This window comes from Triturus cristatus, chromosome 3_2 (genome assembly GCF_964204655.1).
Source record: "Triturus cristatus chromosome 3_2, aTriCri1.1, whole genome shotgun sequence".
Taxonomy (NCBI): Eukaryota; Metazoa; Chordata; class Amphibia; order Caudata; family Salamandridae; genus Triturus; species Triturus cristatus.
In genome coordinates this window covers 778,260,185-778,404,363 of record NC_140584.1, presented here as the reverse complement: position 1 = coordinate 778,404,363, position 144,179 = coordinate 778,260,185, and the positions used below count along the sequence as shown (strand labels likewise).

At 46.3% G+C, this 144,179-nt stretch overlaps 1 protein-coding gene across 1 annotated transcript; it reads right to left on the bottom strand.

The window, feature by feature from the left end:
* Window positions 1-29,730: 29,730 nt before the first annotated feature.
* On the bottom strand, window positions 29,731-98,831 carry LOC146858096 (gamma-crystallin 1-like). Its single transcript, XM_085646875.1, has 3 exons — window positions 98,772-98,831; window positions 92,314-92,556; window positions 29,731-30,053 (listed from the first exon to the last, which is right to left on the bottom strand). Exons 1-3 carry the CDS (start codon window positions 98,778-98,780, stop codon window positions 29,778-29,780), a joined length of 528 nt encoding a protein of 175 aa, XP_085503001.1. The 5' UTR covers window positions 98,781-98,831; the 3' UTR covers window positions 29,731-29,777.
* Between the last annotated feature and the right edge of the window lie 45,348 nt (window positions 98,832-144,179).

The following is a 144,179-nucleotide window of genomic DNA, read 5'->3' as shown; positions in this document are numbered from 1 at the left end:
GGGTATAGGCCATTATATATGGTATCCCCTAAGGGAACTGGACGTACAATCTTGTGGAATTATGTAAAAAATGTGAAAAGATACTGTAGTCTGCTGTAAAATAAAAGACAACTTCAAGTGGCCAATGGCTAAAGGGTAACCCCTGTAACGTAGGGGATACGAGCTATTACAGCAATGCATAAGCCATAATATTTTGTATCCCCATAGTAAACGAAATTGGGAAGCAAAAGGAAGACCGCTATTTGGCATACAAGTGCTGTGCTCATCCATCTAACATAAGACTATGTCAGATTGAATCCCGGTAAGTTCTAACCCAAGAAACACAGGGGATACCAAATATCATGGCCGGTATAGGCCATTTTATATGGTATCCCCTAAGGGAACCGGACGTACAATCTTGTGGAATGATGAAAACATGTGAAAGTTTACTGTAGTCTGCTATCAAGTAAAAGGCAACTTCAAGTGGTCAATAGCTAAAGGGTAACCCTTGAAACGTAGGGGATACAAGATATCACAGCAATGTGTGAGCCATAATATTTAGTATCCCCTAAGGGAACTAAATGTAAAATCTTGTGGAATGATGTAAAAAATCTGAAAAGATACTGTATTCTGCTATCAAATAAAAGACAACTTCAAGTGGTCAATGGCTAGAGCGCAACTCATGAAACGTAGGGGATAAGAGATATAACAGCAATGCGCGAGCTATAATATTTGGTATCTCCTTTGTAAGCGATGTTGGAAAGCAAAAGGAAGGGTGCTATTTGCCATGGGAATACTGTGCTCATCCATCCAACATAAAACTATGTGAAATTGAATACTAGTAAATTCTAACCCCAGAAACACAGGGGATACCATATATTATAGCCGGAATAGGCCATTATATATGGTATCCCTTAAGGGTACCGGATGTAAAATCTTGTGGCATTGATGTAAAAAATCTGAAAAGATACTGTAATCTCCTATGTAATAAAAGGTAACTTCAACTGGTGAATGGCTAAAGGGTAACCCATGTAACATAGGGGATACAAGATATTACAGCAATTCGTGAGCCATAATAGTTGGTATCCCCGTAGTAAATGAAATTGGAAAGCAAAAGGAAGACCGCTATTTGGCATACAAGTACTGTGCTCACCCATCCAACATAAGACTATGTCAAATTGAATCCTGTTAAGTTCTAACCCAAGAAGCACAGGGGATACCAAATATTATAGCCGGTATAGGCCATTATATATGGTAGCCCCTAACGGAACTGGACATACATTCTTGTGGAATGATGTAAAAAACTGTGACAAAATGCTGTAGTCTGCTGTCAAATAAAAGACAACTTCAAGTGGCCAATGGCTAAAGGGTAACCCATGTAACGTATGGGATACAAGATATTACAGCAATTCGTGAGCCATAATATTTGGTATCCCCATAGTAAACGATTATGGAAAGCAAAAGGAAGGCTGCTATTTGTCATAGAAACACTGTGCTCACCCATACAACATAAGACCATGTCAAATTGAATCTCGATAAGTTCTAACCCAAGAAGCACAGGGGATGCCAGATAGTATAGCCGGTATAGTCCATTATATATGGTATCCCCAATGGGAACTAGATGTAAAATTTTGTGGGATTGATGTAAAAAATTTGAAAAGATACTGTAATCTGCTATAAAATAAAAGACAACTTCAAGTGGCCAATAGCTAAAGGGTAACCCATGTAACATAGGGGATATGAGATATTACAGCAAAGCGTGAGCCATAATAGTTGGTATCCCCATAGTAAGCAAAATTGGAAAGCAAAAGGAAGACCGCTATTTGGCATACAAGTACTGTGCTCACCCATCCAACATAAGACTATGTCAAATTGAATCCTGCTAAGTTCTAACCCAAGAAACACAGTGGATACCAAATATCATAGCCGGTATAGGCCATTATATATGGTATCCCCTAAGGGAACTAGACGTTCAATCTTGTGGAATGATGAAAAATGTGAAAGTTTACTGAAGTCTGCTATCAAGCAAAAGGCAACTTCAAGTGGTCAATTGCTAATGAGTAATCCATGAAACGTAGGGGATACAATATATCACAGCAATGCATGAGTCATAATATTTGGTATCCCCATAGTAAATGATGTTGGAAAGCAAAAGGAAGACTGCTATTTGGCATAGAAATACTGTGCTCACCCATCAAACATAAAACTGTGTCATTTTGAATACTGGTAAGTTCTAAGCCCAGAAACATGGGTGATACCAGATATTATAGCCGGAATAGGCCATTATATATCTTATCCCCAATGGGAACCAGATGCAAAATCTTGAGGAATTATGTAAAAAATTTGAAAAGTTACTGTAGTCTGCTATCAAGTAAAAGGCAATTTCAAGTGGTCAATGGCTAAAGGGTAACTCATGAAACGTGGAGGATACGAGATATTACAGCAATGCGTGTGTCATAATATTTGGTATCCCCATAGTAAACGATGTTCGAAAGCAAAAGGAAGGTTGCTTTTTTGCATGGAAATACTGTGCTCACCCATCCAACATAAGACCATGTCAAATTGATTCCTGGTAAGTTCCAACTGCAGAAACACGGGGGATACCAGATATTATAGCCGGTATAGTCCATTATATATGGTATTCCCCATGGGTACCAGATGCAAAATCTTGAGGAATAATGTAAAAAATGTTAAAAGTTACTGTATTCTGCTATCAAGTAAAACACAACTTCAAGTGGTCAATGGCTAAAGGGTAAACCATGAAACGTAGGGGATACATGATATTACAGCAATGTGTGAGCCATAATATTTGGTATCCCCGTTGTAAGCGATGTTGGAAAGCAAAAGGAAGGGTGCTATTTTCCATGGGAATACTGTGCTAATCCATTCAACATAAGACTATGTGAAATTGAATACTGGTAAGTTCTAACCCTAGAAACACAGGGGATACCAGATATTATAGCCGGTATAGGCCATTATATAGGCTAACCCCTAAGGGAACCGGACGTACAATCTTGTGGAATCATGTAAAAAATTTGAAAAGTTACTGTAGTCTGCTATCAAGTAAAAGGCGACTTCAAGTGGTCAATGGCTAAAAGGTAAACCATGAAATGTAGGGGATACACGATATTACAGCAAAGCAAGAGCCATAATATTTGGTATCCCCATAGTAAATGATGTTGGAAAGCAAAAGGGAGGGTGATATTTGGCATAGAAATAAGGTGCTCACCCATCCAACATAAGCCCATGTTGAATTGAATACTGGTATGTTCTAACTCCAAAAACACATGGGATACCAAATATAATAGCTGGTATAGCCCATTATATATGGTATCACCTACGGGAACCGTACGCACAATCTTGTGGAATGATGTACAAAATGTGAAAAGATACTGTATTCTGCTATCAGATAAAAGACAACTTCAAGTTGTCGATGGCTAAAGTGTAACCCATGAAACTTAGGGGATAAGAGATATTACAGCAATGCATGAGTCATAATATTTGGTATCCCCATACTAAACGATATTGGAAAGCAAAACGAAGGGTGCTTTTTGGCATAGAAATACTGTGCTCACCCATCCAACATAAGACCATGTCAAATTGATTCCTGGTAAGTTCCAACTGCAGAAACACGGGGGATACCATATATTATAGCCGGTATAGTCCATTATATATGGTATTCCCCATGGGTGCCAGATGCAAAATCTTGAGGAATAATGTAAAAAATGTTAAAAGTTACTGTATTCTGCTATCAAGTAAAACACAACTTCAAGTGGTCAATGGCTAAAGGGTAAACCATGAAACGTAGGGAATACATGATATTACAGCAATGTGTGAGCCATAATATTTGGTATCCCCATTGTAAGCGATGTTGGAAAGCAAGAGGAAGGGTGCTATTTTCCATGGGAATACTGTGCTAATCCATTCAACATAAGACTATGTGAAATTGAATACTGGTAAGTTCTAACCCTAGAAACACAGGGGATACCAGATATTATAGCCGGTATAGGCCATTATATAAGCTAACCCCTAAGGGAACCGGACGTACAATCTTGTTGAATGATGTAAAAAATTTGAAAAGTTACTGTAGTCTGCTATCAAGTAAAAGGCGACTTCAAGTGGTCAATGGCTAAAAGGTAACCCATGAAATATAGGGGATACAAGATATTACAGCAAAGCAAGAGCCATAATATTTGGTATCCCCATAGTAAATGATGTTGGAAAGCAAAAGGAAGGGTGATATTTGGCATAGAAATAAGGTGCTCACCCATCCAACATAAGCCCATGTTGAATTGAATACTGGTATGTTCTAACTCCAAAAACACATGGGATACCAAATATAATAGCTGGTATAGCCCATTATATATGGTATCACCTACGGGAACCGTACGCACAATCTTGTGGAATGATCTACAAAATGTGAAAAGATACTGTATTCTGCTATCAGATAAAAGACAACTTCAAATGGTCGATGGCTAAAGTGTAACCCATGAAACTTAGGGGATAAGAGATATTACAGCAATGCATGAGTCATAATATTTGGTATCCCCATACTAAACGATATTGGAAAGCAAAAGGAAGGGTGCTTTTGGCATAGAAATACTGTGCTCACCCATCCAACATATGACCATATCTAATTGAATCCTAGGAAGTTTTAAACCAAGAAACACCGGGGATACCAGATATTATAGCCGTTATAGGCCATTATATTTGGTATCCCTTAAACAAACTGGTTGTAAAATCTCGTGGAATGATGTAAAAAATGCAAAAAGTTACTGTAGTCTGCTATCAAGTAAAACACAACTTCAAGTGGTCAATGGCTAATGGGTAACCTATGAAACTAGGGGGATACGAGATATTACAGCAATGCGTGAGCCATAATATTTGGTATCCCCGTTGAAAACGATATTGGAAAGCAAAAGGAAGCCTGCTATTTGCCATGGGAATACTGTGCTAAAGTGAAATTGAATACTGGTAAGTTCTAACCACAGAAACACTGAGGATACCAGATATTATAGCCGGTATAGGCCATTATATGGGGTATCTCTTAAAGGTACCGGCTGTAAAACCTTGTGGGATTTATGTACAAAATCTGAAAATATACTGTAATCTGCTATATAATAAAAAGTAACTTCAAATGGTGAATGGCTAAAGGGTAACCTATGAAATATAGGTGATATGAGATATTACAGCAATGTGTGAGACGTACTATTTGGTATCCCCATAGTAAATGATGTTGGAAAGCAAAATGAAAGGTTATAATCAGCATAGAAATTCTGTGCTCAGCCATCCAACATAAGACCATGTCTAATTGAATCCTGGTAAATTCTAAAACACCAGGGATACCAGATATTATAGCCGGTTTAGGCCATTATATTTGGTATCCCTTAAGGGAACCAGATGTAAAATCTTGTTGAATGATGTAAAAAATGTGAAAAGTTTTTGTAGTCTGCTCTCAAATAAAAGGCAACTTCAAGTGGTCAATGGATAAAGGGTAACACATGAAACGTAGGGGATACAAGATATTACATCAATGTGTGAGCCATATTATTTGGTATCCCCATAGTAAACTAAATTGGAAAGCAAAAGGAAGGGTTATATTCGGCACAGAAACACTGTGCTCACCCATCCAACATAAGACCATGTCAAATAGAATCCCGGTAAGTTCTAACCCAAGAAACACAGTGGATACCAATTATCATGACTGGTGTAGGCCATTATATATGGTATCCCCTAAGGGAACCGGACTTACAATCTTGTGGAATGATGAAAAAATGTGAAAGGTTACTGTAGTCTGCTATCAAGTAAAAGGCAACTTCAAGTGGTTAATAGCTAAAGGGTAACCCATGAAATGTAGGGGATACAAGATATCACAGCAATGTGTGAGCCATAATATTTAGTATCCCCTAAGGGAACTGGATGTAAAATCTTGTGGAATGATGCAAAATATCTGAAAAGATACTGTAGTCTGCTATCAAATAAAAGACTACTTCAATTGGTCAATGGCTAAAGCGCAACTCGTGAAACGTAGGGGATAAGAGATATGACAGCAATGCGCGAGCCATAATATTTGGTATCTCCTTTGTAAGCGATGTTGGAAAGCAAAAGGAAGGGTGCTATTTGCCATGGGAATACTGTGCTCATCCATCCAACATAAAACTATGTGAAATTGAATAGTGGTAAGTTCTAACCCCAGAAACACAGGGGATACCATATGTTATAGCCGGAATAGGCCATTATATATGGTATCCCTTAAGGGTACCGTATGTAAAATCTTGTGGCATTGATGTAAAAAATCTGAAAAGATACTGTAATCTCCTGTATAATAAAAGGTAACTTCAACTGGTGAATGGCTAAAGGGTAACCCATGTAAAGTAGGGGATACGAGATATTACAGCATTCCGTGAGCCATAATATTTGGTATCCCCGTAGTAAATGAAATTGGAAATCAAAAGGAAGACCGCTATTTGGCATACAAGTACTGTGCTCACCCATCCAACATAAGACTATGTGAAATTGAATCCTGGTAAGTTCTAACCCAAGAAGCACAGGGGATACCAAATATTATAGCCGGTATAGGCCATTATATGTGGTATCCCCTAACGGAACTGGACATACATTCTTGTGGGAATGATGTAAAGAATGTGAAAAGATACTGTAATCTGCTATAAAATAAAAGACAACTTCAAGTGGCCAATAGCTAAAGGGTAACCCATGTAACATAGGGGATATGAGATATTACAGCAAAGCGTGAGCCATAATAGTTGGTATCCCCATAATAAGCGAAATTGGAAAGCAAAAGGAAGACCGCTATTTGGCATACAAGTACTGTGCTCACCCATCCAACATAAGACTATGTCAAATTGAATCCTGTTAAGTTCTAACCCAAGAAACACAGTGGATACCAAATATAGGCCATTATATATGGTATCCCCTAAGGGAACCAGACGTTCAATCTTGTGGAATGATGATAAAATTTGAAAGGTTACTGTAGTCTGCTATCAAGTAAAAGGCAACTTCAAGTGGTCAATTTCTAAAGAGTAATCCATGAAACGTAGGGGATACAAGATATCACAGCAATGCATGAGTCATAATATTTGGTATCCCCATAGTAAATGATGTTGGAAAGCAAAAGGAAGGCTGCTATTTGGCATAGAAATACTGTGCTCACCCATCAAACATAAGACTGTGTCAATTTGAATACTGTAAGTCCTAAGCCCAGAAACATGGGTGATACCAGATATTATAGCCGGAATAGGCCATTATATATCATATCCCCAATGGGAACCAGATGCAAAATCTTGAGGAATTATGTAAAAAATGTGAAAAGTTACTGTAGTCTGCTATCAAGTAAAAGGCAATTTCAAGTGGGCAATGGCTAAAGGGTAACTCATGAAACGTGGAGGATACGAGATATTACAGCAATGCGTGAGTCATAATATTTGGTATCCCCATAGTAAACGATGTTCGAAAGCAAAAGGAAGGTTGCTTTTTCGCATGGAAATACTGTGCTCACCCATCCAACATAAGACCATGTCAAATTGATTGCTGGTAAAATTCGAACCGCAGAAACACGGGGGATACCAGATATTATAGCCGGTATAGTCCATTATATATGGTATTCCCCATGGGTACCAGATGCAAAATCTTGAGGAATAATGTAAAGATTTTTACAAGTTACTGTAGTCTGCTATCAAGTAAAACACAACTTCAAGTGGTCAATGGCTAAAGGGTAAACCATGAAACGTAGGGGATACATGATATTACAGCAATGTGTGAGCCATAATATTTGGTATCCCCATTGTAAGCGATGTTGGGAAGCAAAAGGAAGCGTGCTATTTTCCATGGGAATACTATGCTAATCCATTCAACATAAGACAATGTGAAATTGAATACTGGTAAGTTCTAAACCTAGAAACACAGGGGATACCAGATATTATAGCCGGTATAGGCCATTATATAAGCTAACCCCTAAGGGAACCGGGTGTACAATCTTGTGGAATGAAGTAAAAGATTTGAAAAGTTACTGTAGTCTGCTATCAAGTAAAAGGCGACTTCAAGTGGTTAATGGCTAAAAGGTAACCCATGAAACGTGGAGGATACGAGATATTACAGCAATGCGTGAGTCATAATATTTGGTATCCCCATAGTAAACGATGTTCGAAAGCAAAAGGAAGGTTGCTTTTTCGCATGGAAATACTGTGCTCACCCATCCAACATAAGACCATGTCAAATTGATTGCTGGTAAAATTCGAACCGCAGAAACACGGGGGATACCAGATATTATAGCCGGTATAGTCCATTATATATGGTATTCCCCATGGGTACCAGATGCAAAATCTTGAGGAATAATGTAAAGATTTTTACAAGTTACTGTAGTCTGCTATCAAGTAAAACACAACTTCAAGTGGTCAATGGCTAAAGGGTAAACCATGAAACGTAGGGGATACATGATATTACAGCAATGTGTGAGCCATAATATTTGGTATCCCCATTGTAAGCGATGTTGGGAAGCAAAAGGAAGCGTGCTATTTTCCATGGGAATACTGTGCTAATCCATTCAACATAAGACAATGTGAAATTGAATACTGGTAAGTTCTAAACCTAGAAACACAGGGGATACCAGATATTATAGCCGGTATAGGCCATTATATAAGCTAACCCCTAAGGGAACCGGGTGTACAATCTTGTGGAATGAAGTAAAAAATTTGAAAAGTTACTGTAGTCTGCTATCAAGTAAAAGGCGACTTCAAGTGGTCAATGGCTAAAAGGTAACCCATGAAATGTAGGGGATACAAGATATTACAGCAAAGCAAGAGCCTTAATAGTTGGTATCCCCATAGTAAATGATGTTGGCAAGCAAAAGGGAGGGTGATATTTGGCATAGAAATACTGTGCTCACCCACGAACATAAGACCATGTCGAATTGAATACTGGTATGTTCTAACTCAAAAAACACAGGGGATACCAAATATAATAGCTGGTATAGGCCATTATATATGGTATCACCCACGGGAACCGTACGCACAATCTTGTGGAATGATGTACAACATGTGAAAAGATACTGTATTCTGCTATCAAATAAAAGACAACTTCAAGTGGACGATGGCTAAAGTGTAGCCCATGAAACTTAGGGGATAAGAGATATTACAGCAATGCATGAGTCATAATATTTGGTATCCCCATACTAAACGATGTTGGAAAGCAAAAGGAAGGGTGCTTTTTGGCATAGAAATACTGTGCTCACCCATCCAACAGATGACCATATCTAATTGAATCCTAGGAAGTTCTAAACCAAGAAACACCGGGGATACCAGATATTATAGCCGTTATAGGCCATTATATTTGGTATCCCTTAAACAACTGGTTGTAAAATCTCGTGGAATGATGTAAAAAATGCGAAAAGTTACTGCAGTCTGCTATCAAGTAAAACACAACTTCAAGTGGTCAATGGCTAAAGGGTAAACAATGAAACTAGGGGGATACGAGATATTACAGCATTGCGTGAGCCATAATATTTGGTATCCCCGTTGAAAACGATGTTGGAAAGCAAAAGGAAGGATGCTATTTGCCATGGGAATACTGTGCTAAAGTGAAATTGAATACTGGTAAGTTCTAACCCCAGAAACACTGGGGATACCAGATATTATAGCCGGTATAGGCTATTATATGGGGTATCTCTTAAGGGTACCGGCTGTAAAACCTTGTGGGATTGATGTACAAAATCTGAAACTATACTGTAATCTGCTATATAATAAAAAGTAACTTCTACTGGTGAATGTCTAAAGGGTAACCTATGAAATATAGGGGATATGAGATATTACAGCAATGTGTGAGACGTACTATTTGGTATCCCCATAGTAAATGATATTGGAAAGCAAAATGAAGGGTTATAATCAGCATAGAAATTCTGTGCTCAGCCATCCAACATAAGACCATGTCTAATTGAATCCTGGTAAATTCTAAAACACCAGGGATACCAGATATTATAGCCGGTTTAGGCCATTATATTTGGTATCCCTTAAGGGAACCAGATGTAAAATCTTGTTGAATGATGTAAAAAATGTGAAAAGTTTTTGTAGTCAACTTCAAGTGGTCAATGGATAAAGAGTAACACATGAAACATAGGGGATACAAGATATTACAGCAATGCGTGAGCCATATTATTTGGTATCCCTTTGTAAACGATGTTGGAAAGCAAAAGGAAGGGTACTATTTGCCATAGAAATACTGTGCTCATCCATCCAACATAAGACCATATCAAATTGAATACTGGTAAGTTCTAACCCCAGAAACACAGGGATACCAGAGAGTATTGCCGGTCTAGTCCATTATATATGGTATCCCCAATGGGAACTAGATGTAAAATCTTGTGGAATTGGTGTAAGAAATCTGAAAAGATCCTGTAATCTGCTATAAAATAAAAGGTAGTACAAACAAAGCACTGCCAATGAGGCATGGGTGTATAGCGCTGCGTGGCCTGAGAGGTATCGACAGCCCCACTCACTCTATGCCTGCAGGGGAGCACACAACATGCAGTAACACAAAAACATAATTTTGCCCAGCAGTTGCTGGGTGTGAGAAAGTGCCATCTTTCTTGCATGGTATGCCCCCACTTTTTGCTAAATTGCTGAATGTACTTCGATTGAGTGTACCCTGGGTTCCTGCCAATCAGGTGCCCAGGACCTATGTTCCTTCCTTAAACCACACAAACTCCAAATTGGCAAACCCTAGCCACATGTCAGCCCCTAGTAAATGGTACCCTAGGTACCCAGGGCCTTGTGGCCAGGGAAGGCCTCTAAGGGCTGCAGCACTCATTGTGCCACCCTCAGAGGCCCTGTACCCTTACACACACACTGCCCTTGCAGGCTGAGTGTCTGGGTGCAGGACAAAACAAAGAGTCGACATGGCACACATCACTGTGTACCATGCCCATCACCTACACTGCCAAGGCATATGTCAGCCACCCCTCTAGCTGGCTGCATTACGCCAATGGTGTGGGCACAGGAGCAGGAGCCCTGGGCCCCTACAGTACCCGGGTCCATTCCTGGGCACTGTAAGTGCAGTGCTGTCATTTAAGAGTACATGGTGCTGAGAGCTTGTCAAACACGAGCTCCACAGCACCATATTGGCAACACTGAAGCCTGGGAAGTTTGGTATCAAACTTCTCAGCACATTGAACCCACACTGATGCCAGTGTAGGATTTAATGTACTAAGCACCCCAGAGGGCATCTTAGAGATGCCCCCTTACAGCTAACTTACAATCCACGTCTGCTCTGAGGCTGCCCAGGCTGCCACACAGCAGACACGTTGCTGGACCCCTGGGTGGGAGAGCCCCTGCTCTCCCGGGCCTGCAACAATGCACATCCTGGGTGAGGTGAGAAATCTCCTCCCCCAGGATGAGCAAAGGGAAGCTTCAAAGGCAGGCCGCCATTTGGAGTTTCCCCAGGCCACTGCAACCCCCCACTCTGGTGGGAAGCTTGGCCGGAAACCACATACAAGGACAGGGGATGTGCCAGCCTGCCCACCCCACCCCTCAGGTGGGGGAGGCGAGGTGAAGCACATCTCCGGGCTCTCGCCATCTTGAAGATGGGAGGCCCTACCCTATCAGGATTAGGCTACTGCCCCCCTCCCACAGGAGAGAGGCAGGATAGGGGGTGTACCCACCCCAGGACAAGGACCCATTGGTCCCTGGCCTTGACCTACCTGTAACGCCCCTAAATCTAGTATTTAGGGGCACCCTGAACCTTCCTTCCTTAGATTCCAGATAGAAAATTACAAGAAGAGCAAGAAGAACAAAGACCTGCCCTGCAGCTGCTAAAAAGAGAAGAAGACACCAACTGCTTAGGCCCCAGCCCTACCGGCCTGTCGACTCTCGAACCTGCACCAGCGCGGCATCTCTCGTGGCCAGCAACCTCACCAACCCCGGAGGACCTGGCTACCTTTTGGCTCTAGGCCCCTGGGACTCCCATGAGTAGAGAGTCTACTCAAGAAACCTATTTTTAACCCCTGGCAGCAGCCCGGAACCGCGGACCCAACACACTCTGCACCAGCCAAGCCTGGCCAGTGCCGGAGTGGACAAAGACCCTGAGGACGACCCCACGGCGACTGTGACCCCGAGTCCGGCACCCAAGGACCCCCCTCGACATCCCGGAAGAAGCCTGCAACCTCAGAACCAAGTGCCATCCCAACCGCGATCAACCAGAGGGTAAGATTCCGGACGTCAAAAGGCACCCCTGCACCCGGCGCCCTGCGGCCCCCTGTGCCCAATCCCGGGGTACCCACCCAACTACCCAACTTACCTCTCGAAGTGGTGGTGGCACCTGAAACATCCTCGTCCCCGAGCCTGCAGCCTTTTTCCAAACCGGAACATTCCCATTGATTTCCATTGAGCACCCGAAGGCTCAAAAGCACCCTGCACCCAGCCGCCCGAGTGGCCCTGGCAGTGCCCTCTCTACACTAACCTACTTCCCCACTTGCCCTGAGTAAGTGACCAGGAGCCCAGCTCCCACAGCCGCGTGGCTTGCCAGACAGCAGCCACCAACCAAGGCCCCCCTATCCCTCATAGGATAACATTGGGCCTAACTCTCTCTGCACCCGGCCGTCCTGAAACCGCTGAGGGTGAACCAACTGTACCTACCTGACACTGGGGGACCCCTGAGTCCATGCCCGGAATTTCAACTCTGCCAGTCGAGTACTTACCTTTAAACCGCTAACTTCATTTTCCTCATAGGGTAACATTGACTGGCTTTTTCTTCAAAAATCTTCTAAGTGTGAACTTTTCAAAACTGCAAAAATTCACCAAAAATCAGCCAAGTGACAAAAACGAATTTACTCACCTGCTCCTAGGTGAGCTCCCAGTGCTGGATCTTGGTGCCCAGCCCTGACCCTGAAAAGTGTTCACAACTATACTTACCTCTAACTCATTTTTCTCCCATAGGAAACCATTGTCTGCTTTTCTGTGAAATTTCTTCTAAGTGTCTATTTTTGCAAATTTGAAATATTCTTTTAAAATCGTACCATTTCTGCAAACGAAATTACTTACCTGTTTTTGATAAGGACCCCAGTCCTGGGTCTAGGTACCCAGTCCTGGATTACTAAAGTAACGATAAAGTACTCTACCTGCAATTTGAATTTCTTGCCATAGAGATCCATTGAATGTTTTCTTTGAAATATTTTCTAAGTGCTAACTTTTGAAATAGCTAAATATTATTTAAAAATCATTACAGTTATTAAGTCGACTTTCATCACTTGATTCTGAATACTGACCCAAGGCTGGTTCTAGGAGCCAGACCTGGAATTCCAAAAGTAATCTGAAAAGTAATTTATTACAAATAACCTGAATTTACCATTGAGCTCAATGCATTGTTATGTTTAGGAAATAGGATTGTTTATTGCAACCAACTGTGACTGTTTACACAAATTTATTGCTTAAGACAAAAGTATTTATATTCAACCTCTCATTCTGAGAAAGTATATTTTTACCCCCTTTGTGGTTCTAAAAATAAAACAAGCATATATTTTATATATATAAACCATTGGCCTAGAGTTCAGTTATTGAGTGTGTGAAACCATTTGCTGACTGAGTGTGTACAATAAATGCTTTACACTGTCCTCTGGTACTGCCTTACTGCTCGACCAAGCTACCACTTTTGAGAGTAAGGTCATACCTAACTTTAACCTCTATCAGCCTCTGGGGGACTGTGGACTCTGTACACCCTGTACCTATTAGGGAACAGTATATACAGAGCCACTTTCTCACACTGGGTCACTGGCCAATCATCATCCAATCACTGACTAAGTGGAATTGAGTTAACTGTCAGTGACGGTGCAGTGCAGGTGGTATCAGTTTTTGAAATACAACAGGGAAGTCGCCGCCCCCTGGATTCATCATCACTCTCAGTCTGAGCAAGCAGGGTAGGAGGGAAGGCAGGGGATACGAGGGTAGTCTCAGGGTGATAACTACTCTCCAGAGTGGATTTAATTGTAAGAGTCTGTTTGACAGACTTAGCCATGGCATGTCACATGGCTGGGTTCCTGAGGCTCAGCTTTATGTTGTACTGCAGCCAGAGCCTGAGGCTGCCCTATGCTGTGTGATGACAATTTGTGTTCATTATTGGTAGTGAAGAAACTCAACCTTGAAGGTGGCACTGTATAATGCAGGCTCACTGGCAGCACAGTTTCCACCCCACTGCCAGCAGGCAGCCCGCTGCTCGCGCTTTTGCAATGGTCTGTTCCTATTTGCAGTTTCTTATGCCTAGTAGTGCCGCTGTGATAGGAGGCCCTACAAATGCATGACTAAGCATTTTATTGTGGTGATGAGGACTTCCGTGCTAAACTGCATTTGTCTAACCATTGATGCATGATACTTGGCAGTGCTGTACCTCCAGCCTGAAAAAAACAAAAAAGTGCTTTAATTCCCACACCCTCTATTGTCCATGTTGCCCCCAAAACCCATTCCTTCCCTCCCTCCTTGTATCCCCGGCCTTCCCTCCTACCCCGCCAGCAATTTAAAAAAAGGGTTACGACCATATCATATCTCTTTTTTAGGTCAAGCCTAGAGTCAGAGTGCATGCGCTGCTCTGCGAGGCAGTATGTATCTACAATAAGGGCTTTAACCAAGCCCATCAATTCCCATTCGTTCATTTTTGTGCCTTTCAGAAATGCTGCCTTTTTATTGGTGCATTGCTTGTAATTGTCCCTCCTTTGGGTGCTTGGTTCACGCGGTTCAGGCAATTTCACTAATTGTTCCTTCGGATTGGTTACCACAGGTTCATGGTTCCTCCTGGTTGGCCATCGCAACACGCGCTTCCGCTGCTCTTTTCAACTTGATCAGCACAGCATGCAGTGCTTTATCCATTCATCTGTGTGGCACATCGAGCATCAACTTTAAGCATGGACTCATTAGCAATTTAAACTGCATGATTCAAACAGACGGAAATCATGACCGCTGCGTGTTTCTCTGTGTATGTATGTTTCTGCTCAAGTGAGCGTTATTGCAGTGAGGGGGATCTGCCAATGTGTTCTTATGTTTACACCTGAAAGACCGGTCACCGGAAGCACAAAAAACTCGAGAGACTTAGATTGAGTGCGCTCTGTGCCTCGCTTGCTTGTGAGTATATACTGCTTCTAGAGAAGTGATCCCGTACGTCGTTTCAGAGCTGTAACTATTAATGCACATGATCCCTTGTTTCTCCAAGCTATAGTGCGGAGTTTTGGTAAAATTTGTGAAATCCCGCCATATTAGATGCATTGTGTAGTTCACCTTAAAGTGCTGTGCATGCCTCTCTCCCATTCAAAAATTCTCCAAGGGAAACAGTGGGTACCAGCGAAAGCTAACTAGGGCTGTTGCATGGATTTTTGCCACACTTGGCAAAGTGACATTTTGCGCCTCTTCACTCCCTGTAGTCTTTGCTAATTTTATGATAATGCTGATGGTCTTCTGCTCCTCTAGACTTAAGGCAGCGGCCTGCTCTTCCCTTGTGTTTTAAACTGACTCTGGAAGATCAGACCTTTTCAACACTGAGCCCCCATTCCATAGCGTGCCCTCCACTACGACTGTCTGCAGTAGTGGTGATGTGGCTCTTGACTCCGTCTGTTGTCAGGCAGGCGTCCCCTCATCACACCTCTTCCAAAATGTGCTTTCTGTTGCCATTGTGACTCACAATCTGTTTTCTGTTGCCCGATAGCCATATGAGCAAAAAAATCCACGCATTTCTTCTCTGTTTGGTTTTGCGAATAGAAGAGGACAGGTGGTATCTAAAGCAGATTACCTGCTAGGTGTATTCATTGGCCTTACCATCAAATAAGAACCTGGTTATTTTTACAGTGCTTGCAAGTGTTTACCGTTTATAGTGCTGTAAATAACAAGTGGTCATCATTGCCCAACTCACTTAGCTGATTTTAGAACTATGAAACAGACAGTTGACCCTGCCACTATCAAACCAGTGACTAGGAGGTTTATAACAATAATGATGATGATAAATAGTTTTTTATAGTATTTAATGCCAGAGGTTTGCAGTTGTAGGTGCTTTAATAACACATGTTAGCCAATTTAATGCTACTCATTTTATCTATGTTGGATGGATGCAATGCTGAACTGGCCCTGCTGGAATTCAACCTGGCTGGTTGCACAGTAATAACAGCAGGGAGCACATAACCTACCGAGCAGACCAGTTGGCATGGGATCATTGTACAGGAAAACTAGAATCCTGCTTAAATAAGACTACTTCTTAGGAAGTACAATAATAATAAAATTGCCATCCTTCTGAGCCTTTGCGAAGAAAGTGGGATTCATTGTTTTTGGAAGTTTATCTAAGTCACCAGTGGCAAACGACCATCCCAAACACACCAGCTAAAAACACATGAAGCAATCACATTGGTGTTGAGGCAGGCCAGGCATGGGTCAGCATAATTATAAAAGAAACAAGACTGCCCCAAGCGAGATCCAACCACCATCTCACGTCTCATAAGGTAAGCAAGGCAACAATAGCTCGAAAATGTAGCGAGGAAAAGGTCAGGCATACCAGTATCCCAACTCTGCACTGTCAGAAGCAATGATGCGGGCGTCTTCCCTCTTTTATCTGCCGTAAATGTTTATGCTTATTTTTTTACCTCACTCAATAGCTTTTGGCATTTGATAAGTTTACAGTTTTAAAAGTAACCTGCTCGTTGCCTACTGAGCAGTGAATTCAAAATCCTATGGGTGCATGGTTTGGAGCACCAGAATCAGAACTCCCCTGACAAATGTGCCAAGCTAAGTTTAGATGAATATGGTGCATGCCCCCCCCCACAGATGTGCATAGACCTAGCACCATTTGCAACCAAAACAGCGCCCCACATTGTTCAAGCCCCCCCCCTAAAATTAGGATATTTGGACAAGTCTTTGCACATTACAAGGTTTTGTAAATTTGTGCGCCATGAAACGCCGCCTTTCTTCGTAATTATGTGTCATCATTTTAAAACTTGGGAACACAATCCACACAAATACACTCCACACCATGCAACATAATCCCAATCAGCATAATTTCACTCAATGCTGCACACCTCCAAGCCACACAATTCAACTCTACCATTTTCCTTCTACACCACACAATTCGGCAACAAACCACATATTTCAACTCAACAACACAAGTACAGAACACACCAAATACATCTAAACCACACCATATAATTCCATATCACACCACAAAATTCAACAGCGCATCACATAATTAAAATCTCTATCACACACAAGTACACTCCACATAATTCCAGTACACTTAACTCAATATCACATAATTACTATCCACATATTTAAACTGCACACCATTCCACATAATTCTACTTAACAAATCCACTCCACACCACACATTTCCCCAACTGTAATTCCAATCCAACCCACATAATTCCACTCCACAGCACATATATCCACTTCACATCAATTCAAAGCACATGGGTAAAAGACGTTGCCATTTACAGCGCCAATACCTCTAACTCTCATAAATTTGAGACCAATTTGCATTGTAAATGCTTGTTTTACTTTCATTCATGCAGCACTCCAGCCATGCTGATACACAACATTACTTAAAAACATAGACAAATAACTCTCTAAAAGGCAAAACATATTGCCAATGATTGTTTTAATTGGCACAGAAATATAATGCAGGCTGGCAGCCTTATAATTGTATGTATATAATGATGCAATCACTGTTGTTGTACTTACAGTGTCAGTTATATGTTTTGAAAACAGTTTTGTAAATTGTTCATTGTATATAACAGACTAAATCTTTGCTCAGTAACACTGAAACTAGTGACAATAGGATACAGCAGACAGAGTCAGTATCACTACTCCAAGGCAATGGCCCCCATACTTTAACCCGCAGCATTAGATTCAGTGCTAAGAAGTGCATGTTAGCCTAAAATCGTTTTTTGAACATACCCAAAGCAGGTAACAATAACCCCATAGTAGCAAACCAGCTAAAATCTAGCCCATTGTCCATCCCTCACACACCTCAGGTGAATTGAAAGAAACTGGCTCTATATACACTGCACCAAAGTGAAGTACAGTGTGTATAGAGTCCAAGGGTCTCCAGAGGTTTGGCAGAGTTGAAAGTTAGATAGAACCTTACTCTCTAAAGTGGTAGCTTGGTCGCGCAGTAAGGCAGTATCAGAGAACAGTGTAAAGCATTTGATGTTCACACTCAGTCAGCAAATGGTCTCACACACTCAAGAATTGAACTCTAGGCCAATTGTTTTGTATATAAAAAAATATACCGTTGTTTTATTTCTAGAACCAAGCAAGCCTGGTACAGGTCAGCATATAAATACTTTGCAGTAGTAATTTACTTGTTTGAACACAGTTCAGAATTGCAGTATAACTTGTACTGGTTTTGGTTACAGGTTTAAGAAAGCAGTTTGCAACACATTGCATGTATAGTACATTCAATTGAATTGGCTTTTTAAGTAAAATGCAGTTAATTACTTTTCAGATTACTTTTGTAACCACAGGACTGGATCCCAGATTCAGCCCTGGGACATTTCCTGAAAACAGATGATTAAATGCGTTCTTGTTAAAGGTACGATTTTTAAGGAATATTATTGCATTGACACTTAGAAACTTTTTCACATAGAATCACCAATGTTATCCTATGGGAGGAAATTTACTTAGCAGGTAAGTTAGGTTATTGTTACTTTTTCTTACTCAGTGCTGGATCTTGGATTCAGCACTGGGAGATTTCCTGAAAACAGTTGAGAAAATGCATTTTGGTTAATCGGCTGATTTTTAAGGAATATTTGCAGTTTTCAAAAGTCGAAACTTTTTGGGAGAAAAAGTGTCAATGTTATCCTATGAGGAAAAATGAGCTATCGGTTTCGAGGTAAGTAATCAGTCTTTTGAATTAGGGTTCTGGGGTTAACTCAGGGGCCTCCCAGGGTCAGTGATGCACTGTTGTTGCACCCCCAGTGGCACTAGGGCGGCCGGGTGCAGAGTGTTGAGGCCCAATGTTATCCTATGGAGGATAGGGGGGCTCCGGTTGGTGGCTGCTGGCAAGCAGGCCACAGGGTTGTGTGAGCAAAGCTCCTAGGGTTAAGCTCAGGGCAAGTTGGGGACCAACTTAGAACCAAAGGGGCACCCTCAGCGGCGCAAGGGCAGCCGGGTTGCACAATAAGTTCTGCAGTCCTTAGGGGCCTTCTCTGGTCACAGTGCCCTGGGTACCTATGGTACCATTTACCAGGGGCTGACATGTGGCCAGAGATGCCAATTGGGTTTAGGCTTCAATGCAGTTTTAGTGAAGGAACACAGGCCCTGGGTACCTGATTGACAGGAGCCCAGGGCACACTCAGTCAAAGTACATCAGCTATTCAGCAAAAAGTGGGGGCATACCATGCAAGAAAGTGGGTACTTTCTCACATGAATACATCTAATATTCTGCAAAGTGAGGGCTTCTCGGATGCAGCTTCGGCGGTCAGAACTTCAGTAGGTTAGATCACTATACTAGTTCCGATCTATCCTTACAGTGGAAGGAAAGATTATCTGAAGATACCATAAATGGCCACATTCAGGCGGAACTAAATACATCTAGCGTTCAGATCTCCATGACTACAGACAAGCTATAATTTCCACTTCTCTCCTCTCCCCCACGAACTGAGCTAGAATCGCTCAATGCCCAGACGGATGGGATAACAATAGACATGCAAAACGCCATCAGAAGCATGAAGACTATTTTACTTATCTCAGAAAGCTATCTCTCTAAACTCATCCAGATTCAAAAATCAGTACACTCACTACACAACAAACTTGACAGGATTAACACAACCCCATTGCCTCTGTCAAACAGGATTCTTCATCCTAGCAAAATCCTTAGTTATCTAACAGACTCCAAAACACAATCCTTAATGCAATCATACGAGTTGTCACCCAGTCCCACCCCTTAGAGAAATGATCAACAAATTTGAGCAGTTCCAATCAATGTAAACAGAATAACATAGGTGAATCCTAGAAAGCTAAATGTTAACAACCTGAAAGAAATAACATTAATACCTTTAAGGCAAGATTAGATTCTAAATACCCCTCTGAAACAGCTTAGGTGCTTACTAATGAATTGCTGATCAGTTATGAAACATGCAGCGGACATTGCCGGCCTAATCCTGACCCGGGGTATTGACACAGCTATCCTAACAGAAACGTGGCTCGTTAATGCATCGTCCCCATGGCTAGACCTATTGGTTCCACCAAACTACAATATTGTGAGACAAGACAGGCTAAACAAAACAGGTGGAGGAGTGGCCTGTATATACAGATCAATCATCTCAATCTCTAAAGCCCACTCCGACCCGCTTGAGTCCTGTGAATACCTGGGGCTCTCTCTACATCTCTCATATAACCAACACTTTACACTACACGCTTTCTACCACCCCCAGGTAAAAACGCAATGTTCATAGACCAACTTATGGAAATTATCAGAGCAAATTCTGATCCACACTCCAACAATATCTTTGTAGGGGACTTCAATCTACATTGGAATGACCTCATAGATAATCAGGTCAATATTTAAAAAAACTTCCTAGCAGACAATTCTCTAGTGTAGGCATGTGGTCTTCCAACTCACTCAAAAGGCGCTACATTAGACTGGATCATCTCCAAAGAAAATTAGGTGGATTCAATCGATATTGTACCCTGCGACTGGTCACATCAACACATCATCACCTTTCAAATAACATCCTTTAAGAAGAAAAGAGCCACACAAGCAGTCAAGCCTAAGCAATGGGTCGGAGCTACTAAAGGCCTAAACATGGAGTTGCTAACAGCAAGTTGCGAGAACGAACTTCAACCTCCTCCTGGAGTGGTGGACTTCAGCGAGCTTACGGATCATTACAACAGTACGATGTCTAAAATATTCAATAACATAGCCCCTTTAAAACTCAAAAGAATTCAAGTCGAAGATAAAAACCCTTGGTTCAACGGTTCTCTGAATGAAGAAAGACGGATACTCAGAATCACAAAAAGGAAATGGAGACAGCTCCCATCCTCCCCTCATCTAAATCAGCTAAGAAAGACTAGGAAAGCCTACAATAAGAAGCATACTTCAGTCACAAAAAGACTTTTTGGGGAATTAAACTTGATAATGCTAAGAACAGACTGTGAAAACTCTTCAATCTACTGAAGAATCAGTCGAACAAATTGGCCAAATCCTCTCAACTAACAGCTCAATCGGCTCTGAGCTGTGAATACTTTTTAGCATTTTTTCTAACAAAGCTAGTTCTATGAAGAATGAACTCAAGGTTACCGCTGATAATCTCGTGACTCAAAAGAGCACTCAAGTGAAGCAGCCAACCCAGCCTGCACAAACACAGTGCCAAAAAATAAGGCCCATTGGTCAACCTTCAAACTTTATGATCAGGAAGACATTGCTAGAACCTTATTGGCCTTAAAACCGAACAACCATTACAATGATCCTCTTTCCGCAAAATGTTGGCCTACGGTCAACCACATGGTCATCCCTAGCTGGACTAAAATAATTAATGCCTCGCTCTCCCAAGGTTCCTTTCCTGACTTTCTAAAGACAGGCCAGGTCATCCCTCTACTGAAAAAACCTACCGAGAATCCATTGGACCCAAACAACTTTAGGCCTGTAACAAACATCCCCTTACTGGCTAAGGTGTTGGAAAAATTTGCTCAACAACAACTGAACCTTCACATCTCTAAATTTAAGCTACTATACGACTGCCAATCAGGGTTTAGACCAGACCACAGCACGGAAACAGCAATTATGCACATAGCTGATGATGGTGTGCTTGCTCTAGACCGTAACAAAACCTGTCTACTAGTCCTCCTTGACCTATCTTCAGAATTTGACACCGTAAATCATGGCAAATTATTAGACCGATTGGAGAATAGGATGGGTTTCTCGGAGATTGTCCTAAAATGGTTTCATTCCTTCTTAGAGAAAAAATCGAAAAGATTCTTGGTGAACCATAAACTATCCCTTCCATCCCGAGTCAGATTGGAGTCCCTCAAGGCTCAACGCTATCCCCATCCCTATTCAATTTTTACATTGAGCAAACCACGGAAATACTACAGCAGGCTAACATCTCCTTCCACATGTACGCAGACGACACTCAGCTGTATATGAAGATCACATTGCTTGAAGAGATCACAATAATGAACCTCGTACTACAAAAGACCGTACATTGGCTTTCTATCAATCATCTTAAACTCAACTCACAGAAAACAGAATTCCTTCTGATCTCCCCCCGTAAGTCCTCCACGATGATCAAGGAATGGACCAAATTGATCACAGCGCTAAATGGTACTCCGGTTCTAATTGATTCTACCAAGTCTCTTGGAATCACGCTGGATAAGGATTTAAACATGAGAGCTCACATCAACACTATGGGAAAAAACGCCCGATTCCATTTGAGCTATCTCAGAAAAATGAAACCATTCATTGACGCTGCTGACCCGAAAACGGCTGTCCAAGCTTTGGTTATCTCAAGGATTGAGTATGGTTGCACAACTCTAGCTGGGATTCCTAAGATTTCAACAGCCCCACTAAAAGCCTGCCTCAATGCTGCAGCGACACTCGTAACGGGTACAAGAAAATGTGACCACATCACTCCACATCTGAAAGCGCTCACATGGCTACCGTACGAGGCAAGAATTCAGCTAAAGATGGCGTGTATTACACACAAAGCTTTACACTACAGAACACCACTTTACCTTGCCCAGAAAATTATAATTTCTGGAGGCCTTAGATTATCGAGGGGGGCTGCAGGTTTCCTTCGGAAATCAGCAATTTTCCGTAAGAAGAGAACGTACGATAGAGCATTCTCGGGAGCGGCACCAAGAATTTGGAATGCACTTCCACTAAATATTAGAGGAATCCCCTCTGTCTCACAATTCAAATAAGAGGCTAAGTTCTTTCTCATGAATACATTTCTCCTGTAACTAATTACGGCCCTCTTGCGACTCCTTTGAGACCTTTAATCATCCTCGAATCTACTATTTTCAGATGTGTTAATAGGTGGAGAATAGATAACAGGATGACTATACTACGAATATCAGAGTAATGGCTCAGGGATAGCACAAGTCATTGTGTTTTCGTCGAGTCACACCTATGGACCTCAGTCAGACCGGCATGGATACCCAAGTCCATATGCAAGATTCAAGAACGATACCTAATGAAGATACCTCTATCAAGCCACATGGTTATTGATCTGTACCTGTAACTGTGCATCCAGTTCTGAAACCAGGTTTTCTTTAGAAAGGATATTACATTTTTTATTACTTTTTAAATGCAAGTATGTTGTGACATTTACTACTATAATCCTAGTGGTTGCCTAGTAAGACTGAAGATGTTTATTAGTTGTAAATTTGTAAACTGTGATCGAAACTGTTTGTGGCGGAACTGTAAAGCATTCTGACACCCAGGATTGCGCTATAGAAAACACTAAAAATAAAATAAATAAATAAAATAAAATTTAATCTGATATATTTTATTTCTCCATTTTCCTATCCTGCTTTTTCCCATTGCCTTTTGTCTACCCCTCACACTTTAATATTTCTCCCATATTGATGGGTTTTAACCTTTTAGGTTTTTTAATCTCTGCCATTGTTTCCCTCAGCTTTGCCAAGTACCACGCATCAGGCGTTAGACTAACGCATTTCAGTGTGGTGGTCCGCATCACCGCACTGAAATGGATAGTCATGCATTTGTAGCACCTTAGTATCAATCCAGAGTGCTATTAGTGCACTGTTAGAAACTATAATCCAGGTTGCAGCGCACGTTCTGCGCTGCTTGCGCAGGCTTGGGGTGGCTGGCTCAGCTCGTGACTGGGGTGTCTTAAGCAGGCTGAGAGCAGAGGCTACAATGTAAGCAGGTTTATTCACTTCCCCTTGACACCGGCAATCCATTCAGGTTAACTGTGTGACTCGTCACCTCACAGTCAGTGTTAAAATTATGGCCCACAGCTTCTATCAAGAGACTATATATTGGCGAGCCGGCACGGTGCGAGGGGAAAACGCGACAGGCATGGAATAATGTGACAGTCTTTTGACACGCGGCCAGTCCTGTCCTAGTACAGACAGCCGCAGGATTGGTGGTGTCTGACAGGCAGCACTGAGCTCATCTCAGATTGCATGTTGTGGCACAGCCTACAAATAGTTGTCAACTTGACTCCTGGAGGAGCAGGGCTGCAGCCGACTCCGAAGACAGCAGCACCCAGGAGGGAGAGAGTGTGCCTACACCGGCAGCAGGTAAGGGAACCTGCGCTCCCACCTTGAAACTTAATCTCGCTCCACAAGAGCCAGTACTAGCTTCCCCAGTTGGTTTGGTCTTGAATTCCCACAGAGCAGGCCAGAAAAAAAGTTAGGGATTATACTCACGCACTCAGTAGGTAATGGGCGCCACAGGGATGAAGGTGTCTGCACTTAGCACCTAACCCCGCAAAAGGGCATGCTGCACCGCCGGCGCTTCACTGCAGATAAACAGCAGTTATCTGTACCGGCACAAGAAGTAAGGGACCCTGCGTTAGACACCTGCCTACACCTGTAATCTTTCCCACACACCCTCCAAAAACACCAGAGAAACCCATACACTCACCCACTCTCCACCCAGCATCCCAGCATCCCCGCTTCCATACTTCCCTTTCACACAGGACTGCACGGGCACACCCCTGCCCACGGGACTGCCGCAGGTGAGTGCGGTCTACACATAAACAAGCTAAACTGGAAGCTGAGCCCTAGGGAGCAATCACCAGGATGGATGCAGCCTCCCTAGAGCCTGAGTCTGTTGGCGCTTGCCTTGCGGAGTGAGTCCGGCCCCGGAAGCTCATACTTCCACCTGAAGATCAAGGCCCTCTACGACAACTTCAGCGAACCGACGACGGAAAACAGCCACCCCCCCCAACGCCACTGCCAAGCCAACCCTCATGGCCTGGGAACCCACCACCACCGAACACATCACTGCCACTATGAAGAAAACCCACTCAGGAGCCTCAATGGACCCCTGCCCACCACACATATTCCACAGGGCCGCCACCACCATCGCTCCCGAAATAGGACTCGCCATCTACGCCTCCTTTAGGTCCGGCATCTTCCCAGACGACTGGAAGCGGGCAGAGGTCCTCAAGAAACCCACTGCCGACCCAACTGACCTGAAAAACTACCGACCTGTCTCTCTCCTCCCCTTCGCGGCCAAAGTCACTGAGAGACTCGTGAATGCCCAGCTGACCACCTTCATCGAAGAGAACTCCATCCTAGATGCCTCCCAGTCTGGATTCCACAGCAACCACAGCACCGAGACCGCCCAAACTCGCCACCACGGACGACATCCACAGGCTACTAGACCAGGGACACACTGCAGCCCCCATCCTTCTAGACCTCTCCGCAGCCTTTGACACCGTTTCATATCGCACTCTTGCAGCCAGACTTCACAACGCGGGCCTACAAGGAGCCGCCCTCAACTGGATCCAATCCTTTCTCTCACTCAGAACCCAGAGGATCAGACTCCCTCCCTTGCTCTCCGCACCCACCAACATCAACTGCGGAGTACTCCAGGAATCATCGCTCAGCCCCACGCTCTTCAACATCTACATGGCCCCCCTCGCCTCCATCGTTAGACAGCATGGACTCAGCATTGTATCCTACGCCGACGACACCGAGCTCACTCACGAAGAACCCAGAAGACACCAGACTCTATTTCCAGGAAGGAATGAAGAATCTGGCAGCTAGATGAAGGACAGCTGCTTGAAGCTCAACTCCGAGAAGACCGAGGTCCTCATCCTCGGACTCCACACCTCCGCCTGGGACGACACCTGGTGGCCCCCCGCCCTCGGAAACCCACCCACTCCGACAGACCACGCACGAAACCTCGGCATTATCCTCGACTCCTCCCTCTTCATGAACCGCCAGATCAACGCCGTCGCCTCCACCAGTTTCAACTGCCTGCTCATCCTCCACAAGACCTTCAAGTGGATCCCCCCCGACTGCAGAAAGACCGTCACCCACGCACTCATAACCAGCAGACTGGACTACGGCAACGCCCTATATGCCGAATGAACAGAACTCTCTAACACAGACTCCAAATCATCCAGAACGCCGCAGCCAGACTCATCCTCGGTACACCTCGCCACGAACACATGACCCAACACCTACGAGACCTCCACTGGCTACCCATCGAGAAAAGGGTCACTTTCAAACTCCTCACCCAAGCCTACAGATCCCTCTACAACATCAGACCCAAATAACGAGAGTTTCCTTCCACGTACCCAAGAGGAATCTGCGCTCCGCTGACCTTGCCCTGGCTGAGGTCCCCCACATCCGCAGAAACAGAACAGGCGAGAGATCCTTCTCGCACATCGCAGGCAAGACCTGGAACGAGCTACCCATGAACATCAGACGCTCCCCGACCCTGCACAGGTTCAGGAAAGACCTCAAGAGTTGGCTCTTCGACTGATCCGGAGCTGCCTCCCCTCCCCACTAGCATCTTGAGACCCTCGCGGGCGAGTAGTGCGCTTTATAAACCCCTGAATGATTGATTGATTGATAGCATCGACAACTTGATACCTGGTTATGGTAATGAGGTGAAGCGGTAATGGTGCCGGTCCAACTTTCAGCATGGCCAGCAGCTGTGTCACTTACGAGCCTGGTGTTTTCGGAAGCTCTGGTACAGCTGCAGCCTGCTGGTGTGATCTGGTGCTGCGGGGTGGGGCAGATAGTGGCATGCCAACCGGGCTGACACTGCTCAGCTGCACTCCTTAGTTATCATTTTTATGCGGATTGATTAAACCGTACTATCTTTGAAACAAACAGCATCCTGGCTGGCTGTAAGGTGTGCGCATCACTCTCCTTAGCCTTGCCAATGCCCGTGATGCTGTCTGGGGTGGCTCGCGAGTACTAGGTTAGTGTCCTTCCATATCTGGTGCTTTGCAGTAATTTTAAGAATTCTTAGAGTTTCTCTTTGGTGAAATGGGTGTCATTTCTGATATTTAAATGCTTGCCTCATCTTTATCACTTAACTTTGCTTGCGAGAAAGTCACTCACAGTTGTTGAAATGTCACTCATAATTACACTGAAATTATGAGAATGTCACACACAGTATTGAAAACCTTGGCAGCCGTGTTCCCTCTTCTGTCATTCTTTCTCCTCATGTTTTAATTTACAATGTGATTCCAACACTTCAAAAATAAAAATTCCATTCTTTCACTCAGACTCCATGCATATGTTTAATATTTATTTATTTTACGTTTCCTTCTATGTACTACTTGCGATTTCTTAAACAATAAAATTCCATTCTTCCACTCTAACTCCACGAATATGTTTAATTTTTATTTATTTTACGTTTCCTTCTTTGTACTACTTGCGATTTGCTTAAAAATTAAAAATTCCATTCCTTCACTCCGACCCGTGCGTGCATTTATTTAATTTTCATTCATTTCACCTTTCTTTGTACTAGTTTCGATTTGCTTGGAAAATAAATTCCATTCTTTCACTCCGACTCTGTGTAAGCATATCATTTTCATTTATTTAACCTTTGGTCTTTAAACTACTTGCGACTGCGACTTGCTTCCTGTCTTTTGTGCAGCAGTGGCTCCAGCATTAAAGAAACGTGAGATAATTTATAGCGTGAGCCTGGCTGGTATCCCAAGAAATCGTGTATCCCTGCACTTGCAGCAGTGGCTTCTGTATTAAAGAAACGTCTGGTATCCCATGAAATCGTGTATCCCTGAACTCAGCCCGAGCAGAGATCGACTGCTTCTGTCTGATCCTGTTCGGGCTGAGTTAATTCTCCGAAGACGGCCGAAGAACAGGGGATACCAGATCCCAAGGGGATACCAGATATTACACAACACCGGCTTCATGTGATATTTGCTTTCCACACTTATCTCTTTGATCAGAGTTTTCAACCACGGCGCGCGTAAGCCTTTTTGTCATCAAGTGCATGTTCATTTTAACATGGAAAGTTTCTCTCTACACGTGAACTGTGCATCATTATTAACTAGTCACTAAGTGCATGGTCAGTTCTAAGCGAAGAGCTTTTCTTGACATGTGAACATTGGATTAAGAGTTAATTCTGCATCACTACTAACTAGTTTGAGCAGTGTTTAGCATGAGCCTCCGTCCTGGTATCTGCATTTCATCCGATATTCGCATTTCACACTTGTTGCTTTGAAAATACGTGTATTAACCATACACTTAGTTTACCATGTTTGTCCAGCCATGTTTGGTTTGGTTAATTGCCCATTTCTAGCCGTGTCCCGTTTGTCTTGCATGTTATCTCAAATAGGAGTTTGCGATTTACCTGCACTGAAACCTTCACTGGTAACCGGGGATAAGTGGCAAACCCATTTCCTGGTACTGTCGTTTCCTTTCTGCCTTTTTGATTTTTTTAGGAGCATACCCCCTAACGAAGGGCATTCACCATGCCCGAAATGCATTTGGGACGATTTGCACCTTATTTTATGATGCTTCATTAATACACACCACCACATGAATGACTGGATTAATTCGAAATGATGATTATGATGACCTAAATAAAAAGCTCAATGCATCAACATTTTGAACTTTGATTGAAGTTGATTCCAATTTGGACACAGGCAGTGAGGGACTTTTCCCAGTGGACATAACTTAATTTGTAACATGAAACATCCACATATTATGTGGGTTTTTCTACCTGATAATGTCAGGAAAGTTCAAAATTTATCAGAAACAGTGAGGTGAGAATTATTCATCCACATTTTATTTAGTAGGGTTATCCCTCCCATTTAAAAAGTGCATGTTTTTGGTTCACATTGCAGAATTAGTGTAAGAAAATACCCTTTTGCGTGAATATCCCCCTCTCATTTTGCTGGATTTTATTACTGGTGTACAGACTCCGAACACTGGGGCGCTGCCATTAAGGGACCAGTGGACCTCTAGAAACACATAGAATTGGCTAATCCCTGATTGGCATAGTTAACTTACCTGTACGTCCCTAGTTTATGGTACTCTGTGTACCCAGGGCTTGTGATTTGAATGCCACTAGTAAACGGTAGTACCTAATGTGCCACCACTAAAGTGACAAGACAGAGCATGTCTTCTGGCTTGCCCCTGCAGCCTGAGTGTGCAGTATTAAAACTGAAAATTCACCCCGGCCGAAACCTTCTTTTTTTAAACTAATAAGTCACCCCTAAGGGAGGCTCTAAAGTCCATAGGGCTCAGTGCATGGTATTTAAAATGTAGGACATTGGTGCTTACGTTTTACATGTCCTGGAAGCGAAAAATCCCCAAAGTCATTTTTCACTGTGCAAGGCTGACTCTTACATAGAAAAACACTGTGTTACATTATCATACATTATAATGCATACATTTAGGTTGGCAATATCTAGAACCATAAAACAAGGACTAAAATTAAAAGTAATCTAGTAGCCAAAGCAATGGGCAGCTGTATTTGCCTTGGACCCTGCTAGTGGCTTCTGGGAGACTGAGTCCCATCCCTCAAGTGATTTCCAAACAGTCTTGGGCCCTTGTCTGGTGTTAAAGAGCACTCATTCGCTCTCTAAAAAACAATGCAAGAGTGGACAAAATTCTTCCCAGGAATATTGGGAAGCATAGTTTTACTGCTGCTTTATAGTAAACTGAGTAAAAGAGAAACATAATACTAAGCCTTCTGTCTTCAATAAAATAAGTACTTCCCTGAGACTACCGAATAGAAAATTCCATATACCCTTTATGTATGATCAAATACAATTTGCTCCAGCACAAAGTAGAAAAATGCACATAAGGACCACAATTTATTTTTTATTCAGTTCAGCTTTCTTGAACAGCATTGAAAGTATTTTAGAAATGATCTCTCATTCGTTTGAAAGACCCAACCCGTGGGCTTGGGGACCCCCATTCACTGTATCTCCTGTACTCTGCTGGTCTTAGGTAGTACTGGTGTCCTCTGTAGTTTGGCTCGTCATAAAAGACCCAATGACCATCCTGCACATTACAGGAGTAGATGTCATGGAAATGGAAGTGCTGATGAACATGTGGGCAATCTTCTTTAAACTCCATCATCTGGCCCCCAAATTTCTCTTTTTCATAAACCTTTATTCTGTATGGGCCGTGGTACTGTGAGGAGATACAAAGAAGGAAAGGAAGAACGCTGACATTTAGATTCTGAATTAAATATCTGATCTGCATTTTATTTAATTGACATTATTTCTGATTTACATAACTCTAGCTTTCTGCAGTGTATGGCTCTCGTCAATCTCCTAAAATGACCATACAAGCTGTTCATGTCCTATACAAGAGATATGCATGCATTAAAAATCGGATTTGCTGACAAAATGTTAATTGTGCAAATGACACATAAAACAGACATCCAGAACCTGCCAGTTATGGATATGCATACAATTTCTAAAAGAATAAATGCAATTATGCAAGAAGTGCAAGAACCATCATTTCAGGAGGTTCAGGTGATGGACTACATAGAAATGTGCTAAGTTAGGAAGTATTTATTTTTCAAACAAATTTTATTGGCTTTGCCATATGAGAAGTTCATGACATTTGCAATAATCTTTATGTAACAATAAGAACATGATTTAACAATATGATTCTGGAGTTATCCCAAGTCCTCACCGACTCTTTAATGATATAGTGCACACGGCCAGTCTACCCTCCTCAATGCAAGAAGCGGAAATAGCTGTTATTCACAAACCGGGGAAATACAGACGTCACTGCGCTAATTACCTCCCTATTTCGCTCTTGAATACGGATGCCAAGCTCCTCACGACCATAATGGTGGCCCGTTTGAATCTCTTTATACAGGGACTGATCGGCCCCGATCAAGCCAGGTTTATACCACAAAGACAGTGCACGGACAATACTAAACGGCTGCTCCACATCATTGATAATGCGCGCCATAAGGAGGGGGCCAGTATGTTACTTTCGATCGACGCCGAGAAAGCGTTCGATTGGGTCCATTTGCCATTTCTGGATGAAAACACTGGAGCACTTTGGGATGGGAGAACAATTCCTGGCTTGGTTTCTCAGCGGCTACAGATCCCCAACAGCAAGGGTGAGGGTGAACAGGCATGGTTCAGACACATTTCCCATACAACGCGGCACGAGGCAGGGATGCCCCCTCCCTCCTCTCCTATTTGTTTTATATATGGAACCCTTTGTGCAAGGGGTGAGAGATCATCCAGAAATTAAAGGGATTCCCTTGGGAGGGGAAGAGCATGGGATCAGTCTATACACAGATGATATAATGGTCATGCTCGAAGACCCGCAGGAGAGCCTACCCCACTTCCTAAGAGAGATGGAGGATTTTGGCGCGGCCTCTTGATTCTGTGTGAATGTACATAAGTCTCAGGCCCTCAATATTACAGTTCCTTAAGCCGTAGTAGAAAGTCTGCAATGTACGTATGCGGTGGAGTGGGCACGAACGCTCTCAGCTACTGAGAACTGACAAAGAGGGTGTGCACAGAACTGGAGCAATCGAAGCACTATCCACTTTCACGATGGGCCACATTGCAGCCCTTAAAATGACCACCTTACCTAGAATAGTTTTCTTTTTTCAGACTCTGCAATTTACCCCCCTTCGGGGACAATACCGACCCTGCAGGCTGCTTTCCACCATTTCGTGTGGGCGGGTAAGAGACCGAGGAAGAGCAAGGAGCGCAGTTAGCTTCCAGCGGCGGAAGGGGGACTTAGGATACCTTGCCTTCTTAGATATTCTCAGGCATCTCAGGCAGCCGAGCTACGATAATTGGTTGAGTGGTCCAGACCAGAGTCAGAGAAACACTGGCTATTTATGGATAGGGCAATGGCTGGGACTTCTTTGGAGAAGGTCCTATTATTACAGCGCCGCCATCGCGCATCTAGCTTATATATTTCTCCTGTCACAAACTCTCTTATGAAGGTGTGGGATACCTGTGTGCGCAGAGGGCAATTAACCACCTTCCCGTCTCCCCTGACATCGGTCGTTGATAATCCGGCCTTTGCTCTAGGGACTGGACCTGACTTTCGGGTTTGGAGGGAGGCTGCATGCAGGGCGGCCGGTCACTTTTTTGACAAAAACAGCCTAATACCCTTCGATGTCCTTAAGAAAGACTACACCCTTCGTGAGCGTGAACGCTTTAGATATCTCTAGGTAACGCACTGGCTGTTACACCCCACCATGAGAGATGGAGTCGACCGAATACTGACCTACTTTGAGAGCTGGCTGGTGAGCAAACGCTCTGACAAACGCCTCCTATCTGAATAGTCTGTTCTTCTGCAACCCACGCAGAAGCCAAATAAAAGACCAGCCCAACGCTGATAGGAAGCGGAACTGGGGCGTCAGTTTTCTCAGAAAGACTGGAGAGCCATATACTACGGAGCGCATCACACAACTTATAAAACAGCTGGCATAAACGGCTCTGAAAATCACTTCATATTGGTACCTCACACCAGTACGGTTGCATAGGGGCAACTCAACCCATAGTGATAAATGCTGGTGGAAATGCGGGGTGAAAGGTACGCTTACACATATCCTTTGGGAGTGCCCAAAATTAGCATTGTTTTGGGAGTCAGTCCTAAGCAACATAGATTCTCACTTCTCAACACAACTCCCAAGGATCCCATCTTACATACTGCTGGGCCTCCCCAATCCCCTTACTTACTCCCTAGCATCCCGCAGAGGATGCCAAAATAGGAATAGCGTTGGGGGCCGCACACCAAACTATTCTCTCACTCTGGGGATCCACAACTATACCGTCACATCTGGGCTGGCTGCACCGCTTGTGGGGGGTCCTAGGGATGGAGAGACTTACCCATACACTCACTATTGGAGGAGATGCATTTAGCACCACCTGGCGCACGATTTCATCACTACTCTCCTGAGAATTCCAAGAACTGACATGTCACCGGTACTTATGAATACTGAGACTCACAGACTCTTCCCACACTGGAAACGACGACGCCACACATTGAAGGGCCCTCACATAGACATAGGCACAGAGTCATTGCTAGATGCATAGCAATTGGTACTGGGGCGGTAGGAGGTTAGTTTGCGTGGTTGTTGGGAAGGGAGTTCTTTGTTTTCTTTTATGTCATTGGAAAATGTCATGTCTCAGCCGATGCCCTTATACCAGTTTCAAACTAAGATATGTAACTTGGTATATTGTGAAACGAGATAATAACAACAATAAAACAAATTTACACCATAACAATATGATTCTCCCTAGTATATTCTTTGCAGAAAATAGTTAGCAGTTCATTTCAAGGTCAGTGGGCCTATACCAGGCCATCAGAGTCATGGAGGCAGTCCCTTAACTGGCTGTGCAGCCTGTGTCAGTCAGTTTTGTTTTACAAACATGCTGCTGACAAAGCACCAGAACACCTTCACTTCAAATGCAATGGGAGGGCCATCATGTCATTCACCATGCCATGTATGGCAGGCATGAACCATAGAACACTGCATTGGAAGGGCTGTTCCAATAAGGATGAGCCTTCAGATGCTGTTGAGTTGAGGATCTGCAGTGGCTGCCATACTGGATGTTTCCAAAACTGGAGGCAGCTGAGGCTCTGCTAGTAGAAAATCAGCAACTCTCCTGATAGCAGAGGAACAAAGAGGTTGGCAGACTAGTATCTGATGGCCTTTGGTCTATATTCCGTAAACAGAGGTTCTGGCAATTTTGGGACCGGCATAATGGGAATATATATTTTTGGACAACAACATGTGTGTTAGACCTGTCAACCTTAGGGTGGTCTTCCCCAAACTGTTTGCCTTTCTCCTGCATTTTTGCTGATTTTGTTTATGCTGGCCTTAGGACGCTGCACAATTTACCACTGCTGACCAGTGCTAAAATGCAAGTGCTTCCTCCTTAAAACATGGTAACATTGGCTTATCCCCAAACGGCATATTTAATTTGCTCATAAGTCCCTAGTAAACTGGTACTGCATATACCCAGGGCCTGTAAACTAAATGCTACTAGTGAGCCTGCAGCACTGATTGTGCCACCCACTTAAGTAGCCCCTTTAAACATGGCTCAGGCCTGCCATTGCAGCCTAGTTGTGCAGTTTTTAAACTGCCAGTTTGACCTGGAAAAATCAACCTTTTGCAAGCCCAAACCTTCCTTTTTAATATATATACGTCACCCCTAGAATAGACCCTGGACAGCCCAGGGGGCAGGGTGCGGTCTATTTAAAAAGTAGGACATGTATGTTTAAGCTTCACATGTCCTGGTAGTGAAAAACGCTTAAATTCATTTTTCAGTTTTTCAAGGGCTACTTCTTCCATAGGATAACATTGGAGTTACCTTATTACATTTATTTAGCTGTCATTTTCAAATGGAAAAAGGTAACCAGTTCTTGTTTTGTCTTTGGCATTGTAATGAAAAATCCTCTCCTTTTTAAAATTACTATTTTCAAAATGCCACCTTCAGAAAGTTGGCATTTTCCTGCCTTAGCCATTTTGTTTGGCTGTAGCCTGTCTTTTTTTCACATGGCTGGGTGTAGCTGACAGTTGGGCTTTCTCTATTCCTCCTAGACAGCCATACACAATAGAAATCTTAGGTGTGCCTGGCTGGCCATCACTGGCAGGAAGGGAGGGCGGAGCTGGGCCCATCTCTAGTTACACTTGAATAGGCTGCGTCTTGTCCCCCTGTAGTTAGTCTGGAAGCAGGGCAGGGAAGGTAGGATGTCTGGGTACTTCAAAGGGAATTTCTAGAAGCTTCTCCCATCTTCCAGAGGAAGGGCACCAAGTAAAACTATTGGACCTCAGGCACAAACTCTTCAGTTCACTCCCCGACCTGTGGATACTCTGCCAGGAAGAAGGACTGGTGTGCTTCTGAAAGAACTGTAACTCTGCTGGACTGCTGCCCTGAAAAACTGCTGTCCTGCTGTACTGACCTGCTGCCCTCTTGCCTGGCTGAGAAGGTCTCGACCTGCATTTGTTGAACCCAGTACCCCAAAGTTACTCCAAGAGCTAGTTGCTTGACTTCCTGGCTTGAGCCTCAGGGATAGAAGGCTCCAGCAACCTTGAACCCAGCACCTGGACTCTGCCATCTACCAAGGGGTGCCACCCTAGTCTGGGACCCTTAGAAGTGGTGAGGTTCCGTGTGGGACGGAACGACACTTTCGAATGGTGACGAATATGGATGAGTTGGGTATCTACGAACCGCAAATGACGAGTATAGTGGGTGTACGCAGTTTCGCTACGCAACCACGTATGGTTCGTCTTATTTTTGGGTTTGTTCATCTGAACCCTCGGGTTCCATTTTAGATACGGCATCCATTTTGTTTCTTGCCCTCAAGTAGCCAGCGAACGGACTTTGTCCGCTTCGTGACCCTGGGACTCCCAAGCTTACACGAGGGACACGTGTTCCTTTGAGTATGACTTTTATGACGAGGGAAATGACACGACGAAGGCAGATGGCCCCGCTCAAGGCTCATCTTGCCGTGCCGGTCTATTGTTTCAGTCATGCATACATTAGACACGGGGTCTCTGATCCCGTTATCAAGTTTCCTTTACTACTCCTAACACTCTTCTCTAATCTGTTGTGCATCCTTGTCCTTTCTTTGCATCTGTTTTTGTCCCTTCTCCTAATGTGTTTACGGTCAGGATGGAATGTGTTTTATTGCAGAGAAGGTATGTTTTTACAGTTGGGAACTGGCAATACTGTTGTAATTATGTTCCGGCCTCCTGAAACATGAACGCGACTCTTTTGAAGTTTATTGTGGGAACTGAGTTGTAATCTTTGTTCACCATACTGTTCTATGGGAAAAACGTGTATAAAAGGAGCGGTCCACTTTTGCAATTCGACGCAGTCTCCGAGAACCTACACGTTGTGTACTTCTTGTGACCTCTGTATCCCTGCAGTAAATAAACGCTGATCTCTGACGTCGCTGGAAGTGTCCCGTGTCTCTGTGTTTGGTACGCCAGAACAGGTAACCCACGAAGGTTTCAGGTGTTGTTCCCTGGCACCGCTGGGTCTTAGAATAACCCAGTCCTTCAGTTGGCGCCCAACGTGGGGCGACATCAACGGTACCGGTCCAAAGCCCGACGATCGTGAGGAACTTCGTGTGAAATCTCAGAGGGAAGGTGCACACCGCTTCATCGATCCAGTTGTCGAAATAAGTGGCCCGACGTCTTTTCCCGCGAAGATCCCCGCCTCCTGACGGCTGCGACGGACTGATGCCCTGACTGTCGACCTGTTTTGGCGCCTGGCGTAGTCCTTTGTACGGCGAGACGATAGACGGGCCTTCCTGGTGACGCCATTGTTCTCTCAGTTAAGTATTTGTGGGTCGCTCCCAGTGTTCCTTTGTTGTTTGCATGGTACCATAGCATTCGTGGTTCTTAGTTGTTGGGTTTTATTTGACGATTGCAATTGCCAAAAACCGAGGGTCTCGCAATTTTTTGCGAGGATATCATAAATTCGATAGCCCTTGAAGTTTGTAAACTCGGTTAGTGTGCGCGATGCCTAGCCGTAGTACTTTGTTTGGGTTTCTCAAATGTTGCAGAATGGATTCCCGGCTGGAGGATTCATGTCCGATACCTCCGGTTGGAACTCCAATTTACGAGCTCTATAGTCGCCATGGTGTGGGTCCTATCGTGTACAATGAATATTGGGTCCGCTACACTAAAAATGATGGTGTTCTTAGTTGGCCATCTCATGGTAGTTTCGAAACTGCCGTTTTAGATAATTTGGAAGCTAAACTGTTTAAAAAGAAGGCTAGGCCGGCCATGTTTGATTCCTTCCGGTTATGGCGGAAAGAGGCCAAGCAGAAAGAAATCAAACAGAGTAAGAAAAATAAAAGAGAAGGCGTTATTACGGTGATGCGAAATGCTGAACAGTATCAACGAGACAAAGATGAGAAAGAGCAGGAAGTTAGTGCTCGACTTCATCATATGGCGGTGGATAAATGTTATCCGGTGCTACCGTCTAATGTCGATAAGTCGGGAGAAGAAGCGATAGAGGATTCGCTATTGTCTTATCTGTTGAAATCACCACCTCCCTATGCTCCCGATACTCTGGGCCCTGTGATTCTACCTCTTCCTCCACCTGCTGTTTTGGCGTCTGCTGGTCAGCCCGCCGTTCCTCCCGCTCTCCCGAATCCCCTTGTGCCGCAGATCGTTCATCCTCTTTTACCGGCTTCTCTTCCTACTGCGCCTTTTCAAGTCCCTCCTCAGTCTGTCGTTCCCGCTACTCCTGGTGCCGCGTCTACTTCTACTGCCTCCACCCCTACTGTTGCTGCGCCTGCATCTTCTTCCTCTTCTCCTTCTGTTCGTAGCCGTCTCCTGACTGCTGTTGCTATTCTTTATTCTCCGCTTTTTGGGCCAATACTCGGCTCGACTCTTTCAGATGTCGCTCAGAGGCGCAGCCAGCTTCCTGATGGTAGGGAACGTGAATCGCTGGTAAAAATGGCACATAAATGGATTCGTAATCCTGTTAAATACACTTCGCGTGTAGTGTTTGAAACATTTTCTCAGTTTAATGCGCCCACTCAACGATTCGTGTTTGAGGAATTGTGTAAATCGTTGAAGGAGGAGTGGGATCATGATGTGGTAGATAATGTACCGTCTGAGGTTTCTGAGCTCCAACATCAGTTCACAACTGGTGTGATCGTAGGTGACAAGGTTCGAGAAGCTCTAGAACGTTTGTTATCATTTCGGTGTACAGTGCAACCTCGAGCATTGTTTAAGGAAGAGACTGCAGAGTGGATGGCAAAACCTGGTCAATATCCGATGCGTGAAGTTCCCCCAGTATGGATGCCAGGTGATCCTAATGCTAACCCTGCTGTCCCAGGCCATTTTCAGAGAGTGTGGATACACCTCCCTTGGAAACGATCGGAAGTCTTACAGGTGAAGCAAACTTTGCCTGATCCCCGTAAAAATCCAGCAGGTTATTATAAGGAGCTGTCCCAATTGGTGGATGCTACTGTTATGAACCTTGCTGATATTGACATGTTGTTTGGCAATGTAGTGCCTCAGCCGATTTGGGCGAAAATTCGTCACGAGAATCACGCGGCCGAGTTAGGCGGTGACTGGGCTGCCTTTACGGCGGCAGACGCTCAGCAAGTCGGTGGGGCTAAGCCTGAGCAGCTTATTGTGGATTTGCCCCAGAGGATAATTACCCTTATGAAAACGCTTATGCCGGCGATGCGCGTCAATTGGGACAAGTTGTCCGCGTGCAAGCAAAAGAGGGATGAAAGCGTTTCCGATTTCTTTACAAGATTCGAGGAAGCATTCGTTGATCATAGTGGCCAGGACATGGGTTCAGAGGGTGGTCAGCGGCTGTTTGTTGATAAGTTTGTATCGAACTTGTTGCCCGAACTTAGCAATAAGTTGAAAAATTCGGAGAGTTCGTGGGCTGTTTCTACCACTGCTCAAATATTGGCTACGGCCCAATATTACGAAAATAGGGAAAAGGAGGAAAGTGAACGTGCAGATAAGAAAACAAAGGATCTTAAAACTAAGGTCTTATTGCAGCAAGCGTATCCTCCGCGCTCGAATTTCAGTGATTCGCAACAGCCAAATCGATCGCAATCACAGTTCTCTAGATCGCAGACGCGAAATGACTCTCCCGCACCTCGTTTTGTGTTGGGATATAATCAATGTGCGTATTGTCGAGGGGAGGGCCATTTGAAGTTTAATTGTCCGGTTCTCCGTGATAGGAATAATGGTGTGTCAGCTCGAGGAGGTCGTGGTGGTCCTCAACAAGCTTCACGTGGTAGAGGTCGTGGAGTTACTCAGAATCAGGCCGAGCGTTTTGCCACTTCCTCAGACTCGCAGAATTGTTTCGATCGACGCGAACCATCGTCCGGTAGATCTGCACAGTATCATGTGGATGACTGTTACGTCGAGCGTGATGTTGATACGGATGGTATCTACTAGGACAGCCATAGACGAAGGAAGGGAGAAGTATCAGTTCCGGTTGATCAGAGAGGGCCTTATGTTGCAGTAGCCACATTGGGCGTCGTTGAGCTTTTTCTGTTGGACACTGGTGCAGCAAAAAGTTCCATTATGCATTCGAAACTCCCTGGCGCGCCTTTGTCTGGCTTAACGAATGTTCCCGTTGGATTCTCTGGCGCCCCCGTTAGCAATCCAGTTTCTAGCCCCTTGCCCCTTACGATTGGGTCTCATGAGTTAGAAGCTCCTTTGATTTTGACTACTGGTTGTGGTGAGAATCTTTTGGGCTTGGATTTGTTGAAGAGGTTACATGCGACTTTGTACTGCTCTCCTACGGGCGTGGAGCTTACATTGGGTGAGAATGTGATTTCCCCTATGTATCTATCGATCGATAAGCTCCCACCGGAATTGAGTTCTCTTCCGGTTTCTTTGTGGGCGACAGGTCCCAATGATGTGGGCCTGCTGGATATCCCACCTTATGTTGTTCAATTGAAAGTTGATGCGCGCTTACCACGCATACCCCAGTATCGTATTTCCCTTGATGGTGAACGGGCACTATTAGCGATCATTTATGATCTGATCGGTAAAGATGTTATCGAGGAGACACGAGGTAACGTGTGTAATAGTCCCGTGTTGCCTATTCTGAAACGAACTGATCCGTCCAAGCCTCCCGTGTACCGTCTAGTTATTGACTTACGGGAAGTAAATAAAATTGTTGTCCCGCAGTTTCCTGTGGTTCCAGACATTACAGCTTTACTGACTCTGATTCCAGCCTCTGCATCATGGTTCTCGGTAATCGATCTGAAGAATGCGTTCTTTAGCATTCCGATTGCTGAGGAAAGTCGTGATTTGTTCGGATTTTCGTTAGGAGGTCGCAGTTTCCGGTTCAAACGCGCACCTCAAGGCTATTGTGAGAGCCCATCGATATACAGCCAAGCTCTTAAGAGTCAACTAGATGCATTTGTGCTGCCGACTGGTGCGGCTTTGATTCAGTACGTCGACGATCTGTTGGTAGCTGCAGATACTGAACAAGTTTGCAAGACTGCTACTGTGTCACTGTTACAGCATCTCTGTGACTTACACCACAAAGTGTCACCTTCTAAATTGCAATATTGTTGTCAAGAAGTTACCTACTTAGGTCACTTATTGTCAAAGGCGGGAAGAAGGTTGACCCCTGAAAGAATCGCAGCAATTGCTCGAATGACTGTGCCAACAACCCAGAGAGATGTGCGTGCCTTTTTAGGTATCACGTCATACTGCAGACAGTGGATTCCGAATTTTTCACTGTTAGCGAAGCCATTAATAGCTCTCACGTGCAAGGACGTTTCGACTCCTTTGCCATGGACGGAGGAATGTCAGAAAAGTTTTTCTGAACTACGTGATGCACTGTGTTCGGCTCCCGTGTTAGGTACTCCTGATTACAGCAAGCCATTCACATTATACGTTCACGAGAGGGAAGGTTGTGCGTTGAGTGTTTTAACGCAACAATTTGGTGGCAAGCAGCGCCCGTGTGCATATTTTTCCTCGACCTTAGACCCGGTAGCTAGAGCGTTGCCAAGTTGCTTGAGGGCGACAGCGGCAGCAGCGGCGTCTATTCGGCAGTCCGCAGGTCTTGTTATGGATAATATGCTCATGGTGATGGTTCCGCATGCAGTTGATACTCTTTTGAATCGGACAAAGACTCAACATCTGACGAGTGCAAGGTTGTCTGGGTACGAGCTGACCCTTTTGGCAAGTCATATACAGATCAAACGTTGTAATGTACTGAATCCGGCGACATTGTTGCCGATTAATATGGAATCAGATGATGTGCCACCACATGATTGTTATTTACGAACTGAGGAGGAAACAAAAGGTCGTGTGGACCTGAAAAACACTCCCTTGACAGATCCCGATGGTACTTTGTATGTGGATGGCTCGTGCTTTAAATTGCCGAATGGCGATGTGACGACTGCGTATGCTGTAGTGACGTTGAGCACGGTTGTGGAAACTGCGAGATTGAATCAGAATTCAGCACAAGCTGCAGAGTTGATTGCATTGACAAGAGCGTGTGTTTTGTCTAAAGGAAAGCGAGTGAATGTGTTTACCGACAGTCAGTACGCATTCGGTGTTGCGCATAACTTTGGAAGACTGTGGAGAGAAAGAGGATTTATGACATCGCATGGTACGAAGATTCAGCATGGGCAGCTCGTGAATGACCTTTTGGATGCACTTACACTGCCTAAACAAGTGGCGATTGTTAAATGTAGTGCACATCGGAAAGTGACGGATGATGTTGGTCGTGGTAATGCGTTTGCGGATGAGATTGCTAAGGAAACGGCTAAGGATCTTGCGACCCGAATGTATGTCACGAGTTCAGTGAGGTGGCCGACGGAGACTGGTATGTGTGAAAATACTATTGAGAGTGTGAAAGCAATTCAGAACGAAGCTACTAAAGCTGAAAAGACTAAGTGGAAAGAAAGTACGGGAAAGTTGGACATGCATGGATGTTGGGTTGACCTGACGGAATGTCAGAGGTGGATGTTACCAGATGCGTACGTATTAGCTGTTGTGACGATGGCTCATGGGTTGTCACATATCAGTGCGAAAGGAATATGTAGGTTCTTGTCCCCTGTATGGAGGAATGAGGGTATTGCTAAATGTGCCGAGAGAGTGGTTAAGAATTGTATGGTGTGTTTGATGCACAATCCTGGCAAGGGCACCCCCACTCCACCTGGTCATTTTGCTCCTCCTGTTTGTCCCTTTGAGGTTATCCAGCTGGACTTTATCCATATGGAGAGATGCAATAACCTGAAGTATGTTTTGGTTGTGGTTTGTGCGTTCTCCAGATGGATTGAGGCCTATCCTCTTAAGGATAACACTGCCCTGTCCACAGCAAAAATCCTGCTGAAGGAATACTTTCCTCGGTACGGAATGCCACGGATCGTGTGGTCGGATAATGGAAGCGAGTTTGTGGGAAGTGTAATGCAGAGTGTGTGTAAGGGTCTTGGAATTCGTCAAAAATTCCATAGTGCTAATCATCCTCAGGCAGCGGGTTTGGTTGAAGGGTACAATGGTACCCTAAAACTAAAACTCGCCAAGATTCAAGCTACGACTGGTCTATCATGGCCTGATGCCTTGCCTCTGGCTCTCCTATCGACCAGAGCGACCGTACACTCTCGAGTAGGGCTTAGCCCATATGAGATTGTGTTCGGCCGCCCTGCGAATATTTGGGGGGTCCCGAGGCCAGGGGCTTTTGATAGTCTTGAGTATCCAATGTTAATTGATTACCTGCATGATTTGACCACTAAACTACGGTTAATCCATCAACAGGTCTTTGAAGCTCTACCGGCGCAGACAGAGGGTCCTGGACACCAGCTCCGGCCAGGCGACTGGGTCGTTACCCGAAATTTCGGTCGGAAACGTAACTTGGAGCCAAGATTTGTAGGACCCTTTCAAGTCTTGTTGACAACGAGGACTGCGGTTCGACTGGAGGGCCGGAAGAACTGGGTACACGCCAGCCACACGAAAAAGGTACCGATCCCCTTACCAACGGATGGTTGGGTGAGGACTGGGATTTCGGCAACAGAAACTGAGACTCCTTTGCACTTTGTGCCGTTTAGCGACGCTCAACCTGTGGGGAATGATTTGTCACTGCCAAACCCACATGTGGAGTCATCGGTAGCAGAGAGCCCAAGGTCTGACTCGTTGTCCACTTCATCGAATACTGTTGCGCCAGCTGAACAATTGTTTGTAGAGCAAACACGACCTGGAAGAAGTCGATACTTTCTTCGTTCAAGGACTAATAAAAATTAGTTGTATATTTGCTTTTTGATGCTATGAACATTATGGACAATTATCCTTTCTTTTTGAGTTTTTATGTGCTGTCCCACGGCTAAGAGATTTGTAATAACACTGAACTTTTCGAGGAAACCTCTCCATCCGGGTCACCGTAGGGCCGTGCGGGTACTCCTTTCTGTTTAGCAGGTTTCTGACGCTAGGTCGGTTACTTTTGTCGATTCCTGGGAACTCCTGGGGATTGATAATCGCTACTCAGAACGAAGTGCGTCAAGTACGTCACGGACGGTTTGTAGAGGATGGCATTCTCTAAGCTGTTGGAAGTAGAAAGGATGTCGGCGCAGAGATCAGAATTAAGAAGAGTTGTACGTACAAAATGTTTTTTGTTTCAGGTGTTCCTACTGTTCCTGACCGTATCTATGTTATTGGTGGGTGGAGTGTATTTTGGAGTACAGTTGTTATTACCTTCTGTTTCACCTACCTTTTCTCCTAAACTAAGCTCCCTCACCACTGTTTCCCCACATTCTTTTCATCCTCTGCCTCAACATGAACAGGTTAGACGTGCGGAATTTATGAATAACTCCTTCGTTCAACTTCTACATCAGCATCAGTTGGTGATGAATACTACCAATTGTTGGGTGTGTGGGTTAATGCCACATACCATGGAAAGGGGTATTCCATATTTGGTCCTTCCTTACAGCTCCCAGGGTTCGGCTCGAGCATTCCAAACTATGTTCCGTAGTGCACTAGATTCCTACCCCAGTCGAGAGCCACGTTCTGCCAATTTTGGTCCTGGGCCGTATCACAAACCTTTGGCGATAGCGATAGCGGATTTAGATAGAGATGTTTTTGATGCATCGCTTATCCCAAATGAAGAGGTACAGGCTTATAAGGATCTGAGCTAGGCTGAGTATAGTACGTCAGTGGGTGATAGACAGCTTAAGAGCTCGTCCCCAATATGGATTGTACCACACCTCGGTAATTTCTGCTTGAAAGGTTTGGGTCGAAATCCGAGAGCACAACTTGGGAACAGTGCTTGCACTGACACGTATGTTCTGCCGATGCTCTCTTCCCCTGTTTTTCTGACCGCTAAGGGCACCTATTTTGTATGTTATGAACGCGCATATACATGGTTACCCCGTGATTTTTCGGGTACCTGTTATATTGCGAATCTTTTACCACCGACTTTCACAGTCGCCTCAGATTATCACAAAACTAGAGTTGTGAGAGGCGTTATTAGCAAAGAGGATACTGCCGGTCAAGAAGCAGGAGACTTCTTTAAGGGTTTCTTGCCGTTTTGGGGACCTATGGTTAATAGTAGGAACCTAAGACAGTTGACACGTGTAGTTGAGTCGACTGCTAATATTACTGCAAGTGCCCTTGGTAATTTAACAGCTGAACTTCAGGCGGATAGACTCATGACGTTGCAGAACCGTATGGTTCTAGATGTTGTTCTCGCAGATAGAGGTGGTGTGTGTAAAGTTATCCATTCGAGTTGTTGCATTTTTATTCCTGACAATGCTCCAACTGTCTACCAAGCCATCTCGAAGTTGCACAAGATTTCCGAGTCCATACACGTGGACGAAGGTGATTGGACGCTTCTAGGATGGTTTTGGGGCCTGATGTCAACTTGGGGTTGGAAGATTCTGATGATCGTAGGGGTTGTTGTAACGTTTCTGTTCACGTGTTGTCTTTGTGTACAGTGTGGTCCTGCCTTATGTGGCCTATGTGCTACAACGTGTATAAGACGGCCATCTGTTACCAAGGAGACGTTGATGAATAGAATGATGTTCCAGCAGCAACTGAACGATCTGATGAATATTGAAATAGATTCCGATCTTGACTAATGCTTGCCTACATGAGGGCAAAAGGAGCGTCTGAGGTTCCGTGTGGGACGGAACGACACTTTCGAATGGTGACGAATATGGATGAGTTGGGTATCTACGAACCGCAAATGACGAGTATAGTGGGTGTACGCAGTTTCGCTACGCAACCACGTATGGTTCGTCTTATTTTTGGGTTTGTTCATCTGAACCCTCGGGTTCCATTTAAGATACGGCATCCATTTTGTTTCTTGCCCTCAAGTAGCCAGCGAACGGACTTTGTCCGCTTCGTGACCCTGGGACTCCCAAGCTTACACGAGGGACACGTGTTCCTTTGAATATGACTTTTATGACGAGGGAAATGACACGACGAAGGCAGATGGCCCCGCTCAAGGCTCATCTTGCCGTGCCGGTCTATTGTTTCAGTCATGCATACATTAGACACGGGGTCTCTGATCCCGTTATCAAGTTTCCTTTACTACTCCTAACACTCTTCTCTAATCTGTTGTGCATCCTTGTCCTTTCTTTGCATCTGTTTTTGTCCCTTCTCCTAATGTGTTTACGGTCAGGATGGAATGTGTTTTATTGCAGAGAAGGTATGTTTTTACAGTTGGGAACTGGCAATACTGTTGTAATTATGTTCCGGCCTCCTGAAACATGAACGCGACTCTTTTGAAGTTTATTGTGGGAACTGAGTTGTAATCTTTGTTCACCATACTGTTCTATGGGAAAAACGTGTATAAAAGGACCGGTCCACTTTTGCAATTCGAAGCAGTCTCCGAGAACCTACACGTTGTGTACTTCTTGTGACCTCTGTATCCCTGCAGTAAATAAACGCTGATCTCTGACGTCGCTGGAAGTGTCCCGTGTCTCTGTGTTTGGTACGCCAGAACAGGTAACCCACGAAGGTTTCAGGTGTTGTTCCCTGGCACCGCTGGGTCTTAGAATAACCCAGTCCTTCAGTGGGCCTAAGGTGCTTTGCCAGCCTCTGGGGATCCAGTGGAACCAACGCATCTACTCTGCTGCGCAGTGCAACCCTAAGCAGAACCGACGCATTGCGGCTACTGCATGGATCAGTACTGCCAAAAAGACCCGCATTGCATCCCAGCAGTCATCCCATCGGAACCGCCGCTGCGTGATGCATCCTCAATGCAGGCCCTTGCACCTCTCATTGACAGCAGGCTCGACAATGATGCTGGACTCCACATCACGGCCTTGCAGCTCCTCGTAACCAACGTATTACCCCTACTTTGCAACACATCCTTGATGCCGCACTTCGCATCACAGTCCCTCATCGACAGGAGCCTTGATGATGACACAGGACCTTGTTCCACAGCCTAGCTGCATCTTGGAACCGGCACATCACTTTGACTGTATGATGCATCTTCAGCACGGATTCTCGCAATGCTCCGCAAACAAGGATGTAAAGTACTCTTTTCAATAGACCCAACTGGGTCCCTGTAGTCAAACCGTGCTCCATCTCTGTCAGCCTGAACTTGTGACTGTGTCCCTGTACGGGGTCAGCAGACATAATCAGTGGGCGCTTTGTGCTTTTTGCCACTATTTTAGTAGAATCTTTAAACCTGCATATCTTCAGTTCTACTGATTGGATTTCTGTTGTTTTTGACTTGTTATATATATTTTTGTAAATACTCTATATTTCGAAACTGGTGTGGGATCCTCTTGCGGTGTGTTTTCACTGCGTTATTATTTCCAGTCAGCCCAGTAACTCTAATTCCCCAAACTGGGTTTGTTCGCTTAGAGGGTAAATGAAACTCCTATGTGGTGAAAATTATCTTGAAATGCTGAAGCAAATCTTTGTTATGGTGCAGGTAAACCAGCGAACATTACAATGTTCCTGAAGGGGAGACAATATCAGGAACTTTATAAATATTTGCTCTCAATAAAAAAACGTTGCTTATCCTTAATTTCAACTAGATCAATAACTTCTACAAAAGCTCCTCCCACTAAAATTAGACCGTATTCATTCAAAATCTTCTGGTAGGTGTTAAACCAACCCTATTATCCAGTTCTTCCTAATTTTTTGAGTGCATGGTAGCTCCAGCTCCACTGCATCATTAAATGCGTGCACATTAATGAAGTCAAGGTATAGACCACTGTAAACTCCAGGGTGTCATTTTTGTTGTCCCACATTTGATGAATCAACCTTGTAAATCTTTGGACATATATTCACAATGCTTTAAGACATTGCAGAGCATTACATTTATCTAATTATTACTATGATATATTTAGTATACTTTATTTGTTGAAGTACAGAAATCCTATCCCGACTATGAATATGTGCACACATTTGCACTCACTAACACAAATAGAAAGTGTTACTGCTCAAGTGTTGTTCATGATGGTATAAATATACCACAGCAAGGAAACAGGTAGTGACCATCCTTCGAGCTCTTTTGTCCTCACTCCTCCTCCCCATCGTGGGTATCCTCGAGACCCGTGTCATGACCAATCCCACAATTGCTCCCTATCCAGTACTATTTCCATTCAATTGGTTCTATTTCCAAATTTGACTAACCCAACCAAGGGTAGTCCTCACCAACATGTGCTTCCCCCAGGCCCGCACTTGCTCCCAACCTCAACTTTCTCCACCCTGTCTTTCCCTCCTTGCTAAGACCCCTCTTCCATCTCTATGACCACCCTACCGCTATCTTTTTTTCATCTGCTTTTTCATGTCTTCATTTCCTACGTCACCACCTCCTTGATTTATTTCTTCGGCCTCACTCACTCTCCCTATCTGCTCTAAAAATATTGTCTCATACTCTCACTCAGAAGACCAAACGTTAATGACTATTTTGTAAGCCTTGGTACTGGGCGAACAAGTCTGGTAATGAGTTTCAGTCTGCTAATAATGGAGCATGCAAACAAAACAACAATGTTATGAGCTTACCCATCTAGCCTGCTCTAACCTACACCACTGCACCCACTTCCAGAAGGCTGGTTTTATTCAGTGTCTCTGCAACAAGCTCCATTCTGAAATCTGTGCAGCCAACTCTATCCCTCTACTATACCCTACAGTTGGTGCAGTCCTTTCTTTCCGCCTTATAGGCCCTGCTGTAGACCGCTCCAGTTCACAGTTCCAACGACAATTTGCAAAAAAGCGTCTTAATGCCACACTCACTCTCTGCAGTAACCACTATCACTAATTCCACCATCCACCTGTGTCCACTGGCTGTAGTCAGCACTTCACAGTCCAGACATGGGATGTTCCATAATTCCTTCTGCAACTTCCATACCAGTCCCCTGCAATTAACACTATCCACAGTGCCTGCAATAACTTATACCACACTGTCCATGGGGCAATTCCAAATGGACAGTCTGCACCAACCCTCAGTCCTCTAACCATTTGTTCCTTGGAGTCTCATCCATCAGCTTATCACACTGCCCTTGTTGCTTCCTCTAACCCATAGTTCCAGATCCTTTAAAAAGCCCCATCCCAGAGTCCCTGCAGCAAGTAATATCCCACAGTCTCACTCCTATGTAACTGCCTTTAAGCCATCCCCAGTAGTCAGTTTCATCTGTGAGTCCCTTCAAGAGTTCCATCACACAGTTTCCATTGCCAGTTCCTTGCCAAAGTCCTTGCTGTCAGCTCCATTCTACAGTTCCAACAATGATAGAGTTGGCTTGGTTCCATTTTTCATTTTATTAAGCATTCAGTGAGTTACAACATTGTATGTGACGTTTTAAAACACTCATTGATACACTACAAGTGCAAAATGGACCAGAAAAGACTTACAAGTGTGATGAAAAGCCCAATGATGTCGGATGTAAAGGTTTGGGAAAGTAGGAACTATGTAGGTTTAAAAATGAGCACACCCTCAACCTAAGTACGCTGAGAGATTGGGGGCGTGGCCAAGCCGCGGGCTGAGATGGCTGCCCGGTGTTGAAGCTCCGCCACCAGCCCAGCAAAATCGCTGATGTCCCTGGCCCGGTGACGGTGGCAACAGGCGGCGGGCGCTGCCTCTTCACCCCATGTCCCCACGGTGACGACCTGATGCCGGTTGGGCCGCGGAAACATCGGCGGCGGTCCCAGTGATGACCCGATCTTGACGGCTGCGGAGGCAAGATGGCGGCTTGAGTCGGCGTTTGGGAGAGGCCCTCGTTGCTGTGGCTGCCGGCACGGACGCAGGTACCTGGAGGGGGCTGCGGGGGGGTTTGGAAACCTGGGCGCGGGCTGGCCGGGGCTTGCCTGGCCCCCCCCCACTGCGGCTGGTGCGGGGCCGGTCAGGTGTTCGGCGGCAGTCCGGTGCCGCTTGGGCGGCTCTGCTCGCTTTGCTCCCCAAGGTCTCTCGCTGCTCGAAGCTGGCGAGACCGGAGCAGGCAGGCGGCAGCCTGCTTGCGGTGGCGGGGAGCGGGCGGGCTTGCCAGTTTGGCCCGGGTGCTTGGGTCGCTACCTGCCCCCCTTTCCGCGGCCCTGCTCTCTGGATGGCGTGTGCTCCGGGTGCCGGGCGGCCTTACCTGCGTGATCTGGCGTCTGGGTCTTCCATTCTGCAGCCTAATCCTGTGTTTCTGCACTGCTGACGCCACCTTGAGTCTCTGAGCCTTCGTCCTGAGGAAGCCTTGCTGAGCTGCGCGGTCGCGCCCTGGTCTGGTCCAGAGCGGTAGTTTCTGGGCCGCCTGGCCTTCGCGCTGCAGTGACACCCATCCTGGGCCCGGGGAGGTGAGACCGTCCAGGGTGCTGCGTGGGAGGTTGAGATGCCTGGAGACCCGCGCTGAGTATTGGGGGCCTGTGCCGCCTTGCTGAACTTGTGCCATTCCGACGCAATAGCCAACACTGGATCCTGAGAGGGCTGGCTAGAGTCCAGTCGTGCGTGCAGGGGCATGGGTCGCAAGGACCCGAAACAAAAAACGCTGCCCTTTGAAAAGCTGTCTGAGCAATCGTCGACGAGGCCCCCCGACATGGCGGTGCAGGATGGAGTCGTGGCTGGTGGATCGGAGGCCCGTGCCCCGTCGCCGGACTGGCTACGAGAGATGAGAGCTGGGTTTAGATCCATAGACAGTCGCTTCGATTCCTTGGATAAAACGCTGGAGGCAATGGGTCCCAAGATACAGGCCCATGATCGTCGACTGGAAGGAGCGGAGGCCAGGATTTCAGCCATTGAGGACGGCACGGCCCGGCCCGAGACACCAAGCGATTAGACAGAATGGAGCGCATCTTAAAGGAAGTGGCTATTAAAAACGAGGACTTAGAATCGCGCAGTCGTCGCAATAATGTACGTATTATTGGGGTCCTGGAGTCCACAGACGGGCCGGCTAGATGTGTTTGTAGAAAAACTGTTGGCTGACATCTTTGGGAGGGACTCCGTCACGACGGGCTTTGTGGTTGAGAGGGCCCATCGCTCCCTGGGACCGCGTCCTAATCCGGGACTCCCACCTCGCCCACTGATAGCCCGCATCATGAACTTCCGAGACTGGGACACTGCTATAAGACTGGCTAGAGAGAAGGGAGAGATAACTTGGCAAGGCTCAAAACTTGCATTCTACCCGGACTTTACAGCGGTGGTTCAGGAGGCCCGGTGGAAATATGCCGGGGCGAAGGCTGCGCTCCGCAATCTCGGCCTCAAGTATGGCATGCTCTACCCGGCGCGGATGCCGGTGGAGGTTGATGGCTGTATGCGGCTCTTTGACAATCCCGCTGAGGTGCAGGACTTTTGTCGCTCATAGAAGCCAAATAAGAGCCCTCCACGGGACGGCGGGGGTGATCGATCTCCCTCACACAGTGGATCGGTGGACAGCCAAAACTTGTTTGCAGGTTCTGGGGTGGGGTGAGGTGGCGCCTAGGTATGACCCTCGTCTCTCTCATTGTTTACAGGCTGGGGACTCTGGACAATTTTTGTAAGGTTGCTGTGTATTGCTGGGTTGATGGCGAGACGTTGCCACCCCCCATTGGTGGAAACCGCTGGGATTTATTTTGGAAATGATGCTCCGTTTCTTAATGATTGCTTGCACATGGCTCTTCTGTTTGGAGCTTTTTTTCTCGTTTACAGGTTTGGGATTGCCTCACGTTTTTGTGGTATGGCTGGGTGGGGGGAGGAGGGTTGGGGTAGGCTGTTTTGATCTCAGAAGCATTAACAGGTGTGTGACAAATTTGCTGATACATGGTCGTACTGATGACACCGGTGTCCGACTGCTTTGTCAGATGTATAGATGGCTCGTATAGGTCTGAATGAAAACCCAATACCCTTGTCATTGATGTCTTGGAACGTTCGGGGCCTTAACAATCAACGTAAATGCAGACAGGTTGTGCATTATCTGAATCGGCATCAGGTGGATATTGCCTTTATACAAGAGACACACTTGCACCACACAAACAACGCTCGTTTTGCTGCATCCTGGGGAACGCACAGGTACTTTGCCAACTTTAGCAACTATGCCAGGGGTGCTGCAGCGCTGATTCATAAAAGAGTCCTGTTTCATTGCCATCAGGTCATTGGGGATAGAGAGGGGCATTATTGCATAGTGAGAGGGGTGATGATGGGGCACGGGATCATCTTGGTGTGTGTGTGTATGCCCCTAACACTGACTCCCCGGAATTTTTCCACGAGCTGACCGCCCAACTTACCACCCTGGAGCCTGTTATGCTCATGCTTGGCGGTGATTTCAACCTATTGCAGGATGTGGGCTTGGACAGTACCTCGGAGACCGCTGACACTAAGCCCAAGGCACGGCGCGCACTTAGAGAGCTCTGTCGCCAATTCTCCCTTGTTGACCCATGGCGCAAGCGCAACCCAGACACCTCTAGTTATACACATTTTTCTGGCCAGCATAACACCTGGACTAGGATTGACTACTGGCTGCTCTCCCCAGGTCTGTCCCCCTGGTTTCGGACGATAAAGACTCTCCCCAGAACGTATTCCGACCATTCGCCGGTTCTGCTGTGCCTGGATGTGCCGCGCCCGGAAGGTTTTGAGCGACAATGGCGATTCCCTGGGAAAGCGCTATTGGATGACCTATTCTGTCATGAGGTCACTGAGGCAATTGAGGACTACTTCGTGATTAACACCGGTTCGGTGGACTCTTGGGCCGTGCTCTGGGAGGGGTTTAAGGCCTACATTCGGGGCGTTTGTATAGCTAAGCATGCCGGGGTCCTGAAGGCGTTGCGCACGACTCTTGCGCAGTTGGAGGCTCAGTTAGACTTGATAGACGTGAAGGCGAGACACGCGGCGTCAGATGACACATTTGCGAGGAGGTTGTGCCTCCTCTCTGAAAACAGGGAGACAGCGGATAGAGAGATCCTATATCTGGGCAAATACCAAACCGCCTGTCGATATGGCGAGGGCGACCGGCCGGGTCGCACGCTGGCGCATGCTCTGCGGCCACCGTACAGCAAGTCGTTCATAACTGAAGTCCGGGGGGAGGACGGAACGCTCCACACGACACCATCGGAGATTAGGGATGAATTTCTGTCCTACTTTCCTGCTTTATACACAACTAGACAGCGCGATCACGCTACTTCACGAGAAGACTACTTATCCGAAATCGCGCTTGTGTTTTTAGAAAAGGGCATGCAGGAGCCCATAACTGGAACTGAGGTTCGTGGGGCGATTAAAGTTCTACCAAGCTCCTCAGCCCCGGGCCTTGATGGCTTGACTGGCGATTTCTATAAGGCATTTTCGGACCTGTTGGCGCCTAAGCTTATCGAGGTCTATGCCGAGGCCTTGGAGCGAGAGACTCTGCCACCCACTCTAAGCGAAGCAGTCATTGTTCTACTTCCAAAGCCGAACAAAGACCCGGCGTTATGTGGGTCATATAGGCCCCTTTCGGTATTGAATATTGACTATAAGATTCTAGCCAAAATTGTGGCTAACAGACTTTCACAATTGATGGAGTTTATTATTGCGCCGGCTCAATCTGGCTTCATACCCCGCCGCTCGACATCACTGAATCTGCGGACTTTATTCACTGTCCTGCATAGAATAAACCCTGACACTCCTGCGGCGGCGATTCTACTTGACACCGAAAAAGCCTTCGATTCTCTAGAATGGCCCTTTTTTTATCCATAATGCAGCGCATGGGCATGCCGGCTGGCTTTGTTGCCACCACGCGGCTCTTGTATAGTCGACCCACGGCGAGGCTTCGCATTAATGGTACGTTATCGCGCCCGTTTGCTCTTACTCGCGGCACCCGTCAGGGCTGCCCGCTTTCCCCGCTGCTGTTCATTCCCGCCATGGACCCACTGATTCGACATTTTCAGGAACGGCACCTTCATAGAGGGCTCCAGTTCCGGACAGGTCCCCTATTGGTTTCACTCTATGCCGACGACACCATACTGTATGTTAGAGAGCCGCGGATAAACCTGGCCCTTCTGATACGTGAAATACTTCGCTTTGGTCGGCACTCCAGGCTGGGTATCAACTGGCATAAGTCCATTATTTTCCCACTAACCAGCGGCACTTCCACTTGGCAATGTGAATATCCGCTGGAATGGTGCTCAGACTCTGTACGATATTTAGGCATACACATACACCTGAACACGGACGAGATTATTAGTCTTAACTATGGCTGCGCCATTACTAAGCTTGAAGCACAGGTGGACAGATGGCTACGGCTTCCGCTGTCCATGGCGGCTAGAATCGCCATTATAAAGATGATAGTGCTCCCTACATTTTTATATCTTTTTAATAACATCCCCATACCCCTCACCCAGCATTTTTTTGCCTCGCTGCGTGCCCACTTGATTAGATTGGTCTGGGGTGGGAGGCAGCCCCAGATCCACTGGAAGATCCTCACGCTCCCGCACGATAGAGGCGGCCATGGAGTGCCGGATTTATATTTATATTATCTGATTGCTCAGTGTGCCCATGCCTATGCTTGGTACCACCCTGATGCTAGGATTCCATTCCTTCGCCCTGAGGCTGATTTTGTGCTCCTGGGTCGCCTTGCCGCGGTATTGCCTAGGGGCGTGCCTAGAAGTCCGGTTGACATTCAAACGGTGTCTACCACAAGCTGGGCTTGGAATAGGTTACTGCGCTATATGGACCAGCCCATTTTATACTCTGCTTCTCTCCCGTTACCTAATGAGGGATGGCTCCCGGTCACTGGCGAGAAACTTGTGCAACGCACTTTGACGAAGTTTGACCTCACCAAGGTAGGGAATTTATACCCGGGCGGGCACATATTCTCTATATCGGAGGAGGCACGATTCAGCGATGCCACCTTCATGGACAAATTCATCCTCAACCGGCTTTATTTTACAGTTAGGGGGCGGAGATTAGGGGATTCCCCCTCGAGCCTGCTTCCTTCGAGCCACTTACTCTCCTCATCGACAAAGATACAGGGGCACATCTTATTTCTAAATTGTACAAGCTATTCATGGCGCAGGTTCCCTGCTCAGATGACAAACTACGTATGGCATGGGAGGCTGACTTGGGTGGGCCCATTACGGATGAACAGTGGTCCGTTTGCTGTAAGGTCACTAACAAGATATCGCTCAATAGTCGCCATAAACTTCTACACTATAAGTTTTTTCGCAGAAGCTACATGACACCGGATAAACTCCACTCCATTGATCCCAAGAGGCCCCACACATGCTGGAAATGTGCCTCCCCTCATGCTGATTTTGCCCACATGACCTGGACCTGTCCGAGACTGCAATCATACTGGGCTCAGATACACAAAATCATGGGGGAGATGCTGGGGCTCACCCTGGTTCCTACCCGGGAGGTGGCGCTGCTGGGATACACGGTTAATTTCCCCAAGTCGTTGAGGAGGCTGGCATCTCTGGGCTTTCTGTTGGCAAAGCGAGGAATTGCTAAGCACTGGGGCGGTGGGGCGGTGCCTACAACTAAAACATGGCTTACGGATATGGCTTATTGCAGCTTAAACAGCGAGATTTATTCCAGTCTCCTTCCCGGTGTGGCCCGTCCTACAGACATCTGGGGCCCCTACAGAACATATATCGCGAATATGCCGGGCTCCTCCCCATCACACTCAAGTTCAGGTATTGTGCCCACGGAGGTTGGTTAGGTTTGATGGTGGTGACTGTGTGATCGGGTGGGCATTGGGGTGGTCGAAGGGCGGCGGATTCCCTCGCTTTGGGTATAGTTTAGGGGCAGTGCAAGGGGGTGGCACTGGGGGACTTGATTGGCAGAGCTCTTATGCAAATGATGGGAATGTCAAGGGTCAGTACTGCATTGTTTAACCACATGGATTCTGACGGATTAGACCGTTGTAATAGAAGATATGATAGTGCTGCTTGGAGCCAGGCTTCCAATTTGTTAACAGACACGGGTGTATTGCCATTGAAATGTCATTTTCACACACAAGACAACTGTACCATTAATGAGATCTCTTTCTTGATTTGTTTGCAAAAAATAAATAAAGTTTTTTTTAAAAAGTACGCTGAGAGATTAGTAAAATGTAGTTCGTCTGCTGCATTGCCGTATGTATACATCTTTGTTGTTTTTCTTAAACAAGACCCTGTCTTTTCTCTCTGCATGGTGGCTAAGGTCAGATTATGAGAATACAAAGAGGGAGCAATGAAAGAGAAGGAATAAGGAAAGAGGAGAGAAAAAAACACATGCAGATTATTCACATTGAGATACATTTTGTTTTTTTCAACCGTTATGGTCAATAATATAAGCACTGAACTTGGAGTAGCTGACTATTTGACAACAGATCCCCGGAGATCTGTTACTCCAGTCCTCCTCTGAGTACATTAGGCACACCATAAGAGATTTTTCTCTTTACCAGGCGTCTGATCAAGCCCACCCTTAAGGGCAACGTTGTAAAGCCAGCTCTTATGTCTGATTCCAGTATCAACATGAAGGGTGGCGGGGATATAGTCAGAGTGTGTCTTTGTTCCATAGTGTGACTTATTTGAAAAGTTTGTTTTCTTTTCTTTTTCTCAACACCATTTGTATTATTTTCGGCATAAGCATATGGTTCAATACAAATATGATCGATGAATTCGGACATGCTTGCATCAAAAAAGGTGCTGACATATTATACCGTTACCGCAAAGTGGAACATACAATGATCAGACCATAATGATGCGTTCGAAACATTAACTTTAGAACAGAACCAAACCATAAGGGGAGGGGCTTATGTGAGAAGCTCCTAGCACGATTATAAATCGGCCCAGTACAGATGACAAATCCAAGTAACAAAGCCTAGCATCACAGTGTTACATGTCTATCTCTTTGAGGGGACATCACAAGGAGAGTGGGGACAAACGTGTTCATGAATGAAGAAGAGGGGACAACGGGCACACCGATCTACATCAGGCTATCGAAGAGCAACTATTCAAGGTGGGAGGTCACCTTTAGACAGCTGTGTGGTATGGGCAAGAACAAGAGCATCCAAGAGGTCAGTGATCGGACTGCGACGGAGACCACATTTCGCCTCCCTATGCAAGGAGGTGCCTTCAGCCTGCTCCCAGTGTAGAAGGTCCTTGTGCGAAGACAGCAAAGATGGAGGTGCCGAAGACATCTAGCACCTGGTGATAGCTCAACATGCAAGGAGAAGAGCGAGCGAGATCTACAAACCTGCAACTATAGTACAGAAAGTGCGGGGGGAAGGGCGTGGGGGTGGGGCAACAGCAGGTGTACCCGCTTTGAGCCCCCCCCCGGGCACTTTGGTATTATTCAAGGGGCTGCAGACCCTTGTGTAGCCCATTTTCTAATACCAATACCACTGGTGCATATGTAGCACCAGCACTAACTAAAGAGGGTTTTCCCTCATGGGCATGCAGGAGAGCAGAAAAAGCCAACTGATGGGAATAAAGGCTGTAATAAGGAAGGAGGGGGAACCAGCAATAGGCCAGCCTGTTCCATTCAGGCATAAAATTAAGCGAGGTAAGAAGGAAGGGCAGGTAAGTTCACAGTAGACATCTTGCAACCGGGCAGGCCTGTCAGTCAAGGCCAATAAGTAAAGTGATCAGGCAAGTACATGTATAATACAAAATATCACAGAGTGGAGCCCCGGAACTAAAAGGTGCATTGGATACAGCGTCAAGAGCTGCCAGTCTAGACTAGGCCATCCACTATCTGCGGGGTGTGTTGGGGGACGATGGTCAAGTCTGCAGTAGAAGTCTGACCTTCAGAGTCCTCCTCAGATGTTGGATAGGTATCAAGTCATTGGGTCGACATCTCCTGAGGCTTGAGCCGGGAGATCGAGGCTGACTGCGTGTGCGTGGAGCGCCACAGAGATTTCATTCTGCTCTTTTAAAAAAAACTGTAGTTTTTATCTTTTGTTGGGGTTTTATACGGGGCTTTCAAAATAAGTAACCTTTTATTGTGTTTTTAATCTAAACATCCATCTAATTGTGGCACATTTCAAACATATCCTTCTGAAAAAATGGCGAAGTACCTGATTCTTGTCCGCCTGCCATCTTGGGAGTAGCGTGGGGAGCAGTCTAGCGTCTGCTTCCCACACGCTATAAACCTGGCAATGGTGCAACCGCGCAGCGTCGACATCTCCTGAGGCTTGAGCCGGGAGATAGAGGCTGACTGCATGAGCGTGGAGCGCCACAGAGATTTCATTCAGCTCTTTTTTTTAAAACTGTAGTTTTTATCTTTTGTTGTGGTTTTATACGGGGCTTTTAAAATGAGTAACCTTTTATTGTGTTTTTAATCTAAACATTCATCTAATTGTGGCACATTTCAAACATATCATTCTGAAAAAACGGCAAAGTACCTGATTCTTGTTTGCCCGCCATCTTGGGAGTAGCGTGGGGAGCAGTCTAGCGTCTGCTTCCCACACGATATAAACCGGGCAATGGTGCAAGCGTGCAGTGGGCGCGCCGGTGGCGCGCCGAAGGCGCGTCAAAGGCAAGCCCGTCTGCGCCTGTCCGCGGCCGACCGTGGCTAGGGGCCATGACCCCTGCTCCGTCTTTAACCATTATAAGGAGGTACAGCTCCACGGTGCTACATTAACTTAGAATAACGGCCTCTCCCCTATGCCTCCCCCTGTGCAATCCAGTAGATCGCGGCTCAGCCTGCCCACACTGTGGCTTCCAACCTCTCTGCAATCTCACGGAAAAAAGTACCCAACTTAGCATGTATCTACTGAACTGTAGATCACTTCCCAAACATGGCACAGAGATCTCTTTGTTGTTAGAGGAAATAAAACCAGATGCTTTTTTTTTAACAGAAACCTGGCTTCACTCTGAATCAGAACCTGATATCATCCAGGCACTGCCAAAAGAATATCAGATCTTATAGGCAGACCGCCCCACTGGGAGAGGGGGTGGACTAGCAATAATTTATAAGGACTGCTATAGCTGCCGCAGCTTGTCTAACTCTCCACCCAATTGCGAAAGCTTAGCTTTCTCTCTCGACTTCTCTGCCACCTGTACCTTTTCAGGGACACTTATATACCGCCCACCGGGGCCTATGGGGCAATTCCTCAATGCCCTATCTTCTTCATTAGCCAGTTTTGTATGTAGCTCAGCTAATTACACACTTTTAGGAGATTTTAACATTCACTTTGAGGACATCACTGACCGCAATGCCTTAGACCTGTCCGCGAACCTTGCTGCCTTACAACTTCAGCAATTAGTAATGAAACCCACCCATTGTAAGGGTCACCTCTTGGATCCCATCTTTAGCAACTGCATAGAGCTCCTGGTGGAAACCCCTCCCCGCTGCCCTGGACAGATCACTTTTTGATCCCCTTTCGCCTGACTACCGCACACAGCCCTTCTCTTTCCTCTATAGTTATTTGGAAAGAACGAAACTGGTCGAAACTCCCACGGGCTGACTGGGCTTTGGCCCTCGTTTCATCCGGACCTCCTTCTAATTCTGACCCCACCCTAGCCAATCGAAACTATAATAAATGGATTTTAAACTCTCTAGATTCTGTACTCCCCATAGATTACACAAAACCCAAGTGCGGAAGCAAAACTGCCCCTTGGTACGCCCAAAACTTGCGAGAAAGCAAGCGTCAATGCAAAAAACTGGAGAGGAAATGGCGTTTGGATTATTCACGCCCCAGGAAAATTGCATACAGAGCTGCGATAAAATCTAATAAGAACGAAATTACAATCACGCAAGCTGCTTTTTTTTAAACTAAGATCAACGCAGCAGCCTCTAAGCCTAGGGAAATTTACCACATTGCTAAAACCCTTCTTAAACTCCCCCCAAAAAAACCCCAATCCTCTTAATGCCCAACTTCGTTGCAATGATTTGGCAGAGTTTTTTCATAACAAAATTCAAGCCATTTACACCTCTTTTCCTCTCATCCAGACTTCCTCAATGGCCGTCGAAGCTATTGAGACAGAGCATTCCCCCCTGGCAACACTCAAAATACTCCCCCCTCTCGACCGTCCCATGTTACAGTCCATTATGCTTCAGATCAAGTCTGGTTCCCCCAACGATCCAGCGCCCCCGCGATCTCTGATGCTAGTCAGTTCACATATTCTACCCACCATCCTGGACCTGCTTAATGCTTCCTTAGCTACCGGCATAGTCCCGCTACCCTGGAAACGGGCCATGGTTAAAGCTCTTTTAAAAAAAACAAATCTAGATAGCAATAACCCTGTGAACTATCGTCCAATTTCTCTATTACCCTGGCTCAGTAAGATTTTAGAGAAACACGTCAACAAGATACTGACGGAGTTTCTCGAGACCAACCACCTGCTGAACCCCTCCCAGACAGGGTTCCGGCCCTTGCATGGGATTGAGACCGCTCTTGTTACATCGACAGAAGAGGCCAGGAGGATTATTGATCGAGGAGGCACTGTAGCCATCTTCCTCCTGGACCAGAGTGCCACGTTTGACACTGTAAACCATAGCATCTTACTCCAGAGGCTCACCAATTTAGGAATTTCAACTCATGTCCTTAGATGGTTTAAATCCTTCTTGTCTGATCGCTCCTTTCAGGTCTTTGAGAGCAATGCCTCCTCTCCCAGCAAACCTCTGGGATGTGGGGTGCCGCAGGGCTCCTCGTTGAGTCCCACGCACTTTAGCATTTATATGACCCCGCCGGCTGCTATCGTCCGCCCTTTTGGGATAAAAATTGTGACTTATGCGGACGATACCCAGCAAGTGGTAGCCTTAAATCAAACTCACTTACAGACAAATAATAACATGAGGGATTGTTTAGAAGCAGTTGCTTCTTGGATGACCTCATCTTATCTCAAATTAAATGGGGACAAGACAGAGCTGATGCTCTTGGGAAACTCTCCCAATACCATCAATAACTCCTTCTGGCCAGCATGCCTTGGACCGACTCCCACTCCCAAGGACTCAATTAAGAGCCTGGGTATCTGGCTGGATAAGTCTCTTAACTTTACCCACCAGGCAGCCAAACTCTCAGCTACCTGTGTCAGCTTACTTAGGCTCATCCGAAAAATCCTTCCCCTACTTCCCTTTAAAGCCAGACAAATCATGACCCAAGGCCTTATACTATTTCGTATAGATTTTGGGAATGCCCTCTATCTGGGGACTCCCCAGGCTACTCTTAATAAGCTTCAGGTCAGAACTGCGCAGCACGAATTCTTTTGCAGTACCTCGCCATCTGTCAGTAAAATCCGAACTAAGGAAACTTCACTGGCTTCCAATCAGGGAAAGAATATCCTTTAAGAGCCTATGCATTGCCCATCGCGCCTTCTGGAAAACGGGCGCCACCATCAACCACTCCCTGATCTCTCCCCACTTTCCCACTAGACAACTTAGATCAGCTTCCATATTTCTGACCACGGTGCCAAAAATTAAGAGAGCCAGATCCGGCGGCCGGTTGTTTTCTTACAACTCGTCCACACTCTGGAACTCTCTTTCTTTCCACCTACGCTCAGAATCTAACCATCTATCTTTTCGAAAGGGGCTAAAAACGCTGCTGTTTAATATCTCAGATTAGGTCTCCTTTTTGTTTTATGCACACGCAGCTCTATATAGCGCTGGGACGCCTTAGGGTAGCCATCGCGCTTTATAAATGCTCTTTTCATTCATTTCATTCATTCATTGTGTGGGGCATAGTGCAACATCAATCCATATGGCGGCCCGATAGAGGCCTGCTCTCCGTGTGGCAGCGGCATTAGGATCTAGACCACCAGCACCGCCAACATTGCCGTCAGTCAGTTCCCCAAATTTCCTGGCTAGAAAAGAGGCAAGAGGTGACATATTACATGCTGCCTCCAGCCAACCCAGAGAATCCCTGTCCATGGCATGCTACAAGCGGCGTATGTTTAGAAGGTGTTACGCCGCAAGACTAGCAAGTCTGTTTTTTGTGTCGTAATTTTTTTTTATTGAAACAGAATTACACAGCCATTGCACAGTGTGGTACAGAGGCATAAAAGCACCAAACAACGCAATGCAATTCAACAGGGTAATGGTGTAGGCGGTGTGGAGGGAAGGCGCGTTACACATGGAACTAAGAAGGCCAACTGCACTGATGCTAGGCATCCTCCTAGGTGTCAAGGGTTGAGGAGTCATAGGTCTAGGGCCTACGCGGTGGGGGGGGGGGGGGGCGGCTGCAGAGATCGGGGCAACCAGTGTGTGTGGAGGATAGAAGAAGAGGGGTTTGCTCTCTGTGGCTGGATAGTATAGGCGGGGGAAGTCGGCGAGGACTGGTTGCAAGCACTAGCAGGGGAGGGGCCCGGTGTATCAGGTCAGAAAGTTCCCCACCCACCGGTGAGAGAGGTGGGAGGAGTACTCCGTATGTCGACATAGAGGGTGAAGAGGGATACGCTGGTGGTACCCCCGAGAGGGGTTCTGCATGCCTGCGTGTCCGCGGTGAGAGGGCGGGATGGATGTGTGGGGGAAGTGGGAGTAGTGGGGAAAAGGGGGTAGGGGCAGGGGTGTAAGGAGGTGGAGGCAGGGTATCGAGAAGGTGAGGGAGAGGTGGGGAGGACAGAGAAGGTGGCTGGAGAGGGGCAGGGGAGAAAAGGAGAGAGTGAGTGAGGGGAGAGCTAAGGAGGGGGCACATTGATTGTAAGGGGGGAAGGCCACAATGGGGGAGGGAAGGACGGGGGAGGTGGCAGGGCTGGGGAGATTGACAAAGTGCGGGGGATTGAAGCAAGGAGGGAGCGGTGGGCCTCCCTTGAGGACAGCAAGGGTCGGCTACAAGGAACACGAGGACACTGATCTCAGAACACGGGGTGGGATGCATAGGGGAGAGGTGGAGGGCAGGGATGGAAATAGTGTCCTTCACTTCAGTGGTCATCTCTCAGGAAAGGCGGTAATGTCTCCATGAACACCTCAGCCCGGTCCTGTAAGTTGTAGATAACATGCTCGTGTGACGCTGTCTGTATCATCGCCACTTTCCAGTCCTCCAGAGAGGGGGGCATGGATGACCTCCATTGGCGAAGTATACATATCTTGGCCATGGCCAGGGCCGTTTGGAGGAGGTGACACGGGGGGCGGGATAGGTCCGGGGAATCCCCAGTGTCATGGAGAAGAATGATGGTAAGAATGATGGTATGGTAAAGGGGAAGTGGCAGTAGCATGGACGTTCCTCAGGTGTTCCCAACATGAGACCAGAAAGATTGGATCAGGGGACACTCGCTAAGGATATGAGTGAGATTGCAGCGTGTAGCCACACATCTCTAGCAGTTTGCGTATGTTCAATTTAGTCGGTGTCCAGTGCCAGTCATGGAGCAGAATTTTAAGTGGGCTTCCCGGGTGCACCTATCCAGGTTGTCTAGGACATCAGTCTAGTCCAATTCTTAGAAGGTGATCTACAGGCCAGTTTGCCATTTGGTAAAGAGGCGGCGGTTGGAAAAAGAGATGGCCCGAGAGTATGCCGTACAGCCCCGACATCACTCCCTTGTGGCGGCCCCACATAGTGAGGTAATCTACTACTACCAATGATTGTAAGGTCCAGGGATGTGGGTCCAAGCAACACCACAGACAGTGCTGCAGTTGCAGATAGCTCCAGGTCTGCTGCAGGTGGAGACTGAATTCCTCCCTCAAACGGCCAAAGGACTTCAGGTCTACATCCTGCAGGAGTTGGTCCAGGGTGTATATGCCCGCCTCCATCCAAGGGATCCAGCATAGGGTCCGTTCATCAAAATGAAGACCATCATTGCCCCACAGCGGCGCCCCAGGATGCACATGTGGGTCCACCACGAACAGGCGATAGGAGCATAGTCAAACCTTTTTCATGGCCTGCAGCACAGGGTGTGAGTTACGTGGCTGGGGACCCCATAGAGAAGGCTGAGTCCCTTGCTGCCAGAAAGGAGCATTTGTTCTGTGAGGCTCTACGGCAGTAGATCCAGAGTACCAGGGAGCAAGTATGCCATTTACAAGAGGTGAACAGCCAGGGCATAGTGCTCTACCGAAGGCAGGCTCAAGCCTCCACAAGAGCGGATGCCATGAGCTTGAACACGGATAACTGGGGCCGCAAGGAGCCCCATGCGAAGGACGAATCTGTGCGTCAATGAGGCAGAGGGTGGTTAAAAGCTCTAACACGGGGAGCATGCCCAGTGTAGCGTTGAAGCATGGCAGAGTGACCATTCTCACTGCTTCACTGCTTGCACCCTGCCCCACATGGAGAACTCCAAGAGGGACTACTTCTTGAAGTCCATTTTCATCTGGGCTAACAGTGGGTCCATGTTGTCCGACACCGTCCCGTCCAGCCCTCTATTAACCAGGATCTCCAGGTATTTGAGATGTGAAGATTTCCAACAGAAAGGTAACCATGTGTTGCCACTTTTGTGGTGCTGGATGAGAGTGGTAGGGCCTCACTCTTGTCCCAGTTTACTTTGTAACTGATAGGGCTGCAAAGTCATTGATAACTTCCAACAGAGCCAGCAGCGAGTGGTCTGTGAGGGTGAGCTGGACATCGTCGGCGTAGAGATAGGTCTTGGACAGTCCACCCATGAGAGGAACACCCGCTATGTGAGGCGAGTGACAGATAGCAGAGGAGAGGGGAGGCCAGGAGAAATTGGAGGAGGAAGTGAGCAGCACTGGCGGGTGCCCTTCCAGATTAAGAAGGGGTCTTAGAGGAACCCCGTGCAATTGACCTGGGCTGTTGGGCAATCATACAGCAGTCGTACTTTGGCAATTAATTGGTCTCCCAGTTCAAATGTTTTCATGGTGGCAAAAAGGTAGCTCCACTTGATGCAGTCAAACGCCTTCTCGGAGTCCAGGGAGAGGGCCACCGCATCGGCCAGGAGATCCTTGGCTGCCCAGAGGGCGTGGGCCAGGGTGTGAAGATGGCTTCTGGAAAAGCGGCCCGGTACGAAGCCAATCCGTGTGTGGTGGATCAGGGAGGGAATGACCTTGCCAAGGGGTGACGCCAGGATGCTGGCAAGGATTTTGATTTAGCTGTTCAGCAGTGAGATGGGTTTGTAGCTGCAACATAATAGTGGGTCTCTCCCAGGTTTGGGCACAACTGCAATCACTGCCCCGTTGGAGAGGGGTCCCAGGGATGTCACCCGCTCTGCTTCTGGAAGGTGGCATGCAAGGAATCGACTACCTCCTCACCAGCCCACCTATAAAACTCCACAGGGAAGTCCCCCTCACCTGTGGCTTTGTGATAGGGCAATTTGGAGATGGCCTGCGCAATCTCTTCTTTACTGATCTCCCCCAGCAGTAGTTCCCTACCCTTGTCGGAAAGGCAGGGGAGGTCCATGCCCTCCAACAAGGTGGCGACACATTCCGCGGTTGCTGGCATGTCTGGGGTGTACAGTGTCTTGTGCAATGAAGCAAATTTGTAAACAATGTCCTACGGTCGGGTGAAAATCTCCCCACTCATCGAGTGAATGGCAGGGATGGCCATGGCAGCTTCCATTGTCTCAGTTGGGCAACCTTCTCCCGCTGTTCATAGTGATGCTCCTTCAGGCGCTATAGTGTGTATTCAGCTTTGGAGGTGAAGAGGCAATTTAGGGCCATGCGGGCCTGTTCCAGGTGTGAACCTAGACCTCTGGTCCAGGCCAGCACTCTCCCCAGCAGTTCAGTCGCATCACCGTTCCTGGGACTCACAGCCTTCCCTCCTCAGAGTTCGCACCTGCCACCAGCACCTTAGTCAGCACCTTCGCCGGTGCCTCCACTGGCCGCCGCACTGCCGTTCCTCTTCTTCTGCATCCCACCCCCCCCCGACTTTACCCGCTCTGCCCTGGAAACCTTGTCTTGTGACATTTGTTCTTTGTGTCTTTTTTGTGATTACTGTGTATTTCTTTTCCACTTCTGTGCCCTTTGGTTGTTTCTGCTGTTGTTTTCCCGCTGCTAAAGCCCCGCGGCCCCTTCCCTCATCGCAGCCCCGCTCCTGTCTCCTCTCCTCTGCGTGCCAAAGGCAAGTCCATCTGCACTCGTTCGTGCCTGGACCCCATGCCCAGCGCCAGACCCCCGGGCCCTGGCGACCAGCGCAAGATGCAATTACCCTCTATGCTCTCAACGCCGGACGGACTTCCACCTGCTTCCAGGCCACCCCGAAGCTCACCCACGGACCCTTCACCTGTTGAAAACTGCAGCTACACAGCCAGCGCACACCAGCACGTCCTGTCCATCCCAATGTGGCAGACAACAACCACCTCAGCTGTATGCTACTCAACACCCGCTCAGTCCATAAGCACGCTGTCGAACTCTCAGACCTGCTCGACTCCTCCGCCCCGGACGTCGCCTTCCTGACAGAGACCTGGATGAACACCTCCTTGGCACCCGACATCGACATAGCCATCCCGGACGGCTACAAGATCACCCACAGGGACAGAAAAAACAACAAACCAGGAGGAGGACTAACCATCATCCACAGGAACGCCATCAGGATCTCAACCAACACCGAAGACTCCCTCAGCATGGCCGAACACCTTCACTTCCAGATCCACGTCAATTACAACACCACACTCAGAGTAACACTCGTCTACAGACCTCAGGGCCCCCGACCGCATTTCAGCGAATCCATCGCTGACCTCATCAGCACGCACGCTCTCGCCTCCACAGACTACATCCTCCTCGGAGACCTGAACTTCCACTTCGAGAACGTCAACGATAGCAACTCCACAACATTGATCGACAACCTCGCCAACCTCAGACTCAAACAACTCATTTCGACACCCACCCACTCAGCCAGTCACACGCTCCACCCCATCTTCTCCGCCAGCGACCACATCACCTTCAGCCACATCACCAAACTCCACTGGACCGACCACTACTGCAGCCACTTCTCCTTTGAAAAACACACTGCACAAAACCAACCGCAACGTTTCCCACACCGTAGCTGGAAAAAAGTCACGAAGACCAGCTCACCACCACACTCGTCCAGGACCCTCAACCCGAGCCCTTCGATACCGATGAAGCAGCCAACATCTTAAGGCAATGGATCGACGATTGCGCCAACACCCTCCAACAGGCACACCGACACAAGAGCCATCTGGTTCAATGCCGACCTCCAAGACTCCAAGCACACCTGCAGAAGACTAGAGAAACATTGGCACAATAATCAGACACCAGACAACCACGCAGCCCTCATGAATGCCAGACGAAAACACCACCAACTCATCCGATCCACCAAAACCACCTCCTTCAAAGAACGTATCAACAACAATGCACACAACAGCAAAGAGCTCTTAAACATCGTGAAAGAACTCGTGAGCCCTAGCTCCTGCTCCAATGACATACCGCCATCACAAGAACTCTGAGACTCACTGGCTACCTTCTTCCACCGCAAGATCGCAGACATCCACAACAGCTTCAACACCCAGACACCGACGACAGACCCCATCACCCCTGAATGCACACCCACCAGGCACACTGACCCTCTACTCTCCTGGCACAATGTCAACGATGAAGACACCATCAAAATCATGAACACCATACACTCTGGATCAACCTCCGACCCCTGCCCCCACCACATTTTCCACAAGGCAAGCTCCATCATCGCACCCCAACTCAGAAAGATCATCAACAGCTCCTTCGAGACCGCCACCTTCTCAGAAAAGCTGGAAACATGCCGAGATCAACGCCCTTCTCAAGAAACCCAAGGCGGATCCAAAAGACCTCAAGAACTTCCGACCCATCTCCCTGCTCCCGTTCCCGGCAAAAGTAATTGAGAAGACCGCCAACAGACAACTGATCCACTTCTTGGAGGAGAACAACGTCCTGGACTCCTCCCAATACGGCTTCCGCAGCAGTCACAGCACCACAACCGCCCTCATCTCCGCCACTGATGACATCAGGACCATACTGGACAACGGCGAAATTGCGGCCCTCATCCTCCTGGACCTCTTGGCCGCCTTCGACACCGTCTGCCACAACACCCTGCGCACATGCCTCCATGACACAGGGATCCAAGGCAAAGCCCTGGACTGGATCACCTCCTTCCTCACCAGCAGAACGCAGAGAGTCTGCCTCCCCCCCTTCAGGTCAGAACCCACCACAATCACCTGTGGCATACCCCAAGGATCATCCCTCAGCTCAGCCCGACCCTCTTTAACATCTACATGGCATCGCTCACCAACATCGTCTGAGCACACCACTCCAACATCATCTCTCATACGCCGACGACACCCAGCTGATCCTATCCCTCACCAAGGACCTGGCCACTGCCAAATCCAACCTCCAGGAGGGAATGAAAGCCGTCGCAGAGTGGATGAAGACTGCCGGCTGGAGCTGAACTCAGACAAGACGGAGGTCCTCATCTTCGGCTCCACCCCCTACGCATGGAACGAATCCTGGTGGCCAGCCATACTGGGAGCTGCCCCAACACCCACCAACCACGCACACAACCTGGGAGTCATCCTGGACTCAACAACACTCTCCATGGCCCAGCGAGTCAACTTGGTTGCCTCCTCCTGCTTCAACACCCTCCGCATGCTCCGCAAGATTTACAGATGGCTGCCCACCAATACCAAAAGAACGGTCACCCAAGCACTCGTCAGTAGCAGGCTGGACTACGGTAATGCCCTCTACTCAGGAACTATGGCCACACTCCAGGAGAGACTCCAAAGCATACAAAACGCCTCTGCTGCCTCATCCTCGGCACAGACACATCACCATCCACCTGAGAGCCCTGCACTGGCTCCCGGTCAACAAGAGGATCATCTTCAAGCTCCTTACCCACGCTCACAAAGCCCTCCACAATGCTGGACCAGCATACCTCAACGAACGACTGTCCTTCTACACCCCAAACCAACAGCTTTGCCCTGCCGACCTCGCACTTGCCACCGTCCTACGCATCTGCCGAACGACCACCGACAGTAGATCTTTCTCCCACCTCACCGCCAAGACATGGAACACCCTCCCCATCTGATGCGTCAGACCCAGGACCTGCTGACCTTCAGGAGATGTCTCAAGACCTGGCTGTTCGACCAGTAGCTGCTCCCCCCCCCCTCCCCTCAGCACCTTGAGACCCTCACAGGTGAGTAGCGCGCTTTACAAATGTCTGATTGATTGATTGAGTGTTTGGGCAGGGTGGGGTGAGAGCAATAGGTGCGGGTAAGGGAGGCTATCTGCCTCTCCAGTTTAGTCCAGTGGAGAGTCGCTTGTTTGTTGGACAGGGCACAATCCTTCATGAGTTGGCTCATTTTGTTGCCTTCACGGCTGCCCACAGGATTCTGTGGGTTCCACCGAGTCCCTGTTGTACGACAAGTATGTTGCGACATGAGCTTTCAATTCAGACTTGCCCTAAGGGGTGCAATATTGCAGTACATTTAGATGGCATGGTTTGTGCCCCGTGGAGGCTAAGCACACATTGAGGGATAAGAGACCCGGGTAGCGGTCAGATAGTGCAGCTTTCAATAATCAGGACTCTGACAAGAGCTACCATTTTCTGAGAGATGAGGAAGTAGTCCAACCTAGGTTGTGTGCCATGGACCGGTGAGAGGAAGGTGTATTCCTTATCACAGGTGACTGAGACGCCATTGGTCCACCACACTGTGGTCCAAGGTCACGTCTCCCAATAGGTCCCTGTTGACATCATTGCATTCTTTTAGGGGTCCTGTCCTGTTCAGGAATGCCCGAGTGGGCACGTATACCAATCCTACACAGATGGACCTGTCCCCAAATTGCAATTTGGCAAATATGTACCTGCCAGCCTGGTTAGACCATGTTTTCATGATTCTGACAGGCAAAGATCTCTAGATGAGGATATCTTCCCCACACTTCTGGGGCGTCACCCCTCTCAGAGGATGGCACAGCTGCAATGCTGCTATGTATCGACTTGCCCACCCAATCTCGGAGCAGCTTATTGGATTCTAGGTTGTCCAGGTGGGACTCCTGCAAGAGAGCCACATCTGCCCGCCCCATCTGGAGGTAAGAGATCACCTTTTTCCATTTGATTTAGTGTGTGAGGCCATTAACATTCCAGGATAGGTCGGGAAAAGGGTGTGAGGAGTGTGTAGCGGGAGCAGACATGGGCACACAGAGGACCCGCAGTGATGTGGGGCTATGGTGGGATGTAGGGGGGATTCAGGTGCAGGTAGAGCGACGGCAGTGGTGCAGGGGTTATGAGTGTGGAATGATTATGCAGTCGGTGAGGGGGCTGGGGTGAGGAGAGGGGTGCGAGGGGGGAGCAGGCCTAGGTGGGGTGGTGGGGGAGTCTGAAGGGGTAAAGTAAGAGATGGTAGAGGGTGAAGGAGGGGAGGGTGAGGGTGAAGGGAGAGGAGGGTCCTGTGGGAGACGGGGGAAGAGGAGGCTGGAAGGGAGGGAGGACGGGCAGGTAGTATTCCGGACATGCAGGAAAAGGGCTCCCCACAGGATGCTGACCAATGCGGTGCGCAAGCATGTGGCACCTTGGGTATGAACTATTGGAGGGGGGAAGAGGATGCCAGGGGAAAGGGATAGGATAAGTTGCTGCAACGAAGTGCAGCATGGGAGACACTGAACTGTACCGTAGGTCTAAACCTGTGGAGGCGGCACACCAATGGGGCCCCTTCGGGCAGGCATGGTGGTCTGGGTGTCAGCCGGGCATAGGCGTGAGTGGGTGGGGGCCTAGGATATCCACCAAGGTCCGTCGGGGTTAGAGCAAGGATAGGTATTCCTAAGGCTCCCCAAGTGTGGGGACTAGTGTAAACGGGCCCGAGGCGCTGTGTGTGCAGCAAGGTGTGGGGTTGCACTGCCCTTGTCAGGGGGTGCATGTCCCCTGGTGAGGTGCTGCAGTCAGGGGGCGGGTCAGGATGGAGTGGGCAAGGTGAGAGACCGACTCCTGGCAGCAGGATGGCATCAGGTTACCATAGTCAGGGTGGTGGCAACCCCGTCAATGGTGGGGGGTGGCACACTAGAATGAACATACAGGGGATAATCCCGAGGGGAGGGGGAGTGGGGGGCTATCTACATACAGGTTCCAAGCAGCCACAGGAGTCCAGAAACAAGGGGTTGGGGGACAGCATAGCTCCCAGTGGAAAACAGAACCACAGCGCAGCCCAGAACATTTCCAGCAGGGAGCAGGCCAAGTGTGCGGGGAGGCTGAGGGAGGGAAAGAGGTGTCAGTGTAACCCCAGGTCACTGGCCTGCTATCGCAGTGGGCGTGGAAGTCTAGCATTGCTCTTGCAGGGGGAACTAAAACAAAGAAGCATACTACGCACATTGCGTATATGCAGCATTAACAATTAACACGTTCAGAAATTCAAGCATTCATGCAGTTTTGGCGATACTCAGCCGTCCGATGGGCATCACAGGTGAGTAGCGCGCTTTACAAATGTCTGATTGATTGATTGAGTGTTTGGGCAGGGTGGGGTGAGAGCAATAGGTGCGGGTAAGGGAGGCTATCTGCCTCTCCAGTTTAGTCCAGTGGAGAGTCGCTTGTTTGTTGGACAGGGCACAATCCTTCATGAGTTGGCTCATTTTGTTGCCTTCACGGCTGCCCACAGGATTCTGTGGGTTCCACCGAGTCCCTGTTGTACGACAAGTATGTTGCGACATGAGCTTTCAATTCAGACTTGCCCTAAGGGGTGCAATATTGCAGTACATTTAGATGGCATGGTTTGTGCCCCGTGGAGGCTAAGCACACATTGAGGGATAAGAGACCCGGGTAGCGGTCAGATAGTGCAGCTTTCAATAATCAGGACTCTGACAAGAGCTACCATTTTCTGAGAGATGAGGAAGTAGTCCAACCTAGGTTGTGTGCCATGGACCGGTGAGAGGAAGGTGTATTCCTTATCACAGGTGACTGAGACGCCATTGGTCCACCACACTGTGGTCCAAGGTCACGTCTCCCAATAGGTCCCTGTTGACATCATTGCATTCTTTTAGGGGTCCTGTCCTGTTCAGGAATGCCCGAGTGGGCACGTATACCAATCCTACACAGATGGACCTGTCCCCAAATTGCAATTTGGCAAATATGTACCTGCCAGCCTGGTTAGACCATGTTTTCATGATTGTGACAGGCAAAGATCTCTAGATGAGGATATCTTCCCCACACTTCTGGGGCGTCACCCCTCTCAGAGGATGGCACAGCTGCAATGCTGCTATGTATCGACTTGCCCACCCAATCTCGGAGCAGCTTATTGGATTCTAGGTTGTCCAGGTGGGACTCCTGCAAGAGAGCCACATCTGCCCGCCCCATCTGGAGGTAAGAGATCACCTTTTTCCATTTGATTTAGTGTGTGAGGCCATTAACATTCCAGGATAGGTCGGGAAAAGGGTGTGAGGAGTGTGTAGCGGGAGCAGACATGGGCACACAGAGGACCCGCAGTGATGTGGGGCTATGGTGGGATGTAGGGGGGATTCAGGTGCAGGTAGAGCGACGGCAGTGGTGCAGGGGTTATGAGTGTGGAATGATTATGCAGTCGGTGAGGGGGCTGGGGTGAGGAGAGGGGTGCGAGGGGGGAGCAGGCCTAGGTGGGGTGGTGGGGGAGTCTGAAGGGGTAAAGTAAGAGATGGTAGAGGGTGAAGGAGGGGAGGGTGAGGGTGAAGGGAGAGGAGGGTCCTGTGGGAGACGGGGGAAGAGGAGGCTGGAAGGGAGGGAGGACGGGCAGGTAGTATTCCGGACATGCAGGAAAAGGGCTCCCCACAGGATGCTGACCAATGCGGTGCGCAAGCATGTGGCACCTTGGGTATGAACTATTGGAGGGGGGAAGAGGATGCCAGGGGAAAGGGATAGGATAAGTTGCTGCAACGAAGTGCAGCATGGGAGACACTGAACTGTACCGTAGGTCTAAACCTGTGGAGGCGGCACACCAATGGGGCCCCTTCGGGCAGGCATGGTGGTCTGGGTGTCAGCCGGGCATAGGCGTGAGTGGGTGGGGGCCTAGGATATCCACCAAGGTCCGTCGGGGTTAGAGCAAGGATAGGTATTCCTAAGGCTCCCCAAGTGTGGGGACTAGTGTAAACGGGCCCGAGGCGCTGTGTGTGCAGCAAGGTGTGGGGTTGCACTGCCCTTGTCAGGGGGTGCATGTCCCCTGGTGAGGTGCTGCAGTCAGGGGGCGGGTCAGGATGGAGTGGGCAAGGTGAGAGACCGACTCCTGGCAGCAGGATGGCATCAGGTTACCATAGTCAGGGTGGTGGCAACCCCGTCAATGGTGGGGGGTGGCACACTAGAATGAACATACAGGGGATAATCCCGAGGGGAGGGGGAGTGGGGGGCTATCTACATACAGGTTCCAAGCAGCCACAGGAGTCCAGAAACAAGGGGTTGGGGGACAGCATAGCTCCCAGTGGAAAACAGAACCACAGCGCAGCCCAGAACATTTCCAGCAGGGAGCAGGCCAAGTGTGCGGGGAGGCTGAGGGAGGGAAAGAGGTGTCAGTGTAACCCCAGGTCACTGGCCTGCTATCGCAGTGGGCGTGGAAGTCTAGCATTGCTCTTGCAGGGGGAACTAAAACAAAGAAGCATACTACGCACATTGCGTATATGCAGCATTAACAATTAACACGTTCAGAAATTCAAGCATTCATGCAGTTTTGGCGATACTCAGCCGTCCGATGGGCATCGATCCCAACGTTCCTGCAGTGGCGCCCCCTGACTTGCCGGGTCGACACAGCCCATAGGCCCCAGGGCGGTCACTCAATGGTGGAAGCGGGTTTCAGTGGGTAGCGAGATTTGTCTCTGTTCTGGTTCTGGGTGAGGACTGGCATGGCCTGGAGGGCCTGTCCTCTATCGCCTTGGGAGCGCACGTCCTGTCAGGGTCTCTGACCCGGTGTCGGGATCCATCATCACTCCACCATCGGCCACCAGAGGAGGTGGATAGAAATGTAAGTGCTAAGTGGAGGGCTTCCATGGTCATGGGTGAGGCAGTGTTCATCTCCTGCGTGGAGAGTCCATCCAGAAAGAGGTGCAGGTCCTCCCATTCATAGATGTCCTTTGAGGCGCCATCCTTGGAGATCCGCATTCGGGCTGGTTCAAAGAGGCCATACTTAATGTCTTAATGGAGAGAAAGGAAGGCTTTGTAGCAGACGCTAGTCTCCCTATCAGAAGTTCGCTGTAATGCAGATTTCATTGCCCTCATGGGTGTAAGGACCATGTGAGTGAGAAGCAGAGAGTACGTGTCGGGCCTGCTCATGCCACAGGACGTAGGCGATGAGGGGTCAGGGCTCGTTGAAGAGTCCCGGCATGGCGGGCTGATGCGATGGGCCCACTGCATCTCCAATGGGGGGTCGAAGACATGACCGGTAAGCTTCAGGAGGATGTCTCAGAGGAAGGACTTGACATCAGGCCCCACTGCGTTCCCTGGGAAGCCAAAAAAACACACATTGTCTTGTCGGCTCCTATCCCCCTAGGTCAATGAGCTTGTTACGCAAGAATAGGAGTTCATGGTCCTGCCTCAGTAGGGTATTTAGACTGTCCTCTACTGCAGCAACACACTGAACTAGCCCATCAACGCATGCCTAAAAACCCACAATTTTCAGTCAGATTGACTTGGTCTCTGCCTTTAATGCAGAAATGTTCCTGTCCATACCCTCCAGTCCCCGAGCCATAATTTCTTGAAGGATGCGCTCCATGATGGCATCCTGTGTGCTGCTTGTGGGAGGCTGGGGCTGAATGGTTGCTGGGGACGCCGCCCCCTTGGGTTAGCCATGGTGCGAGTATGGTGGAGGTCTTTAGTGAAGAGGAGTTGCCATGCTGGTTTGCCCCTGAACTTGCCAGGAGACATCCATCCGTGGCTGTGCGGGCTGTCCGGTTCGCCTGTGTGTCAGGTCCGGGCAGGGCAAGGGGCCAGTAGCCAATGCGGCACCAGCCCCTGCACAGCACTTCCTGCCGAGCCCCAGAGGCGGGATAGGCGCTGATCAGCAATGTCTGTCCGGCAGTAGGTCAGGTAGTGCCGGAGGGTCCCTCCACAGGCAGAAGGACCCGGTGGCTGAGGAGATCCAGCAGCTCATGGACCACAGACTGACCTGACACTGCAATGGCCCATGGGGTAATTCAGCTGTTTCACAGATGGCAGTGTGGTCAAGTGAGAAGTAGCTGGTGGGTGCGGCTCGGTGCAGACGATGCTGAGGAGGGCTTCCATCACTCTGACATGGGCAAGCGGACCCATCCGCAGGCCATGGGGTCAGACTGGTGCTACCTGTTGTACGTGCAATAGGCAAGGCTCAAACACTGGGGGTGCTGGCCCAGGCAGGGTCTTTTTTGGGGTGATACCAGTACAAACGCGCCAAGAGGGCTCTGCCCTAACTCTCTCCTCCAGGTCACGACTCCATAGGGATCCTGCACCGGTGTGCTCCAACACCCCCTGCAGCCGGTTCAACAGGGGCCGACGGCATCCATGGACAACAGATTGCAGGTAGTGAATGGTGCCCCCTGAGTAGAGGACACGACTAGTAGTGTAAACGCGGGGTCGCGCTGCATGATCACGCCAGCAGTGCCGGTCGCCGAGTCCAGTCCCCTCGAGGCGGGACTGGGTGGTGGCCAGTGATGTGGCTCCCAGCAAGAGCCCTTCAGGCCAGGATCGCTGCAGTGCCGCGGGCCGGGGCTTTCCCCTTGCCTCCAGGCCCAGAGGTCATTCGCCAGTACAGCTGCGGTCGCCGATCGTAGGGTTACGCCTACTTCGGTGGGGCCCCAGGAGGTGGACCAGACGGGGAGCGCTGCAGTGCTGTGAGTCAAGGCCTTCTGTCCACCTCCAGGCCCAGCGGCCTAACGCCAATGCGAGCCGGGTCAGGAGATGCCAGTACAGCCATGAGGCCGTCAGCGGTGGTCGGAGGGCGGGAAATTAGTGTTGCTCACTGCTGGCGGGGCAGAGAGGCTAGTCACCAGGCCCCCTCCATTCTTCAAGGTCAGGGTCCATAAACTGTGGATGGCCCTCCTCGGTGAAGTGCGACTCTGAGGCAGGGCCAAGCATTAGCAAGAGCAGCGACCCCCGTTGGAGAAGGTGCAAGCTTGCGCACTGCATGCTGTGAGCAGAGGCTTCCTTTGTGCCTCTAGGGTCACTGTTGCTCTCTTTGTTTGGACCAGGCCATGAGGAACCGGCACCGCCGTAGTGCTACTGGTGAAAGTTGGGGAATGGCAATCAGTGGGCCCTCCCATCGGGTGAGTCAGGGTAATGGTTCAGACAGCCCCCGCCAAGCTGAATGTGCCACTGCTGCCATCCAGGGCCTGTCTCAGCACTGAGCTCCCGGATAAAGAGGCAATCTTCCCTCGTGGCCAGCCCACGCCGCACGGCAAATCTGTTTTGATATGGAAGGATGAGGTATGGAAGATGAGGAAGGAGGCATTAAGGCAGGATTTTGGTTAGGAGTTTGCAATCCGTATTAATAATGTAAAAGGGACGGCCAGAGGCTACATTCTCAGGATCGTGGTTTGTTTCAGGTATGGATGTAAAGATTGCCTCACTAATGGAAGGAGGAAGGCTACACAGCTGAAAATATTCAGAGAATAAGGTCGCCAGACGAGGGGCAAGAAGGGTCTCATAAGTTGGATAATATTCCACAGGCAGGCCTTCCAAGCCAAGGGTTTTCCTACATGCTAGGGCCTGAATTGCCTGTCGGATTTCCTCTACCGAGGTAGGGTCTAAAGTGCCAAAAGGTCGACAGAGGGGTGTGGCTGATGTGAATAGCACCTCCAAAATGTACTGAAGGACTGTCGACTGAAACGAGGGGGGCCAATAGGTACAATTCCCTATCATGATGTGTGAATGCAGTGTTGATATAATTTTGTGTGTTTACCAATGATCTGGTGAGTCCCTAATAGAGTATATTGAGGCATGTGGATAGAGGGCTAAGTCAGAACTACCAGCAGCCTGCCCAGTCTATCGGCCTTTGCATATGTTCTGGCCACATAAGCGGCTGCGTCAAGAAAAATCAACTTTTCCATGAGGTTGGCATGTTTGTTTTTAGTCTCGGATAGCTGGTCAGAAAGGTCAGGTGTACTCATCGTGGTGCGTACGATGACTCCCTGTCTAAAGGCCTTATATGCCTCTTACTCAAGTTTCATATAGAGTTTCCTTGAACACCCCATCCTTCAACCAGAATGGTTGTAAATGCCAGGTAGCTATTGGAGCAGGCACTCTTCCCCAAACAATGCTCAAAAGCAGCAGGTTATGGTCTTATAGCGTTCTACCCACATATTCAACGTGGAGGACTTGCATTTGCAAGGAAGCTGGGCAAACCAGGTGATCATGACAAACATGTAGAATGTGAGCAAAACTACTCATGTGCTCAAAAGGTATCGAGTCCTTCAAGCATTGACCAGGCTCCAGTGATAGAGCCAGTCAGCTAGAGCTGTAGAGTTACATACTGCAAAGGGTACCCCTAAAGGGAGGGTCTGAGCAATCCAATGTAATATCTAGAACTGCATTAAAGTCTCCACCGAGGATCCAATCGAGGTTCGCCCAAGGCACAAGCTGCATAGAGAGAGAGACTAAATATCGTAGATGATCCATGTTGAGGGCATAGACTGAGCCCAACACCACTGGCAGGCCATCTAGGTACCCCCTTGCTAGTATGACTATACCTTCAGGGTCAGTCTGAACATCTTATGCATAGAGATGGGTCCTGTGCAAATCTAAAAAGTCGCACCCTGTGCAAAAAAGGTGTATGTAGTACTGGAAATCTGTCCCCGTCACATACATTGCAGGGTGAAAAACCTCTCTATCATTTAAGAGTGCTTCCTAGGAAAGACTATGTTGGTCCCCAGTCAAACCATTTATGCTCTGAGTTTGCTGGACTTGGCCTTTTCTGCAGGATCATCCCCAGATGTTTTGACTATGCTCTTATGTTTTCTGAACCTATTTTTGTGGGCCTTTAGGACTATGAACACTTAACAACTGCTAACCAGTTGTAAAGTGATTGTGCTCTCTCTCTCTAAAACATGGTGAAATTGGCTTATGCCAAATTGACACATTTAGCTTAATTGCAAGTCCCTATTTAAGTGGTACTACATGTACCTAGGGCCTGTAAATTAAATGCTACTACTATGCCTGCAGCAGTAATTGTGCCACACACTTAAGTAGCCTTTTTAAACATGACTCAGGCCTGCAATTGCAGCCTGCATACAGTTTTAAGCTGTCATTTCGACCTGGCAAAATAAACCTTTTGCCTGACCTAAACCTTCATTTTAAATACATATACGTCACCCCTAGGGTAAGCCCAAAATATCCCATATGGCAGGGTGCAGTGTAATTAAAGAGTTGGAAATGTACTTTTAACTTTTACATGTCCTGGTAGTGAAAAGCTCTTAAATTAGTTTTTCAGTACTGCACTGCCCACCTTTCCCATAGGATATCATTGGGTTACCTTATTACATTAAATAAGTGCTAACTTTCAATTGGGAGAAATAAGGAATGTCCAGTTTGGTGTCTAAGGAATTGTAATTTAAAACCCTCTTTACTGGTAAAGTCAGGTTTCAAGTCACAATTCTTAAAATGCCATCATTAGAAAGTTGACATTTTCATGTCCTAACCATTTGGTGCCTGCAACCTGCATCCTGGGTCATATGAGAAGGTATGGCTGACAATTGGTCTTTGTGTATTGGTCCCAGACAGTAGCAATAGTTGTTGGCAGGATGGACCATTTCTGACTTGATGACGGGGAGGAACTGTCCCCTACCACACTTGCACATCACAAAGGCTTTGCCTGAGCACACTCACAAATGGTTTGACACTAGTCACTTGTGGCCCTAGACAAGCTGGGGTCAGGGCAAGGTGACAGGAAATTCCAGACCCCTCTGGGAGTGGACACCTCCAGAACTTTCTCCATACCACAAAGGTATAAATATTGGGCCCTCTGACCCAACTTTTCAGTACACCTCTGGAAGACTCAGAAGGACTGCAATGCTGCTCTGCAAGAAGGACTGCTACTCTTTTGCCCTGCTGCCCTTCTGCTTCTGCCCTGCTCCCTGAGTGAAAGACTGGACCTGCATCTTAAACCCAGGACCAGCAGAGGGACTCCAAGGGTTATTTGGCTGGAGACCTAATCAGTCTCTCACGGACAGAAAAGGCTCTAACAGCCTTGAACCCCACACCTGGACTCTGTCTGCTGTGATTCCTACGCCCCCTCAAGTGGGTCCATCCTAGTCCTGTACCCTTGGAATTAGGCCTGAAGGTGCACTGCCAGCCCAGCTGTGGTCCTGTGATGCAAAACCAATGGAGTGTAATGCACCTCTTGCAGCTCTGCTTTAGAACTGCCGTAGTTTGACAGATTCCCCAAGCTGGACCTCACATCACAACCAGCAGTCTCCTCAGAACCACTGCTGTGCTATGCATCCTTGACCCAGGCCTTCGCATTGTAAGCCCCTTATCTTCAGCATCCTTGATGACAACATAGGACTCCACATCACAATCCAACAGCTTCCTCGGAAACGCCTGTGCGTGATGCATCTCTGATGCAGGACTCCGCATCACAGTCTTGCAGCTCATCAGAACTGCAGCTGCACACTGCATTCTCAAAGAGGGATCTCGCTACGCTCTGCAAATCAGGATTTAAGGTACCTTATTCAGTGGGTCTAACTTTGTCCCTGTATCTAGCCCATGCTCCATCGCGGTTTGGCTGTACTTGTGACTTAGTCCCAGTCTGGCGCAACCATATAACCACAGTTTGCACTTTCTGGTTCTAAGCACTATTTTTAATTGAAACTCAGCATATCACCAGTTCTACTGATTGAATTTTTATCATTTTTATCTCAAATAATGTATTAAATAATATTCTATTTTTCTAAATTGGTGTAGGATGTATTCCCTTTATTAATGTTGAGTGCTGCATAAATACTTTACACATTGCCTTTAAATTAAGCCTGACTTATTTTGTGCCAAGCTACCAGAGGATTAGGCACAGGTCAATTTGGTGACTTTTGTGTTTCACCCTGACAAGGATTGTGGCTGTTGCTTGAGAAGGGCTCACACCCCCTCAACCAACAACCCAATTTCACAGATGGAAGGTTCATGCATTGTGATGTAGTTCTCTTTAAAGAGGTGAGTGTTCAACTCTTTTGTAAATTGACTGAGAGTTAGGGCGGTGCTGATGGACACAGGGATGTAGTTGCAGATGCTGAGTACATCGATATAAAATCCCTGCTTTCTTGTTTTTTATATTTTTTTGCACTTCTTAATAGGCTGACTGATGGTATACACACAGATGTTGCCCTTGTCGAAAGATAAGCAGTGGTGAAGTTTATAATGACTTTGTAAATGATGCAGTGAGTTTTGAAGATGGTGCGAGCTGGAAGGGGAGCCAATGTAGTAAACTCATGGTAGTGGTGATGTGATCATATTTCTTCAGGCTCTGGATGAGACATACTGTGGCATGTAGGATGCACTTAAGGAGTGCCAGTGTGGCATCTGCAAGGCCATAGATTTGTGTATTACCATCAGCCAGATGCTAGAGTAAAAGTGCTTGAACAGCAGTTTTGAAGTTGCTTTGAGGACAAAATGTTGGACTTTGTCTAGAAAAGAGAGCTGGTACAAGGCAGTGTTTTTTTTTATTTTTTTATTTCAATCCACAGTATCGAAAATATGAAAACATGAACACAGGTAAATCAAAACATAATAGTTCATATCATTCAACTGTATCAAAATTATATTTCAACAATTCATATGATCATCATCGCCCCCATACATAATTACCAAGTTTGCGTTTTCTTGACCCTTTGACTGAGTACAAACTAAACTCCAGATTATATATATCATAAAACCGAGCACGCCACATTTCATAAAATGGTGCTTCCGACTGTAGCCAAAAAGACGGTAGACATAACCGTGCTACAGCTGTAGCAATAAAAAGCAAATACCTAAATTTATACATTGGCCTCCCTTGCTCCAGATCTTCCCCGGTCCCAAGTAGTATCCTAGAAGCCGAAATTTTAATGACGACACCAGTGACCTCCGTCAAAAACTTCTCAATGTGATCTATAAATGGGGCCAGTTTATTACATACATAGAAAATGTGGAGACTATCAGCATTATCTATACCGCACTGAAAGCATTTACCATCATCCCCAACCCCCCATTTCAACATTTTAGCTGGGGTATGGTAGAGATTAAATATCGTTTTATACAGCTGAACTTTGAGGTTCGCTGATAAAAAGATTTCCCCAGCAATAGCAATCGTCTTCTCTAACGATACAGTTGATTCTCCCAATTTAAGTGCCCATTTAAGATTGTGCTTATCCAAATCATCCGCCCTAGAGGCTAAAACAATTTTATAGAGGACCCCTATCTTTTCCTGGCGCCTAATAGCTTCTACAACTTTATCAGGTATCGTCGAGGTACGTTGTTTACCCAAAAAATCACAAATCTGTAAAAAATTAAAGATCTGATTCTTAGGTAAGAGATATTTGTCTGCTAAATCTGCAAAAGACAAATAAAGCCCCCCGTGTCTAAAAATCCCCAATTTGTGTAATACCCCTACGTTTCCAACTAGCAACTACGTAGTCGCAAAAAATCGATGGCAAAATACCCGCAGCATTGGTAGGTGTATAATAGGTTAAGCCCTGAATCTGTAAGTTTTTTCGAACTGTGCTCCAGGCCTTTAAGACTGCCCCCAAAATCTTAAAACACGTTTATTTATAATAGCTCCCATCCAGTTTCTTAAACAGACAATTCTTGACCTCAGTTCCTAATGCCATCTGGTAAATTGAGGGAGTCTCAGCAGGGTTGCTCCCATCTTCTCCTGTCAATAGTATTTTTTAACATTAGATAAAAGGCACGCATAATAATAGAGTGTGAAGTCGGGGACCGACCACCCACCCCTCTCTCTTGGAAGAGTCATAAATCGCGAGGCCCTCCGAGGTTTCCCTGGAGTCCACAAACATCTAGCACAAATTGCTTGTAGATGTTGAAGTTGACCATGGGATATTTCCAGAGGAACCGATCTAAAAAAATATAAAACCTTGGGGAGTATATTCATTTTAATGACGTTGGCTCTACCAACCAAAGACAGGTGTAGACAGTCCAATCTCACTAATGATTGCTTCACGTTGTCAATGATATCCCCCCAATTGACCTCAACCAGCCCTTTTAGACATTCCCTGATCTTAATTCCCACATACGTAACCTCCTTGACTACTCTGGACTCGTTAGCCATAATATGATTCGTACACAAGACCTGAGTTTTGGATGTATTCAGCTTATAACCGGAGAAAGCTCCAAACTCACAAGCCAACCGTTCAACTTCAGATATAGCCATTGCAGGATCCGATGTTACAATTGCTACTTCGTCGGCATAAGCATGGACGCAGAAAAGATCCTCCTGAGCGCTAAAAGGTTTAATCTGGGTACTTCTCTCCAGCATATTTAAAAAGGGGTTAATGTATAGGGCAAACAGCAGGGGGGAGCAAGGACACCCCTGCCATGTGCCTCTGGAAATCCTTATAGGGTCCGATGCAAGACCCGAAGAGCAGATCCTGGCCATGAGGGATCCATATAATACCCGTATAGCCTGGATAAACCCCTGACCAAACCCCATCAACTGCATGACCCCCCCAGAGGAAGTCCCAGGCAACATAATCGAACGCCTTCTCGGCGTCAAGTAAAATCAGCCCTAAATCCCTTGACTGAGCCTGCGCAATATCAAACAGGGTCACAATTCTTCTTATATGATTCACTGTCCCCCCGCCTGGATGAACCCATGTTGTTTTGGGGAAACCAAAGAAGAAATAACTTTAGCCAATCGATTCGCCAAGATTTTGGAATAGCTTTTCCCATCGCAGTTGACAAGAGATATAGGGCAATACGACCCTGGCAAATCTGGTGGTTTTTCTTTCTTCCTAAAAATACTATGTTAGCCTCATCCCACGATTGTGGTGTGCCCCCAGTTTGACCTACTTGAAAAACAGCTAACATATCTGTCTTTAGGTCTTGAACATAGGCCCCATAAACCTCCGAGGGTATCTTATCTGGACCTGCTGCCTTGCCTGTCAACATGCTCTTAATAGACAACTCTAACTCCTTCATGGTGATAGGTCTATCCATTATCTCTGCCTCCTCCTGATCTACAAGCTCCACTAAATGTTGAAGCCCAAGGTTTCTAACATGCTGCCCCGGTTCCTTTTCCATATACAGATCTTCATAGACGTTAAAGAAGATCTGAGGATCAGATACCGTATCGCCCAAAGCATTCTTCATGCCAGTTATTCTATGAGCTGCCTCCTTAGACCGTAGCCTTTGAGCTAAGCACCACCCTATAGCCTCCCAATACTCATAACATTCCTTTTTGTATAACAAATATTTAGCTGCAATATCCTTGCTCCATAATAAATTAATATTTGCCTTGCATCTGGCCACATTAGTTTGCAAATCAGCAATGTTATTCCTGAGCAGAATCCCTGTGCAAGACCCTCTTCAGCAGTTTTAAGTTTGGTATACAATTCCTGTACTGCAAGTTTGGCTTTCTTTTGTTGATACAATCCATAGCTCAAAACCTCCCCTGTTAAGCAAGCTTTAAAGGTATCCCACAAGATTCCTACCGAGGTAGAATGTCGATTATTTTGAAAGAACTCCTTGATCCAAATCTTCAAATGATCTATAAAGGTGTTATCCAAAATGAGTTTCCTATCAAAAGTGAAATCTCTTGGAGTTATGCAAGAGCCCAATGCAGGGATATCTAAAACTACTGGTGCATGATCAGAGCTAATTCTTGGGAATACACATATTTTAGCCTCAGTGAATAGTAGAGGAGAAGCAAAAAAATAGTCAAGGCTTACTAACTTCTGATGGGGATGGGAATAAAACGTAAATCCAGGATCATGTACACATAAATAATCCCAAGCATCGACCAAACCATGATCCACCATTGAGTGGTAAAGAGCCTTATTTTCCACTTCCCCCAAGGTAAATGGGTTTCTTGTATGCAAACCACATCAGGCTGAATCACCCGGAGTTCAGCAGTGACCCTTTGTGTCTTATTGTAATTATTCATCCCACATAAATAATCCCAAGCGTCAACCAAACCGTGATCCACCATTAAGTGATAAAGAGTCTTAAAGACCCTAGGTTTCCTTCCTTTATAATCTGTATGCCAGATTGCAGTTACTTATTAATCAAATTGATATTGAAATCCCCACATAGCACCAGAAGGGTAGGCCAGAGTGCAAGCTCCATATTTAATTGTTCCAAAACCATGGCTTCATCGAAATTTGAACCATACACAGTACAAAGCGTAAAATTTACTTTCCCTATCAAGCATTCCAAAATTACTCAACGTCCCTTCTTATACGCTAACACTCGTCCCGTAGTTTGTACAGCAGGCTTAGCTAAAACCCCCACACCCTAGTCATTGAAGATTGTTGTGATGCCGCTAATACCACATAACCCATTTCTCATAGTATTTTCCGCTTCCCCCAAGGTATATGGGTTTCCTCTATACAAACCACATCAGGCTGAATCACCCGGAGTTCAGCGGCGAGCCTTTGTCTCTTATTGTAATTATTCCAGCCACATACATTTAGAGAGCAGATTCGAAGTCCGGATCTAGCCATTAGAAAAATAGGGGAGCAAGCTGTTGCTCCATTCTCCATATAAAAACATTAAAGCGATCAAATTCAACAACTTAACGATACTGTGGATTATTTTATTTGTATTTTACCCCAGTTAACCCTCCCCCTCCCTTCCTGAAACCCCTACCTCCCAAAGGCCCGCCCCTCCACCCCCCACCCAACACCCCCTACCCATACCCTTCCAAGAGGCTTTAGGACCAGTGGTCCCTGTGATGACAAGCTCCCGCCACCAGGTGATCACCCCCTCACAAAACCCCTCTCCGTATGCACCAAACACAACAAAAATAATGAAAAAATATAATTCAATAAGTTCCTATAAACAGAAAATATGTTGTCAATATACTATTAAACACATAACCAACATCCCGCATAAGGTGAGCTAGCACAAGGAAAGAGAGGGAGATAGCAGACCTCTGCTGTAGATCTCACAATCCTTCTAATGCAGAAATAAAGAGAAGAATAAAAATAAGCCACATGATTACAACCAGCAAGATAACTTGACTATAGCCACTCCAACAGATACATTATAGGCAATTCAAAACTGTTTACAAAGATTGTAGAAACTCCTTTGCTAATACCTCAGAGGTAAAAAATCGGGTATGATCTTTATATAAAACTTTTAATTTTGCTGGGTTTAGTAAGAAGGCTTGAGCTGCTTAGGCCTGAAAAGGTGCAATAAGCTGGCGGAAATGCCATCTCCTTTCCACAGTGAGATGACAAAAATCAGGCCTGACCAAGAACTCTACCCCTTTCCCAGCCCTTTTTTTATCAGGACGTGCCAGCGCAAACACATCTTCCCGAGGCAAAAAACTGTTGAAAGAGATCAAGATCACTCTGGGTTTATCGGAGGTTTGACCATTTCTAGAACGAAGAGCGAATGGAAAACGATGTGCTCTTTCTATTTCTCTCTGCCAATCCCACTGTTTCAACTCAGGAAAAGCTTCTGTAAATAAATCAATAATGAACTCGCGTGGATCCTGTCCTTCCACCCCCTCTGGAATTTGCAAAATTCTACGATTGTTCCGGTGGGACCGATTCTCTAGGTCAGCAAGCTTCCCTTGCGTGTCGTCTTTTTGAGATTGCAGAGACACCGTCATAGCTATTTGTGCTGCCAGTTCATCTTCAAGACATGAAATTCGAGCTTCAGCATCGTTGAATCTGGATGTAACTTCTGTACAGGTCTTAGCAATGCGTCGCACTGAGTTCTGCAGTTTTCGACAAGCGCCCTGCGCTCGCTGGCTCTCTACCCGTGTCTCCTCTCTGTGGGTCATGATAGATTGATAAATCAGGACATGTGAGATTTCTGTGGATGGATTACCTGCCCTTTCAATAGGGGTCTCAGGGTTGCACCCATTCACAGTGCTTATATCGTTAGAACAAGAGTAGTCCCACTGCAAAGCAACACCGCCACCGTCCACCAGCTTACGCCACCTCTACCATCCAGTCTTTTATGAACTGTCCGAGGACTACCACCTGATGAATCACCAAAGTCCTCCCTCTGTACGCTACTTAGATCACTACCACCATCACCCTGCGCACCCTGCGCACCCTGCGCACCCTGTGCACCAGTCAAAGCCGAAGCGTTGAGAAATGATTCCAAATCATCACTTGAAGAATTTGAATGATCTGATAATGAATAGAAGTGGTCCCCGGATTCTATCTCCTTCAGTGGAGATTTGAGATTTAAGGCATCCGATTTTACACCCTTGCCTGTTAGCACCTGATTATCCACTATTAGATCAGTTAAAGTGTAGCATGTCTCCGGAGGATTGACATTAGAAGCACTATCCAGGGTAGGATCCTTGCAAGAGCCATCACCCCTATTATATCTTCAGCCACTTCAACCCCTTCGATCCCCAAATCTGCTCCAGAAACAGATGAGGGTTCTGCATTTGAATTACCAATGTTACACAAGGTAATATCTTCCTCTCTCCCTCCCTATACCATGTAAGAGTCACTAGTGTTCCTGCCCCTCGTTCCTGGAGCAGATGATGCACCCTAGGGAGCCTGGGTACCTTTCTCTTTATTTTTGCCAGCGGAAAATAAAAGCGGGATAGTTCGCTTACCCGTGTTATCCATTGCCTTTTCTCCTTTTGCTGCTGAGTCATTTTTGCCAGCTTTGCTACCGCTGGCAGTATTAGTCAGGTTCTTGATTCCCCCAGCTCCAGTATAAGTACCAGTTGTGTCCACTTGGGGGTGAGTCCTCCCGCTCATCAGCACCGGCTCTGGGAGAAACTCCAGCAGCGCAAATGAAGTCGGCTTAATCTTGCCAATATCACTTCAACCGCGGTGCCCAGCATGCCGAGGGAATCAGCACTCGCAGCAGAGAGGTCATCGGTCGGCGGCCGTAAGTATTTTCAAATCACTTCTCCTTCCACTTATGTGTCCATTACACCAGCGTGTCGGTGTAAGCACCCTGGAGCAGCCAGCTCACACGTCCAGTCAGGTGGACACCATCTTGCCTCCCTGTCCCTTCCGGTACCAGGCAGTCTTTATATTTTTTGGTAATGAGTTTCTTGAGGTATGATGGTCCAGGTGCATGTTAATCAAAAAGAAGATGATAAATGAAAAACTAAGCTAATGACTTTGCAGATGTATAACTTGCAAATGCAAAAAGAGCCAAATATAGGGAGAGTTAGAGGATAGAATTCTGGAATGAGCAGTAAAGATAGGTGGTAGAGAAGGGTAAGTAGAGGTTGAGTAAGACAAATGGGATTCCTTCCTTCACCCCAACATCTTTGCTGTAATTTTAGCTAATTGAGACATAGGAAGACGTAGTGTCCTATTGGGGCTGGCAATGCCGAACATGCTCTCTTCATTCTTCAATCTTGGGGCCAAAACCCGTTGTTTACAATTCCATGCACCATTTTCAGCTGGCTTCTCCAGTACCTCTCCTCAAATGTGACAGTCACATAACATGCCACAGATTTTTTTTTTCACAAAATAGTTTTCAAAATTTTTATGTACAACAGTATGAAAGTCCGGCAAGAATAGACTGCTTCAAAAGATCCTTTGTACAAGCCACTATAAGGAGAAAGAGGCTAACCCTTCTTAGTTGATAAAAGGGTAAAATCATTCCTTGCATTGTCCAATTTTCTAGATTGTTTCCTATCCTAGTAGATGGGATTTAAATTAAAATAAATATTAAATCCTGTATCACAGCCTATCATTCTGACTTCAGGACCTCTCTCTGGCCAGAATTATTTCCTTGTATGCCCTAGCTTCTCTGTTAACCCTTTAGGGCAAGGTATTTAATATAAATTGATTGCAGCGTTGATTGTATGCACAGTCTTCTTAAATGTTTCTCAAGCATTTCAGGAAAAAAACTCTGTTACCCCTTCAATGGTTTCTGCTATCCTCATTGCTCAGCAGGATACTAGCATATTTGCAAAAGTTCTGTTCTCTCTACCTTATTTCGAATTGTCTAGGGTGTGCTCCTAAGCCAGGCAGAACCCATCACTCTAGTCAGGACAAATATGTTCCACACCAAAGATAACCTGTGCTCACCCTCTGGTAACTTGGTGCAGAGCAGCAGCTTCTCATCAGAGGCAATGTGTAAAGCATTTGTGCAACCCATTTCACAGTAATACAGCGAAAACATCACAAAATGTCTCCAAACCAACTGAGAAAAATAGTATTCCTTTATGTTAATGTTAATGTTAATTGATTTTGTTTAGCGCTTTATCACTGGCAGGTCTCTTAGCGCTTTAGAGAGAGTTGCCAAAGGGTCGTTAGCGGAAGCATAGCAGCACAGGGAAGGGGAGTTACGCTGTGTTCAAAACTTCCCTGAACAGGACAGTTTTGAGCTGTTTCCTGAAGGGGAGGAGTGCAGGTTCCTCATTATCTCATTAAATAACACCAAGACGACAAAAATCAGATTAATATATCATACGCTGTTCACTGATAAACAGGGAGTTCTTCAAAATACATGCACATTCAGATTAGCATGAATTGGAGGTTTTTTTAGAAGCCAGGGGGCTTCTATTGGAGTAATTATGGTAGTTTGGGCACTTGAGAGAAGCACACTGTAGAACGGTGGGACCATGCCGGTCCAGAGTAAGGGAATACAAGTATGTCCTGAATGATAAAGGTACCCTCAGCAAGCAGTGATAGCGCCTATGGAAATGTTTTTAGATCACAAACAGGCACCTCAACGAGGTCATGTCCGTTAGCAGGTTGCAAGCACTCCTTTTGAGGGAACAGCCTGAATGCAGTTGCCAAATTGGACTTAGCAATATAACCCCCTTGTCAAACCTTAAGCTACCCTTTTATTGCATAGAAGTCACACTAATGTAGGCCCTAGGTATATGGTGAATAGCAGCTCAGCCATTTTAGCTTCTGCTTTGAAATTCTACTCCATATGGATGCAGTTATAGAGCAGAATGCATTGTGATTAAAAAAGTTGGACATGTACTTTTAAGTTCTACATGTCCTTACAGTCAAAAACGCATGCATTCTTTTTTTACTACTGTTAGGCCTACCTCTCCCATAGGATAACATTGAATTGCTTTATTACATTTAATAAGTGCTAACTTTTGATTGGCATCAGGAAAGCATTTTGTGTCTTTGAAAATATGATTAAAAATCATCTTTACTGGTAGAGTCAAATTTTAAATTACAATTTTGAAAATGCCACTTGTTTTAGAAAGTTATGATTTTCCTGCCCTTGCTATTTGGTGCCTGCAGCCTGTCCTAGGTCACATGACTTGGTGTAGTTGGCAGTTGGACTTTTTTTATTGCTCCTAGACAGTCACACAAGAGAGGGATTATTTGTGCTTGAATGGGCCGTCAACTGGCAGAAATGGTGGGGGGGCAGAGCTAGGCACAGCCCCACTTCCTACTGTATAACAAGGAGTTGTCACCATTGCATTGTTCATGCAGCTAGATTGGAGCCAGGACAGGGAAGTCAAGAAACTTCAAGGACTTCAAAGGGAATCCTTTAGAAACTTCTTCTACTTCAAAGAAGGCACCACATATAAAAAGAGGATCCACAGACCCACTCTTCACTTCACTTTCTGGACTTGAAGAAGGACTCTCAGAGGACTGCCAGCTGTTGTGACCTGCTTTGCTACATGTAGAAGGACTGCTTTGCTGCCTGGAGCCTGCTTTGAACACTCAGAGGCCTGCCCTTCTGCTTGAGCTCTGCTTCATCACCTAAACCCATGACTACCAGATTGAATCCTAGGGCTAGTTTGCTGGTCTCCTGTTCAGAACCACAGGGACATAACAGATTCCACCATCTTGAACCCTCACCTGAACCCAGCCTGAGTGAGTCCTGATCCCCAAGTGGTGCCCCCCAGTAATGGACCCTTAGTTGTGGTTTTAAATGTGCCCAGGTAGCCAAAATTCGAAATTTGGCAATTTGGGGGTAAAAACTGCCCTGAGAACCGAGGAAAGACCGGGACCAACTTGCTTATTTATTCACCCAAGGTGCAGCGCCAGTCAGTCTGACTTCGTGGTAGCTCCCACGATGTTCAAATCCTGATCAGTGGTCTTTCACCAAAGGGGTTTCAGCCTCCTGCAACTCTTGTCAGCTGCAGCCTCCTGTTTTGTCCCGCTGGAGATTAATGACTTCCAAAATAGTGACTTAGACCCTTATTACAAGTACGGCGGTCCTGGAACTTCTGTACTTGCGGTGTCGGTCCAACCGCCAAAACCCTGGTTGTCTGACCGCCATACTACGATGGTTCCCTGGATTATGGTGGGGCAGCAGTGAGGAAGGCAGTGGTTTGCTGCGGCTGTGCTGATCCCGTCACCGCAGTTTAGGGTACGACCTGTCTTTCCTCCAAGCACTTCATGGTGGTAACCCCGCCATGAAATGCTTGGCATAAAGGCATGGTAATGGGCCCTCAACAGGGCCCTTGGCTGATTTTCCCCTTGATGGTATGTGGGGGGTACAAGATTTGCCCTCCCAAAAGTGAATGGTCATGCGTGCACTGTTTAGCATGAACAACATGGTACATGCCACACCAAGCATGGATGATCTGGAGGCACTGCCATGCAGCAATATACTTGTAAGGCTCTCCTATGGGCCATACATACCGTCACCATGACACCACCGTCGCCGCACTGCCAGCCCTAGATTACACTTGTAATCCGGCAGACAAGAGACCGCAGGCTTGTAAGTCTTCCTGGGACCACAGCATTGGAGTTCTGACGGGAAGACTGACCAACTCAGAATCAGGCCTTAAGTCCGAACATAGAACTCTTCACCGCAACTTTGACCAGAGGCTCCCCGACGGCGACACCTCCTCCTCGAACACCGCCTGCAGCCTTGCCTCACGGAACTTTACCTCCACAGAACTTTTCTTTAAAATTTCTTCTAAGTCCGAAGGTAATGCTCGACTGGGCTCCACCATGGGTGGCCGTTTTTTCAACTTTGATCTGATGTCGGGTGACTAGATGTCCGCGGTTGACGCTTTGATGCTTTAGGCGCTAGTTTTTATTAAAAACATTAAAAGTTCATAACTCTGGTTTTACTGATTGGATCTTTGCCATTTTTGTGTCAAATAATTAATTCAAATTCACTTTATTTTTCTAAATTAATGTGGGATATTTCTTGTGTTGTGTTTTCACTTTATTACTGTTTGCATGCTGCATATATACTGTACACGGGAGGAGGGTGGTGGCACACTGCCTCACATCCCAGCACTCAGTTTGCCCCGATGCATCATAGTAAATGCAGTACATGATAACACTTACTTTGATGACAGGCTTTAGTTTTTCACCCTTGTTGGTGTAGCCAGTGCTCTAGTATCTCTAGACATGTGTTTTTAAGATAGTTGTCCTTCTTCAGTAGGGAGCAACACATTCTTTTTTGAGGTGCTGGAAATGCTGCCCAAAGTCTCCTCGGTCTCTGTACCACTCACTGGGCAAGGTGCAGCAACTAGAGCTTGTCAGCTCAGTAGCTCAAGGGAGCCTTTTCAAACAGGAGGAAGGTGTGCGCACAATGCCTCACATCCCAGCACCCAGTTTGCCCCGATGTCTCCAATAAGGGTGAAAAACTAAAGCCTGTCACCGAAGTAAGTGTTATCATGCACTGCATTTACTATGATGCATCGGGGCAAACTGAGCGCTGGGATGTGAGGCAGTGTGCGCCCACCCTCCTCATATATTCTGTACACATCGGCTCTAAGTTAAGCCTCACTGCTTTTGTGCCAAGCTACCAGAGGGTTAAGCAAAGGTTAATTTAGTGACTTTTTTGGTTCACTCTGACAGGGAATGAGGCTGTTTCTTAAATAGGGGTCACGTTCCCTTCAACTAACAACCCAATTTCTTACAAACCTCATTTGAAGGGTCCTTCTATTTATTGTTGGTGACCAACAGAGCTGTTAAGTTCCATGAATCTGAAACCGGGGTCCATCTTTCCACTATAAGAAACCCTATGGGAGAAGGGAGGAATGCATATGCTAGAAACCTCTCCTCCAAAGAAGAAACATTGGGAGGCCCCAGGAAATGGAAATAGAAATAGTGGAAATTAGATCAGTGTGCTGGCATTGAGCAGCACTCAAGTTACAAGTATACCTTGATGAAATGTGTATTATGTTGGTGTAATGTGCTTAATTTGGGGTATTTTGAGTTATGCTTGTTACACGAAATTCCAAAAATGATGCCATTATGCCACTTCACATAATTACACACTATTCAGGGTAATGTCCAATTTGCTGTAAAAATTTGCAGCAAACGCATGCGGTCAACAGAACGCAAGCAGTTGTTGTTCGTAGTGCTTTTGTTTAAATGTGTCTTTACACCAAGTATTTTGCTCTAAAATATAGACAGCAGGGCAGTCCTTCTGATATTCGCAGGTCCAGGAGTGTTCTGAGGGGGGTTGCGGGGTTCCACATTTTTGCCCAGTTCCAACCTGTGGGTGGGGAAAACTACAGGCCACCTCCTAACCAAAGGGGTACAAGTTCCCAGGTGTTACCCTACCCACATGTGCAACACGTCTTGGGTGTTTTACTGTAAACTATCCAAGAGCACTCTTCTCTCGCTAATCCAAGATGTCAGCACTTTTCTTTCCTAGGTTAGAGCTCACTGTGCCCACTTATAGAAATGGCTATGGAAATGGCAAACTCCTTCCTTGTGGTCACGCCTAACTAGTTCTGGGGCCGCTCTGCCCTCCAACTGGGTTTGGAGCCAAGCTCAATAGGTAGACAAATAGAGGCAGGACTACGTGTGACCTATATCTTCAAGCGCAAGGGTAGGCACCTTGTGAAGCTTAGGAAGGGGCTGGGCACAGGCCATCCCCCAGGCCATCTTGCTCAAAGAGAAAAAGACGCCTCTTTACATCCTAGTCCGTGGTCCACATCTCATTCACCTGGTAACACTGGACACTGGCAGAAAGGCACATTTGACTTAGGCAGGTAAATGAAAACTTTCGGTAAGTACAACTTTCAAAATAGCATTATAAAATCTGACTTTCCCATTAAGTTGGATTTTAAATTACTATTAAAATGAGTTCTGGAATCATGTTTCCAACTGCTCCTGAACTGAAGTTAAGCTTTGTAAGTTATTGAAATGTAATCCATCATTTCCTTATGGGAGACCCAGCTTTGGTACAGTGTAAAACGACTTTGGGTTTTTTCCACTGCCATACATGTAAATCATTAAATATATGTGCCCTGCTTTTTAAATGCCCTACCCCCGCCCTATGGGTATTTAGGGCCTACCTCAGGGGAAACTTAAGGAAATTAAAAAGAAAAGCTTTGACCTCAAAAAAGGTTTATTTTGGCACGTGTAATGTGAGTTTAAAACTGCACACAGGCTGTAAGGGCAAGGCTGGGGACTTGTTTTACAGGGATACATAAGTGGGTGACGCAATGAGTGCTGCATCCCACTAGCTGCTTTTAATTTACAAGTCCTAGGTACGTGTAGTACCATATACTGGAGAATTAGAAGTAAATTATATATGCTTATTAAGTACCAATTTTCCCACATTTAGAAGGGGAGCACAAACCCTTTACCACTGGTTAGCAGGAATAAGGGAGGCAAAGACCTATGCCAAACGAAACAGGTTCTTTTAAAGAAGGCAACACATCTGAGAGAATACCATTTAAAAGATGGTTATTTCCAACTGTGAATTTACCAAATATGTCACTATATAATATGAAAGTTGTGTATCTTTCTAAATATATTAACATTTTAATGATGATAAAGTTCACACAGTAGGGCCTAATAATCATGGTATTACTTGCCTGTGGGGTCAAGCGGCAGGATCTGATAGGGTCACTGTTCCCCATCCACTGCTGGAAGTCTGGGTAGTCACCTCGTCTCAGGTAGTACTGGCGCCCCCTGTAGTAGGGGTGCTCATAGAGCATCCAGTTGCCATGTTCCACTCGGACAGAGCTGCAGCGGCTGAAGTAGGAGTGCAGGTCAGCACAGTCTGAGTCGCACTCACAGGAAGGGCCCTGGAAGTTCCGGTCCTCATAGAAGATGACCTGGATTGAACACAGTTTACACAGGCAGTTAACATGAATTGAACGAGAAAGTTTATCTGTTAAGTTTTAGTTCAATTAAAACATTTCCAACGCATTCTTAAAAGATCAATGTAATGTCCTGAAGTAGGCTCAAAGTTTCCCTGGCAAAATTAATATTTGTGCCCGATCCCCACCAAATTGTTAACATAGATTCATAGTTTACTAAAAAGATGAAGCATTTGGGTCTCAAAATGTGCTTTGTTTTGCCTGTGTGTGCTGATTTTCATCTGTTGGGTCACCAAACCACTCTCGTTCTTCTTACCCAGACCGTTGAAGTGCCAAATGAGAATTCCAAGGGTGCCATTAAGTTTGTATATAAAGCACAATACAGCATGCAATAGCCATTTCAACAACATGACTTTCTGAAGTACCTATGTAATAACCAGCTCATTAATGTAAACAACATTATTAACATTCCCAACTACTCCCAAGCTCACACTATTGTGCATTTAGCTTGTATCCGCACATACTTTGAAAACATAAAGCGCCTGTCACCCCATTTTGAAACGTAATTCAAACCACAGCTTTAAACCAAGCCTGAAACGTGCAAGGGTGAGTAACCAGAAAAAATATAGGAGGCATAATTAATGATGTCTCCACTACACGCATAAAACATAGCCAGATAGATTGATCCACAATTACACCATATTGTGGATGGTCACTTTACCCAGGCACATCGGCAACATCAGCATCTCATCAACATTATTCTCTCTATAAAAAATCAAGGTTATGTAAAATTCAGATACTTTTAGTGACCTGGACCAGAAGGCTCAATGCACTGATGCTAATTCGCCATGTATTTTGAAAAGCTTCAGTGGTTCAGAGTTAAGGCCTGCAGGAGACCAATTTAGCCTAACTCCCAACAGATTCCAGAATGTCTGTGCCTTGTTCCATGGAGAGAGCTAGCTGGGTTACCTCTGTTGGTCCAACCATTGGGGGACCTATCACTCGTCTTCTGAGCAGGATTGCGGAAGGAGCCCCAATTGGATCTTCAGGGTTGCCCACCTCTCAAGCCATTCCCATATCTCCTCCATGATACGGCCATCTATCAGGCGGGCTGGCAGCCTGTGTGTCAACAACAAGCATATCCACTATAAAGGAAAATCCCTCTCCCTCCATTAATGTCAATACATTCAAGACCTCCCATAATATTAGAAGGAAAAAGGAGGAGATGTTAATTTGTAATGCCTATGTACACCCCAAACAAAAAAAACCCCAATACTCTAGGCACGTCATGGACCATCTTTTGTCAACCATAAGCAAAATAGGCACCCCTAACCTCATTCTCTCAGGAGACCTACATTTATACCTCTTGGGCTCCTCGACTGATGGAAGAGGTGTTGGCTCAGTCTCTGCTTTGGAACATTACCTAGCAAAAAAAAAGCCTGCACGGCAGAGTGAGCAACATGTCCAGGCGTCTACTGCAAGACCTAGAGCATATTACCGTTAGGGTATTAAACAGCAGATTCCGTGAAGATTCTCCCCCAGCAGCTTCATTCGACTCTGATACTGCGGGCTCTACATTAGAATACACACTGGTCTCCCTTCCATATTTCCACAGTGTGGTCACATTCCACCTTGGGGACAAGAGGGACAGTGACCATCGACCACAGGAGGTACTCCTTCAGGCAATTGCACCAGCATTGGAACACGTACCGGGGGATTCCACTCCAGCTATACAATTAACCTTAAGATAATTAAATCCTTGTTAGCTAACACAAGGGAGGTGCTCCAGGCTGTGAAGGGCATGCTACAGAACCAAAATGGGCTTGTAAACAACCCCATCAGTAAATGGGAAACTCTCACCATCAAGGTATTGAGCATATTTAATCAAATACAGAACGCCCCAAGGTGTAAACAAAGTAGGATGGGTACCCAGCGCACAGCAAAACCAACTAAAAGTAGTGTAAAAATCAATAAACGAAATGCTCAGACTACTGAGGCACAAAGCCGGAGATTTAACCCCCAGTTCTTCATTGCTTCAACAAAGAACTATGCTTAAAAAACTAAAATGGGACATTAAGAGATCTAGAGAAGATGAGTTCTGGGTTAAGCTCCTTTTTGACTCTAAAGCCAAAAACATCATGCACTTTTGGGCTATGGTGAATATAGTAATTTGCCCACTGCATGGAGGAGTGACATTGCACATCTCTGAGGAGATCTGGATACATTTCCTGAAATCCCACTTTCACCAGCAAATCAAGAATGCTCAGGAGAGTACATTGATAGCTTCAAACACAAAGTCCTCCAGAGCAATCTTACTCCCGAAACCAAAGTAAAATTTCAGGAAGTAGACAGGCCTTCTTGCATAGCAACAATTAAATATCACATCTCGAAGGGCAGGAGAGAGGGAAAACCAGGACCTAATGGGATTCCACCAGCCATCTTCAAACAAGACTGGCGGACACTCTAGATTCTCTCTTTTGTGAAATCAGGCAGCTAGGGCAACTGCCAGCCTCCAGGAAAGGCTCTGTAATTTCTCCAATTCACAAAACGGGTGATAAAATCTCTCCAGATAATTACCGCCTCATTGACCTGCTTGACAATGAGATACAATACTTTGCTGTAACTCTACTAGCTGAGCTTCAGGATTGGGCTAGAGAGCATAAGATTATACAATTCAATCAAATAGGGTTTTGTAAATCTACTGGCACAACAACCAACATCTTAACCATGTCACTGCTTATGGATATGGCAAAGTTAACAAAACAGGCAGTCCATCTCTGCTTCATAGACTTCAGGGCAGCATTTCATAACATAGATCAAGCAAGGCTCTGGAAGAAATTAGCAAGCTGGAAAATCCTGCAAGCTCTTTTGGACATGCTAATACATCTATATACAGATACCTGGGTGCAGCTAAAACTGTGCGACAGCACACATCTTTCACGGCTCATCCTCACTACTAAAGTGCTCAAACAAGGAGGCGTACTTGTCCCAACCCTGTTAAATCTTAATATGGTGGATATGACACAAACCTAAATTCATGCAATGCGTACAACCCAAGAATGGGCAACATGGCCTTATCTAGTATCTTTTATGCTGATGATGTGGTTCTGGTCAGCCACACACAAGTAAGCATGCAACGCTTCCCCAACACAATACAGGGTTACATGGCAGACAACTCTCTGGAAGCAACCTTTGAGAAGACCAAACTAGTGTCTATAAAAAGGGGCAAGAAAAGAGCACATGTCTGGCATCTGGGCAACATCGTAATCCAGAGTGCGACCAATTACAAATACTTATGCGTAATTATCGATATTGGTGGTCAATTTTCCAGTCAGCTCGAGATGATCAGAAGAAAATGGCTGGCCTTAGCAACAACCATGAGGCAGCTAAGATCTAAGCTGATAGGCCCCACGCTCTTACCTCTACTCCAAGTCGCACAATCCAAAATTCTACTCACCATCTCATATTGAAGTGAAGCCCTGAGAGGAAGAGACTCCAAAACCCTGGACAGCACAGTAATCAGGGCCTACAGAATTATGTTCAACATTCCGACTTACGCCTCTGCAGCTCAGATCTAACTGGAGTTTGGTCTCACCAAACAACACCTAGCAAAGAAGGGGACGTATATAAACTGTTGGCGCAAAATCAGGAATGCGCCCCTCCCCCCAAATACCTTAAATTACCTCATTTGGCAAGAGCTCCAGCACACAATGACATCGCCTGCCAGAAATGTCTTAAAATATGGTCTGACAATTACTGGTCTCTCCCAGCTCTGGGACACTCCAACTACACATGCAGTCTTCAAAAAAGTGGCGTGAAGGACTATAAGGAGTCTTTCCTTAGTAGAAAACAAAGCTGCCTTTGCAGAAAGAAGCCACGCTTGGATGACAATCAATGGCTATGAAAAATGTAGCCCACAGGCATATTTCAGTTTGAGATATCCAAGAAACGTGAAAGAAAAATTCCTAAAACATCAACTGGGGAAACTTCCAGCTATCCTGCATGTCCCACCATGGCTGAGGGGCCAAACCTCAATGACCCGCCACCTGTGTAGCAACGGAACCGAGGATATGGTATATTTGATCTGTACCTGCATTACTACAAACTACAGTTTAACCTCCTTGGGATCAGTATGCGGAGACAAGCCTCAATAGCATGCTTTAAACCAGATGACCCGCAGCTAGACTTCCAGCTGGTAAAATGTCTAACTTTGGTAAAAAACAAACTGCAAAGAGCTTGCACATACACAGCCCCTTCCGTTGTCCTGAAATGAAGGAGCACGCAAACCCAAACAAACTAGATTGAGACTGCTGCCGCTGGGATTCACCACTTTTTATAAGTTTATTTTTATACATTTAAAAACTTGTTTTTTTACAATGTTTTAGCATATTGACTGATTTTACTAAATTGAGCTGCTTTTATCTACAGTGTATATTGTAAAGGTTTTAATTAACCATACACAATAAGGATTACTTACTTCCTCCATAATACAGAGTGCCAGGGCTTCCACGTCATGACAATCCTTAGGCTCTTGGGAAAAATATACTTAATATACTAGTTGTGCAGTTCACCCTTCATTGCTTCAAAAGAACATAAAGTATGGGAAAAAGAGAATTTCGGAGTTGTCTAATTATCAGGGCCATATTTATCAAGGTATTGTGTCTCCTTTGCACCACACAAGGGGGCGCAAGGGTGACGCAAAATCTAAATGAGATTTACAAGCAAGACAAGGCCACCTTGCCTGGCCCTGCATGGCTTGATAAATCTAGAGTAGTGCACGGCAGCGCAAATCGCTGTCTTGCATTACTCTGCAGTTGGGTGGCATTTCACGGGAGGAGCGTGGGTTTTCCCACATGTTCACCCATGGATTCTGACACATTCTCAGACATACTAACACTGGTAGACCAGGGACTGTGTGAGAATTGTGCGCCTCCCTACCAAAGGCTCAGTGGGGAGAAATATCTTTATTTCTCCTCGTCGTTTTCTCTTTCTGTGTGTGCTGGGAAAAAGATTAAAATGCTTATAAGATTTGTTTTTTGTGCAGGAAGGTGCCCCTTCCTTCACAAAAACAATCCTGCCTGCAACTCAGGCACCTTTGCAACATGACACAAGGGTCCCTGAGTTGGTGCTAGGCAGCCAAAAGTGTCCCAGCGCTAGGAAAAGACAGCATTCCTGCCATTTGATTTTTATGCAGCGCAACAAGTTGGCTTACTGGTTGCATTTATTTTTTTATATAAATATGGGTCTCAGTGTCTCTGTGAGCAGATTAAATATGTGAACCATTTTTACTCTTGGTAGAGCCCCTGTGGTGGAAGGGCACTGATAAAATGTATGTCCTCTCCGTGGATTAGAACGATAGATGATTCTTTGGCTGAATCCCCCTGTTCGGGCAGATGTGGGTAACAACGGACGCCCTCAAAATTTGGGTCCACTTTGGTCGTCACTCGGGCCACGTCGGTAGTATTGCTCATTTGCGGACTCCGTTCCACCAACAACCAGCAGTAGCAGGTATTAATGTAGGTCATAAAATCTGAGCAAAGAATTACTGTGTGAGTTCACCTTAGAATAGGCTTTGTGGATAAAAACAAACAAACAAGAAACAGGTGCGCAAAAATAGGCGCCTTGCCGCCTTTTATGGTAGTGCTATGGCCAGGTATGCAACGCCATAGGGCTGAAACGGCTTCAGCACCCTCCCTCGTGTGTGTCAGCCCATGCTGAGACAGCTTCCCCACACACTCACAGACAGTTCTTGAGCTGCTGTGGGCTGGCTGGTGTGGCGTCTTCCCACAGCTGCACCCAAGTATTTTGCAGGTCTTTAAAAGACCATTTACTCGATAACGAGGCTTTGTTGTTTTTTCACCCCTTACTAGAGCCCCTGCATCTCCACTCTGCCTAGTCCTTAAAATTGCAAATTACTTTTGCTGCCACAGTGTGAGAATGCATTACCTAAAATGGAACTTTAGGCTTAGCTCTTTTGCAGTTTTATACAGCTCAAACTGCACCCCAAGGTGTTGAGGCACTTTGCATGAGCCCCCCGAGATTTGGCTCTACATTGCTAGAAGTATTAGCCCCTCCACCTCCCCTCCACCCCCAACAAAATGGCTCTAGTTGCGCCCCTGGCTACAGCCTACATGAAGCACTTTAGTGCATCTGAAGTCTTTCTTAAATAATGAAAGCCGGTCTATGTTTTGAAATTCCCAAAATAAATTTTTGACAAAGCCTCCTCTCACCTTTGCCATGTTTTATGCGGGATGGTCAGCAGGCTCCATGCAGTGCAGAGATGTGCGCCGCGTCGCTTAAATACATTCTCTTAAGTGGCCCGTTTAACATATGTGTACATTGCTAAATGAGGACTTTTCTAGTCTAGGAAGGTAAACACGTGTAGGTCTTTCTGTTCGAAACTACAATGCAGTTTAGATTGCCTCCATGTGTGCGCTCCCATTGTTCACTTTTGCTTACTGGGGAATGCGCTTTGAGGGGAATTGTCTGGCTCTTTAAACCTTTCGAAATAGGTACACAGTTCAACTTCAGTGAATGGTTCTTGAAAATGAAAAACGCTACTTTGACTGACAATTCATTCAGAATTTCCTAAATTAGATAATGTGGTGTAATGTTCCAAACACAGTTTTAATGTTCGTTTAACTGAAATATCCAATGTATCTTTAGGGCATCCTGGCATAATCTTTAAAAATGTGAAAACATATTAAAGAGAAAGTACTCGATTTTCCCAGTAATTTTCGATTTCTTATTTAAGCATTGTGAAATCTAGGCTTCCGCCCGACTTCGCACATTAAATTCTGGATACTCTTTTTTTTTTTTAAGGTGAAGCGGCTTTATATTTAGCATACTTGACACAAAAGCATAAATAAGGTTCAACAGCAACCTGGGATAAAAACAAAAAAAATGCAATTAAGGCAACAATGGTTCCTGTATTAAAAAATGATGCCTTTGCAGAATGTAAAGTTATATTCAGAATGTGCAAAGGTGCTTTGTGATTCGCATTTGTCATTCTGAGCTGCAGTGAACACATTAGGGGCCTTGCAATCTTCAAGATGACACTTTGTGAATGTTCCTACAGTTGTGAAGCATCTAGAGGCTATTCAATGAAGAGTACCGGATATACTTCAGGACTGTAAAAAGGACTGCCTTCACAAAGCAGCTAATACTTACGGGAACGTACTGCTGCACCAGCCGGCGGCCAGTTCAAACACATTGCGACTGAAATCTGTGTACTCTACAGAGGTAGCCGGCCATCATCCACACAGGCCATAACACTGAAAGAATTGTGCTAAAATATGTTGGAAACCCGTGTCACGTGGCTCAAGTGGGCCACATGGATGCGTGTGCTTGGCAAGGCCCAGTAGCCTGTTTAAATCACTGAGAGAATGAATGGGTCACAAATAGGTGAACTTCTGGATGGAAGGCACAAAGAAAAGAGGCAAGACTACATAAACTCAGCCAAAGAAGTGTTTAACATCCAAACCATGGATTCGAGGACAAGAGTATTTCCACTTGAGCACCACTTCTCTGATTGCCGTGGGCATCCATAAATGTACACGTGTTGTATGAAACCAACGACAGGCATGAGCATTAAATGAACAACATCTAATAAACCCCATATTCTGGGTGCAGTGGAATTCCCAGGGGAATGCTAAAGCCCTAGAAAGTTAACCAGCTAGAACCCGAAGACGTGCCAGTGAGTAACTAGCTGGAAATGGGGAACTACAGCAGTAATCGGCAGTAGTAACACTGATTCTACTATTTCCCCTGTTGCATGGGCCTCCCTGGGGTGCCACTCAGAATGCCACCGTACTTCCAGATCCAGAAATTACCAATGCCTGTGAAATCAGTACTTCTGAGCCTAACTAACGGCGCAGTATTCTGGGACTCCTCAGAATGGGGACCCAAGTGTTGTCATGAAAGGGAAAGTGATCTGAGTCTTGGCAGAAGAGTATCCACCCAACTGCATGCCCTGAAGGCAGCAGCAATAGCTCTGGGACATATGCCAAGCAATCCCAGCCGGTGAAACGTGTGCCCACAACCCGGAGAAAATACACTCTGCCCCTGCCCAACAGAGAGCAGCTTTCCCCCGGGGAATATGTTTTAGACAACTTTTATTAAGAGAGGGTGCTTAATCTGCAGTCCCAGACTAGCGGGTCGAAGACACAGTGCTGGATGAAGGCGAGGAAGGCGAGACGGGTGTGGGGGCTGGAGCGAGTTTAAAGGGGAGGGCTGGGGCCTTCTCCGATACAGCACCCCGTAGCCTATGTACAGCCGGTAAAAAGTGTGTTCACATACCGGAGGAAATGAACTAATCTTGGTGTGTCTGACTGATTTGTAAATTGCGCTCTACTGGCTGCTAAAGTGAGGATCAGTTGAAGCCCTGTTACACTGCAGCCTGCTGCTGTCTCATGAGACCCAGCCCCCCTCCTTTGCGATCCTCGCTGCAGCAACAGTATATGACACCAACAACAACACCAGGGCTCACTGAAAACGCCGGCACGCACTGGAATGGTGGTGATATCAACGCGTGGTGAAAAAATTGCTTGGCATTATGGGATATGTAGACCCTATAACTCCTGCTATTCGTGCACTTAGTGCAGTTTAAAGGGAAAAAATAACTACATGTCCCGGGTTTCATTGGACAAGTATTTTATTTCTGTGACTGATGAAAAGACAAGGAGCTGCACAGAGACCAGGACAACAGGGAGAGCAATATGAATTTTATGGACTAAACACACAGCCACGCAGGGGTAGGTGGGGGCGGGCATGTAGCACATGGTAGGAGGTGGGACACCTGGCAGGAGGGGGGTGGGCATGTAGCACAGAGGAGGAGGTGGTAGATCTGGCAGGATGGGTAAGGAAGGTGAGAGCAGGAAACAAATAAATAAAATAGCCCCCTAAATGAGCATACCTATACAGTAGTTGGTCCCTATTCCTATTGGAGGAAACCAAAGACAAAAGGAGGGACAAGAGATAGGATTGACCACTAGCAAGCAAGTATTTTTAGACAAACGAAACCAATGGATGGACTCCAAGCCCACATATAAGTGTATATATCTAAGTATATACTAAAGTATATACAAGAGGTCTCGAATGCTCGACCTAAAAAGAAGAACAGCTTCAATATGGTCATAAAATCCAATATTATTAACAACATCCGTGTATGATGCTATACACTAAATTGTTGTGAGAAAGTGCAGTTTTTCCAGTGAACAAAAAACAAATTCGGACTGATGCTGCCGGTTTTGGACTCTGTGAACTGGGACACCGCTAATCAGCCCCAGTGCATGTGCACTGATCCCTAAAATCTGGCAAAATTGGCTAACTCGCAATTGCCATATTCAACCATCTTAAAAGGCCATGTTATATCATACAGAAATAAAACCATGGCATGGAAAGATAAATATCAATTTTGGACTGCAGCACTGATTTTTGCCTCCACTTCTGTGACAAATGAAAACATCATTTTAGACTTACCATTGTAGCCTGACTGCTGCAGTTTCAGCCCGCAGCCTGACCTGTCAAAATAATCCCTTTTCCAGGGGAAAAATCCCCCTTTTAAATAATAACTAGACATGTAGCCTACTAGGCTACATGTCTTATTAATACATAGGAGACATAGAAATTTAATTTCGCCATGTCCCACAGTGGCAAGACCCCAAAAAATGTTTTCACTGTTGAAGATTTGGTGGTCCTGTCAGGAAAACTAGACTGAAGATTAAAATATTATTTCTACACGCTTGGGTATGGTGACAAACTAGATAAATGATTCAACCAATATTTTCTATATTTATTTAAAATCCAATCTAATTTTAAAGTTAAATTTGTAATAAATATTTAGGAAAAGTGCATTTCAGAACGTTACCTTTTCCTTGCCTGAACCTAATTTGCATTGGCCTGACTGCTCTGCACTGCTGGTGCTTGACCTTTATGAGGTGTTAAAACTGCCCCAGAGCAGAGACAATGTCTTAACCTGGTCACAGGATTGACTGGGAGTAGAGAGCGTGATACATATCAGCTCAGGAAGGGCAGCTGGGGAGGTTCCAGGAACTTCACTATCTTGAACGGGTCATAGGTAAAGGGTGCCCATTCATATTTTCTGATAGGGGAGACCTAAGGTAGTAATAGCCTTTGTTCTTGATGCCAAAAGTAGCCAGTTGGGGTACCATTTCAGTGGAGTTGGTCCCAGATCCAGTTTGGTGCACCTTAGCATAAGGGGACTGCTCATTTTCCTAAACACACTCCTGATTGGCACACACACTCCCTCAAAGGGCAGAAGGAATGGCCCATCCTAGATTTCCCTTAGAATAGTGCACTCTGGGTTAGTTTGCAGTAAGATAAATAGGATGAACTATAAAATTGTGAGGAATAGGCCAGAGGAACTTTTTATTCATTGATTAGAGAGGATCAAGGAGACAGCCCTACCCACTGCCTAGGATACCTACAAAGTTGGCAACTCACAAAAACTCCTCAGAACACTTTCAGTACCTGTGGAAGAACAGAAGAAGGACTGCAGCTGCTGTTTGGGACCAGTGAGGAGACATGGAAGTGGATACCATTGGTTAGTTGGCTGACCTTCTGTGTGGCTGCAGGGACACAAAAAGCAGCCAGAGGTGCCCACCTGACCAGTTGCAGCTCTACCTGGACTGGACCTGCTGGTGACCTCTGCTTCAATGAGTTCTGACCACGAGTGCTGTCCCAGAGGTACTTGGACCCTTGCCTGTGTCTAGTTTCTTTGCTTCAATAAGTGGTGACTTGACAAAATGTTGTTCTGACAGACCTACTCAGGAATTGGACCAACCCCTCAAGACAATCCGCCCCAAGCATGACCTCCCTGGGCAAGAAAATCAAGTTAGTCCATTTGGACCTTTATGTTGCTCAAACAACTTGTTCAGTGCACTCTCGTAGCAAGCCTATCTGACTTTGGTGTGACCTTCCCGGATACACTCCGTACCTGTCACTCTGCCCTGATGGAGGATTCTGAGCTCCAAAAAAGAGACTAAGTCCGAATCAAGAAAGCTTGACCTGACGAAGGTGTGAAAAGCAACTGACTGATAAAAGGACTTTACTTTTTGCAAAATGTATACTTTTCCAGGTCGGAGCCTTTCCTGCCAAAACCAACACCTTTAGCTGAACCTCTTCAAATAGCTATCCAGCTTTGAAAGGACTTTTTTCAGATACAGTCTGCAACTTTTTCCCATTGGAGGATTTCCATTTCAGAGACAAAATCCTAAAATAAAATCTTTGATTGGGATTAACTTGCTTGCTTGGCGTATCTGACTGAACCATTTTTTGTCTGTTTGGCCCTCACATCTATCGGGCGCTGCTCCGTGGGTCCCTTACCTTCTTTCCAGCCGGGCTTGGCTCCGCATCCTGCTCCTTCCTGTTGAGACGACCGGCTGGGCTTGGCTCCGCCGGTCTGGTTGCCCAGGACTTCATCCCCCAGGATCCTTTGGGACCGGACGCTGTCACTGCAAAGCGCCAGGAGGCGCATAAAGCCCCGCCTGGGGCCGAGTCCTTTGTTTGTTTGTCTGTTTGGCCCTCACATCTATCGGGCGCTGCTCCGTGGGTCCCCTACCTTCTTTCCAGCCGGGATTGGCTCCGCATCCTGCTCCTTCCTGCTGAGACGACCGGCTGGGCTTGGCTCCGCCGGTCTGGTTGCCCAGGACTTCATCCCCCAGGATCCTTTGGGACCGGACGCTGTCACTGCAAAGCACCAGGAGGTGCATAAAGCCCTGCCTGGTCCCTTGTCCCGCGAGGACGCGCGCGGGACGCGCCGGGCTCAGCCCGGGCAAAGGGCGGGCCGTCTACTGCCATCAAAGGCCGGAAGAGGCCGTGCCGGGCTCGCCCTCTAACATCTGCACCCTGTTATCGGATTGCGGATTAACCCAAAAGGTACATTGGACGGACAAAAGGGGTCTTTGTGGTACATATAACCAGCATCATAGCTGCCTTATTTTTCTATTGGCCTATACTGCATACAAATCTTGTGGGTGGCAAGGGGACATTCCTTGAGCGAGACTTGTTCTGTCCAAAGTAGCCCATTAGTATCAATGGCCACAATGGGTAAAAATAGTAATAAATCTTATCCGATGACCAGACAACATGTTGCTGCGACTCAACCTCTTCCGAGTCTAACAGCAATCGATAAGATGCTCCAAAAAATGATAGGGGTGGTGGCGACAGCAATAGAAAATACGGAGAGGCGATTATCGATCACCCCAGCTGGCCATTACAACCAGTGGGGGACTCTTCTGTAGTCACGGTTAATCCCCTTGATTGTAGTTTTTTTCTTACGACATCCTTTTCTAAACTACCTTGTGCCCAGGCCGCTATCAGTACTACCAATAGTCCACTCCCGTCCAAATCCCTCCCGCATGTTTTAGTGGAAAAGGTACCCAAATCTCGCCCCAAAAGCAAGAAAAGTAAAATCCAAAAGAAATTAACAAAAAAATATACACCCCCCACTGTACCTACACAGGTTGTTGACGGCCCTTTATCATCTCCTGTAGGAACCCCTCTTTGGATTACCCCCTTATTACTTGATTTTCAGATCCATATCGAACAGATTATCAGCTCACTTATTAAACCATTGGCATCCAGATTGGATAGACTGGTTTCCACACTTAATAACATTGATCTAGGGAAGGCGAAACCTGTGAGCTTAATAGTTAAAGAAGTTAATGGACTGAGCTCGAGTAACACCAATCCTACCATACGAGTTGCTAATGGAGCAGATGGGAACCTTGCTGTCGGGTCAACCCTTGACAACACTAAATTAATCGATGGTGCCCGGGCCTCGTCCAATAGTAACAGCAACAACATTGCACTTGCAACATCTCAGGCAATAGGTAACCCAATCACAGGACCGGTTCTGCCTTTGCCTAGTGATGGGAAAGTAGTGGGTGGCCCTAATACAGCATTGAGGGGAGGGTCTAACAAGGGGACAAGAAACCCGGATCAACAAGATTTAGGTAGTATAAATAGCCCACCAAAGGGTTATACCATGAAGCTGCCCCCTGAGTCCCTGCCATATGTTGTGGTCCTCATTGGGGTTCCCCCCCTAGTATATGGGAAAAGTGAGGATCACAGTGACCTTAAAAATAAATGTATACATTGGTTAAGGACTAACAGGCCTTCTCCCCCTAGCTCTTCAGGAGAAATTCTATTTGTTAGAAGAGTCGTCTGGATTGGGTCGGGACCTAAAACTCTGACAGGAAATTGTGTGGTTATAAATTTTAGGCACAAATGTGCCGTAGAACACATATGTAATGGATCGCCAATCTGGTCGAATACTCAAATCTTCCCCCTGCCTCTTTCATATTTTTATTCCACTGCCCAGAGAAGAATAGGTTGTGATTTGAGCTCCAGGCAGCAGGGCGCTTACAACGAACCTTCTTATAGTACCCATCAGGGAATTTCATTTTGGGAGGGCACAAGCCCACATATCCCCTTACTCTCCCTATTCCCTCAAAAAAATAGGTTCAGCCCCTTGGAGTTGGTGGAATGACGCCCCGTGGGGCATTACTCTATACCTTCTATGGCTAATAGTACTTATAAACAAGTCGATGAAGTGGAGGGAAAGGATTCTAGCACTGATTTAGTGAACACAAGAATACACCATCTTCGTATCCCAGAAGATGGGATGCAATTGGGGGCACCAAAACAACTTGTGGAGTCTAGTGCCCCTAATGATCCACCACTTTGTGGTGAGACCAAGGAAAGGATATCTGAGCCTAGAAATCTAATTCCAGGTGTTGGGATTCGCCCAGGCATGGAACGAGCACCATCCGATCCTGTGAGACCTGATGGTAACATAAAAATTTTGTCCTGGAATGTGGCTGGGCTGAAAAATAAATTGCTGTTGCCCGAGTGAAGTCCCCTTCATGGCTTTGCACGATATCTGTTTAATGCAGGAAACCTGGGCTTTGGAGGAGAGCGCTATATCTGGTTTTGCTACCTTTGATATCCTGGCTACAACAGGGGGTAGGGGGAGACCATGGGGTGGGATTACGATATGGGTGGCCACGTACCTGGGTGTCAGGGCTGTACAAATGCCTACCAACTCCCCAGACGTCCAATGTGTACTTCTAACCCCAGAAAATAGGCCCCAGGTGGCTATACTGAATATTTATTCAAGACCAGTTAAGAGTGGGTGGGAGTCTGTTGCATTGGATGCACTAAAAAATGTTATACAGTCACTTGACCCAATAACAGTTTTGGTCATTGGAGGAGACTTCAATTACCAGTTTGAGCCCCTGGCGAGTACAGAGCAGGGTGAACAGGATGATGAAGATCAGTTCTGGCATGTTCCTGACCCACAGAACCACCCTGTTAAGGCATGGTCCCCATTGGTCCTACAATTGCAATCATTCTCTCTCACAATGTCAATGCGGGCGTGCAAGGGGCGGGTGGAGCCTAATAGACCCGGGACAGCTACGTTTAACAGGCTACGCCAAACTTCCATCATCGATTATATAATGATGGAAGTAAAATATTGGGATAGGCTGCTGGAGTTCAGGGTGGTACCAAGATATGATAGTGACCACAATGCCCTCATACTAACATTGAAAGCTGGAAATTTTGGGCTGACAAATTTGGCGCCCGAAGCAACTAGTGCAATCCCGCCCTACATTATGGCTAACAATAGACGTAGGGTAAAATGGCCATATCTGCAGGAGTCCCCCACTAAACTGGCTAAAATATATAATATAGCCATACCATTGATTTCCGAAATGGGGGATGATGCCTCTAAGGGCAGAGCTGTGAAAATTCACAAGCAATTGGCAGACGAGCTAGTGGATGTGCTTTGCTCCGCGGTTGTGGTAAACCCACCGTGGGCTAAGACACACCCCTGGTACGATGCCGTCTGTAGAAAGGCAAAAAAAGAGCTATTAGCATCAATTAAAGCCCAAGATAAAGTAGGTATAAAGAATTCTCCACTTCTCTATAAAAAAGCAATTATAGGGGTAAGAAGGATTGGGAGGATAAGATGTGGGAGGAGCTGGGATCTGCACTTAAGCGCAGGGACACCAAATCCTTTTGGGCCATTGTTGCTACAGGCAATAGCGGGGGCGACCGGGTATGCGCCCCTAATATAGCATCCACAGTGTGGGAGGCACACTTTGAAGCTCTATATGCTAGCGTCGAATTAGAGATTATATCAAACTCAAGTAGTAAACTCCCTAAGGAATCAGGATTGATGGGGTTGGCTGTTTTGGAACATGGGGAGGACGGGGCGCCTCACCCGCCGGCCTCCCCGGGCTCCCACCATGAGTATCGATTGGTGGGGGCCTTGGGCGGCCGGCGGAGGAGGGAACATAATGAGGTTTGGGGAAGTGTGCCATCTTCAATGGCACGAGGTTATTACCCTGAAGGAGGTTGAGTTAGCAATAGGAAGGTTATCTCCCAATAAGGCCCCTGGTTTGGACAAACTGCCAGGAGACCTATTTCGTACCCAGCCCAAAATATGGGCCCCATATTTGGTTGTCTTGTTCAATGAGATTCTATCGGGGACTGATTTGCCGGGGACATGGCTCGGAGCTGAGATCGTTCCCATTTATAAGAAAGGTTGTCCGTTATCCCCATCCAACTATAGGTCCATTAGCCTTATAGATACAACTCAAAAACTAATGGGCAGGATTATTCTGGATCGGATTTTGGGTTGGATGGAGGAGAATGAAGTATTGACAATCCTCCAGGCTGGTTTTAGGTCAGGCATTTCCACCCTGGACCAAATATTTCGCCTGCAGGTTTTATTTTGGAAAACGGCAAGTGTGGAGGGTGGCAGCCTCTACCTTGTCTTTGTTGACCTGCGGGCTGCTTTCGATCTTGTGCCCAGGGATTAGCTATGGAAGGTCCTGACAGATCTGGGTCTCCCACCCTACCTCTTGGCCGTACTAATTAGACTACATACTGGTAATTATGCCCGGGTTAGGTGTGGGAGGCATGAGGACCTTTCAAAACGTTTCCCTGTTCTGAAGGGAGTACGCCAGGGTTGCGTTTTGGCCCCAACACTATTTAGTCTGTATATCAATGGTCTTGTAGATCATTTGTCTGGTATAATAGACAATGATGCTCCTAGACTAGCGACCGGGAGAGTGCCCGCTCTGATGTTTGCGGATGACACTCTGTTGTTATCCAAAACATCATCGGGCATTCAGCGTATTCTGGACAGCTTCGCGGCGTTCTGTGCTTCGCGGGGATTGGAGATTAACTTGGATAAAACCAAGTTTATGATCTTCAATCCCCCGAGGCAAACACGCCCAAACCTGTCCTCAATGGTATTTCCCTGGAGAGGGTCAAAACCTTTGTTTACCTCGGCATAACCATAACGGAGAATTTTGATTGGGGCTTTAAAATTTCCAAATCGGCTCTCAAGCTAACACAAATAATTGGGGGCATTAGCAAAGTTCGTAGAATATCTAATCTTAAACCGGTTGCCCCGGCCCTTGAAATCTATCGACTTCAAGCTAGAATGGCCTCAATCTACGGCGCTGAATTTTGGGGCCATAAAAATACATCTAATCTATTGAGGGTGGAGCAGAATTTTATGAGGAATTTGGTAGGATTACCTCTCAGCACACCACTCATCACCCTGCGATTCGATCTGGGGCTGGAGTCGATAGAGGAGCTTGTAGCTGCAAGACCTATGCTCTATTGTAAGAGGCTGTGGTCTGTCCCCGAATTGGCTCCCTATAGAGCAGAGTTTTTGGAGATTTGGCCCTTGCTAAAAAGTAAAAACATCCCATGGTTGCTCCATATTAGGGCTCTTAGTAAGCGGGTAGCTATGCCACAACTTTGGGAGACACCTGAGCTGTCTTGTCCGGGGTTGCCAAAATTGGAATTACAAACCCAGTTGAAACTAACCCTAACTAACCCTAGGCAGGCTGTCCGCTGAGTTCCTCCAAGTACAAATGGAACTCCGTTTCAAGGAATTCCTAGATGCAATACAACCTCCCTTAGCGAGGAAGTTGTATCTCCAACTAAGGTATGGTAGCTTGCCCATTAGGTCTTTTACCTCTAAATGGTCCAAATCAGATGGGGAAGCTTGCCCTGTATGTAACCATAAAAGTGAAGACGTTCCCCACGTTATGTTTTTTTGTCCTGCATATGTTAAAATAAGGAAATGTTGGTTAATCCCACTATGTAGGAATTTTGGATGTCGCCATTGTGCGCAGGTCAGTCGGGTCTTGACTTTCGATACTCATCCCCTTGTTGCCTTTTCTGTATCCCGCTTCCTACATGGCATGTGGCGCAGAAGGCAAATCTTTGTATAACATATGTGATTGAGTATGGTTGTTTTTATTTTTTCTTCTGATAACTTTTGAGTTTAATTCTTGTTTTTAACAATTGTTGTTTTGTATTGTTTTAATCTTTTGTGCTCTGTATGTATTTTATTTGCACTTTTATGGTCTTTGATCGAAATAAAGTTATCAAGAGAGAGACTGAACCATGCTCCATCGCAGTCTGCCTGAAATGATGACTAGGTGACCTTGCCCATAAACAGTGGATAATGATTGGCACTTTATTCGTTCTTGGCACTTTTTCATAAACATCTTCAAAAGTTTATATCTTGGTTTCGACCCTGTGTACTGAAAGGATGAATGGAAGGGCCAAGAGGCAGGTGGGAAGGTCAGAATTCCTATGTGAGTGGCAGGATATAGAGCACAATTACGAATCTATGCAAGGTGCAATGGAAGATGATGAGTCTGTACACAGCTATGGGAGAATATTGTACACATTCAGGCTTGACAAAAAGAGAATACCATCACAGATGTGCGGGTCAAAGGAACAGATCTCAGAGTTATCAAGTCCAGTTTCTGGAGTATCATCCCTCTCATTGACTTTGCTCCTGGGTAAAGATAGTGCCCAATTTTATTGCTGCTTTTAAACAAACATTTGCAAGTACAGTAGCCTTCACATTGCCACGTCCTCTCAACATAAGCCAGGCATAATCAAACACCCATCTATCGTGGGTTTTGGAAAGAAGGTTGGCTAAGCATGTGCACTTTTACACACATTTTCACTTGAACTGCTTTCTCTGTCCTGAGCGTTCTTAAAATGAAATGTATTCGAAGTTATTTACAGTAGTTTCTTTGCACTATCATGTCATGGCTGCCCACAATATGCCAAAAATTATTACAATAGTACCAAGGTATCATAAATTACCAGCAAAATGTATGGAGCAGTATTACAAAAGGTGTGGGTGCCATGGATAGCTACAGCGTGCTAAGAATTATCATAATAGCCAATTTATGCTCTAAATAGGAAATGAAATACCATCATAGTGCCAGGATAAGCATTCACCCAGGGTTGGGCACTATTGTACAATAGATTCACTCAATATACCAAGAATTATCAAAATACTACCAGGACCATTGTTTTGCCATATGTGGGCATCATTCTCCCAAGAATGCATGCAATATGTCAGAATATGTCAGAAACAGGCACCAACGTACCATGATTGTCCCCTAATATTGCAGATTTACCAGGGCAAGCCTGGTTTAATGGATGGGTGACATGGGTGACATGCCAATTATGCATTTAAGTTGCATTTAAGTTGATTAAAAATGCCATCATTATGTGAGGGTTGGCATTTAACCATGGGTGGGCAACATTTCATGAATGACCTCAAGTTTACAAGGATTATCCTCATTATGAGAAGTTCAGAATTTTACTACATATGTGCATTGGTCATCATCAGATGGATGCCCAAAAGTTACCAAAGATCGCCACCATTAGGCAAGGCCAGCGTGGATGGGAAACAGCCTTCATTCCGTGGATGTCCACACAATGCCATGAATTACCATTGCACTACAGCCAGCAGAGGTGCGTATTAGGCATCTGCTTGGAATGGGGTCTCTGGTTGGCAGGTTTGTACCCAGTCCAGTAGGGACCCTTCCTTGTAGTTAGGATAAGGGTGATTACACTTCTAAAATAACCCCTGCTCTCCCCCTTGGTAGCTTGGCACAAGCAGTCAGGCTTATCTCAGAGGCAATGTGTAAAGCATTTGCCCACAACACACTGTGATACAGTTAAAACACTACAAAAGGAAACCATACCAGTTTTGGAAAAATAGCAAATATTTTTCTGTGTAAAACAAGACCAAAACAATAAAAAATCCAACATACTGTAATCAAGATAGGCATTTTGCAAGAATATACTTAAAATAGTGCTCCTTAGAGTTGATAGCTCCGTCCGGGGTTATCACAGGGTCGTGAACAAACAAATCCAACAGTTCAGACTGACTGCAGCATTGCAGGCCAGCTGTGGTGTCGGGAAGACCTGCTAACAGTACCTTGGAAATGCAGAGCGCTATGGACCTTGCGCTGGGATCCAAAGAGTATAAATGCAAATGGTCCCAGAACATACGTAAAATTGAAAAAAGGTAAACAAAATAACTGTTGCAACGAATAAGGCAGAACCAAAGTGTTATTTAATCACACTTGGAACAAGCACATAAATGCATTTGAAAAAATCACACTATTTATAAAGGTGCAGGGTGCCACGGGGAAGGGGAAGGAGTGACGAGTTAGGTAGGGTAGTAGGATAAGTGACATATAAGTGTTCATAACAATAATACAAATCAATTGCTGGGCACGTTGCTGTCGTGCCGATTAGTCAGGATTAGAGTCATTCATTGACAAAATTGAATGTTTAACCGAACAACCATATACAAGTGATAGTCCACAGTGCTCAACGCACTATTGAATGTATTGGCATGGTGGGATGTCGACGTTTCGACCCCTCTTCCAAGGTAGGTTGATTAAATCCTTACAGGTGGGGTCTTCCTCAGGACAAAGAGGATGGTTGAAAGGGGAAGGTGGGCACCAGTTAAAGGAACGAACATCTAATCAGTGTCAGCTTAACAGCAGGGCAAAAAGGCTCCAAAGACGGGTGGGAGTGAAAAACACGTGTATTGCTTGAAACAAAAGGGAGGAATTGATTACTCCATCGAAGCACACCGTCGCGTAGATCGGTATGTTGAGTGAAAATGAATCACTGGAAAAACAGCCTCTGACCGCCGGGTCCGCGACGCATCTGCTATGTGTTCCTGTGCCGGGGTCCGCCGCCGCTTTGGCGCCTTCGCGTCATCCAGTCAGGGGAGGAGGCGGGATCTTAGAACTAGAAGAGCTACGTGCCTACGTCAAAAGAGGCGGCGTCGGTCCCGGAGGTCAGTGCAGGAGTCATCGGGCCCTTGAAGTCACACGCATTGTAGATCGAACTCCCTGAGGTTGAAGTCAGGAGCGTCGATTCCGGCAGGCGTCGGGGCTGAGGTGTGAAGTGCAGCAGTTCGATGTGCAGTGCCCTCAGGTTGCAATGCAGGCAGCGGCTCGGTGATGGCATCCAGCAGTGTCGGTTAGACCAGGGCTCCGGTGCAAAGTGGGGCAATGCTCATCGCAGTGCTGGCATGGTGAAAGCAGCAGCGTAGTTGTTGCTGAATCGCTGGAGTCTATGGCGCTGGTGTCGGTAGGCCAAGTCTATGGTCTGGGATGGAAAGGTGTGTCGAGTAACTTATGAGCGGTGCCACCAGGCCACGGTACAGGCAGGGGCATTGATTTCGGCATCGAGCATCATCGTCGGAGATACCAGGGTGGCAATGTGACGCAAGGCGGTGTGAAGTGCGGTGCCATCAGGTCATGGTGCAAGCAGTGGCTCGGTGGCAGCACCAGGTGCCGTTGTCAGGGAGACCAGGGTTGCAGTGCGGAGCGGGGCAGTGCTCTCTGCAGGGAAAACAGGTCATGGAGCGAGCAGCGTCATCGTCGACGGCGTCGGGTTGCTTTTTCTTCTTTTGCAGCATGAAACACTCAGTTCCCAGTGTTGGTAGCAGATGCTCTTAAAATATTTGCTGTTCCTGAGACTTCTTGAACAGGGGTCAAGCTCTACCTCAAGCCCTTGGAGAAACTCAGAAAAATAACATGCAGAAAGTCCAGTCCAGTCCTTTCACTGCCCAAGACAGAAGCAGCCACTGCAGGCCAACACAACAAAGCACACAGCAAAGCGGTAGTTCTTCCTGGCAGCTTCTCCTCCTCTTCTTCTTGGCAGGTTCCTTAGTCCAAAAGAGTTGTAAAGTTCTGGGGTCAGGGCCCCAATATTTTTACTACTTTTCCCTTTGAAGTTGTAGGCAGAAAGTATCTGAATTCAGTATAAACCAGTTCTGTCCTCCCTGATCCAGCTTCACTACAAGAGACAGCCTATTCAGGTGCTAGTGAAAACTCCTCCCACCACTCTAAATGCATAAAAGTCTATTCAGCCTGACTATGAGTCTCCCAGGAAAGCCAGGACACTCCTCAACCCACTTTTGACTCTCTAGGGTGAATGGACATCCCCAGCTCCTGTCACTCCAAAACCAGATGGTGAATACACAAACAGGCAGAGGCACACAGGATGGTTAAGTAAGAAAACGCCCACTTTCTAAAAGTGGCATATTCAAACACACAATTTCAAACCAACCTTCACGAAAATATGTGTTATTAAATTCTGAGTTCAGAGAGCCTAAACTCTGTTTCTCTGTCTTGTCCACATGGAAAGTTACACTTGTAAGATGTTACAAGGCAGCTCCCATGTTAAACTATCAGACAGACAACCTTTCAATAGTGAAACATGAAATGCACATTATTTCACTATCAGGACATAGAAAACACACTAACACATGTCCTACCTTTCACATACACTGGATTCTGCCTATGGGGCTACCTTGGACCTCCATTAGGGATGACTCACATGTAAGAAAAGAGAATGTTAGGGCCTGGCAAGTGGGTGCACTTGCCAGGTCGACATGGCAGTAAAAACTGTGTGCAGACACAGGAGTGGCAGGTTATAGACACCTTTGAAAGGCTACCTGTGTTGGTGACACAACTAGTGAGGCAGGCCTACCAGTATCATTTGATATCCAGGTACTGGGCACACACAGTGCACTCTACTAGGGACTTAGTAGTAAATCAAATATACCAATCATGGAAAACCATTCATAACACAATTTACATGGAGAGCATATGCACTTTAGCACTGAATAGCAGTGGTAAAGTGCTCAGAGTCCTAAGGGCAATGTAAAATGGGTCAAAAACAGGAGGTCAAAAAGCAAAACGCCCTGGGATAAACCCGCTAAAAGTGCCAGGTCTCCAACAGCATAATGTTTTCAATGCCAAAATGTGACACGATTAACCATTTTGCAGTGGCCAGCATGGGTGAGCAATCAGCATCCTCCCTTGGATTTTTAAAAGATACCAATATGCATGATTGTGAGTGGGCCAACCATCAGTATAACGGACATCATTCCTTGTATGCACACAAAGTACCAAGAATTGCCACTGTGCCTCAATAAAGTCTCTACTATCGAGTGATGGACCACTACAAATTTAAAATGGATAAATTAAGACGTGTTTAATGGCGGCATTGTTTTTTCAAACACTCAAAAAATGTTCTGGGCTTCCAAACTGTTAGGTGCAAATGACTGTTCTTACTCCTCATTAACTGAGACATCTGCTAGAATATGCAATAACAAGGATGCATATGTAGCAAAAAAGAGAAAAATGCATGGTGGGGAGATGAGAGCTCCTTAGTCTTTGGAAGAAGGTAGAAAGGCCTGAAGTATTGAGGCTTGATGGGAACTGAGAAGAGGCTAGAGCTCCCAATTGGTGCTCCCAGGAGGGAGTGGTGTTTAGGAGGGCCTAAGCTGACTCGGGGGAGGGATGGAAGAGAGGTCCTGATTGGGTAACGAGAGGCAGTCTGACTTGAACCATAGTCAGATCCATCTCATTTGTGGTGCTCCTGGAATGAAGGAGTGAGCTGGGGGGCATTCAGGGGCTAGAACATTGCCTGGGAGAGAAACAGCGGGGGTGGGGGTGCTATCCTAGAGGGAGGGTATTGCGCGATCTGGGAGACGGTCAGAATGCAAGATGGTACCTGGGGGACGATGGGGCAGGAACTATTGTGTACAAAGTATATTTGTAAAGGCAAATAAGGTGAAGGACTACTTCTCGATCATGAACATCTGTGATACATTGCGGGCTCCTCCCAAAATTTGTTGGGCTCCCCTCTATTTCTGAAGGATGCTTGCCCACACCAGCTAATGGTATGCATGAGCTGACCTAAACCTTCTTTCTGTAGATGCATGTTGTGTGCATGTGTACGGTGTGTGTTGTGTGTTAAGTGTGTGGCTTCCTAGAAAGCTAAAGATCCAAGGCCAGATTAATCCAAAGTTTTCCATTACCCTTGTGCCATTCAAAGGGGATGCAGGGTGACACAAAACCTATAATGAGTTTTATAAAGCCGCACAAAGCCCCCTACGGTGACCCTGTGGGTAAAATCTTGGAAAATCTGGAGTAACGCAAGGCAACACAATTCACTGTCTTCTGTTACTCAGCCCCAGGAAGGTGTTCCTTGGGTGGATTACGAGTGTTACCATGTATCCACCCATAGATTTTGACGCATTCCCAGATTTACCATCAGTGGTAGACCTGGGAATGCGTCAAAATGCTACGCCTTCCCAGGGGAGGCATAATGAGGAGAAATGTCTTTATTTCCCCCCGTTCTTTCCTCTTCCTACATTTTCTGCATTCTGCAGCATACATAGAAAGAGGAAATTGATCCTCAGAGGATTGTTTTTGTGCAGGAAGGCGTTCCTTTCTGCACAAAGTGATCTTTTCAACAATCCAGGCACCCTTTCACATAGTGTGCCATCCCAAGGAGAGGATAGTAATGCACCATATGATAGGAAATATGGTGTATTTCTGGCCTTTTCCTGTCACACAATGAAGCGCAGCAAGGTGTCTTACTGCACTGCACTGCGTCGCGTGACATTTTGGTAAATCTGCACCACCAGTGTTCTATTAAACCTCGTACACACAATCAAACAGGATACTTTTCACATATCTGCTGAAAAGAACTTTTCATAGAATAAGTCAATACCCCAGTCATTAGATCAGCAAGCGCAAATTCTGAAGGCTGGATGCCACCAATAAGCCTGAGAAGAACTATTGCCTGAAAAAAGTATAGAAGCTTACATTTTCTACATTGTGGTACAAACTTGATTATATGAGCAGGGTCCATGGAAAGATATGTTGCCAGGACAAGCAGGGCAGCAATCATATATCAGAGAACTATCCAATCTAAAAGAATGCTTTAAGAACCGATTAACTAAAGTGGCCTCTGAAACAAGGAGCGGGTAAAGAGATAAATTGTTACATATTGGGTTACTGGTAACCCTGGGCAGAGTTCACAGAGTTGCGCTACGTGAAACGCCGCAAAGTGGAAAAAAAAACCAGCCACACTACGCGGAGCTCTGCAAGTGCGGTAGAAAAATGCCATTCACTGGGACTTTCAGTGCCGGATGCTTGTCCACACTGTGCAATTATCGCGAACGGCACCATGCACAACGCAAGCAGGCGCTGCTTTCCTTTCTGCCGCTCCAGTAGATACTTACTCGAGCGGCAGCTTTCTCAACGCGAACGGCCAGTTTCTCAACGCGACAGGTCACGAGCATAGGCGACCACTCGCAATGAGAACCCTGACCCCCCTGCTTTCAGAAATCTCACCAGGAGGTTTATTTTCCAGGCTCGCGCTCAGCAACTTGATGTTGACAATCGCGAACGAGGAAAAATCTCACCAGGAGGTGGATTTTCCTCACTCGCGCTCGCAAACTTGATGTTGACGAATGCGAGCGAGGAAAAACACTCCCCTACACGGAGCGGAGTTTTTCAGAACTCCGCGAGCTCTGCATAATGTGGAGTGCGGAAAACTCAACAAACTCCGCGAGCGGAGCTGAGTTCACCGCCCAGGCTTAGTTACTGGTTGGCTAAGGTATACACCCAGGCCAGGCAGAACCCACCACTCTAGTCAGGGTAAGTTAGATACACAACTGCACTCGCCCTCGGGTAGCATGGCACAGAGCAGGCAGGCTTATCAAAAAAGGCAATGTGTAAAGTATTTGTGCAACACACACACACAGTAACACAAACAGAAAAAGACTCTACACACGTTTGTAGAAATAGCTTATTGTATTATAAATAGAACAAGACCAAAACAATAACATTCCCAAAATTACTTTGCGAGTTATGACTTTTAAGCTTACAAGTAACCCTCTTATGGCTTAAACAGATGAAGGGTGAAAACCCCAAAATATTGAGGTGGTCAGTTTCCCTACAGGAGATGGACTGTACAGTGGAACATAGATCTGGGAGTAACCATGCCAATGCAGATGGGCTCTCCAGATATTTCCACTTAGAAAATGAAGACTCAACTGGGCAAGGTTAGTCTCATCTCCTTACGTTTGGGGGTTGGGGGTTGTGTAGGAGAGTAGGATCTGCTTCTATGGTTACCCCCACTTTTTGCCGGGTGGTAAGCTGTTACTGACTAGTCTGACTATGATCCTGCTAATCAGGACCCCAGTCTATCTGCTCTCTCCCTAAATTGTTATGCTCAGTACTTAGTACATCCCAGATTGGATACTGGAGTACCCTTATAAGTCCCTAGTATATGGTCCTAAGGTACCCAGGGCATAGGTACCCCAGAGGTCTCTCATGGGCTGAAGCATGCATTATGCCACCCAAGGGAAACCCTTCATAGTGGAACTACAGACCTGCCATTGCAGCCTGTGTAAGCTGGTGCTCGCACCACTTACTAAAGATATAGGTTTCCTATATCTAGGGTCACTGCACTTAAAAACTATGTCACCCCCATAGCGGGCTTTTGCAATCCTGAAGGTATGGTTCTTGGTTCTAAGTGAGAGGGTGCCCCTGCATGAGCAGGGCACCCCTACTGCCTATGGAGTCCATTCTCCCGGGTTGTCGGTGAAGCTGCCATATACCGTATAGAGGGGCACCGGGTAATTATTGACTATCTTGAAACTGGCTGCAACAAATCCTATCATATTTGGTATCAAACATGTTGGAATCATACTCTCACACCGTAAACGGTGTGGAAGGTATGATTCCAAGCACTGGAAGAGCCTTCCGTTAGGCTCTCCATGTCCTCGGTACAAGTCTTCCAGACCCGGACAGCACAAAATGGTTGCTGCCGACCAGAGACATGATTCTACCCTCCTGCTGCTGAGCCAAGCTCGAGCAGGGGAAGGCAGAACAATAGGCATCCTATCACCGGGAGGTGTGACTACCTCCCAGACAGGATTTAGTGTATTGGGGCAGGGTGGGTGCGCTTGCCAGCGGCACTCAGTCTGCATGTGAGGCACATTTGATGTCCCCATGTATAGTCCAGTTCAAACGAGTCCTGGGAGCTCCCGCTCTGGCACCAAACTGGACAAATGACATGGGAGTAACCTTCCCACTGTCCACACCCTCCCCTGGGAGGGTCCCCTGAATCGTCGCATCCCTTTCCTTAGGGTACTTAAGGGCTTACCTGTGGGTGGGTCCCTAGATTCGTTGCGGGGTAAGATTCAGATCAGACACCACTTCTTCTATAATCTGGGCACTCTGGACTTCGCTAAATTTCCTTTGGGCTTGACTTCATCTCCCTTCCAGTATGCAGCATTGTCTGTGCCTGTGCACCATACAGGAACCTTCCAAGGCCTGTGGGCATCAAATACACCCCAAATGAATCTCCCTTGGAGTGAAGGAGTCACTTTCCTGCATTCTCAGGCACCACAACTAAGTCGACTGGTCTACTGAATCTTGAGGTCCTCCGCACTTGTGAAGGTTCTGAAACACAGGTGGTGGTTTCCACAGCTCTCAAGGCCTGCCCTGCCCTCTCACCAAGTTTGAGGCAAGTATCCCTTGTGGGTGCTGCAATAACCGAACCCCTGTGCACCGCATCACTTTGCAGTTGCAAAGGCTTGTTGGCTTACTTCCAAGAAGATATTCTGGCTCCAAGTAGCCCCAACCTCGAGCATCTCCTGAGACCAGAATATTTGGCCACACCACATTGTGTGAATCGTGGCCTGCATCTTTTGGTGAGCTGCTTGAGGTCCTCTCGTGACTCAAGTGCCTCTGGCTTGTGGATCCATTTGAGGGTTTCCTTTGCTTCTCTTGGGCTCCCCTGATTGCTCGGGTCTTGCCCTGACTACCCTGCTTGTGGTGAGTCCCCTGGACCTTGATGGTCACGACGTTGCTCCTTCTTCACCTCCTGAGTTGTTTGCATTTGCCAAAGCTTGTTGGTGCTCCAGCCAGACACCGACCCTTCAGCACACGACATCCTTTGTGGGACAGCTCGTGCATGGCTCCTGGTCTACCTCAGAGTCGCCTGGTCCTCACAGTTGCAGAGTCAAGGTCCTCGTCAACTCTCCTGTAACACCCAACATCGATGGCATTTGTCTTCCAAGTCTCCTGATCACCCCTGAGTGACATAGACTCTGTACCCTCTGCTTGCAGGTACTTCTCATCTAGAATCCACCTTCCAATTCCACCGGACACTTTCTCCTCTTCCAGCAGCGGCACTTTCCTGAAGTCCACCATTGGGTTAGACGGCGGTTTCCGACACCATTTCACACCTATGCATCCGGCTTCCCTGGTGTAGGTAATGTGGGTACTACGGTATCCACACGTGAGGTGGCTCTCCAACCTTCTGTCTTCCACGGGGTTTCTTCAGGGTCCACTGGAAGGGTCCTTAAACTTTAAAAATTTAACTGCGACTTACACATAGACTTGTACGGAGCGCACATGCTCTCTGTGGGGTTCCTAGTCACTCACCTCGGATGGTTCCTTGAGTCCCCAGCTCTACATCCTCTTGATATTGTCTTGACTTAAGTCGTGGTTCTTATACCACTCTCTTAGTATATGGTTTGCTCCCACCCTGGGGCCCACTGTGTGTTTTGTGCTATTTACTGTGATTTCTTTGCAAAGTATTGTGTGCATTGTACATATCTTCAGTTAGGAGATATTTCTATGTGTTAGAGAGTATTATATAATAAATAAATATTTTTATAAATACCTTGTGTGGTTATTTTTCACTTAATCTATACTATAAGATTGCTTTTGGTAAAAAAAAGCTGCTTTACACTACTTCTGGGCTGAGCCTGAAGGCTGCTCTTCACAGCTACCACTTAGATAGATTTCTTAGGTGGTTTAAGACCTCTTAAATCACCATAGGGTTGTCTGGACAGGTGCAAGGTGTCCTCTTGCATAAGTGTACATCATATACCAGGCCATGGCAAAATGACTTTGGTAGGACTTTGGAAAAATGAAAAGATGTCAGAACAGGGAGAAGTGAAAAAGGCTCAAATTGGTCTCAGTATAAAGTTGTTGTGAGCAATGAGCTACCATATGGTATGGTACAAACACAATTCCTATCCTCCCCGCTGATACCGATGATAGAAGTCGGGTTTCTAATTGGCTGAGGTATACACCAAGGACAATCTGAACCCATCCCTCTGGTGGCAATAAGCTAGGTACACAACTAAGATAACCTGTGCTCACACTCTGGTATCTTGGCACAGAGCAGGAAGGCTTTTCAAAAGGGGCAATGTGTCAAGTAGCTGTGCATCACAGACACACAATGAATACATCAAAAAAGACTCCATCCAGGCTTATAAAAATAGCTTATTGTATTATAAACAGAACAAAACCAAAATGGCAACAATCCAATAAGTACTTTCCAAGTTATGACTTTTAAGCATACAAGTAAACACCGTGCCTAAGTAGCACTTATGAAAATAAACTTATTGGCAGTTACAGGAGTCTGGGGAGAGAACGACTCCAAGTCTATTCAGAAAATATTAAGGGTTATTTCCTCATCATGTCGGGTTAAAATTGGGCCCAAGGGGCACCCGACAAAACGTTTGCGAACCCGTTTGAGCTTGCAAAAGCATCATGGGCCATGTACAAAGCTTATTTAGCGAGTCACAATTTATTTGCTACTCGCTAAATAGGTTTTGACACTCGCTATTTGGAAGGGGCGTTCCCTTTCAAATAACAAGTCTCAAACCCATGTACCAATCTTTTGCAACCGCAATTGCGGTCGCAAAACACTCGCAAATACCACCTACTTCAAGTAGGTGGTAATGCGTTCGCAAATGGGAAGGGGACCACTGCCTGCCCTTAAAAAATGAAACGAAAATGTTTTTTTTAAAAAGATGCATCCTGTTTTCTTTTAAGGAAAACGTGCTGCATTTTTAAAAAAAAATACTGCTTTATTTAAAAGCAGTCCCAGACATGGTGGACTGCTGAGCCCAGCAGGCCACCATTACTGGAAGGCCTGTCATTCCCAATGGGGTCGCAAATTGCGAAAGGCTCATTAATATTCATGAGCCTTGCAATTTGCGACCCCATTGGGAATCGCAAACAGTGATAAACACACTGCTGGGTATTTGATTTTGTGCCTCACAATTTGCAACTCGCAATTTGTCGCAAATTACAAGGCGCAAAATCAAATGGTTGTACATCTGGCCCAGTACCTCTTCTCCAGCTGAGGGGCAGGATGTTAACATTGTGGTTATCTGGTGTGGTGGCTGGCCATGCTGGGATATCTGGGCATAGGTGGGACAGACTTGACGATCTGATGGCAAAACAAAACACAGAGGTGCCGATCCCCTCCCTCTGGATTGGTGTGAATGGCTGATGTCATTGGGGAACTCTTCATTGCCATGGCAACACAGCAGGGAAGAAATAGAAGGGCTTCTCTCAGCACCGTGGCACCTCCTCAACATCATTCACTTTGATTTTCGAGAGCAAGACCGACTTGGCAAACCCAGTCGGTCCAACACGAAGGTGGAGGCAAATGTAGAAGCAATTTCAGCTGTGGGTAGGGCAGTCTTACTAGGAGGGCTGACATGGCAAGCCCAATCAGTGACAATTAAGTATTTTATGGCCCTGAGACTTCTTCGAACAGCAGGCAAGTCAACAAGCCCTTGGAGAACACTTTAGGCAAATGCAGAGTCCAGCTATCCGTTAGCACAGACTGAGAGTAGCAGGCAGTAGGGCAACAGCAAAGCAAGGCTGACCTTCCAGGTCAGCAGTCCAAATATGAGTCCTTTAGACAACACAACAGTCCATCTGGCAATGCACAGATATAAATCGAGTAGTATGTGGTTACAGGTCCAAAAGTGTCAGTTTTTATGAGGGCAGGGAAATAGTACTTATTTCCAAAAGTGCCTCTGATGTAGGGGGTGACATAAAAGGAGCTCTCTGAAGTGCAAAAGGACCCCTTTCAACCCAGCGGTGGTTCCTTTTCTCTTAGAACCTTTCTGCCATATTAACCCAGGGGTAAATCAGTACTTTGTGTGTGGACAGGACACTACCTATTGAAGTTTAAGTGTAAGTCCCTCCCATTCCACCCTGCCCAGAAAAACCCATCAGAATGCTGATGAGCTTCACCTTTCTTTGTGTGTGTCTTTCTAGATGGAATGCATATAGCTGTCACCCCACCCAAACCTGTATTTGAGACATGCTGTCAGGCACAAAGAGCAGTAAGTTCAAAGAAATGTCCATTTTCTAAAAGTCACATTTCTAAAACAGTAAGGTTAAATGCAACTTTGCCAGTAAGGAGAATTTATCATTGCCATTCCAAAAATATCAAACATGAAAAAGCAACTCCTCTCTGATCAGGAATTATAGCTTAAAAGTATATTAAGGAATTCGCAATGCTGGCCTTTGAGAGGGGTAGGCCTAACAGTAGTGAAAAACGAAATAGGCTGTTTGTCACAGCCAGTACATCCAATACATAAAGGTACATGTCTTACCTTTTACTTGGATAGCACCCTGCCCGTCAGGGTTACTAAGGGCCAAACTTAGGGGTGAATGATATGTAATAAAAGGGAAGCGTAAGGCTAGGCATGTAGTTTTAAATGCCAAGTCGAAGTAGCAGCAAACTGCACACACAGACACTGCAGTGGCAGGTCTGAGACAGGTTTGAAAGGCTACTTCTGTGGGTGGCACAATCAGTGCTGAAGACCACTAGTAGCATTTGAAGTACAGGCCCTGGGTATATGGTATACCACTTTACATGGGACTTACCAGTAAAACAATTATGCCAATCAGGTATACACCAATGTCATTATGTATAGGGGAAAAGCACATTCTTTTTAGCACAGGTTAGCAGTGGTAAAGTCCTCAGAGTATTATGGTCAACAAAAAGAATCAGGAAAAATGGGAGGAAAAAAGCAAAATGTTGAGAGAAAGACCACCCTAAGGATGACAGGTCTAACACTACTTCAGTAGAACTCTGCTATTACATTATCCGTACCTCCAATCTGCTTTAACAAATGTATTGCAGTGCCAAGAACTAGAAGCAACTAACTGGCACATGCATCAACGTAGGCTTTTGTGATTCCTTAATTGCGATTATTAACTAATCGTAAATAAGGAATTGCAAAAGCCTATGCATGTAGGAATCGCTATAAAAATAGCGATTCCTACACATTCCTTAATTGCGACTCGCAAATTGCAAGTCGCAATTAAGGAATGCCGTCTCATTCATTCCTATGGGCCTCCAGGCCCATAGGAATGAATTGGAGATTGCATGAGCAATTTGCGAGTACCAGTAGGTACTCGCAAATTGCTCATGCAATTTCAAGGGAGCAAGGGAGTCAAAATGACACCCTTTTACATCCCTGAAATTGATCTGTGCATATATGTTGCACACACACATGCCCTAAGGGCATGTGTGTGCGCAACATGAAACTTTGAAAAATGCACACAACTGCATTTTTCAAAGTTTTTGCAAATTACCATGAAGTTCAACTTCATGGTAATTTGCTCCCCCTATTAGCAAAATCGCTAATTTTTTTACTTTAATGCATTGCATTTAAGGAATCTCAATTTGTGATTCCTTAAATGCAATCGCAATTTAAGTAATCGCAATTTAGAGATCCCTTAAATTGTGATTTTTGAATTTGGGACGATGCATCCCAAATGCACAAATACCGGTCACAAAGGGGCAGATTCTGAGAATCTGCCCTTTTGCGACCAGTTTTTCCTTTGATGCATGTGCCTGTAAATGACAAATTATGTTTTAAAACATGTTAGAATGATGCAAAAAGAGAGGCATTAGACAATTAGGGGCCTATTCATGAGGCCATTTGCGCTGCTCTTGCACCCCACAAAGTGGTGCAAGAGTGACGCGAACCTTAAAACAGATGTTTGAAGCCACGTGAAGCCCATTTGCGTGGCTCAGAGTGGCACCAAAAATCTGGAGTAGAGCAAATACAGCGCAAATCTCTGCTTTGCATTACTCTGTCCTGTGAAGGAATTCTATGGGCGTTGTATGGGTGTTCCCATGTAACTCCCATGGTTTTGACACATTCCCAGATTTACAAAAACTTGTAAACCTGGGGATGTGCCAAAATCTTACACCTTCCCATTCTGTAGCACACATAGAAAGAGGTATTTGCATCCCAGGATTGTTTTTGTGCAGGAAGGTGCCCATGGTGCAAGGGAGCCCTCATTGGCGCTAGGAAGCCAAAATGGCACCAGTGCATGGAAAAAGGCAGGAATGCCCTGTATTCTTTTAAAAACAGTGCATTCCTGCCCTTTTCCTAGGTGACTTGCTGAGCTGCGTTGTGTTACTTTCCCATAATATATGGGCCTTACTTCTCGTGTCCTGTGACAAGACTAGTTCTGCATTCAGATGTATAATCTTGACAGCTCCAACTTTGATAAAGAACTATATAGTTCCCCTCTAACCCCCCCCCCCCCAGCACAAACTCTCAAAAAGATAAGAAACTGTTTACTAACTTATGACTTACCTGAAGTGGCCTGAAAATTTATCAGAAGAAAAACACCCTAAAGATTCAATCCACCCTCTGGTAAAGGGTCCATTCAGATAGAAGAAAATTCAGAAATATATGTTCTAAATTTACTAACTTTAACAAGAATGCTGGAACATTATTAAAAACCTCAATGCATGATACCTTATTAAACACAAATATTCAAATAATCAAGATACATTTGTCTTGCTCGTTTTATGGCCCTGGGCTCTTGTTATCATGTGAATCTCCAGAGTTTTGCACCAAACATTTGTGCGCAAACACACAGTCTCCTACCACACCGCTTGAGACGGACATTCAGTGAGCCACCACTGCTGACAGTGACTTCACACAGGAGACAAGATAAGCAACAATTATTCTAGTATTTAGATCAATTGAATGCATGATACTTGGATCAAAAGTGATACCGGAGATTACCACCCTTAGGAACCTACCCAATCCGTGTCTTATGCCCTCCCAGGAAGAACCATCTGTTCTGCTATTTAAGAAGGGTCCTTCTCCAGGGCATCCACATCATTCAGATGCTCGGGTAGGACACTAGAGACCATATTTATTATTATTTCATGCAACGCAGCGCACAGCAGAACAGAACTTGCTGCGCTGAGTTAGGTGAAAGGAAGAGAGCAGAAATGCTTCATATTACAAAAATATAGATCATTTCTGCTCTCTTCTTGCATTGGCACACTGCGTGCTGCTGGCGTCAATGCTGGCACCATTGAACCATGGTGCAATGGTGCCTGCATTATGGGCGCTACAGAATGCAGCACACATGGAAAGAGAAAGTAATGAGGGAAAGTAGAGATATTTCTACACGTTACACCTCTGTCATGCAACCACACCATTTTGGTGTAAACCCTGATTTACAAGTGTATGTAAATCCTGGTTTGCATTAAAATACATGGGCAGATGCATGGGGATGCCCCTGCTCCTACCCGACTAAAAGTGACGCAAGGTAGCTCTATGTGCTTCCTTATGTTACTTTGTATTTACTAAACCACTCAAAGCCACGCAATGTGGTTTTGTGGGGCTTAGTAAATTCCAATAATTATTTTGCATCTGGGATGCGTCACAAAAGTGTCACAACACCAATGCAAATTCATAGTAAATCTAGGTCTAGATGTACAAGAAGGTAAAGACCCTTGACCAAGTAGGTTTGCTATAATTGATATTTACGATATAGCATCCTCTAGATCACTTCCCATTCTTATTTCCTCTCAGATTTTACTAGCGTGTGGCTACAGAGAATTGCCTCCAACCATGAAGCATTTAATTATTTCATGCAGGGTGAGACAAACTTGTAATGTGTGAAGTTTTTTAAGTCTTTTGTTTTTGTTATCACATAGATGTGATGGGCACATTGTGTGCTGTGGAGTGGGTCATGAGACTTTTCCTGCAATAAATCAACTTATCGGATCCACTGCTGTCTTCCTGTTCACTACATACATTTAGCGACGAGAGGGAGAAGGTGAAAAGGAGGCAGCACTCACCAAGATTTTGCGCTTGCTTGCGTTGTGCTGAAGACCCGTTTTCTTGGTGAATCTGTTTCTACTCATCCCAGGGTCGTGTGCTGAAGACCCGTTTTCTTGGTGAATCTGTTTCTACTCATCCCAGGGTCGTCAGCTGATTGAACTATGTGATCCTACATCTGCCTCTTCACTACACTCTGGTTGCTGTACCATACGTGTGAAAGTAGTGTTAGTATGCGTTTATACTAATTCTGTAGTTATGCATTAAACAAAGCATCATGGTCCCATGAAGCGCCACCTCCCAGGCGCAGGTCATACAATGTCCCAGGGTGTGCTTCCGTGGGACATTTATGTTTGCTATTACAGGGCGGGAGTATTGCTTGCACCCTGTGATAGTAAATTCTTGTTTGCCTCTTTGAAGCGAGAGGAGGAAAACCTCGTATCGTTTCAATAAAGCGGAACCGGATGGGAAAAATGGAGAAAAAAAAAATTAAGCGGGGTCTCACCCGTTCATTTAAATGAGCCCACTGGTGAGTAATGTTCTGGGGCGAATCCTATTATTATATTATATTGCGGGGTCTCTGCAGCACTGGGGATCTTAATATCACATGTAAATTAGGCACGGGAGGGCACACGTTTCGCAGACTAGGGGATCGACCCCTCCCCGGGTATTGTTTACAAATTGTTCGGGGGGCTTCGAGGCCAACTCAAGACCGGGGATCGGCAACCTCCGGGGCTTTATTTAAATATGCAGGGTGGGACTCGCCAGTTCTTGAAGCCTCGGTGGCCCTAGGCAGTGCCTTATTGGTTCTTAAATCACACTGGCATTACTCATGGTGTTATAAAGTGATACACTCATAGAACTCTTGCCGTTGTACAATTACCCAGGCTTCATTTATGTAATAGTCTGTTGGTTTATATTTGGTAGGTGCACCGGAAAATTAAACAAAATTTCCCTTATAACCTACTATCAGCCACCGATTTTCACAATAAACTACAGACAGGTGTTGTCAGAAAGAGAAGACCCATACACTCAGTTATTTATTGGTAAAAAAAATAACTTTTATTAACACAACACAAATAAATGGAAATGTAACTTTATTCGAACAACAGTAAAACATGAAAGAAGTGGATGGGACTCCTCCGGAAGCAGCGTACAAAACCTGCAAGACAAAAAAGAAACATATGTATGTGTGCCATGTCTAAGAGAAAAAGAAAGGTAGTGAGAATGAACGGAGGAAAGTGAGAATGGGACGACAGAGAGTGAGTGGGTGGAAGGGAGAAGGGGAGGGAGAGTGAAAAGAACAGAGGGAGGAGGAGACAGAGCGTCGGCCTACTGCACCCAGCCCTCACTGTTCACTTCCCGTCACCCGTGTGTCTGGGATGCTGGGGTCCGCGAGAAAAAGTGCGGTCCAGCAAGTCCTTAAAATAAAACAGAGATATTAATGAGGCCTGAGACTACACTATTATCTATGGCAACATCGCTTGCCTGCACCTGTGCACCCAGGCTGCTGCACCCCAGCCCCTTTCTCTGCTCTGTGCTCAATTGCAGCTCCTGCGTGCCGAGGCTTGACTGCTCACCTGCCACAACCGGTGTGTCTAAGGACGTGCTGGTGCGAGCTCCAAACTCCGGGGTGCTGCTATCAGGGTGGCCCAGCAGGTCTCCGGTCGGGGACTGTGTCTTGATACCATGGTGGAAGGCGTCAGAATGCCCAGGGCATCATCACAGGGTGAGCACCAGCTCCGCCCTTTTTGGCTCCACTAACCCAGTGTCTGAAAAGGGAGAAAAAATATAGTTTTGGAAAATTCTTGAGGTAAATGAAGGTTTCTTTCAACGTTAATAGAGAACCCCAGTTGAGTGCATCCTTCCTTCTTGAAGTTCGATCTTCGGACTGTTAGTGGTAATCGTGGTTCAAAGAGGAGTTGGAGTGCACGAGAATACACAAGGTTAAATAATAATATGTTATGCCAACATTCACATACAAAGGAACAGAGCGCATGGTAGAAGCATAATGTGCACGTGTAATGCAGTGGCTCAAGCCTGTGTGCATGTACACTTAGTAATCAGCTCACTACAGTGCCCCAAAAGCCAATGCCACGTGTCTGTAGGGCAGCACTGCCCGCTGGCTCAGGCCTACAGTACGGTCCAGCAGGTCCTTAAAATGAGACAGAGATGTGACTGAATGAGGTCAGAGATCACATCGGTACGCAGGGTAACATCTGTTGTTCGCACCTTTGCACACAGGCTGATACACCCCACCCCTCCCGCAGCACTGTGCTCAACACGTGTCTGTAGGGCAGCACTGCCAGCTGGCTCAGGCCTACAGTACGGTCCAGCAGGTCCTTAAAATGAGACAGTCATGTGACTGAATGAGGTCAGAGAACACATTATTAAGCAGGGCAATATTGCTTGTTTGTACCTGCGCACCCCGGCTGATGCACCCCACCCCTCCCGCAGCATCGCGCTCAATTGCAGCACCTGGGCTCCCAGGCCCCACTGCTCACCTGCTGTCATTGTTGTGTGTCCAAACACGACGGGCAGCAGTGTTCACAATTCAGGTGCAGTGTTGATTGCGACGATGGTGTACGCCTTATGGATCCCTTTTTTTATTGCGCATTGTCATATGCGAGGTGGATGCGGCCATATCATCTGAGGCAGTGTAGAAGAACTGGGACATGTGGCTTCATTGTTATCCTATTTATACGTACGCAAAGTGAGCTGGGCATGCGTACGCCAGGCGAGTGTAGTGGTGTGAATAATAGTTCCGGGGACCTGGGCGTTGTTCAGTTCCTGCCTGGCCAGGAAGTGTACTTATGTGTGTTTCTGTTGCAGTTTTAACGTCGCAGAATGCGCAATATACATTAATGTAGCATGTACCGGGAGGGCGGCAACTATCGCTAATGAGATGCTGTTCGAAAACATTGAATGGCCAACATCATATCGTTGTCAAGGTTGTGGATATACGCAGACACTCATATCAATGGTGTGCGTTATTATTGAAAGTGTTGCTATCGCGAAGCGCACACATGTGAATGTGCTCGGATGGAGGGAGGATCATCAGTGAGGCTACGTCATAAATAGTGATAACGTTCATTATAGTCAAGCAATGCATGCCAAACGTGAATCTGAAAGTCTCACATATGACACACTACTATACTGGTAAAGCCTGAAAACAGAGAATACAGCAATACAAATGTACACATTACTGTTTACTGTTTGTCACATGTGATCTAGGATGTGCACTCTGCCCGTGGCTGATGATTCCCCTTCGGGCCAGCAATACCCAGGCCGAAAGGCAGCACAATAATGTGCACACATACACACCAGGGGCATAGTGCAACACACATTTGATTTTTGATGTAACGTTTGAGATGCATGGCCATCACACATGGAAGGCTAATGTACAGGCCATGAATATTGATCAAGATGATCTTTGCATGTTGTGTGTAGTAGAAGATATGTGTACACAGCAAAAAAACTTTTCAAAAAAGTTCTCTAAGCAGAAGGGGTGTGTCTCATCAAACACTGTAGAGGGAATGACTAAAATGGGTGGAGTCCTCCAACTGTTACAATGGAAAATGTTATGAACTAATCAAATGCTCTTTTTTTAAGATCACATGGCAATCGCGCATCGAGGGCGCAAGGAGGCCGCACCCGACAAGATTATTACAGTTAGAAATATATAAATGTGTAAAATATTTTAGATTATCGCTTGCTCTCATATTCAGTTTAAAGTTATTTAGATATAGTTTTGAGACATAAAAAAAACCAGAGGGAATGATGTACCTGGCTCGACACCATGCGTCTATGATGTAACACAGGGCCTGGCAGCGTGCAATCCTCGCATACGCAACGCGCAGCGGGCACGACCCGATACGTACATGACGTAACGTGTGGCTTTGTACTGCATACCCTTCGGATAACGATGTAGCAGCTGGCTCAAACTCATACGTATATGATGTTACGCGGGACGCGGTGCCACGAATACGTCAGATACAAAATGTGCATTCTTTAAGAGTTTAGCAATATGGCGGATAGGATTCACGTGGTGATGGAGCTTGGTACACTACCGGTATGGGAGGGCAGTTTAAAAAAATATATATATTTATATATACATATTTTTTGTGGAAGATATTAAACATTACTTAATTTTTAAAATAAAAAAAAAGAAGTATAATTGAGGTCCAAAATATTACAAAAAAAATACAGGTTTTATAAACATTAAAATATGAAATTAACATTTAAAAAAACTTTGAAATTCACTGAAAAAAACCATAGGTTTTACAGACTTTCAGGGATGTTATAGTTAGTTGGACATTTGACTCATATAAATCCAAAGATATTCACCTGTTATAGTTAGTTGAGCTAACTATAACTCGTGTGCCCGCAATGCACTGCTGATTATGTCACATATGTCATCAGTGATGTCATTTGAGATGTCATCAGTGATGTCACTGACCATGTCATGAGTGATGTAATATGTGACATCACCAGCAGTGCATTGCAGGTGCACAAGTTATAGTTAGCTCAACTAACTAACTATAACAGGTGAATTTCTCTGGTTTTATATGAGTCAAATGTCCAACTAACTATAACGTCCCTGAAACCTGTGTATTTTTTAGTGAATTCCTAAGATTTTTTAAATGCTAATTCCTAACTGTAACGTCTGTAAAACATATGGTTTTTTCAGTGAATATATATATATATATATATATATACTCTTGAGAATATCCTTACGTCGCTCATCCATAAGGGAAAGGCGCACTCAGGATTTAGTAGGAAAGAAAGGTGTTATTGACTGACGCATTTCAACCCAATGGTCTTTGTCAAAGTCACTCTGTCAGCCCAGCATCGCACTGCCACCACATTTGAGCGAAGTTAAAGGCTAGTGCTTCTTGAAAGCTGCCAGTATTATATAAAATGCAAGTTTTTCAATCATGACTGAGCCGAAGGCAATGACTGCTATCTTACACGATACAAGGCAAGTGCCTATGCATCTAAGATGCGCTGTGACAGCCTGCCCTGTGGCGCTATGCTTGTAGCGTGTATTCTACCCTGTGGTGCTGTGCTCCTACCGGCCAGTCGTGCACTCACCTAATGACCCCTTGTGATATGAAAAAAAAGGAAAACACCACATCTATAAAAAGAGAATGCCCTTAAAAAAACCACACTAACATAAACCCACTCTAGGTGCTATAAAAAGAGGTGTGTGAATTTCAGACACTCGTTGTCAAAGCAGCCGCTTTGAGGAAGTGAGATCCATATTTACAAGTAAGGGAGGACATGCAGTTGGAGTATATATATATATATATATATATATATAAAACACAGGTTGCCTTTTTCTTGAGGTGCACTCGCTGGTCGGATTTGTTGCCACACACAAGTCATGCAGATTCAAGGCATTCAGCTCCCCAAACTTTGGCCTGACGCGTTTCGGGCTAACCACGCCCTTCCTCATAGGCACTGAAACAAAAAATGGCTCGTTTAAAACCAGCACATCATCCTTTTTATTCATTCAATTATAGGACAGTTCCTCTCAGGTGAGTAAAAAACACATTGCATCATGGGGCTGGTAGTTTTCATGATAATACCCATGTGGGTTACTTGCCATTATGTCCATGTTTAAAAAAGATTTTCCCGGGAAACCAACAATGTCTCACACTAATGCTTGTAGGCTCTGTCCTGCTCAAAGCATATCGCTGCTCCAATACGCAGCGGCCGAACCGCAAGGATATTGCGGCTGTGCTCACTCGTGGCCCGGGCAGGACCACATTACATAAAACACAGGTTGCCTTTTTCTTGAGGTGCACTCGCTGGTCGGATTTGTTACCACACACAAGTCATGCAGATTCGAGTCATTCAGCTCCCCAAACTTTGGCCTGACGCGTTTCGGGCTAACCACGCCCTTCCTCATAGGCACTGAAACAAAAAATGGCTCGTTTAAAACCAGCACATCATCCTTTTTATTCATTCAATTATAGGACAGTTCCTCTCAGGTGAGTAAAAAACACATTGCATCATGGGGCTGGTAGTTTTCATGATAATACCCATGTGGGTTATTCGCCATTATGTCCATGTTTAAAAAAGATTTTCCCGGGAAACCAAGAATGTCTCACACTGCTGCTTGTAGGCTCTGTCCTGCTCAAAGCATATCGCTGCTCCAATACGCAGCGGCCGAACCGCAAGGATATTGCGGCTGTGCTCACTCGTGGCCCGGGCAGGACCACATTACATAAAACACAGGTTGCCTTTTTCTTGAGGTGCACTCGCTGGTCGGATTTGTTACCACACACAAGTCATGCAGATTCGAGGCATTCAGCTCCCCAAACTTTGGCCTGACGAGTTTCGGGCTAACCACGCCCTTCCTCATAGGCACTGAAACAAAAAATGGCTCGTTTAAAACCAGCACATCATCCTTTTTATTCATTCAATTATAGGACAGTTCCTCTCAGGTGAGTAAAAAACACATTGCATCATGGGGCTGGTAGTTTTCATGATAATACCCATGTGGGTTACTTGCCATTATGTCCATGTTTAAAAAAGATTTTCCCGGGAAACCAAGAATGTCTCACACTGCTGCTTGTAGGCTCCGTCCTGCTCAAAGCATATCGCTGCTCCAATACGCAGCGGCCAAACCGCAAGGATATTGCGGCGGTGCTCACTCGTGGCCCGGGCAGGACCACATTACATGAAACACAGGTTGCCTTTTTCCTGAGATGCACTCGCTGGTCGAATTTGTTGCCACACACAAGTCATGCAGATTCGAGGCATTCAGCTCCCCAAACTTTGGCCTGATGCGTTTCGGGCTAACCACGCCCTTCCTCATAGGAACTGAAACAAAAAATGGCTCGTTTAAAACCAGCACATCATCCTTTGTATTCATTCAATTATAGGACAGTTCCTCTCAGGTGAGTAAAAAACACATTGCATCATGGGGCTGGTAGTTTTCATGATACCCATGTGGGTTACTTGCCATTGTGTCCATGTTTAAAAAAGATTTTCCCGGGAAACCAAGAATGTCTCACACTGCTGCTTGTAGGCTCCGTCCTCCTCAAAGCATATCGCTGCTCCAATACGCAGTGGCCGAACCGCAAGGATATTGTAGCGGTGCTCACTCGTGGCCCGGGCAGGACCACATTACATAAAACACAGGTTGCCTTTTTCTTGAGGTGCACTCGCTGGTCGGATTTGTTGCCACACACAAGTCATGCAGATTCGAGTCATTCTGCTCCCCAAACTTTGGCCTGACGCGTTTCGGGCTAACCACGCCCTTCCTCATAGGCACTGAAACAAAAAATGGCTCGTTTAAAACCAGCACATCATCCTTTTTATTCATTCAATTATAGGACAGTTCCTCTCAGGTGAGTAAAAAACACATTGCATCACGGGGCTGGTAGTTTTCATGATAATACCCATGTGGGTTACTTGCCATTATGTCCATGTTTAAAAAAGATTTTCCCGGGAAACCAAGAATGTCTCACAATGCTGCTTGTAGGCTCCGTCCTGCTCAAAGCATATCGCTGCTCCAATACGCAGCGGCCGAACCGCAAGGATATTGCGGCGGTGCTCACTTGTGGCCCGAGCAGGACCACATTACAAAAAAACACAGGTTGCCTTTTTCTTGAGGTGCACTCGCTGGTCGGATTTGTTGCAACACACAAGTCATGAAGATTCAAGGCATTCAGCTCCCCAAACTTTGGCCTGACGCGTTTCGGGCTAACCACGCCCTTCCTCATAGGCACTGAAACAAAAAATGGCTCGTTTAAAACCAGCACATCATCCTTTTTATTCATTCAATTATAGGACAGTTCCTCTCAGGTGAGTAAAAAACACATTGCATCATGGGGCTGGTAGTTTTCATGATAATACCCATGTGGGTTACTTGCCATTATGTCCATGTTTAAAAAAGATTTTCCCGGGAAACCAAGAATGTCTCACACTGCTGCTTGTAGGCTCCGTCCTGCTCAAAGCATATCGCTGCTCCAATACGCAGCGGCCGAACCGCAAGGATATTGCGGCGGTGCTCACTCGTGGCCCGGGCAGGACCACATTACATAAAACACAGGTTGCCTTTTTCTTGAGGTGCACTCGCTGGTCAGATTTGTTGCCACACACAAGTCATGCAGATTCGAGGCATTCAGCTCCCCGAACTTTGGCCTGACGCGTTTCGGGCTAACCACGCCCTTCCTCATAGGCACTGAAACAAAAAATGGCTCGTTTAAAACCAGCACATCATCCTTTTTATTAATTCAATTATAGGACAGTTCCTTTCAGGTGAGTAAAAAACACATTGCATCATGGGTCTGGTAGTTTTCATGATAATACCCATGTGGGTTACTTGCCATTATGTCCATGTTTAAAAAAGATTTTCCCGGGAAACCAAGAATGTCTCACACTGCTGCTTGTAGGCTCCGTCCTGCTCAAAGCATATTGCTGCTCCAATACGCAGCGGCCGAACCGCAAGGATATTGCGGCGGTGCTCACTCGTGGCCCGGGCAGGACCACATTACATAAAACACAGGTTGCCTTTTTCTTGAGGTGCACTCGCTGGTCGGATTTGTTGCCACACACAAGTCATGCAGATTCGAGGCATTCAGCTCCCCAAACTTTGGCCTGACGCGTTTTGGGCTAACCACGCCCTTCCTCATAGGCACTGAAACAAAAAATGGCTCGTTTAAAACCAGCACATCCTCCTTTTTATTCATTCAATTATAGGACAGTTCCTCTCAGGTGAGTAAAAAACACATTGCATCATGGGGTTGGTAGTTTTCATGATAATAACCATGTGGGTTACTTGCCATTATGTCCATGTTTAAAAAAGATTTTCCCGGGAAACCAAAAATGTCTCACACTGCTGCTTGTAGGCTCCGTCCTGCTCAAAGCATATCGCTGCTCCAATACGCAGCGGCCGAACCGCAAGGATATTGCTGTGGTGCTCACTCGTGGCTCGGGCAGGACAACATTACATAAAACACAGGTTGCCTTTTTCATGAGGTGCACTCGCTGGTCGGATTTGTTGCCACACACGTCATGCAGATTCGAGGCATTCAGCTCCCCAAACTTTGGCCTGACGCGTTTCGGGCTAACCACGCCCTTCCTCATAGGCACTGAAACAAAAAATGGCTCGTTTAAAACCAGCACATCATCCTTTTTATTCATTCAATTATAGGACAGTTCCTCTCAGGTGAGTAAAAAACACATTGTATCATGGGGCTGGTAGTTTTCATGATAATACCCATGTGGGTTACTTGCCATTATGTCCATGTTTAAAGAAGATTTTCCTGGGAAACCAAGAATGTCTCACACTGCTGCTTGTAGGCTCCGTCCTGCTCAAAGCATATCGCTGCTCCAATACGCAGCGGCCGAACCGCAAGGATATTGCGGCGGTGCTCACTCGTGGCCCAGGCAGGACCACATTACATAAAACACAGGTTGCCTTTTTCTTGAGGTGCACTCGCTGGTCGGATTTGTTGCCACACACAAGTCATGCAGATTCGAGGCATTCAGCTCCCCAAACTTTGGCCTGACGCGTTTCAGGCTAACCACGCCCTTCCTCATAGGCACTGAAACAAAAAATAGATCGTTTAAAACGAGCACATCATTCTTTTTATTTATTCAATTATAGGACAGTTCCTCAGAGGTGAATAAAAAACACATTGCATCATGGGGCTGGTAGTTTTCATGATAATACCCATGTGGGTTACTTGCCATTATGTCCATGTTTAAAAAAGATTTTCCCAGGTGCACTCGCTGGTCGGAGCCATTTTTTGTTTCAATGCCTATGAGGAAGGGCGTGGTTAGCCCGAAACGCGTCAGGCCAAAGTTTGGGGAACTGAATGCCTTGAATCTGCATGACTTGTGTGTGGCAACAAATCCGACCAGCGAGTGCACCTCAAGAAAAAGGCAACCTGTGTTTTATATATATGTATATATATATATATATATCAAGCTCCAAGGTTGCCACACGAATTAGGAAGCACTCAGCAGCTACGAAGGTTCAACCTTAAAACCTTTAATGAAAGGTACGGGCGGTGCACAACAAGCTGGAAACATTGTAGCAATAAGATCGTCATGCCTGACGCGTTTCGAATAACTTCTTCTTCAGAGGCTTAGACGACAAATGGCAAACCGGCACTCCCCCACATTTTAAATGCTCGATGCCACGCCCTGGATGGGCCGCCCAAATGAGACTGTGTCCTATTGCATTCTGGGAGTTGGAGTGCCGCACTTTAAAATCCATAGATGGGTGCACTTTCTTGATACAAATAAAGACTCTGGATGAGCCCCCACTCGTGTCACCGTCCTCTATCCTGACGTAGATGCCCCACTGCAAGGTAGGTAAATACCGTCCCCGTGGCCCCCAGTGATCAAGGGGTGGTGCATTCCCTACGGCTGAGGCTGCCGCACATATATCAAGCTCCAAGGTTGCCACACGAATTAGGAAGCACTCAGCAGCTACGAAGGTTCAACCTTAAAACCTTTAATGAAAGGTACGGGCGGTGCACAACAAGCTGGAAACATTGTAGCAATAAGTTCGTCATGCCTGACGCGTTTCGAATAACTTCTTCTTCAGAGGCTTAGACGACAAATGGCAAACCGGCACTCCCCCACATCTTAAATGCTCGATGCCACGCCCTGGATGGGCCGCCCTAATGAGACTGTGTCCTATTGCATTCTGGGAGTTGGAGTGCCGCACTTTAAAATCCATAGATGGGTGCACTTTCTTGATACAAATAAAGACTCTGGATGAGCCCCCACTCGTGTCACCGTCCTCTATCCTGACGTAGATGCCCCACTGCAAGGTAGGTAAATACCGTCCCCGTGGCCCCCAGTGATCAAGGGGTGGTGCATTCCCTACGGCTGAGGCTGCCGCACATATATCAAGCTCCAAGGTTGCCACACGAATTAGGAAGCACTCAGCAGCTACGAAGGTTCAACCTTAAAAAAACCTTTAATGAAAGGTACGGGCGGTGCACAACAAGCTGGAAACATTGTAGCAATAAGTTCGTCATGCCTGACGCGTTTCGAATAACTTCTTCTTCAGAGGCTTAGACGACAAATGGCAAACCGGCACTCCCCCACATCTTAAATGCTCGATGCCACGCCCTGGATGGGCCGCCCAAATGAGACTGTGTCCTATTGCATTCTGGGAGTTGGAGTGCCGCACTTTAAAATCCATAGATGGGTGCACTTTCTTGATACAAATAAAGACTCTGGATGAGCCCCCACTCGTGTCACCGTCCTCTATCCTGACGTAGATGCCCCACTGCAAGGTAGGTAAATACCGTCCCCGTGGCCCCCAGTGATCAAGGGGTGGTGCATTCCCTACGGCTGAGGCTGCCGCACATATATCAAGCTCCAAGGTTGCCACACGAATTAGGAAGCACTCAGCAGCTACGAAGGTTCAACCTTAAAACCTTTAATGAAAGGTACGGGCGGTGCACAACAAGCTGGAAACATTGTAGCAATAAGTTCGTCATGCCTGACGCGTTTCAAATAACTTCTTCTTCAGAGGCTTAGACGACAAATGGCAAACCGGCACTCCCCCACATCTTAAATGCTCGATGCCACGCCCTGGATGGGCCGCCCAAATGAGACTGTGTCCTATTGCATTCTGGGAGTTGGAGTGCCGCACTTTAAAATCCATAGATGGGTGCACTTTCTTGATACAAATAAAGACTCTGGATGAGCCCCCACTCGTGTCACCGTCCTCTATCCTGACGTAGATGCCCCACTGCAAGGTAGGTAAATACCGTCCCCGTGGCCCCCAGTGATCAAGGGGTGGTGCATTCCCTACGGCTGAGGCTGCCGCACATATATCAAGCTCCAAGGTTGCCACACGAATTAGGAAGCACTCAGCAGCTACGAAGGTTCAACCTTAAAACCTTTAATGAAAGGTACGGGCGGTGCACAACAAGCTGGAAACATTGTAGCAATAAGTTCGTCATGCCTGACGCGTTTCGAATAACTTCTTCTTCAGAGGCTTAGACGACAAATGGCAAACCGGCACTCCCCCACATCTTAAATGCTCGATGCCACGCCCTGGATGGGCCGCCCTAATGAGACTGTGTCCTATTGCATTCTGGGAGTTGGAGTGCCGCACTTTAAAATCCATAGATGGGTGCACTTTCTTGATACAAATAAAGACTCTGGATGAGCCCCCACTCGTGTCACCGTCCTCTATCCTGACGTAGATGCCCCACTGCAAGGTAGGTAAATACCGTCCCCGTGGCCCCCAGTGATCAAGGGGTGGTGCATTCCCTACGGCTGAGGCTGCCGCACATATATCAAGCTCCAAGGTTGCCACACGAATTAGGAAGCACTCAGCAGCTACGAAGGTTCAACCTTAAAACTAGGCCTGGGCGGCAAATTCCGTTCCGCTCGCGGAATTTGCGGAATTCGCGTAATTTCGCGTTCCGTGGAGAACGCGAAATTGCTCAAAAGTCTGCTTTCCGCGATTTCGCGAAATTTTTGCTTGTTCGCGTTCTAAAAATGCGTGTTCGCGAGATATTTCTCCCCGAGCACGCAAACAGCAATTGTGAACAGGAAAAAAGCATCGCGAACATGCAATTCCGCGTGTTCGCGGAATTTCTGCGTGTTCGCGGAGATTTTTTACCGTTTCGCGGAGATTTGCGTAACGCAATTGCGCAAATTCCGCCCAGCCCTACTTAAAACCTTTAATGAAAGGTACGGGCGGTGCACAACAAGCTGGAAACATTGTAGCAATAAGTTCGTCATGCCTGACGCGTTTCGAATAACTTCTTCTTCAGAGGCTTAGACGACAAATGGCAAACCGGCACTCCCCCACATCTTAAATGCTCGATGCCACGCCCTGGATGGGCCGCCCAAATGAGACTGTGTCCTATTGCATTCTGGGAGTTGGAGTGCCGCACTTTAAAATCCATAGATGGGTGCACTTTCTTGATACAAATAAAGACTCTGGATGAGCCCCCACTCGTGTCACCGTCCTCTATCCTGACGTAGATGCCCCACTGCAAGGTAGGTAAATACCGTCCCCGTGGCCCCCAGTGATCAAGGGGTGGTGCATTCCCTACGGCTGAGGCTGCCGCACATATATCAAGCTCCAAGGTTGCCACACGAATTAGGAAGCACTCGGCAGCTACGAAGGTTCAACCTTAAAACCTTTAATGAAAGGTACGGGCGGTGCACAACAAGCTGGAAACATTGTAGCAATAAGTTCGTCATGCCTGACGCGTTTCAAATAACTTCTTCTTCAGAGGCTTAGATGACAAATGGCAAACCGGCACTCCCCCACATCTTAAATGCTCGATGCCACGCCCTGGATGGGCCGCCCAAATGAGACTGTGTCCTATTGCATTCTGGGAGTTGGAGTGCCGCACTTTAAAATCCATAGATGGGAGCACTTTCTTGATACAAATAAAGACTCTGGATGAGCCCCCACTCTTGTCACCGTCCTCTATCCTGACGTAGATGCCCCACTGCAAGGTAGGTAAATACCGTCCCTGTGGCCCCCAGTGATCAAGGGGTGGTGCATTCCCTACGGCTGAGGCTGCCGCACATATATCAAGCTCCAAGGTTGCCACACGAATTAGGAAGCACTCAGCAGCTACGAAGGTTCAACCTTAAAACCTTTAATGAAAGGTACGGGCGGTGCACAACAAGCTGGAAACATTGTAGCAATAAGTTCGTCATGCCTGACGCGTTTCAAATAACTTCTTCTTCAGAGGCTTAGACGACAAATGGCAAACCGGCACTCCCCCACATCTTAAATGCTCGATGCCATGCCCTGGATGGGCCGCCCAAATGAGACTGTGTCCTATTGCATTCTGGGAGTTGGAGTGCCGCACTTTAAAATCCATAGATGGGTGCACTTTCTTGATACAAATAAAGACTCTGGATGAGCCCCCACTCGTGTCACCGTCCTCTATCCTGACGTAGATGCCCCACTGCAAGGTAGGTAAATACCGTCCCCGTGGCCCCCGCCCGTACCTTTCATTAAAGGTTTTAAGGTTGAACCTTCGTAGCTGCTGATTGCTTCCTAATTCGTGTGGCAACCTTGGAGCTTGATATATGTGCGGCAGCCTCAGCCGTAGGGAATGCACCACCCCTTGATCACTGGGGGCCACGGGGACGGTATTTACCTACCTTGCAGTGGGGCATCTACGTCAGGATAGAGGACGGTGACACGAGTGGGGGCTCATCCAGGGTCTTTATTTGTATCAAGAAAGTGCACCCATCTATGGATTTTAAAGTGCGGCACTCCAACTCCCAGAATGCAATAGGACACAGTCTCATTTGGGCGGCCCATCCAGGGCGTGGCATCGAGCATTTAAGATGTGGGGGAGTGCCGGTTTTCCATTTGTCGTCTAAGCCTCTGAAGAAGAAGTTATTCGAAACGCGTCAGGCATGACGAACTTATTGCTACAATGTTTCCAGCTTGTTGTGCACCGCCCGTACCTTTCATTAAAGGTTTTAAGGTTGAACGTTCGTAGCTGCTGAGTGCTTCCTAATTCGTGTGGCAACCTTGGAGCTTGATATATATATATATATATATATATATATATATATATATATATATATATATATATATATAGATACACACACACACACCACACACCCACGCACACACACTCACAAACACACAGACATGCACACACACACATACACACACACACACAGTTGCCAGTAGATAGTTATAGGTAGGACATTGCTTCGATTCAAAAAGCATTTTTTCTTTTGCCAAAATCTTTGGCGCCGTTTGACGAATCTTTGTGAAATTTTCAAAACTAATGGGGCCCTCCAGTCAGCTCTTGTCTTGAAAGTGTGATTTGTCAAGCGGGGGCCGAGAAAAAAGGAGGATCACAAAACGCTTTTTCTCCATGTTAATTTCCATAGGAATCTTTAGACAAGGATAACGGACTGAACTGCTGAATGAAATTACACCAAATTTGGCAAAAAGGTAGCTCTTGATCCAGAAAGTGACCTTTATTTTTGTAAATGGTGTAAATCCGTTGAATAGTTCCTAAGAAATTCATATGTTTCATAAATTCATATATTTAGAAAAATTAGTATCTGGCCACTGCGGACCCTCCTGATCTCGAGCTTGACTCAGATTGGCTGCCAACACTTCAAACTGAAAGCGTTGACAGCCATCTTGTGACTCGGCAAGTCACAAGAAAAAAGGTAAAAAAGCAAGAAAAGGGGGCAGGGTAGGAACACCCTGATCCCCTAGGCCTGCTCAGGGGGTCCCACAGGGACCCTGAGGGCCCCAAAAAAGCATTTTAAAGAAAATATTTTGCACCTCTTGCTGCTTCCTGCACTTCTCTTGCTTTTTTCTGCACCTCTCTAGCTTCTTTCTGCAGTCCTCTTGCCTCTTTCTGCAGTTCTCTTGCCTTTCTGCAGTACTCTTGTCTGTTTCTGCAACTCTCTTGCCTGTTTCTGCAACTCTCTTGCCTCCTTCTACACCTCTGTTGCTTCTTTCTGCACCTCTGTTGCTTCTTTCTGCAACTCTGTTGCTTCTTTCTGCACCTCTCTTGGCTCTTTCCACACCCCTGTTCCCACTTTCTGCATATCTCGTCTTTCTGCAGCTCTCCTGCCTCCTTCTGTGCCTCTGTTGCTTCTTTCTGCACTTCTCTTGCCTCTTTTTGTACAACTCTTTCCTTGTTCTGCACCTCTCTTGCCTCTTCCTGTACCTCTTCCTACTTTCTGTACCTCTCTTGCCTCTTTCTACACCCCTGTTCCCTCTTTCTGTACCCTTGTTCCCTCTTTCTGCACATCTCTTGTCTTTCTTTAGTTCTCTTGCCTCTGTTTCTTCTTTCTGCACTTTGCTTGCCTCTTTCTGCACCTCACGTGCCTCTTTCTGCACCTCGCTTGCCTCTTTCTGCACCTTGCTTGCCTCTTTCTGCACCTTGCTGGCCTCTTTCTGCACTTTTGTTGCCTCTTTCTGCAGTCTTCCTGCCTCTTTCTGCAGTTCTCTTGCCTCTTTATGCACCTTTGTTGCTTCTATCTGCACCTCTGTTGATTCTTTCTGCACCTCTGTTGCTTCTTTCTGCACTTGTCTTGCTTTCTGCACCTCTCTTCTTTCTGTATCTCTTGCTTCTTACTGCACTGCTCTTGCCTCTTTCTGCACCTCTCTTGCTTCTTTCTGCACCTCTCTTGCCTCTTTCTGCACCTCCCTTGCTTCTTTCTGCACCTCTCTTGTCTTTTTCTGCACCCCTGTTACTTCTTTCAGCACTTTCCATGTCTCTTTCTGTACCCCTTTTGCCTCTGGCTGCACCCCATTCCCTCTTTCTGCACCTCTTGTCTCTTTGTGCACCTCTCGTGTCTCTTTCTGCACCAGTCTCTTTCTGCACTGCTCTTGCCTCTTTCTGCACCTCTCTTGCCTCTGCCCTCACCCCTGTTCCCTCTTTCTGCACCTCTTTTACCGGTTTCTGCAACTCTCTTGCCTCTTTCTGCAGTTCTCTTGCCTCCTTCCGTACCTTCCTGTGCATCTCTTGCCTCTTTCTGCACATCTCTTGCCTCTTTCTGCAGTCCTCCTGCCTCTTTCTGCAGTTCTCTTGCCTCTTTCTGCACCTTTGTTGCTTCTATCTGCACCTCTGTTGATTCTTTCTGCACCTCTGTTGGTTCTTTCTGCACTTGTCTTGCTTTCTGCACCTCTCTTCTTTCTGCATCTCTTGCTTCATACTGCACTGCTCTTGCCTCTTTCTGCACCTCTCTTGCTTCTTTCTGCACCTCTCTTGCCTCTTTCTGCACCTCTCTTGCTTCTTTCAGCACTTTCCATGTCTCTTTCTGTACCCCTCTTGCCTCTGTCTGCGCCCCATTTCCTCTTTCTGCACCTCTTGTCTCTTTGTGCACCTCTCTTGTCTCTTTCTGCACCGGTCTCTTTCTGCACTGCTCTTGCCTCTTTCTGCACCTCTCTTGCCTCTTTCTGCACCTCTCTTGCCTCTTTCTGCACCTCTCTTGCTTCTTTCTGCACCTCTCTTGTCTCTTTCTGCACCCCTGTTACTTCTTTCAGCACTTTCCATGTCTCTTTCTGTACCCCTCTTGCCTCTGTCTGCACCCCATATCCTCTTTCTGCACCTCTTGTCTCTTTGTGCACCTCTGTTGTTTCTTTCTGCACCGGTCTCTTTCTGCACTTCTGTTGCCTCTTTCTGCACTTCTGCTGCCTCTTTCTGCACTTCTCTTGCCTCTTTCTGCACCTCTGTTGCTTCTTTCAGCACTTCCCATGTATCTTTCTGCACCCCTGTTCCTTCTTTCTGCATCTCTTTTACCTGTTTCTGCAACTCTCTTGCCTCTTTCTGCAGTTCTCTTGCCTCCTTCCGTACCTCTGTTGCTTCTTTCTGCACTTCTCTTGCTTCTTTCTGTACCCCTCTTGCCTCTTTATGCACCTGTTGCTTCTTTCTGTACCGCTCCTGCTTCTTTCTGTATCTCTCTTGCTCCTTACTGCATCCCTCTTGCCTCTTTCTGTACCCCTCTTGCCACTTTCTGCACCTCTCGTGCCTCTTTCCGCACCTCTCTTGACTCTTTATGT

Bases quoted from the DNA above. Each gene is read 5' to 3' on its own strand.
- LOC146858096 (XM_085646875.1), bottom strand. The intron at 30,054-92,313 runs GCAAGTAATACC...ATCTCCTCACAG, and splicing joins CCTGCCGCTTGACCCCACAG to TACCACGGCCCATACAGAAT.